At 42.3% G+C, this 144,179-nt stretch overlaps 5 protein-coding genes across 10 annotated transcripts; 4 read left to right on the top strand and 1 right to left on the bottom strand.

The window, feature by feature from the left end:
• Window positions 1–8,068: 8,068 nt before the first annotated feature.
• LOC129854784 (skin secretory protein xP2-like) lies at window positions 8,069–12,089 on the top strand. 2 transcript variants are annotated; one of them, XM_055921936.1, is made up of 7 exons: window positions 8,069–8,277; window positions 8,858–8,918; window positions 9,071–9,094; window positions 9,233–9,307; window positions 10,891–10,914; window positions 11,117–11,212; window positions 11,400–12,089. In XM_055921936.1, exons 2-7 carry the CDS (start codon window positions 8,865–8,867, stop codon window positions 11,793–11,795), a joined length of 669 nt encoding a protein of 222 aa, XP_055777911.1. In that variant the 5' UTR covers window positions 8,069–8,277; window positions 8,858–8,864; the 3' UTR covers window positions 11,796–12,089. The 2 variants fall into 2 exon arrangements, with proteins under 2 accessions (XP_055777911.1, XP_055777913.1); XM_055921938.1 differs by lacking the exon at window positions 8,069–8,277 and having other exon boundaries at window positions 8,822–8,918.
• Window positions 12,090–48,124: 36,035 nt separating this feature from the next.
• On the top strand, window positions 48,125–61,676 carry LOC129855769 (synaptopodin-2-like). The gene is given in 5 exon segments (XM_055923779.1): window positions 48,125–48,866; window positions 52,895–55,095; window positions 58,155–58,187; window positions 58,189–58,203; window positions 58,414–61,676. Coding segments are annotated over 5 exon segments (3,522 nt in total). The 3' UTR covers window positions 58,945–61,676.
• Window positions 61,677–67,223: 5,547 nt separating this feature from the next.
• Window positions 67,224–76,100, top strand: LOC129855768 (myozenin-2-like). 4 transcript variants are annotated; one of them, XM_055923775.1, is made up of 6 exons: window positions 67,224–67,372; window positions 68,669–68,791; window positions 70,133–70,299; window positions 73,386–73,488; window positions 74,800–74,983; window positions 75,385–76,100. In XM_055923775.1, exons 2-6 carry the CDS (start codon window positions 68,710–68,712, stop codon window positions 75,614–75,616), a joined length of 768 nt encoding a protein of 255 aa, XP_055779750.1. In that variant the 5' UTR covers window positions 67,224–67,372; window positions 68,669–68,709; the 3' UTR covers window positions 75,617–76,100. The 4 variants fall into 4 exon arrangements, with proteins under 4 accessions (XP_055779750.1, XP_055779751.1, XP_055779752.1 ...); XM_055923776.1 differs by having other exon boundaries at window positions 67,224–67,414; XM_055923777.1 differs by lacking the exon at window positions 68,669–68,791.
• Window positions 76,101–79,898: 3,798 nt separating this feature from the next.
• On the top strand, window positions 79,899–138,286 carry usp53b (ubiquitin specific peptidase 53b). Of its 2 annotated transcripts, none has more exons than XM_055923772.1 (19): window positions 79,899–80,462; window positions 84,312–84,502; window positions 84,764–84,939; window positions 85,197–85,289; window positions 85,713–85,847; window positions 88,226–88,339; window positions 90,431–90,513; window positions 96,097–96,202; window positions 102,523–102,669; window positions 107,428–107,577; window positions 110,239–110,407; window positions 113,094–113,204; window positions 113,600–113,722; window positions 115,106–115,916; window positions 116,277–116,341; window positions 126,138–126,216; window positions 126,336–127,219; window positions 127,480–127,568; window positions 133,672–138,286. In XM_055923772.1, exons 2-18 carry the CDS (start codon window positions 84,436–84,438, stop codon window positions 127,554–127,556), a joined length of 3,390 nt encoding a protein of 1,129 aa, XP_055779747.1. In that variant the 5' UTR covers window positions 79,899–80,462; window positions 84,312–84,435; the 3' UTR covers window positions 127,557–127,568; window positions 133,672–138,286. The 2 variants fall into 2 exon arrangements, with proteins under 2 accessions (XP_055779747.1, XP_055779746.1); XM_055923771.1 differs by having other exon boundaries at window positions 116,274–116,341.
• A 182-nt stretch (window positions 138,287–138,468) lies between these two features.
• Window positions 138,469–140,468, bottom strand: LOC129855767 (fatty acid-binding protein, intestinal-like). The gene is made up of 4 exons (XM_055923774.1): window positions 140,331–140,468; window positions 139,741–139,913; window positions 139,088–139,195; window positions 138,469–138,750 (listed from the first exon to the last, which is right to left on the bottom strand). The coding sequence occupies exons 1-4, from the start codon at window positions 140,395–140,397 to the stop codon at window positions 138,700–138,702; spliced, it is 399 nt and encodes a 132-aa protein (XP_055779749.1). The 5' UTR covers window positions 140,398–140,468; the 3' UTR covers window positions 138,469–138,699.
• Window positions 140,469–144,179: the final 3,711 nt, after the last annotated feature.

Here is a 144,179-nt window from a genome sequence, read left to right as displayed (position 1 = left end):
TTGCAGAGCGCCAAATTCAAAATACAGAAATAGTCATTATAAACATTCATAAAAGATACAAGTGTTATACATCGGCTCAAAGATTTTTGTTAATCCAGTCAGATTTCAAAAAGGCTTTACGGCGAAAGCATACCATGTGATTATCTGAGGACAGCGCCCAGCTTACAAAAGCATACAAACATTTTCAAGCCAAGTAGAGGAGTCACGAAAGTCAGAAATAGCAATAAAATGAATCACTTACCTTTAATGATCTTCATCAGAATGCACTCCCAGGAATCCCTGTTACACAATAAATGTTTGATTAGTTCGTTAATGTCCATCATTTATGTCCAAATAGCTACTTTTGTTAGCGCGTTTGGTAAACAAATACAAAGTCACGAAGCACGTTCACTAAATGCAGACGAAATGTCAAAAAGTTCCGTTACAGTCAGTAGAAAACTGTCAAATGATGTATTGAATCAATCTTTAGGATGTTTTTAACATAAATCTTCAATAATGTTCCAACCGGAGAATTCCTTTGTCTTCAGAAATGCGATAGAACAGAGCTCGCTCTCACATGAACGCGCATGGTCAGCGCATGTTCAGCTCATGGTAGACCTTACTCAATCCCCTTTCATTCGGCCCCACTTCACAGTAGAAGCATCAGACAAGGTTCTACAGACTGTTGACATCTAGTGGAAGCCTTAGGAAGTGCAACATGACCAATATCTCACGGTATCTTCAATAGGGGCTGAGGTGAAAATCGACCAACCTCAGATCCCTGGTTGGATTTTTTCTCAGGTTTTTGCCTGCCATATGAGTTCTGTTATACTCACAGACATCATTCAAACAGTTTTAGAAGCTTCAGAGTGTTTTCTATCCAAATATACTAATAGTATGCATATATTAGCAACTAGGACTGAGGAGCAGGCAGTTTACTCTGGGCACCTCTGGGCACCTTATTCATCCAAGCTACTCAGTACTGCCCCGCAGCACTAGAAGTTAAAACAAGTCAAAATATGTTTCGATTGACCCCCCAGATACCCTAAAATATAATCAAACTATAATATTTCATACGGAAAGAAGTATGTTCAATAGGAAACCGATATTAGCAGGTGCATCTTGTCTTAATCGCGCGCCCAAACACGAATTTCCAAGACTGTGTGCTTGTACTAAAACTATTCTTTCTCATTCGTTTTGGAAGAAACAAGCCTGAAACCTTGAACATAGAGTGTAGATACCCTGTGGAAGCCATAGGAATTGCATACTGGGAGCTAGATTTCATTATTTCCCTACACTTTCCATTGTAAGAGCATGGGCTCTCAAAAGAAAAAAATTCTGGTTCGTTTTTCTTTAGATTTTCTCCTACCATATCAATTGTGTTATAGTCTCCTACATTATTTATACTTTTCTACAAACTTCAAAGTGTTTTCGTTCCAATGGTACCAATTATATGCATATCCTGGCTTCAGGGCCTGAGCAACAGGCAGTATACTTTGGGCATGTCAGTCAGGCAGAAATTGAGAAAAAAGGACCATAGCCCTAAGTCAACCACCCATGCTCTTGTTGACAGTCTCTCCAAAACCAAGCTCAGTCTGCTCATTGATAACCACAGATTTCAGCAAAGCATTTGACAGCAAAACATTTAATCAAATGGCTACTTGCATTGTGAGCCCCCCCCAACCCCTCTTTGTTACACTGCTGCTATTCTCTGTTTATCAAATATGCATAGTCACTTTAACTATACATTCATGTACATACTAACTCAATTGGGCCAACCAACCAGTGCTCCCGCACATTGGCTAACCGGGCTAGCTGCGTTGTGTCCAATCCCCTTTTTTACGCTACTGCTACTCTCTGTTCATCATATATGCATAGTCACTTTAAACATATCTACATGTACATACTACCTCAATCAGCCTACCTAACCAGTGTATGTATGTAGCCTCGCTACTTTTATAGCCTCGCTACTGTATATAGCCTGTCTTTTTACTGTTGTTTTATTTCTTTACCTACCTATTGTTAACCTAATACCTTTTTTGCACTATTGGTTAGAGCCTGTAAGTAAGCATTTCACTGTAAGGTCTACACCTGTTGTATTCGGCGCACGTGACAAATACACTTTGATTTGATTTGATTTGACAGGGTTAACCACACTATTGTCATCAAAAAGATCCTGTCAATGGGGGTGAGGCCTGAAATAGCCCCATGGATTTGTGACTTTATCTGATAGGAGACAACGGGTGCGCAATCGTGCTGCCCTATCTGAATGAGAGTCCCTCACATGTGGGGTAGCACGTGGGACCATCCTTGGCCCAATCCTTTTCCTTGCCCTCATCAATAATGCTGCGCATGTGTGGAAATATCTTGATGACATGAATCTTCTTGAAACCAGGAAACTGAAGCAACCAGCATCAATGCAAAAGCACAGTACCTGGACCACTACCAATGACATTGTCATGACGTTGCCTGTTTAGGTACATAAAGCCCATCCCCCTCTCCCTGCCACTCCCTGCCTCCCCCTTTCCTCCTTCAACCCATGCTGTGGTCACAGAGAGAAAATTCCTGAGAATCTCCTCATGGCCAAACAGTATTAGAGAGAGGGTAAACTTTCAGGACAAAGGGGTTTATTCCACCTCACAGAACTTGAGGTACGAACAGATTTCATGTTCCGGAAAAAGTATAAAAGATCGGTGAAGATTCCAGCTATTGACATGTCCATTTGTCACAACTCGGGAAACTCATGGGAGACTGTGTGGCTACATTACCATACCGCTGTTTATATAATAACCTCAGATATGAGGTTTACATCTAATTGTTGTATAAAATGAATGAGTGAGTATGATACTGTTTGTATAATTGTGTAATATGATTTTGGACTGTTTAATGAAGAAAAATACAAATGCCTTTTGATTTGAACTAAATCCGAGGACCCGCCCCTGAGCCCAGTTGGGTCAGACATCCTGGGATGTCCCTTTCGGCAATTCCTAATAAAAACCCAACTTGAGAAATTATCACTAGACCATGTTTTTCTCCATAGGAGGGGAACCAAGGTTGAGTACCATTGCTGAATCTTTAACCATACCACGTGGTTAAACTCTTAGACGAATAAGAACAAGTCTTTGATATTGACTACTACTCTGCAGCTAGGAATTCGGTATCATTGAACGCGAAGAACGACAACCGCCGAAACATCCATTCTATAACGAATGTCACTCTGAACTATCCACAATAACCAAGACAGAGACAGACGAAACTCTCCAACAGAAACTAACTTTTCTCCAGCGATCAAGATGACACACTGAGCGTAAATATATATATCTTGATTGCAATTGTTCCCGAATGAGTGAGCGTTCATGTGTAAAGGATTAGCATGTCAATTGTTATAGTTATGAACTCTGTAGTGACTTCTTAGTCGACCCCCAATTTTCCCTTTGTCTAACAACCCACCATGCCGGTTCAGCCCACTAGGGCATATTTCTCCCATCATTTCATGTAACCATTTTAAGTTTGTTAGTTTGTTTATGCATTTCTGTGAATTACTTAGTTAGTAATAAATAAATGATTTAAGACAATTGATGTATGGATGGCTCATAGTATAGACTGGGTTCGTGCAGATAACCAACAATTTACGACGTTTGGAATGAGACTAACGTGAGGTAAAATAAATAAATCATTAATCAGAAGACTATTGATCAGATATGAAAATATCTGAAAGGTTATATTGGGAAATTATAACTTTGTAATCTGAATACATTCCCTGTTGCCCCAAATTCATAGTTAATTAGTTACGTTATTAATCAGTTGATCGCGTAATCCCTAATTACAGGAATCTTTGATATAAACTAAAGTCTTCAATTTAATGATAGCAAAGACACAACAACATGCTCCTCAAGGAGAAGAAATGTGTAGTGATGCATGTTATCCCCCTCTTCAAAGGGGGGGGGGGCACTCTTGACCCAAACAGCTACAGACCTATATCTATCCTACCCTGCCTTTCTAAGGTCTTCGAAAGCCAAGTCAACAAACAGATTACTGACCATTTCGAATCCCACCATACCTTCTCCGCTATGCAATCTGGTTTCAGAGCTGGTCATGGGTGCACCTCAGCCACGCTCAAGGTCATAAACGATATCTTAACCGCCATCGATGGGAAACAATACTGTGCAGCCATATTCATTGACCTGGCCAAGGCTTTTGACTCTGCCAATCACCACATCCTCATCGGCAGACTCGACAGCCTTGGTTTCTCTAATGATTGCCTCGCCTGGTTCACCAACTACTTCTCTGATCGAGTTCAGTGTGTCAAATCGGAGGGTCTGTTGTCCGGACCTCTGGCAGTCTCTATGGGGGTGCCACAGGGTTCAATTCTTGGACCGACTCTCTTCTCTGTATACATCAATGATGTCGCTCTTGCTGCTGGTGAGTCTCTGATCCACCTCTACGCAGACGACACTATTCTGTATACTTCTGGCCCTTCTTTTGACACTGTGTTAACAACCCTCCAGGCGAGCTTCAATGCCATACAACTCTTTTTCCGTGGCCTCCAATTGCTCTTAAATACAAGTAAAACTAAATGCATGCTCTTCAACCGATCGCTGCCTGCACCTGCCCACCTGTCCAACATCACTACTCTGGACGGCTCTGATTTAGAATATGTGGACAACTACAAATACCTAGGTGTCTGGTTAGACTGTAAACTCTCCTTCCAGACTCACATCAAACATCTCCAATCCAAAGTTAAATCTAGAATTGGCTTCCTATTCCGCAACAAAGCATCCTTCACTCATGCTGCCAAACATACCCTTGTAAAACTGACCATCCTACCAATCCTCGACTTCGGTGATGTCATTTACAAAATAGCCTCCAAAACCCTACTCAATAAATTGGATGCAGTCTATCACAGTGCCATCCGTTTTGTCACCAAAGCCCCATATACTACCCACCACTGCGACCTGTACACTCTCGTTGGCTGGCCCTCGCTTCATACTCGTCGCCAAACCCACTGACTCCAGGTCATCTACAAAACCCTGCTAGGTAAAGTCCCCCCTTATCTCAGCTCGCTGGTCACCATAGCAGCACCTACCTGTAGCACGCGCTCCAGCAGGTATATCTCTGGTCACCCCCAAAACCAATTCTTCCTTTGGCCGCCTCTCCTTCCAGTTCTCTGCTGCCAATGACTGGAACGAACTACAAAAATCTCTGAAACTGGAAACACTTATCTCCCTCACTAGCTTTAAGCACCAGCTGTCAGAGCAGCTCATAGATTACTGCACCTGTACATAGCCCATCTATAATTTAGCCCAAACAACTACCTCTTTACCTACTGTATTTATTTATTTTGCTCCTTTGCACCCCATTATTTCTATCTCTACTTTGCACCTTCTTCCACTGCAAACCAACCATTCCAGTGTTTTTTTTACTTGCTATATTGTATTTACTTCGCCACCATGGCCTTTTTTTATATTTTATTTATATATATATTTTATTTGCCTTCACCTCCCTTATCTCACCTCACTTGCTCACATTGTATATAGACTTATTTTTCACTGTATTATTGACTGTATGTTTGTTTTACTCCATGTGTAACTATGTGTTGTTGAATGTGTCGAACTGCTATGCTTTATCTTGGCCAGGTCGCAATTGTAAAAGAGAACGTGTTCTCAATTTGCCTACCTGGTTAAAAAAGGTGAAATAGAAAAATAAAAAAATGTCACCTCTAAAACCCCACTCTCTGCACCATCCTTCTTCATCAACGGTGTCCCCCTGTTAAGGCTAGGGCTGATTGCAAGGTTTTTCTGCTAACCTACAAAGCATTACATGGGCTTGCTCCTACCTATCTCTCCGATTTGGTCCTGCCATACATACCTACACAATTACTGTCACAAGATGCAGGCATCCTTATTGTCTCTAGAATTTCAAGCAAACAGCTGTAGGAAGGGCTTCCTCCTATAGAGCTCAATTTTTATAGAATGGTCTGCCTATCCATGTGAGAGACACAGACTCGGTCTTGACCTTTAAGTCTTTATTGAAGAATCATCTCTTCAGTAGGTCCTATGATTGAGTGTAGTCTGGCCCAGGGGTGTGAAGGTGAATGGAAAGGCACTGGAGCGACGAACCACCCTTGCTCTCTCTGCCTGGCCGGTTCCCCTCTCTCCACCGGGATTCTCTGTTTCTAACCCTATTACGGGAGCTAAGTCACTGGCTTACTGGTGCTCCTTCATCCCGTCCCTAGGAGGGGTGCGTCACTTGAGTGGGTTGAACCACGTGATCTTCCTGTCCAGGTTTGGCACCCTCTCGGGTTCGTGCCGTGGGGGAGATCTTCGTGGGCTATACTCGGCCGTGTCTCAGGGTAGTAAGTTGGTAGTTGAAGATATCCCTCTAGTAGTGTGGGGGCTGTGCTTTGGCAAAGTGGGTGGGGTTAAATCCTGCCTGGTTGCCCATGCTGCAGCAGTTTATGTGTCGGGGGCTAGTCAGTCTGTTATATCTGGAGTATTTCACCTGTGTGAACTTAAGTATGCTCCCTCTAATTCTCCTTCCCTCTCCCTCTCCCTCTCCCTCTCCCTCTCCCTCCCGGAGAACCTGAGCCCTGGGACCATGCCTCAGGCCTACCTGGCCTGATGACTCCTTGCTGTCCCCAGTCTACCTGGTCGTGCTGCTGCTCCAGTTTTAACTGTTCTGCCTGCGGCTATGGAACCTGTCTGAACTCTGAATGCTCGACTATGAAAAGCCAACTGACATTTACTCATGAGGTGCTGACCTGTTGCACCCTCTACAACTACCGTGATTATTATTATTTGACCCTGCTGGTCATCTATAAACATATCTGGCAGCATTGAGACGGCAATGATGCTGGCATCATTATCTCACGTGCCATTTAGCAAGGAACTTAACCCCCTAAACTGTTAATTGGGCACTGCACCGTAGCTGACCTCTGCTATATCCTCTCCAACCTAATCTGTTTGAATATGTATGTACATTGGAGGTGTTGGATTAAAAAAAGGCAAAGGCAAATTACTCCAAAGATGTATTTTCTAAAGCTGCCAACCCAAACCTTGTCTTTGTAGTATTTGTTATATATATTGCATATTTTAACGCTGTATTATATTATAAGTGTTTTGCTATTTTAGGATTTAAATCTTTGATAATTATTTATGATTAATGATATGATTGTAAATTGGTGTACAATTCAGTCTATGACTGCGAGAAACCAATAAAACCTACTACAAATAGAGTATTGTGACCAGGTGTGAAAATATAGTGAAGTGGAAGAGAACTGTTATGTTTAGTAAGGTACAAAGTCATAGACATGCTGTGGCAGTCCTCTTAATTTGACTGCAAGGCACCCGCTTTCACAACCTCCCTCTTCCTTCAGCACAATAGTATTTTTCAGCTCACTAGACAAAGCAGAAAGCAACAAGTTGCCAAGATTCTTATCGTATCTCCATAAAGTCTCACAGCTCAGCATATGCTTAAGTGGCATGCGTGTATGTTATGGATTGTGGAATGTTTAGAATTCTCTACCTTATTATCACACATTGATGTAACTCCTCTTATCTGATTTGGTCTACACCACCATCATGGCTAACCTAACCTTTACATCCAACATTCAAAATGCCCGTGTGCATCTGTGATATGAATCAGACATGCCCTAACCAATGAACAGGGAAAAACCTGTTAAAAATATCACTGTGTTCACAACAACGACAAAAGAGAAAGATTGATGTTTAATATCTCTCTGCGCCATCAGTGTGTTCTAGTCAGTGTGTTGACAGACTGTTAATTAAAAATGTTAAAGGAATGTACGCTTTTGAGCTCCAATATCTATCAAGGCCTTTGTTCTGAGTTTGATTGACTTGGCTCTACCCCTTATGCCTTTATGGAGATAATTGCCCTATTGCTAACAGACTGTGAGAACTTTTAAGTCCCAAAAGAGATATTTTATTAAAGTAACCATGAGAGATACACTCGATTGATGCCCTCTACTTGAGTTTGAGAATCTTTTCAAGTTTGGGGTTTACTTGGGAGGGGGGGGGGATGTGTGGTGTGGTAAGCATAATTGCACGGTGTGTAATTAAAGATAATAGGGGCATTAAGACTCCACGTCTTACTTGAGTTTTGAAGAGAAAGGAGATTTCATCAAACAACAGTGGCATGCACATTTGCCGGGGTGCAAAGACCTGATTGGTCGTCACAGGTGGTTCCAGAGTATAAATTGACGTTGAGTGAGAAATGATGTAGTTCATTCTTTCCCACATCAAGACCACTGCTTCACTTGCTCCTGATACCAAGACAAAGGTGAGATTCTAGATTTTCATTTCACAGTATACAGAAAAGTATACAGTTTACAGTTTGGGAGAAAGCTTTTGTTTTGCTGTGTTATTATATCACAGACTACTTACATTACATTATTGAATACTTTTAAGCATATATTTAAGAAACTGCTGCTGAAAGTAAATGTTGTTCAGCAAGAATATTTTTCTCAAAACAAAATGCACCCTTGTTTCAATACCTTTCAATGCCTCACCTTGTGAGGATAAGGGCGCCTTTTTCTCAAATGTTTTTGAGATTGGAGCACACATTGGTAGGGATCTTATACAATTTCTCCATACAGAATCTTTCCAGATCATTGATTTCCCCTTGACTTTGTTGCACCGGCTTCGAGGGCATTATCACTTAATTATGGGGCTACTTTTTTGCAAGAAAAAAATATTACTTGTTAACTCTGAGCAATTGTATTAGTATGAAAGAATATAATTTCCCAATTTTTTGGAGCATACGATATTTGAATTTATTTTATACAGTCTTTTTTTCTCATTTTTTCTCAAGGGTACCAATAATTTCGGACCTGACCGCATATCCTCTTTCTCTGTTTAAGGATCAAGATGATATCTATAGTGCTATTGATGTGCCTGCTGGGCTTCTCCCTGGCTGCTCCAGTAAGTCTCCAAACCCAGACCATGTTGTTTACATTCTAATTGAATCGTTTTATGCTTGAGCTTCAATTGTACGCTGGTGTTCTCTTGATGTTGACATAAGTCTGTGTGTTGACTGGATGATGATTATCAAAATGCTGTGTTGTGCCTTGCAGACTCCTGATAGTGGAAGCGATGAGGTAGGTGGATTTCAGTTTCGACATCTCTTAACAACATCATGCAATCATCATGTCACGTCATGGACATGGGAAAGGGGTTTCAATTACCTTAACTACTACCTTAATTACATGTTTGGTTCAACATCTGGTATTTCCCAGCAGGTTGCAGCACATGCCAACGAGGCCCTGAGATGGATGGAGCTCTACAGAATGTATGGTTCCCTCGGACAACTGGTTAGAGGGCAGCCATTTTGTTTCGGATTGAACTTGCACAACATGTTAGACATTAAACAACTTTCAATTGAATAAAAAGAAGGTGACAGTAGCCTCGAGTTTAGACAAATCAGCGGGTTACCAGTTCGAATCCTATTGCTGACGAGAGGGGGGGGGGGGGGGAGATCTGGCAGCAATGAGACGGCAATGATGCTGGCATCATTATCTCACGTGCCATTTAACAAGGAACTTAACCCCCTAAACTGCTAATTGGGCACTGCACCGCAGCTGCCCTCTGTTATAACCTCTCCAACCTAATCTGTTTGAATATGTATGTACATTGGAGGGTTGGATTAAAAAAAGGCAAAGGCAAATTACTGGACAAGTTTCATATGAACTAGTAAATTAGATGTGTAACTAGGCAAGTCAGTTAAGAACACATTTGTATTTACAATGAAAGCCTACTGGGGAACAGTGGGTTAACTGCATTGCTCAGGGGAGAAGGACACATTTTTACCTTGTCAGCTGTGGGATTCGATCCAGTTACTGGCCCAACGCTCTAACCGCTAGGCTACCTGCCACCCCTATACGTATATAGCAACTTAATCTCTGCACACATCATGGATGCATTTAAATCGAAAGCATATTACATGTTCAATTTAAATCATTTTGATCTCAGCTCTTTGGTTTTAGACTTATGTACAACATATTAGACATACGTCACATTGTGAAAGAAGGACATATAACGTTATTCCACTGAGGGTAGGCTATACATATTACTGAAACAGTGTTTTTTTTATCAAAAAGGTTTGACTTTGGTCTCACCACTAGGCTTCCCAAATACTAAAAAGCCATCGAGACTGATAGAACGTATACAAAACATGTTCTTTCCATGACATAGATTGACCATGTGAATCCAGGTGAAAGCTATGATCCCTTACTGATGTCACTTGTGAAATCCACTTCAATCAGTGTAAATGAAGGGGAGGAAACGGTTAAAGAAGTATTTTTAAGCCTTGAGATAATTAACACATGGATTGTGCATGTGTGCCATTCAGAGGGTGAATGGCCAGGACAAAATATTTAAGTGCCTTTGAATGGGGTATGGTAGTGGGTGCCTGGAGCACCGGTTTGAGTGTGTCAAGAACTGCAACCCTACTGGGTTTTTTCACGCTCAACAGTTTCCTGTGTATCAAGAATGGTCCACCACCCAAAGGGACATCCAGCCAACTTGGCATAACTGTGGGAAGCCTTTGAGTCAACATGGGCCAGCATCCCTGTGGAACACTTTCGACAACTTGTAGAGTCCATGTCCCGACTAATTGAGATTGTTTTGAGGGCAAAAGTGAGTGAAACTCAATATTAGGAAGGTGTTACTAATGTTTGGCACACTCAGTGTACCTATGCAATATCTACATTATCCATCTCTCCAATGCTGTGGTGTTTCGCTCTCCTTCATATTTAGGCCATTTCCATGTACCAACTCCTCAAACACCCCCACTCAGCAATCCCATAAATAAAGAATCATAATGGAATAATTAGCTCTGTATATCAACCATATCAGTGATCATCTAATCAATTGAATTATTTTCTTTCCTCCGAAGGCTGCACCAGCTCAGCCCCCAATGGTAAGTGCTACTTTAAGAAACTCTTTCAAAAACTGTAGATGCATGCTGTAGAAAGATTCTTCTCATAAACTTCCCTAGCTTTTCTAACACTTCTATCACTCCTTGCGAGACCCAAGACTCAGTGCCCTGTTTTAGAGCTGATAGTGACACCATAATGTTGTCTGAAAACACTGATGGACTGAACCATTTGTGGTGTGAACAGTTGAATGCCCCTGCTGCAGCCCCTGCTGCCCCAGCTCAGGACCCAAAATTCTTCTACCCACCACCACCAATGAACTCAGATGAAGAGGCCCCAGTGGTGAGCTCATGGTCCTTTAAATCAGCTTGAATTAATCTGCTAAATTTTTAAAAAGCATCAGTGGGTTTCTTCTACCATCTATCTAAGAGATGAGGTAAGAATTACTGTAATATAATGCTTACAAATGTGTTCATTGTGATGTGTGCGTGTGTTCAACCCCTTCTCAAGATCACTATCCCTCTTTCAGCCCCGTTATGGCGGCTATGGCAGATACTATCCCTATCCTGGCCAGGCTGCCCCTGCTGCCCCCGCCGTCCCTCTGAACTCTGACGAGGTTGGAGAGGACGAGGCTGCCGCTGAGGACGAGGCTGCCGCTGAAGCCGAGGCTGAGCCAGCAGTGGACCACGCAGCTGAGGAACCAGCAGTTGTGGATACCGCCGCCCCAGTAGACCCAGCAGCTGCAGCCCCTGTCGACCCAGCTGTGGATGTGCCTATCGATGTTGTTATACCCGCTGCCGTCGACATCCCTGCCACCATTGACACTGTTGCCACTGACATCATTGTTGTCGATCCCGCTCTCATACCGCCAATCGACACCACCGTGGTGACTGGGCCTTCAGACCCCACCGTCCCTGTTATGTAGGCGCCACATCAACGGTTACCAGCCTGCTCCTGTGTCGAGCCAGGGAGACATTCCCTGTCGTATTCATAGTAACACAAAGGCGGAAACAACAGTGATGGGAAAAGAGCAGGGTAGGAGCAGGTCTATGTTATGGATACTTGAATAGGGACTGAAATGGAATTTGGCAAATACGTGGGATCTCTGTGAACCTCCATGTGTGAATGAGCCTGTACTGTCATTGTGCAGTCACAAAAAATATGATGATTAAGTATTTTCTCTTTGTTCTTTTTTCATTCTTTAAATAAAAATGCCTGTTAAGATACTGCACTTGATGCTCTTTTTTATCAGCAGAAGAATTAATGTTTTATGATGTGATACTTCACATTACATTGGAACAAGAGACAAGATGTGTACCCCATTTCAATTGTCCCACTGTCAAGCCACATCCTCCTTAGATAATGTTGCTATCCAGGTCAAAAGTTTCCAGGGAAGCCCAATCTCTCATTCAACCAAAGGAAAAAACTAAGTAATAATTACACTAGCATCGCCGGGCCTTAGCACTTACCAGTAGCCGCCAATGTGCACCTTTGGAATGTCATATATTTTTTTGCAGACTAATAAATCCAGTTTAATATAGACCATCACAGACAAATCCATTATTTCATTCGGGCAGGTCTTTAAAAAACACTATCATACTAAAATAGTGTATTTCAAAAGAACATACAGTGCCGTGCAAAAGTATTCATCCTCCTTGGCGTTTTTCCTATTTTGTTGCATTACAACCTGGAATTTAAATTGATTTTTATTTGGATTTCATGTAATGGACATACACAAATTAGTCCAAATTGGTGAAATTATTATTTAATTTTTTTAAAGAAATGAAACGTGGTGCGTGCATATGTATTCACCCTCTTTGCTATGAAGACCCTAAATAACATCTGGTGCAACCAATTACCTTCAGAAGTCACATAATTAGTTAGATTGCGCACAGGTGGACTTTATTTAAGTGTCACATGATCTGTCACATGATCTCAATATATATTGAGGACCAAGGTGCAGCGTGGTAAGCGTACATTTTCTTTATTTAATCAAAATGACGCCGAACAAAACAATAAACACTACAAAAACAAACCGTGAAGCTCAAAGGCTATGTGCCCTAGACAAAGTCAACTTCCCACAAAGACAGGTGGGAAAAAAGGCGACCTAAGTATGGTTCCCAATCAGAGACAACGATTGTCCCTCATTGAGAACCATACCCGGCCAAAACATAGAAATAGAAAATCATAGAAACACAAAACATAGAATGCCCACCCAACTCACGTCCTGACCAAACCAAAATAGAGACATAAAAAGGATCTCTAAGGTCATGTAACGGCAGTCTAGCTCTTCCTCCTCCTCGGACGAGGAGAGGCGAGAAGGATCGGAGGACCAATGTGCAGCGTGGTAAGTTTCCATGATTTAATATACACGAAGACAAGACACTATACAAAATAACAAACGTACTAACCGTCACAGTCCCGTGTGGCAAAAACACTGACACAGGAAACAACCACCCACAAAATCCCAACACAAAACAAGCCACCTATATATGATTCTCAATCAGGGACAACGATTGACAGCTGCCTCTGATTGAGAACCATATTAGGCCGAACACAGAAACAGACAAGCTAGACACACAACATAGAATGCCCACCCAGCTCACGTCCTGACCAACACTAAAACAAGCACAACACATAAGAACTCTGGTCAGGACGTGACAGTACCCCTCTCCTGAGGTGCGGACTCCAAACGCACCCCTAAAACTCAAGGGGAGGGTCTGGGTGGGCATCTGTCCGCGGTGGCGGCTCCGGCGCAGGACAAGGACACCACTCCACCACTGTCTTTGTCCCCCTCCTTAGCGTCCTTTGAGTGGCGACCCTCGCCCCCGACCTTGGCCTAGGAATCCTCCCCAAGGCCCCCACATGATTTAGGAGACAGCTCAGGACAGAGAGGTATCTCAGGACAGAGAGGTATCTCAGGACAGAGAGGTATCTCAGGACAGAGGGGTAGCTCAGGACAGAGGGGCAACTCCGGACTGAAGGGCAGCTCCGGACAGAGAGGCAGCTCTGGACTGAAGGGCAGCTCCGGACTGAAGGGCAGCTCCGGACTGAGGGGCAGCTCCGGACTGAGGGGCAGCTCCGGACTGAGGGGCAGCTCCGGACTGAGGGGCAGCTCCTGGCTGAGGGGCAGCTCCTGGCTGAGGGGCAGCTCATGACTGGAGGGCAGCTCATGACTGGAGGGCAGCTCATGACTGAAGGGCAGCTCATGACTGGAGGGCAGCTCATGGCTGGAGGGCAGCTCATGACTGGAAGGCAGCTCATGACTGGAGGGCAGCTCATGACTGGAGGGCAGCTCATGACTGAAGGGCAGCTCATGACTGGAGGGCAGCTCATGGCTGGAGGGCAGCTCATGACTGGAAGGCAGCTCATGACTGGAGGGCAGCTCATGACTGGAAGGCAGGCAGCTCAGACGGCGCTGGGCAAGCAGGCAGCTCAGACGGCGCTGGACAAACTAGACACACAACATAGAATGCCCACCCAGCTCACGTCCTGACCAACACTAAAACAAGCACAACACATAAGAACTCTGGTCAGGATGTGACAGGTCAGGGCGTGACACAAGATGACTCAATGCTGTAATCGCCACCAAACGTGCTTCTACATGGTATTGACTAGGGTGTGAATACGTACGTAAATTAGATATTTCTATATTTCCTTGTCAATACATTTACAAAAATGTCGAAACATTTTATTATGAGGCATTGAGTGTAGAGTAATGAGAAAAAAATATATTTAATCCATTCTGAATTCAGGCTGTAACACAACAAAATGTGGAAGAAGGGGTATGAATACATTCTGAAGGCAGTCTTTATAAATACGTTTAACTGTTATACCACACTATCTTGTCTCTTCCGAAAAACATATATTTCTCTTATGAAGTGTGCTTATAATAAGTGTTATGGAATAATGTTATAATACTTTTTGTAAATTCTGCATAATATAACATAAACATTTAAGAGTATGTAAACACATTTAGGCCATTATCACTCTTTAAGTCATGCATAATATGGCTTTTTGAAAAATGTGATGCTTTTATCACAAAATGCTAAATTGTTGCGCTAAATTGCCCCACTAAAATGCTATATCACCACTCTGTAAAGTGTTACCATCAGGGTGTGACTTACGGCAGGAGCCAGGGGGGGCACAGGTCCCCTGAATGAGACATTAGCTCCCCTAAATGCAACAAAAGGTGACATGTGGGGTTCTAAATAATGCTAATTTAACCATTCTCTTATTTGTTTAAAATGAAGTGGTTGTAACGCTCGTCGTCGGTGGAAGGAAGAGTGGACCAAAGCGCAGCGTGGAAAGTGTTCATGATTTTCATTTACAAGAAACACTCAAACAAAAATAACAAATCAAAAAACGAAAGCGAACAGTTCCGTCAGGCACAGACACTAAACAGAAAATAACACCCCACAAAACCCAAACGGAAAATCACAACTTATATATGATCGCCAATCAGAGACAACGATAGACAGCTGCCTCTGATTGGGAACCACACTTGGCAAAACAACAAAGAAATAGATAACATAGATTTTCCCACCCGAGTCACACCCTGACCCAACCAAACATAGAGAATAAAAATGATCTCTAAGGTCAGGGCGTGACAGTGGTAAACATGTTCTACAGTGGTAAGTATGAAAATAAAAGCCTCCTCTTTTTAATGGTTTAAACAATGTATTTCTATGTGGCTGCACAAACCATCTCCCTGTCCACAGCTCTGTCCACTCAGTAGTGTGTTGATTTCTGTCACGTTCCTGACCGGTTTTCTGTTATTTTGTATGTGTTTGACGGTCATGGCGTGAGTTTGGGTGGGTAGTCTATGTTATGTGTTTCTATGTTTGTTTAAGGGTGACCTGATATGGCTCTCAATTAGAGGCAGGTGCTTTTCGTTTCCTCTGATTGAGAGTCATATTAAGGTAGGTGTTTTCACATTGTGTGTGGTGGGTGGTTGTCTCCTGTGTCTGTGTCAGTGTATGTTAGCCACACGGGACTGTTTTCGGTTTTGTTTGTTCGTTTGTTTTATGTAGTCAGTTTTCCTGTTATTGCGTTCTTCACGTTATATGTAAGTTCGTGTCCAGGTCTGTTAACTGCGTTTGTTATTTTGTAAATTCTCAAGTGTTTCGTGTTCGTCTATTATTTTAAATAAATTCATTATGACTGCATACCTCGATGCGTATTGGTTCGAACCATGCTTCTCCTCTTCAGACGAAGAGGAGGAGAGCAGCCGTTACAGAACCACCCACCAACAAAGGATCAAGCAACAAGGGAAAAAGCAGCAACTACAAACGCAGGATTACAGGAATAATGAGGAAATACTGGACGGAAAGGGACCCTGGGCGCAAACTGGAAAATATCGCCGCTTTCGTGAGTGGAAGGAGGCAGCCACAGCCCAGGTGGTATGAGGAGGCAGCAAGGAGACGTGGCTGGAAGCTGGAGAATAAAGCTCAAGACCAGAGATATGAAGGTACTCGGCTAGCACGGAAGCCCGTGAAGAAACCCCAAAAATTTCTTGGGGGGGGCTAAGAGGTAGTGGGCCAAGGGCAGGTAGGAGACCTGCGCCCACTTCCCAGGCCAACCGTGGAGAGCGGGAGTACGGGCAGACAACGTGTTACGCAGTAGAGCGCACGGTGTCTCCTGTACGTGTTCATAGCCCGGTGCGGGTTATTCCACCTCCCCGCACTGGTAGGGCTAGATTGAGCATTGAGCCAAGTGCCATGAAGCCGGCTCTACATATCTGGCCACCAGTACGTATCCTCGGGCCGGATTACATGGCACCAGCCTTACGCATGGTGTCTCGGGTTCGCCTACATAGCCCGGTGCGGGTTATTCCACCTCCCCGCACTGGTCGGGCAACGGGGAGCATTCAACCAGGTAAGGTTGGGCAGGCTCAATGCTCAAGGGAGCCAGTACGCCTACACGGTCCGGTATTTCCGGCGCCACCTTCCCGCCCCAGCCCAGTACCTCCAGTGCCTACTCCACGCACCAGGCTTCCAGTGCGTTTCCAGAGCCCTGTTCCTCCTCCACGCACTCTCCCTATGGTGCGTGTCTCCAGCCCAGTGCCTCCAGTTCCGGCACCACGCACTAAGCCACCTGTGCGTCTCCAGAGCCCTGTACACACTGTTCCTTCTCCCCGTACTCGTCCTGATGTGCGTGCCCTCAGCCCGGTACCACCAGTTCAGGTACCACGCACCAGGCCCAAGGTACGCTTTGAGAATTCAGTGTGCCCTGTCCCTGCTCCCCGCACTAGCCTGAAGGTGCGTGTCCTTAGCCCGGTGCCTCCAGTTCCGGCACCACGCACCAGGCCTACAGTGCGCCTCATCCGGCCAGAGCCATCCGTCTCCCCAGCGCCATCTGAGCCATCCGTCTCCCCAGCGCCTTCTGAGCCATCCGTCTCCCCAGCGCCTTCTGAGCCATCCGTCTCCCCAGCGCCGTCTGAGCCCTCCGTCTGCCCAGTGCCGTCTGAGCCATCCGTCTGTCCCGAGCCATTAGAGCCGCCCGTCTGTCCCGAGCCGTCAGAGCCGGTAGTCAGTCAGGAGCCGCTAGAGCCATTCGTCAGTCAGGATCTGCCAGAGCCGCCAACCAGACAGGATCTGCCAGAGCCACCAACCAGACAGGATCTGCCAGAGCCGCCAACCAGACAGGATCTGCCAAAGCCGCCAACCAGACAGGATCTGCCAGAGCCGCCAACCAGACAGGATCTGCCAGAGCCGCCAACCAGACAGGATCTGCCAGAGCCACCAGCGAGCCATGAGCGTCCAGAGCCGTCAGCCAGCCATGAGCGTCCAGAGCCGTCAGCCAGCCATGAGCGTCCAGAGCCGTCAGCCAGCCATGAGCGTCCAGAGCCGTCAGCCAGCCATGAGCGTCCAGAGCCGTCAGCCAGCCATGAGCGTACAGAGCCGTCAGCCAGCCATGAGCGTACAGAGCCGTCAGCCAGCCATGAGCGTCCAGAGCCGTCAGCCAGCCATGAGCGTCCAGAGCCGTCAGCCAGCCATGAGCGTACAGAGCCGTCAGCCAGCCATGAGCATCCAGAGCCGTCAGCCAGCCTAGAGCTGCCAGTAATCCAGAACTGCCCCTCAGTCCAGAGCTGCCCCTCAGTCCAGAGCTGCCCTTCAGTCCGGAGTTGCCCCTCTATCCTGAGCTACCTCTCTATCCTGACCTACCTCTCTATCCTGACCTACCTCTCTGTCCTGAGCTACCTTATCCCGGTGCTGCCCCTTATATCGAGGGTACCCTTTAAATTAAGTGGGTGGAATAGGAGGGTGGTCATTCAGAGGGGGAGACGTAAGCTGGGATTGACTAGCCCAGAGCCTGAGCCACCACCATGGTCAGACGCCCACCCAGACCCTCCCCTAGACTTTTGGTGGTGCGTTCGGAGTACGCACCTTGAGGGGGGGGTTATGTCACGTTCCTGACCGGTTTTCTGTTATTTTGTATGTGTTTGACGGTCAGGGCGTTAGTTTGGGTGGGTAGTCTATGTTATGTGTTTCTATGTTTGTTTAACCTGTCTAGGATGAGGGTGCCGCTAGCGGCACTCCCCCCCCCCCCCCCCCCCCCCCACTGAAAAGGCAGAGCCGCGAAATTCAAAAAAAAATTACAATTTTTTTTTAAATATTTAACTTTCACACATTAAAGTCCAATACAGCTAATGAAAGACACAGATCTTGTGAATCCAGCCAACATGTCCGATTTTTAAAATGTTTTACAGGGAAGACACAATATGTAAAGATGTAAATCTATTAGCTAAAAACACATTAGCATAATCCACCATCTTTTATTTGTCCACCAACACCAGTAGCTATCACCAATTCGGCTAAACTAAGATATTTATAGCCCCTAACCAAGAAAAAAACTCATCAGATGACAGTCTGATAACATATTTATGGTATGGGATAGGTTTTGTTAGAAAAATGTGCATATTTCAGGTAGATGGCATAGGTTACAATTGCACCCACCGTCACAAATGGACTAGAATAACTACATAGAGCAACGTGTTTACCTACTTACTAATCATCAAACATTTCGTAAAAATACACAGCATACACTAATCGAAAGACACAGATCCTGTGAATACAGACAATATTTCAGATTTTCTAAGTGTCTTACAGCGAAAACACAATAAATCGTTATATTAGCATAGCACATAGCACATAGCAGCCCAGCATTGATTCTAGCCAAAGAGAGCGATAACGTCAACATCGCCAAAATATATTATTTTTTTCACTAACCTTCTCAGAATTCTTCAGATGACACCCCTGTAACATCACATTACAACATACATATACAGTTTGTTCGAAAATGTGCATATTTAGCCACCAAAATCATGGTTAGACAATGTGAAATGTAGCCCAGCTGGTGAGAAAATGTCCGTGCGCCATATTAGACAGTGATCTACTCTTATACATAAATACTCATAAACGTGACTAAAAAATATAGGGTGGACAGGGATTGATAGACAATTTAATTCTTAATACAATCGCGGAATTACATTTTTTAAATTATCCTTACTTTTCAATACAGTTTGCGCCAAGCGAAGCTACGTCAAAAAACATGGCGTCCTAAGCCACTAACATTTTTCGACAGAAACACGATTTATCATAATAAAAATGTCCTACTTTGAGCTGTTCTTCCATCAGTATCTTGGGCAAAGGATCCTTTCTTGGGTCTAATCGTCTTTTGGTGGAAAGCTGTCCTCTTGCCATGTGGAAATGCCAACTGCGTTCGGGATGAACTGGAAGCGTGCCCAGCGATTCACAGCGTTTCAGAAATAAATGTCCCAAAATCGCACTAAACGGATATAAATTGCGATAAAACGCTTTAAATTAACTACCTTATGATGTTTTTAACTCCTATAACGAGTAGAAACATGACCAGAGTAATATTACTCCCTCCACTAATGCTTGGAACAGGTGCGGGTCGGTGTCCTCCAGGCGCATGACGCAGCTCCAAAAGAGTGACTAGCTACAGGGTTTTTTAATTTGTAGTGCCTGTGAACGCGCAATCGACCCCATTCAAATCGTCATCACGTAAAGGCATCCAGGGGAAGACGTAAGCAGTGTCCGTATACTCATAGCAATAACTGTGGCCTTTTAACTGACTCCAGATCAGGGGCCAACATTTCTGAAATCTGACTCCATGTCAGGGAAATTGCTGTAGAATGGGTTCTGTTCCACTTAGAGACAAAATTTCAACTCCTATAGAAACTATAGACTGTTTTCTATCCAATAATAATAATAATATGCATATTGTACGATCAAGAATTTTGTGGGAAGCCGTTTCAAAAATTACACGATTAGCATAAATAGTGACAACAGCGCCCCCAGCCTCAACAGGTTAAGATAAATTATCCACTTGTTGAGAGAGAAACATTTACATATTTTTTTCAGGAAAGTAGTAATATGTTGGATGAGTGTGTTGGGGGCTACTCATACCCCCCCCCCCCCCTCCCCTGGGGGCTAGTTACCCATGAATGTGTTTCTATCTGTCATTTAGACAGTAACTAGCCCAGTTAGTGCTAGTTTATGATAACTTGCTAGCTAGTAACTTCACAAGCAGTAAATGCTAGATAGTTAGCATAAGCTGCTAGTAGTACTAGCTAGCAACCTTACTACCAGATCATCTGAGGTAAAATAGATTTAAAAAAGATAACGTAACTTAATTGCAGTTGTAAATGTTTCCACTAGTGACTGATATATTTACAGTTAATGCTACTTTACAGCCTTTTAGCTATTTTACACAGCATTTTATGTCATATAGCTAGATAGCTAGCTACGTTTTTAAGAGAAAGCTTTTCAATTGGCATCTCTCCCCCTGTTTTCATGGGGACTGGATTTGGTGTGAGCAGTGTCAGGAGGTGGACTCATGAGTTTGAATTTTTTTTACTTATTTACAAATTAGAATTGTGCAATAGCAGAGGACAAGAGTTGCCATAGTGTTACACTGGATTAATGAGTTAAGTTATGAGTTATTATTATTAAATGTTATATTCCAATGTTATTAGTTATATTACATTCCAATTCATATATTTTTTTAAAGAATTATAAACAACTGCTGAAAAACTTTTTGCTCCTGAATGTCATTTTAACGTGCTGGGATTTAAAATATTGCATTATTCAAATAATATTTAGTGAAATTGTACATAATGGATTGTATTGAAAAGTAACAACAAAGAAAAAACAAAGATTTATGTGCAGGTGAGTTAACCCTCCCGTTGTCTCGGCGGGTCAGAGCGACCCCGGGCAGTTCCGAGTTGATTGCCCGTGTCTGTGTGTGGGTCGGAGTGACCCCGGCAGCGTTAGCAAGGTGTATGTTGTAACCCTCCTGCCCCTGTGTGGGCGGGGTCATAGTGACGTCAGAGGGGTCAGAGTGACCCCGGCGGCGTTAGCAAGGTGTATGTTGTAACCCTCCTGCCCCTGCCCCTGTGTGGGCGGGGTCATAGTGACGTCAGAGGGGTCAGAGTGACCCTCGGCAGCGTCACCTGTCGCTTCCCCCGTGTCTGTGTGGGTCAGAGAGACCCCGGCAGGCCGGGGTCACGGTGACCCAACACCACCACCTGCTGGATACTAGTAAAAGGTCCTGCCCCAAAATTGACATTCTCAACATTCCGGGCAAGGGCCTGTGTCGAATACGGCGTGTCTGCCCCCAAACGGGCCCTTGGGCACCGTGTGAGTTTGGATATCGAATCTAAAAACGCCCCCCTACAAACTACTTTCCCTTGGTTGTGGAAATTGTGCCTTTCGGGTATGGCTGTTGTTAGACAACCTTCCCCTTGCCTCGGCGGGACAGAGTGACCACCGGCCAGCGTTCCGAGTCGATTCCCAGTGTCTGTGTGGGTTAGAGAGACCCCGGCAGCGTTTAGCAAGGTGTATGTTGTAACCCTCCTACCCCTGTCTGGGCCGGGTCACATTGACCCGAGCCCTGTTGTAAGCCCTGCGTTATGAGTTGTTCCCCTCTGTTCCGGGGGCCTGGGGTCAGAGAGACCCCGGCGGCGTTAGCAAGGTGTTTGTTGTAAACCCTCCCCTCCTACCCCTGTCTGAGCCGGGTCGGAGTGACCCGGGGCCTGTGTTAGGAGTTGTTCCCCTCTGTCTGGGCCGGGTCGGAGTGACCCCGGCAGGGACCAGTTGTCCCCACCAACTCTGTGCACGACCTCGGTGCTATCACGCGGGTAGGCCAGCCGAGCGTCCCGGATGGGACCGAAGGGGCCAAGGGGCCGAAGGGGCGAAGGGCCGAAGGGCCGAAGGGCCGAAGGAGCAGGCAGGGCCGACCACGCGCCTCGTCCATTCGCGTGCCTCGTCCCATTCACGTGGCCACCGTAAGCAGGGCGTAGAGAGGCTACTAATATTGTCAGGAAGAAGAAGAAGAAGAAGAAGAAGAAGAAGAGGACGACGACGAGGACGACGACGAGGAGGAACACGACCCAGCCGAGCGTGAGCCCTCCGCCTACGACAGTAAGCAGGGCGTAGAGAGCCTACTAATATTGTCAGGAAGAAGAAGAAGAACAACAAGAACAACAACAACAACAACAACAACAACAACAACAACAAGAAGAACAAGATGAGGACGATGATGAGGACGACGACGAGGACGACGGCGACGAGGAATACGACCCCGTCGAGCGTGTTGCCTCCGCCTACGACGCCTCGCAGTCCCGGTTTCAGCGCGGCTCAGGTCCTGGAACAGATATCCTCCAGCGTCGACCAAGAAGACGAAGAAGACTACTGCGATTCCGAAGAGGAGGACGTTTCGGAAGATGAAGACGGTGAGGAATACAACCCCGAGCGCGACGCGGACGACTACGGAGACGACTCGGCCTCGCGGTCGTGCTCCTCTTCGGAGGAAGAGCCGGAGGAAGAGCCGGAGGAAGAGCCGGAGGGAGACGCGGCCGCTGCCCGAGAGCGAGACAGAGAGCCAGACAGAGCCAGAGAGCCAGAGCGAGAAAGGGAGACGTTGCTGTCGAAAAACGGCAAAATCAAATGGTCCTCCGCGGCCTATCGCGGCCCGGACCGACCCCGCGCCATCCGCCCGCCCTGCCCCGCCGTGACGCCGGGCCCCACGGCCTACGCCGCGTCGCGAGCGCTCGACATCGAGTCCGCCTTCCGGCTGTTTGTCACACCGGCGATAGAAAGGATCATCGTGGACATGACCAATCTGCAGGGGGTGAGAAAATACGGCGACGGCTGGCGACCCATGGACTCCACCGACCTGCGCGCCTACGTAGGGCTGCTGATCCTAGCCGGCGTCTACAGGTCCCGAGGCGAGGCCGCGGCCAGCCTGTGGGACGCCGAGAGCGGCAGGACCGTGTTCCGCGCCACCATGCCGCTCAAGGCGTTTCACAAGTACTCGAGGCTGCTGCGATTCGACGACCGCCAGTCGAGACCCGCGAGACTCGCCACCGACAGACTGGCGGCCGTGAGAGAGGTGTGGGACCTGTGGGAGGAGCGGCTGCAGGCCCTCTACAACCCGGGGCCCGAAGTGACGGTGGACGAACAACTGGTCCCGTTCAGAGGTACCGTCTATGCATCTGTGTACGTACGCGTAGCGTAGAGAGCACGGGCAGTCTATGTATCTGTGCATAGAGAGCGGTAGCAGTCTATGTATCTGTGTTTGTACGCGTGGCGTAGAGAGCACGGGCAGTCTATGTATCTGTGCATACAGAGCGGTAGCAGTCAATGTATCTGCGTATGTAAGCGTGGCGTAGAGAGCACGGGCAGTCTATGTATCTGTGCATAGAGAGCGGTAGCAGTCAATGTATCTGTGTATGTACGTGTAGCGTAGAGAGCACGGGCAGTAGTAGCACGGGCAGCGGTAGCAATCGGCAGTAGTAGCAATGGGCAGCAGTAGCAATGGGCAGTGGCACGGGCGGCGGCGTCGGCGGCTGCGTGTAACGTAAACGCAGTGCGCCCCGATGGTGAGCCGGTAACTCATGACGCTGCTAATCTCCTGCAAATCTCCTCTCCCTCTCCTCTCCCTCTCCTCTCCCTCTCCTCTCCCTCCCCTCTCCCTCGCCTCAAGGACGCTGTCCTTTCCGACAGTACATTCCCAGCAAGCCGGCCAAATACGGCATCAAGTCGTGGGTGGCCTGCGACGCCAAGTCCAGCTACGCTTGGAAGATGCAAGTGTACACCGGCAAGGCGGCCGGCGGATGCCCCGAGAAGAACCAGGGCGCGCGCGTCGTCCTCGATCTGACCGAGGGACTGCCGGCCGGTCACAACGTCACGTGTGACAATTTCTTCACCTCCTACGAACTCGGGCAGCGGCTCCTCGAGAGGAACCTCACCATGGTGGGCACGGTGCGAAAGAACAAGCCCGAGCTCCCTCCCGCGCTGCTCCAGTCCAAGGGCAGACAGGTCTCGTCCTCCAGGTTCGCCTTCACGCCCACCGCCACTCTAGTGTCCTACCTGGCAAAGAGAAATAAGAACGTGCTGCTTCTGAGCACGCGGCACGCGGAGCCCGACGTCAGCGATCGCCGAGACCGGAAGCCGGCCCTCATCCTAGACTACAACTGCAACAAGGGCGGCGTGGACAACCTAGACAAGGTGGTCGGGACCTACAGCTGCAGACGGATGACCGCCCGCTGGCCCCTGGTCATCTTCCACAACATCCTCGACGTGTCCTCCTACAACGCCTTTGTCATATGGCGAGAGATCAACCCCGACTGGATGCCCGGGAAGCGGAACAAGAGGAGGGTGTTCCTGGAGCAGCTCGGAAAGGCGCTCGTGAAGCCCTTGATCCAAAGAAGGCAGCGTCTCCCCCGCACCGAAGCCGCGTCCGCACTTGTCAAAGTCATACGGGGCGAGCGTGTATCCGCCGAGGCTCGTCCGCAGGCCCGCGAGCGAGCCGCCGGCCCGGCCGCCGCCGCCGCCCCGGCCGCCCCGCTGGGGGCGAGTAAGAGGAAGAGGTGTCAGGTCTGCCCACCCAAGAAGGACGCCAAGACACACACAGCGTGCTGCAGGTGTAAGAAATACATCTGCAAAGGCTGTTCACACCCATACTGTCACACTTGTGCCCACTGGGCCTTTAGCCAAGACGGGACAGAGTGACCCCGGGGGGGGACACTGTGTGCTAGGCATAATAGAAGGACAACGGGAGGGTTATGAAGAGGGACTTTACATCAAATCTCCTCATAGTGCGGATATTAATGGTCACATGTGCAACACCATTTCCTCCCCATATTTTATTTGTCACGCCCTGACCATAGAGAGCCCTTGGTTCTTTACGGTATAGTAGGTCAGGGCGTGACTAGAGGGTGATCTAGTATATATATTTCTATGTTGGTGCTAATGTGGTTCCAATTAGAGGCAGCTGTTTATCGTTGCTCTATGATTTGGGATCGTATTTAGGTAGCTATTTCCCCACCTGTGTTTTGCCCTGAAGTGCGTGTCACCAGTCGAAAAATGTTCGAAAAATGTGCATATTTCAGGTATAAATCATAGTTTTACATTGCAGCTACAATCACAAATAGCACCGAAGCAGCTAGAACAATTACAGAGACCAACGTGAAATACCTAAATACTCATCATAAAACATTTATGAAAAATACATGGTGTACAGCAAATGAAAGATAAACATCTTGTGAATCCAGCCAATATTTCAGATTTTTTAAGTGTTTTACAGCGAAAACACAATATAGCATTATATTAGCTTACCACAATAGCCAAAAACACAACCCAAAAGTTAGCGATCGCAAAAAAACAGCAAAAGATATATAATTTTTCACTAACCTTGACAAACTTCATCAGATGACAGTCCTATAACATCAGGTTATACAATACACTTATGTTTTGTTCGAAAATTTGCATATTTAGAGCTGAAATCCGATGTTATACATTGTGAAAACGTAGCAACTTTTTCCCAGAATCTCCGGATATATTTCTGACACTCACCTAATCTGACCAAATAACTCATCATAAACTTTACTAAAAAATACATGTTGGATAGCAAATGAAAGATACACTAGTTCTTAATGCAATCGCCATGTTAGAATTCTAAAAATAACTTTAGTACGACATACAGCTTACGTTATAGCGAGACAGCGCCTGCAATGAGGGCGGAAAATAGTACTAAACATTTTCCACAGAAATACGAAATAACATCATAAATTGTTCCTACTTTTGCTGAGCTTCCATCAGAATCTTGTACAAGGGGTCCTTTGTCCAGAACAATCGTTGTTTGGTTTTAGAATGTCCTTTTCTCTTGTCGAATTAGCAACCAAAGCTAGCCAAGTGGCGCGAAGCTGTCCATCATCACCAAACGCAGAGAACGGAAAAAGCCAAAACTCCCGATAAACTTTCAATAATCTGATAAAATTATATTGAAAAAACATACTTTACGATGATATTATCACATCTATCAAATAAAATCAAAGCCGGAGATATTAGCCGTCTATAAAGAAAGCTTTTCAGAAGCCAATGCTGATGTCCTTCCCACGCCTTGCTGAACAAAGGAAATTTGGGGTCATGTCATTCCAAGAGCTCTCGTTTGACCTCAGATCAAGCTATACACCCCATTTCACCTCTCACTGCCTGTTGACATCTAGTAGAAGGCGTATGACGTGCATGTATATCCATAGATTTCAAGCAAATGAATAGGAAGGCCCTGGAACAGAGCCTCGATTTCAGATTTTTCACTTCCTGACAGGAAGTTTGCTGCAAAATGAGTTCTGTTTTACTCACAGATATAATTCAAACGGTTTTAACTTGAGAGTGTTTTCTATCCAATAGTAATAATAATATGCATATTGTACGATCTAGAATAGAGTACGAGGCCGTTTAAATTGGGCACGATTTTATCCCAAAGTAAATATAGCGCCCCCTATCCCAATTAAGGTTAACGGTGCCCATGAACTTTACTCAGTACTATGACATTTTAGCCCAAAACCTGGTTACTTCTGCTAGAAGGCTGAAACTTGTGGATCTTCAAGCAAGACAATAACCCCAAGAACAAATAATTGTCCACAAAATCAACATTTTGCAAAGGCCATCTCAGTCTCCAGACTTGAAATCCATTTTAAACCTGTGGTTTGAATTCAAGAGGGCAGTTCATACGCACAGACAAAGGATATCAAGGATCTGGAAGGATCATAAGATCCCTCCTAATGTGTTCTTTAACTCATGAAATATTTTATAAAAATACTCTGTGGTGTTATCCTCAGTGAGGCGAGGAAAGATGAGGTATTGAAAAGTATTGAAAAAAGAGGTGTCAATAATTTTGACGCCTACCTTTTTCTGATTTCTTTTGTATTACTTGTTAAACAAAATCTCTTTCTCGGAGCAATTGTATTATGTAGTATAAAATAATATAATTTCCCAAAATGTTTTGCGTAAAATATAGCTCAGTATTTAAATTATTTATTTTATACAGTCATTTTTGCACATCTTTATCAAGGATGTCAATAATGTTGTGAATAGAAAAGTGTGATGAGTTATGTGAGTGAGTAAAGAAAATGGTTGCAAATGCCAGAGGCTACGTGTGCCTGTGAGCAGGAGTTGTGACAGAGCAAGAGTTTTCCCTTTTGCGCAGATATGGGATATACATTTAAAAATACAATTACAAATATATGGTTTTATCTTTTGTCCTATAATGATGGAACGATGCCTAACCTTTATCCTAGACAGCCACCTGAGCAATCCACCCACTAAGGAGAAGTCCTTGTCCATTTCCTAGGATTACTGCTAGTAGCCTATGCAGACAAGACAGAAAGATGAACGCGGTCAGAGAACCACTAATGCAGCACCGCCTCCTCAAGAGTCTGAGCCTGCCTGGCAGGGTTGGTCCAAAAGCCAAAGCCCTCGGATGGGTGAGCATAATATACAAGTATTTTCTCAAAGCTGCTAATGAGAACCTTGATAACCTCGTACCTAGCTGATGGGAATTCAATTGGAGTACCACCACCCAGGTAGTAGCAGTGCTGTCAACACTGGCTGCAGTAACACATGGGGTGGGAGTCACACTAGCCATTCAGAGAGGGGGCATATTATTGTGGCCCTGGCGACACAGAACAATCAACAGGTTTGACTGCACAGAGGTGCATCGGAAGATGGGTTACAACGGGAGACAAGCGTGTGTGTGTTGGGGGCAAGGGAGGTATCCGAGCTCCATCAACTAGGACTAGATTTGGTTAATCAAATCTTCCCATTCCTGCTCAATTTGGCACGTCTTCTTAAACAGCCAAACTTTATTGACATTCACACATCAAGTCTTCTCTTGAATTGGGCTTGGGGATGGAACAACTGTTGGACATGTGAGTTTGTGGTTGTGTGAGAGTGCATGTGCGTGGGAGTACTGGGGTGAGTGAGTTTCTGTTTCTACCTCTGTTGACAACAATGTAGATTTTCTACTGCCAGTCATTGTTATAGTTAATAATCCTTCGTAGAGGTGCTTGCATTATTATGCATATTATTCGTCAACTGTTGGAATAAATTAAGATATGCAAAAAAAAATAAAAAAAAAATAGGTGCAGTACAACCGAGGTGAATGTATTAGAAATGCTGTTGGCTGCAAAACTGGTTCTGTACTGTAGGTGTCACCATGTGCTCTTTTTAAAGGATGTGGGCCCCTATCTCTCAAAGGTCCTAGGATCCATGTGTACAGGGGTGGTCAGCCAGTCACGGGGAACCCAACATGGAATGGGGGGAGGTTTTAGCAATAGCAATGGAATATTGGAGGACAATTAAAGGTTTACTTAGTTCCAGCTACAGTGTTAACAGTGCAAATATCATGGTACAGATATATGGACACTCAATTATCATGGTACTTCATAATGGTAAATTTACAAACATATATTATGGTAACTATAATCAAAATGTGTATCTTATTATGGTAAGTGGTGAAATAAGTATAGCTAGTTATAATTGTAATGGCTTTGCAGATAATAACAAAAGACAATCAGTTTTTACCTGGATAAAAGAGAAGGAATATAACTCATTCTACACCTTTAGTCAAAATTGTAAGGAAAAGGGAATGGGGGTGAAATATATTTCTCCCATGGGCAAAGAAACTTAAAAGGGGTGATGATATTAATTAACAATAATTTTGATCCCAATGTGAAAACTATTCAAACAGATCAGCAAGGAAGGTGGATCCTTTTAAATATGATATTGGACCATAAACAGATTTGGCACATTAATCTATATCGTTAAAATAATGATGATCTTTGCTTCTTTGAAAATATATACAATAATTTATCCAGTTTACAGGCAATCCATGACTCAATTATTATGAGATTATAATACGGTTTTAAGTAACTAAATGGACCGTAAAGGAAATCACACTACAAACTATTACCCTCATGCACTTAAGAAAATCACGAATGTTATGGATATATTGGAACTAGTGGATATATGGAGGCTTAAATATCCTGACCTAGTGACATATACATAGCAGAGTCTCAGTCAAACTAGTCATCTTGAGTACTTCCTTATGTCATTTTCGCTGGCACCAAAAGTTAAAAGAGTGTTGATAGGGGACAGAATACAGACGGACCATCAAATAATTGATATACACATTACTCTTATAGATTTTCCACGAGGGCCAAGATATTGGATATTTAATAAAATCCTAGAGGATGACAACTTGTTTTTAACCAAGACAGAAGAATTTATAACATACTTTTTCCTACATAACATAGGTACAGCAGATTCCCTTATTGTATGGGACACTTTATATGTGCCTTAAGAGGTCATGCAATGCAAAACTCATCTTTAAAACAAAAACTATTTAAGTCAAAAGAGTTCATCTTAACAAAGGAAATAGAGGAACTAACAGTACAGACAGATAGCAATAAAAACTGTAACGTAGAGGCACAGAATAAGTTAGAGGAAAAATAAAAAGAAATGGGGGAACTTATTCAAGAATGATCAAGTGTAATATATTACAAAAATGTAGCGAACTGCATAGAATATAGGGAAAAATGCACTCAATATTATTTTAATCTTCAACATAGAAATTCTATCAAAAATAAATGACATAAACTTGTTACAAATGACGGAGTCATCCATGATTCACCAAACAATATTTTGAGAGGAAGCAAAGTTCTTTAAACATGTGTTTTTCATTGCAGTCTCCAGTAACTGAAGTTCATTGTAAAGAGTTGTTTATATTAAGAGTGTAAAATTGTACAGAAAGACTCATGTGAAAGCTTCATTACAGAGGAGGAATTAAAGTCCAGAAAAACTCCAGGTCTGGATGGCAGTTTTCAATGTACTCAAAGGTCCATTATAAACATGTTTTAACCATTGCTATAAAAAATTTAAATTATCAGATACTCAGCAAGAAGGTCTGCTTTCACTATTATTGAAAAAGGACCCAGATGGTAAATATAAAGATCCAGTCCACCTAAAAAACTGGAGACCACTTACACTTCAGTGTTTTGATGACAAAATACAACTTTTACATTACCGTTTAGTTTACCAATACAATGGTCTGACGGTGAAGTGGACATACTCTGTATTCATGTCCCAAAATAAATTAATAATCTCACTGCAATACATTTTAATATAAAGTTAGCCAAATTAGATAAGGTCTTGTTTTTTGTGTAAAAATCCCATTAATTCATTCTTTAGTCATATCCCAGTTTACCTATTTAATTATGGCCCTGCCTACACCTAATGAAAAAAAAATATTCCACTTAATTTGGAATGGCAAGCCAGACAAAATTAAATGGGCCAATTTATATAACTAATATGAATTCGGAGGGCAGAAATTATTAAATATGAAAGTTTCTTAAGGCTTCAGTCATGCAAAAACTATACGTAAATCCGAGCTGGTTCTCGAGCAGACTAGTCATTCATTCAGATTAGAACCTATCGCTTTTGGTTTTTGTAAAGGAAATAATCTCCAAAAAATCCCTATTTTTAAAACAAGCCATAGAATGCTGGTTGCAATATCAGTTCAATCAAATCAAATCAAATTTGATTTATAACATGCGTCGAATACAACACCTTACAGGGAAATGCTTACTTACAAGCCCTTAACCAACAATGCATAATTATTAAAATACCTAAGATGGAGGGGGGGCAATGCAAATAGTCTGGGTGGCCTTTTGATTAGCTGTTCAGGAGTCTTATGGCTTGGGGGTAGAAGCTATTTAGGAGCCTCTTGGACCTAGACTTGGCGCTCCGGTACCGCTTGCTGTGTGGTAGCAGAGAGAACAATCTATGACAATCAGCTGTTCCGGACGACGCTCTCATGCATTTTTTTCCCTGGAGTCTTTGACAATTTTTATGGCCTTCCTCTGACCGCCTGATACAGAGGTCCTGGATGGCAGGAAGCTTGGCCCCAGTGATGTACTGGGCCGTACGTACTACCCTCTGTAGTGACTTGCTGTCGGAGACCGAGCAGTTGCCATACCAGGCAGTGATGCAAACACTCAGGATACTCTCGATGGTGAAGCTGTAAAACCTTTTGAGGATCTGAGGACCCATGCCAAATCTTTTCAGTCAACTGAGGGGGAATAGGTTTTGTCGTGCCCTCTTCACGACTGTCGTGGTGTGCTTGGACCATGTTAGTTTGTTGGTGATGTGGACGCCAAGGGACTTGAAGCTCTCAACCTGCTCCACTACAGCCCCGTTGATGAGAATGGGGGCGTGCTCGGTCCTCCTTTTCCTATACTCCACAATCATCTCCTTGTCTTGATCACGTTGAGGGAGAGGTTGTTGTCCTTGCACCACATGGCCAGGTCTCTGACCTCCCTATAGACTGTCTCATCCTTCTAGGTGATCAGGCTGTTGACACTGTTGTGTCATAAGCAAACTTAATGATGGTGTTGGAGTCGTGTAGTCATGAGTGAACAGGGAGAACAGGAGGGGACTGAGCACGCACCCCTGAGGAGCCCCCGTGTTGAGGATCAGCATGGGGGATGTGTTGTTACCTAACCTTACCACCTTGGGGCGGACCGTCAGGAAGTCCAGGATCCAGTTGCAGAGGGAGGTGTTTAGCTTAGTGATGAGCTTTGAGGGCACTATGGTGTTGAACCCTGAGCTGTAGTCAATGAATATCATTCTCACATAGGTGTTCCTTTTGTCCAGGTGTGAAAGGGCAGTGTGGAGTGCATTAGAGATTGCATCATCTGTGGATTTGTTGGTGCAGTTTGCAAATTGGAGTGGGTCTGATTTCTGGGATAATGGTGTTGATGTGAGCCTAAACCAGCCTTTCAAAGCATTTCATGGCTGCTACATGAGTGCTACGGGTCGGTAGTCATTTAGGTAGGTTACCTTGGGAACAGGAACTATGGTGGTCTGCTTGAAACATGTTGGTATTACAGACTTTACAGGGAGAGGATGAAAATGTCGGTGAAGAATCTTGCCAGTTGCTCATCGCATGCTCAGAGTACACGTCTTGGTTATCTGGCCCTGCGGCCTTGTGAAAGGTCTTACTCACATTGACTGCGGAGAACGTAATCACGCAGTCGTCCGGAACAGCTGACGCTCTCATGCATATTTCAGTGTTACTTGCCTCGAAGTGAGCATAGAAGTTATTTAGCTCATCTGGTAGGCTTGTGTCACTGGGAAGCTCTTGGCTGTGCTTCCCTTTGTAGTCTCTAATAGTTTGCAGGCCCTGCCACATCCGACGAGCGACGGAGCCGGTGTAGTACGATAAGATCTTAGTCCTGTTTTGACGCTTTGCCTGTGTGATGGTTCATCGGAGGGCATAGCAGGATTTCTTATAAGCTTCCTGGTTAGAGTCCCTCTCGTTGAAAGTGGCAGCTCTACCCTTTAGCTCAGTGTTAATGTTGACTGTAATCCATGGCTTCTGTTTGGGGTATGTACGTACAGTCAATGTTGGGATGACATCCCCCATGCACTTATTGATAAAGCCAGTGACTGATGTGGTACACTCCTCAACGCCACCAGAAGAATCCCAGAACATATTCCAGTCTGTGCTAGCAAAACAGTAGTTCAGCATCTGCTTCATCTGACCACTTTTTTTATAGACCGAGTCACTGGTGCTTCCTGCTTGAATTTTTTGCTTGTAAGCAGGAATCAGGAGGATATAATTATGGTCAGATTTGCAAATGGAGTGCGAGGGAGAGTTTGTACACCTCTCTGTGTGTGGAGTAAAGGTGTTTTAGAATTTTTTTTCCTCTGGTTGCACATTTAACATGCTGATAGAAATGAGCTAAATCTGATTTAAGTTTCCCGACATTAAAGTTCCGGGCCCCTTGGAGCACCGCCTCTGTATGAGCGTTTTCCTGTTTGCTTATGGCGGTATACAGCTCATTGAGTTTTAGTGCCAGGATCAGTCTGTGGTGGTATGTAGACAGCTATGAAAAATACAGATGAAAACTCTCTAGGTATATAGTGTGGTCTACAGCTTATCGCGAGATACTCTACCTCAGGCGAGCAAAACCTCAAGACTTAGATTTCGTGCACCAGCTGTTGTTTACATAAATGCACGGGCCCCCACTCCGTGTCTTACCAGAGGCTGCCGCCACTTCTCCAGGTGTTCAATATTTTCTGTGTGGGAGAGCTTCAGAAAAGCAAACTAAATCAAACTGAGTGCATATGCTATAGTCATAGTTGATGTGAAATGTCATAAATACCAGTAGCTAATTTGAATCTGCCGTGAATAAGAGTAAATGCCCTTTCTGAGAGCAGCACACGTATACACGCGAGAACAGGGAGGGGGCGAAAAAGTAGTCTGTGTCGTTTACTATTGACATCACATTTATTGTAGCCTATCACACAATGACTGTGTAATGCAAATGAATGATTACAGAGTGAACGTTTGCCAACTTTCAGCAGGCTACATGGTATTGGTCCCACAAAAATGTAAGCTTATCTGAAATGAAGCCATATACACAACAACTGTCATTTTGCACACAAATTGTTTTTGAAGAAAAGCCCGACGAGGACTGGTGGCCAAAGATCCGCTCATTAAAACAGCACACACTTAACCATTGATTCAGAACCATGGAAAGATAATGTTAGATGCACTGCCAATTTCAGCGTTGCTTCAGAGCACAACCAATAGACTGCATTGGTCATTGTCCCTATACCCGAAAAATAAGGCAAAGCTGTATATCTATCAATAGCAATTAGACCCGCAAAATCAAACAAGCATTGACCTTTTAAGAATCATAGATAAATCTAAAAGATGCATTGAAGCAAAATACAAATGCCTAAACTATACATTAAAAATCTGCCGTACAATCAGTATGCTTACATGAGGGAAGACCAATTAATGAATAATTCTGGCATGGTGGCCAGGGCCATAAAGGTTGTTGCTTACCATTTAGAAGAGTTGCAGCCTCCCATGCTGTGTTGAACCTCATGAGAAGTTTCTGATTCCATTCTCCTTCTTGGTGAAATGTATTTATCAGGTCCCTCTCAATACATTATTCAGGGTTGAGAAGGAATTTATGCACATTGCTGTATACAGTGCATTTGGAAAGTATTCAGACCCCTTGGCTTTTCCAAATTTTGTTACGTTACAGCGTTATTCTAAAAGGGAATACATCGTTTTTATCCCACATCTGTCTACACACAATACCCCACAATGACAAAGCGAAAACAGGTTTATAGTAATCTGTGCAAATGTATGAAAAAACAAAAACAGAAATGCCTTATTTACATAAGAATTCAGACTCGAAATTGAGCTCAGGTGCATCCTGTTTCCATTGTTCATCCTTGAGATGTTTTTACAACTTCATTGGAGTCCAGCTGTGATAAATACAATTGCTTGGACCTGACTTGGAAAGGCACACACCTATCTATGAAAGGTCCCACAGTTGAAAGTGCATGTTAGAGCAAAAACCAAGCCATAAGGTTGAAGGAATTGTCTATAGAGCTCCGAGACAGGATTGTGTCGATTGTCATTTTGACAGCGCTCCAGAGTTCCTCTGTGGAGATGGGAGAACCTTCCAAAGGACAACTATCTCTGCAGCACTCCACCAATCAGGCCTTTATGGTAGAGTGGCCAGACGTAAGCCACTCCTCAGTAAAAGGCACATGACAGCTCACTTGGAGTTTTCCAAAAGGCACTTAAAGACTCTCAGAGAATGAGATACACGATTTTCTGGACTGATGAAACCAAGATTGAACCCTTTGGCCTGAATGTCAAGCGTCACGTCTGGAGGTAACGTGACTCCATCCCTATAGGTGAAGCATGGTGGTGGCAGCATCATGATGTGGGGATGTTTTTCAGTGGCAGGACTGGGAGACTAGTCAGGATCGAGGGAAAGATGAACGCAGCAAAGTACAGAGAGATCCTTGAGTAAAAACTGCTCCAGAGCGCTCAGACTGGGGTGAAGGTTCACCTTCCAACAGGACAACAGCCCTAAGCACACAGCCAAGACAAGGAGGGAGTGGCTTTGGGACAAGTCTGTGAATGTCCTTGAGTGGCCCAGCCAGAGCCCGGACTGATCGAGCGTCTCCGGGGAGACCTGAAAATAGCTGTGCAGCGACTCTCCCTATCCAACCTAACAGAGCTTGAGAGGATCTACAGAGAAGAATGAGATATACTCCCCAAATACAGGTATGCCAAGCTTGTAGCGTCAAACCCAAGAAGTGTCGAGCCTGTAATTGCTGCCAAAGGTGCTTCCACAAAGTACTTAGTAAAGGGTCTGAATACTTATGTAATTTTGATATTTCCAGTTTTTTTATACATTTGCTAAAATGTTTATTTTTTTAAAGGTTTTGCTTTGTCATTATGGGGAATTGTGTGTAGATTAATAAGGAAAAATAACAATTGAATCCATTTTAGAACAAGGCTGTAAGGTAACAAAATGTGGAAAATGTCAAGAGGTCTGAATACTTTCCAAATGCACTGTGTCTCAAATGTTAATCCGTGTTTCAGTGCCAACACCATTTTTTTTGCTCTTGGCAGTGCCCAGCCTTTTTCGGATATTCATGCTAATTCATGCCAGCTATTATTCAGCTCACCGCTTCCAAAACTTAACAAAGCTAAGTGGGTGTAGCCTATAGTGTGACGCGGCATAACTTTCTATATTCTAAGAGGACTGGATTGAATTCTTGGACAGCCTCACAACTGACCATCACCCAATTCATACTGCAGATAAGAACTATGCGGGGTCCCGGTACACATCCCTGAGTAACTTCAACTGTTTGATCACTTGGCTTAAATCAGCACAACAGTGCACTGGTTGCTGTTTTAGGGTTTTTTCCTGCAGGAATTGTTCATTGATATTTCCAGGTACCAAAGGTAGGTAATATTAAATACATAATAATGGACACTTCTAGTTGAAAAGAGTTGTTGTAGTGTGAAAATTGTTTTGTGTTGGTATTATCAGAAATAGCAGGGCTGGAGTGACAATACTTGGAGCAGTGTTACGTGGGGGAGAGGTAACAGTGCTAGTAATGATTTTTTTTTATAGTAGCAGTGTGATATTCTATTTATCTATTTATTTATTTGGGTTTTCATTCAAGGTTGCTATGGAATTCAAAACTGTTCAGCTCAGGGCAGATATTATAAAGTAATTTTACCATTGGAAATGTAAATGCTCTATGGATAAGAGCGTCTGCTCAATGACTAAAATGTAGATGAGTTATATGCATGGTCCGTGCAAGCAAAGTGTGTGCAGAGCCTATTGAGTATTTGGTATATACCTCAAGTACAATACTTATAACATTGTCAGAGACTTAAACAAGGAAATATGTCTACAATTAACTTTACACTATAAAATGAATCATACGAGTTTTCAGCATGTTACTTGTATCTATGTGTATGTTTTGCATTCACATTCATTTGGACCCCACACTGGGTTTTAAATCAAATATTATATTATGTAATGAAGATGCTGAGACATGATTTTTTAAAGATTTGCGTAATATACTATCCCTTGCTGCTATAATGAATTATATTTTAATGTAATACAAACATAACAAATCCATTCGCACCCCTTAGATTTATCTGAACGTTTGGACATCTTAGCCATGTACTGTTATAATCTCAACCCGACACAGTCAGAAGAAGACTGGCCACCCCTCTGAGCCTGGTTCCTCTCTAGGTTTCTTCCTAGGTTCCTGCCTTTCGAGGGAGCTTTTCCGAGCCACCGTGCTTTTACACCTGCATTGCTTGTGGTTTGGAGTTTTAGGCTGGGTTTCTGTATAGCACTTTGTGACATCGGTTGATGTAAAAAGGGCTTTATAAATATATTTAATTGATTTATTGATATTTAGAATCATACTGTAATTTTTAAATATCCACAAGTGTCTTAAAACAACTATGACATTTGCGATTTGTTGAGGACCTGACAAAAATATTGTATGGTTCTCATTAGTGGGTGACATGAAGTGGTCTAATTGGCTGATGAGACCATGGAAATAGCTAATCCCCTGACTCCAAGCACAACCCTCCTCTAGGGGTCATACACCAGATTATGGGGTCATCACGGGGTCTCCACTGGTCACGGATGCTTATTTCACTTTGCCCTGGCAGGACGAGTCATGATACTGTGGGCATTGCCTTACTAGGTCAAAATTTAAGTCTTCTTATTTATCTAAGAAAGGAGTGCACCAACCTTGACCGTGGATCTTGACAGTTTAGTGGTATCGCATTAATTACTGTAGAATGTGCTTGAAGGGACATTCCAGTCCAAACACTATGCTTGACAGATGTTTTGAGACCTCAAAAGTGGTGTTCTCTAGAGATGTTGCCAAAGCTAGCAGCTACTCTTCCTGGGGTCCAGCAACTTTAATGCAGTTATATAGAATAAAAAATATTACATGACAAAATATGACATGACATTGCATTTCATAACACTTTTCACAACACATTAAGTGTGTGCTCTCAGGCCACTACTCTGAAGACCTCACTCCAAAATCATGGGAAGGCTTTCCACTAGACGTTGGAACATAGTTACGGGGACTTGCTTCCGATCTGCCAACTTCTGTCTGTAGCGTCCGAAGAGTTTGGGCTACACATTAATATGACCAGGTGAGACTCTCACGGACATGTACAGTACCAGTTAAAAGTTTGGACACACCTACTAAGTCAAGGGTTTTTCTTTATTTTTACTATTTTCTACATTGAAGAATAATAGTGAAGACATCAAAACTATGAAATAACACATATGGAATCATGTAGTAAGCACAAAAGTGTTAAACAAATCAAAATATAATAAATTGAGATGGTTTGGAATGAGTCGGACCACAGAGTGAAAGAATAGCAGCCAGCAAGAGCTCAGCATATGTGGGAACTCCTTCAAGACTGTTGGAAAAGTATTCCAGGTGAAGCTGGTTGAGAGAATTCCAAGAGTGTGCAAAGCTGTCATCAGACAATGGGTGGCTATTTGAAAAATCTCAAATCTCAAATATATTTTGATTTGTTTAACACTTTTTTGGTTACTACATGATTCCATATGTGTTATTTCATAGTTTTTATGTCTTCACTATTATTCTACAATGTAAAGAAAATCCCTTGAATGAGTAGGTGTTCTAAAACGTTTTACAGGTAGTGTATGTTCCCGAATTTATCTAAGCATTGATAGACCTCGACTCCGCCCTGTGCAACTGGGTCCTGGACTTCCTGAAGGGGCGCCCCCAGGTGGTGAGGGTAGGAAACAACATCTCCACCCCGCTGATCCTCAACACTGGGGCCCCACAAGGGTGCGTTCTCAGCCCTCTCGTGTACTCCCTGTTCACCCATGACTGTGTTGTCATGCACGCCTCCAACTCAATCATCAAGTTTGCAGACGACACTACAGTGGTAGGCTTGATTACCAACAACGACGAGACGGCCTACAGGGAGGAGGTGAGGGCCCTCGGAGTGGGGTGTCAGGAAAATAACCTCGCACTCAATGTCAACAAAACAAAGGAGATGATCGTGGACTTCAGGTAACAGCAGAGGGAGCACCCCCCTACCCACATCGACGGGACAGTAGTGGAGAAGGTGGAAAGTTTTAAGTTCCTCGGCGTACACATCACGGACAAACTGAAATGGTCCACCCACACAGACAGCATGGTGAAGTAGGCGCAACAGCGCCTCTTCAACCTCAGGAGGCTGAAGAAATTTGGCTTGTCACCAAAAACACTCACAAACTTCTACAGATGCACAATCGAGAGCATCCTGTCGGGCTGTATCACCGCCTGGTACGGCAACTGCTCCGCCCACCACCATAAGGCTCTCCAGAGGGTAGTGAGGTCTGCACAACGTATCACCGGGGGCAAACTATCTGCTCTCCAGGACACCTACACCACCCGATGTCACAGGAAGGCCGAAAAGATCATCAAGGACAACAACCACCCGAGCCACTGCCTGTTCACCCTGCTATCATCCAGAAGACGAGTTCAGTACAGGTGTATCAAAGCTGGGACCGAGAGACTGAAAAACAGCTTCTATTTCAAGGTTATCAGACTGTTAAACAGCCATCACTAACATTGAGTGGCTACTGCCAACATACTGACTGATCTCTAGCCACCTTAATAATAAAAAATTGGATGTAATAAATGTATCACTAGTCACTTTAAACTTTGCCACTTTATATAATGTTTACATACCCTACACTACTCATCTCATATGTATATGCTGTACTCTACACCATCTACTGCATCTTGCCTATGCCGTTCGGCAATCGCTCATCCATAGTTATTTGTATGTACATATTCTTATTCATTCCTTTACATCTGTGTGTATAAGGTAGCTGTTGTGAAATTGTTAGATTACTTGTTAGATATTACTGCATGGTCGGAACTAGAAGCACAAGCATTTCGCTACACTCGCATTAACATCTGCTAACCATTAACATCTGCTAACCATGTGTATGTGACAAATAACATTTGGTTAGATTTGACAAAGGGAAGCATGATTTATGTCACTTGTGATCATGACCGCTAGAGGGAGCAAGGTACAATGTTATAAAAAAATGTAAAGCAGTCAGTAAATTCGTATCACACAATAGATACAAATTGTCATAAAAAACCTGTAGCTTTTCAAGGTTACAGTATAATATCAGTTTATTTGTGTATTTGGATACCCATATACTATTATGATCCCCCCCCCCCCCCCAAAAAAACATAACTAATCAAAACAACAATGAGGCAATAACAATACACAGACAACAAAACATACTTTTTTTATAAACCCATGTGAGAACGAATTACTGATTTAAAAAAAAGGAAAACAAGTATCATCAGGTCAACAGCTGAAATTAATGTCAAATCAAATCTGTGTTGACATTGTTGTAGTAATGACACTGTGTGCACTGTGTGTAGGCCTTATGGTTGAAAGTAAGTTCATGTGTTACTAGCCATGCCATATTTTTGAATTATTGGATAATTAGTGTGCCTGCAAACGTTTTGTGTCATCTTCATTGCACAAAAGCCGTATGTATGAAAAGTGCTTGTTATTCCATTGACCTGCCTTCTTTCTTTCACTGTTGTGGTCTTGGACTGTAGCCATGTGCCCCAAATTAGTTCCATGGTCCTGTTCAGTAGCCAAATGTTGTCGAATGTTGCAAATACAAATACAATGATTCTTATTCTACATATCAGAGAGGCATGTTTGTGCAACATGGCATATTTCTATCTGAATGTTCCAAAAAGTTGTGTCTTGCTGAACGCGCCCCTGTTCAATCCCTAGTTGAACATAGATCCCTTGCAAAACAACTCTCAACTCCATGGAAGAGAAAGATGGGTATCTTGACCTACTTCTGAGAAACATTGTCATAGATCATATTCGAAATATGTTACTAGCTCGTGTCACAGACATCTCAGTGGCCAAGAGGTGGCTGCACAGTCGCGGCTTGAGGACTTAAATATCAAAGTATGGCTGTGAAGAGTAAGCACTTCTTAGGAAATACGAAAATATGCTTTATCTCAAAGTACCAGCTCTGAGGGGTGACTAATCTCTCATGGACAGATTCACAATGTAGGAAGTGACAATTTGGCGCATATTTTACTTCTGGGTAACCGAGATAGCAGGTGACAGACTAGCTTTGGAGACCCTTAAAGGTAGTCTACTGTATGTTAGTCCTAGTTAATGCTAATAGTGCGGTATATCTTAAAATGTTGGCGCAATGGTTTCTCTGTAAATAAAGGTTGATGCCATCAACTTTAGGCTTAAAAGTCCCTTCCTTCCCATGGTAAAATGTGTAGCTATTGTTGCACCACTACGAAAGTTGCGGGCCATTCCACAAGGTGGGCTCAATGAGTTAAGTAAAAAAAATCAAAAAAATCCAAGATAGAAGTTTTGCAGATGTTTTCAGACCTCCAGAGAAGTATTTTGTCAAGAAGAATCCACGTCTCTGGCCATATGTCGTGTAGATCCATATTATGTCTTAACACAAAATGTATGGAAAAGATAAGCACATTTGGAAATGACATGGTACTTATATTTGCTATTTTGGCAAATAACTGGACATGGACTCATTTTGACATTAGACTACTTTTGAGTTCTGAAAACATTTGACTAAATTAGATTTTGGAGCATAATTTCCCTTTAAATTCTGAATAAGAACTGCATTTCATGCTCTAGAAAGAGAGCTCACACAATGTGTAGTTGCATCAGAATCTATAGCAACCTGGTGGAAAAAATACCCAATCGTCATACTTGAGTAAAAGTGAAGATACTTTAATAGAAAATGACTCAAGTGAAAGTGAAACTTGCCCAGTAAAATACTACTTGAGTATAGTCTAAAAGTATGGATAGCCAGGGGCACACTCCAACACTCAGACATAATTTACAAACGAAGCATGTGTGTTTAGTGAGTCTGCCACATCAGAGGCAGTAGGGATGACCAGGTATGTCCTCTTGATAAGCATGTGAATGGATCATTTCAAATCAAATTAAATGTTATTTGTCACATGCGCCGAATACAACAGGTACAACCTTACAGTGAAATGCTTACTTACAAACCCTTAACCAACAATGCTTTAAGAAGTTAAGAAAAAAAAAAAGTGTTAACTAAAATATATATAAATAAAAAATAGAAAATAAAAGTAACAAATAATTAAACAGCAGCAGCAAAATAACAAGCGATGCTATATACAGGGGTTACCAGTACAGAGTCAATGTGCGGGGGGAGTGGTTAGTCGAGGCTTGAGGTGATAAGTACATGCAGGTAGAGTTAAAGTGACAATGCATAGATTATAAACAGAGAGTAGCAGCAGTGTAAAAGAGGGGTCTGATTAGCTGTTCAGGAGTCTTATGGCTTGGGGGTAGAAGCAGTTGAGAAGCCTTTTGGACCTCAACTTGGTGCTCCGGTACCACTTGCCATGCGGCAGAAGAGAGAATAGTCTATGACTAGGGTGGCTGGAGTCTTTGACAATTTTTATGGCCTTCCTCTGACCGCCTGACACAGAGGTCCTGGATGGCAGGAAGCTTGGCCCCAGTGATAAACTGGGCCGTACGCACTACCCTCTGTAGTGCCTTGCTGTCAGAGGCCGAGCAGTTGCCATACCAGGCAGTGATGCAAACAGTCAGAATGCTCTCGATGGTGCAGCTGTGGAACCTTTTGAGAGTCTGAGGACCCATGCCAAATCAGTCTCCTGAAGGGGAATAGGCTTTGTTGTGCCCTCTTCATGACTCTCTTAGTGGGTTTGGACCATGATAGCTTGTTGGTGATGTGGACACCAAGGAACTTGATGTTCTCAACCTGTTCCACTACAGCCCCGTCGATGAGAATGGGGGCGTGCTCGGTCCTCCTTTTCCTGTAGTCCACAATGATCTCATTTGTCTTGATCACAGAGGTTGTTGTCCTTGCACCACAGGGCCAGGTCTCTGACCTCCACCCTATAGGCGGTCTCATCCTTCTCGGTGATCAGGCCTATGACTATTGTGTCATAAGCAAACTTGATGATGGTGTTGGAGTCGTGCCTGGCCATGCAGGCATGAGTGAACAGGGAATACAGGAGGGGACTGAGTACGCACCCCTGAGGGGCCCCCGTGTTGAGGATCAGCGTGGCGGATGTGTTGCTACCTACCATCACCACCTGGTGGCGGACCGTCAGGAAGTCCAGGATCGAGTTGCAGAGGGAGGTGTTTAGTTCCAGGGTCCTTAACTTAGTGATGAGCTTTGAGGGCACTATGGTGTTGAACGCTGAGCTGTAGTCAATGAATATCATTCTCACATAGGTTTTCCTTTTGTCCAGGTGGGAAATGGCAGTGTGGAGTGCAATAGAGATTGCATCATCTGTGGATCTTTTGGGGCGGTATGCAAATTGAAGTGGGTCTAGGATTTCTGGGATACTGGTGAGCCATGACCAGCCTTTCTGGGATACTGGTGAGCCATGACCAGCCTTTCATGACTACAGACGTGAGTGCTACGGGTCGGTAGTCATTTAGGCAGGTTACCTTAGTGTTCTTGGTCACAGGGACTATGGTGGTCTGCTTGAAATATGCTGGTATTACAGACTCAGTCAGGGATTGTTTGAAAGTGTCAGTGAAGACACTTGCCAGTTTGTCAGCGCATGCTCAGAGTACACGTCCTGGTTATCCGTCTGGCCCTGCAGCCTTGTTAATGTTGACCTGTTGACCTTACTCACATCGGCTACGGAGATCGTGATCACACAGTTGTCCGGAACAGCTGGTACTCTCATGCATGTTTCAGTGTTACTTGTCTCGAAGCGAGCATAGAAGTTATTTAGCTTGTCTGGTAGGTTCGTGTCACTGAACAGCTTGTGGCTGTGCTTCCCTTTGCAGTCTGTAATAGTTTACAAGCCCTGCCACATCTGACGAGCGACGGAGCCAATGTATTACGATTCGATCTTAGTCCTGTATTGACGCTTTGCCTGTTTGATGTTTCGTCAGAGGGCATAGTGGGATTTCTTATAAACTTACAGGTTAGAGTCGGGCTCATTGAAAGCGGCACCTCTACCCTTTAGCTCAGTGCGGATGTTGTCTGTAATCCATGGCTTCTGGTTGGAGTATGTACGTACGGTCACTGTGGGGACGACGTCATTGATGCACCTATGGACAAAGCCAGTGACTGATGTGGTGTACTGCTCAATGCCATCGGAAAAATCCCAGAACATATTCCAGTCTGTGCTAGCAAAACATTCCTGTAGCTTAGCATCTGCTTCATCTGACCACTTTATTATTGACTGAGTCACTCGTGCTTCCTGCTTTAGTTTTTGCTTGTAAGCAGGAATCATGAGGATATAATTATGGTCAGATTTGCCAAATGGAGGGCGAGGGAGAGCTTTGTATGCGTCTTTGTGTGTGGAGTAAAGGTGGTCTAGAGATGTTTTCCTTCTGGTTGCACATTTAACATGCTGATAGAAATTTAGGAAAAAATGATTTGAGTTTCCCTGCATTAATGTAACCGGCCACAAGGAGCGCCATCTCTTGATGAGTTTTTTCCTTTTTGCTTATGGCTGTATACAGCTCATTGAGTGCAGTCTTAGTGCCAGCATTGGTCTGCGGTAGTATATAGACAGAAAAATATAGATGTAAACTCTCTTGGTAAATAGTGCGGTCTACAGCTTATCATGAGATACTCTACCCCAGCCGAGCAAAACTTTGAGACTTCCTTAGATTTCGTGCACCAGCTGGTGTTTACAAATATGTATAGGCGTCGCCTCTCATCTTACTGGAGGCCGCTGTTCTATCCTGCCGAAAAGCTTAATACCCGCCAGCTGTATGTTAATCATGTCGTCGTTCAGCCATGACTCGGTGAAACATAAGATATTACAGTTTTTAATGTCCCGTTGGTAGGATATACGTGCTCGTAGTTCGTCTATGTACATTGGCTAATAGGACTGATAGTAAAGGTAGATTACCCTCTCGGCTATGGATCCTTACAAGGCACCCGGACCGTCGTCCACGAATTCAAGTTCAAGTCGGAAGTTTACATACACTTAGGTTGGTGTCATTAAAACTAGTTTTTCAACCACTCCACAAATTTCCTGACAACAAACTATAGTTTTGGCAAGTCGGTTAGGACATCTACTTTATGGATGACACAAGTAATTTTTCCAACAATTGTTTACAGACAGATTATTTAACTTATAATTCACTGTATCACAATTCCAGTGGGTCAGAAGTTTACATACACTAAGTTGACTGTGCCTTTAAACAGCTTGGAAAATTCCAGAAAATGATGTCATGGCTTTAGAAGCTTCTGATAGGCTAATTGACATAATTTGAGTCAATTGGCGGTGTACCTGTGGATGTATTTCAAGGCCTACCTTCAAACTCAGTGCCTTTCAAAAGAAATCAGCCAAGACCTCTTCACAAGTCTGGTTCATCCTTGGGAGCAATTTCCAAATGCCTGAAGGTACCACGTTCATCTGTACAAACAATAGTACGCAAGTATAAACACCATGGCACCCCACAGCCATGATAGCGCTCAAAATGGAGACGCGCTCTGTCTCCTAGAGATGAACGTACTTTGGTGTGAAAAGTGCAAATCAATCCCAGAAAAACAGCAAAGAACCTTGTGAAGATGCTGGAGGAAACAGGTACAAAAGTATTTACAGTATATCTACAGTAAAACGAATCCTATATTGACATAACCTGAAAGGCCGCTCACAAGGAAGAAGCCACTGCTCCAAAACCGCCATAAAAAAGCCAGACTATGGTTTGCAACTGCACATGGGGACAAAGATCGTACTTTTGGAGAAATGTCCTCTGGTCTGATGAAACAAAAATATAATTGTTTGGCCTTAATGACCATTGTTATGTTTGGAGGAAAAAGGGGGGTGGCTTCCAAGCCGAAGAACACTATCCCAACCATGAAGCACGGGGGTGGCAGCATCAAGTTGTGGGGGTGCTTTGCTGCAGGAGGGACTGGTGCACTTCACAAAATCGATGGCATCATGAGGCAGGAAAATTATGTGGATATATTGAAGCAACATCTCAATACATCAGTCAGGAAGTTAAAGCTTGGTCGCAAATGGGTCTTCCAAATGGACAATGACCCCAAGCATACTTCCAAAGTTGTGGCAAAATGGCTTAAGGACAACAAAGTCAAGGTATTGGAGTGGCCATCACAAAGCCCTGACCTCATTCCTATAGAAAATTTGTGGGCAGAACTGAAAAAGCTTGTGCGAGCAAGGAGGCCTACAAACCTGACTCAAGTACACCAGCTCTGTCAGGAGGAATGGGCCAAAATTCACCCAACTTATTGTGGGAAGCTTGTGGAAGGCTACCCGAAACGTTTAACCAATGTTAAACAATTTTAAGCCAATGCTACCAAATACTAATTGAGTGTATGTAAACTTCTGACCCACTGGGAATGTGATGAAAGACATAAAAGCTGAAATAAGTAATTCTCTCTAATATTATTCTGACATTTCATTTCATTCTTAAAATAAAGTGGTGATCCTAACTGACCTAAAACAGGGGATTTATACTAGGATTAAATGTCAGAAATTGTGAAAAACTGAGTTTAAATGTATTTGGCTAAGGTGTATGTAAACTTCTGACTTCAACTGTATCTCTGTCTTTTCCTTCTGAAAATGACGGGGATAAGGGCCTTGTTGGGTGTCTGGAGTAAATCCTTCCCGTCCAACTCGTTGAAGAAGAAGAATTCCTCCAGTACGGGGTGAGTATTCGCTGCCCTGATATCAAGAAGCTATTTTCGGTCATAAGACACGGTGGCAGAAACATTATGTACAAAATAAATTACAAATAACGTTAAAAAACATACACAATAACACAATTGGTTACGGGATCGTAAAATCGTCGGCCATCTCCTTCGGTAATATTATTTTCCTGTCCTGCTAAGCATTCAAAATGTAACGAGTATTATTGGGTGTCAGAGATTTGTATAGAGTAGAAAGTACATTATTTTCAATAGGAATGTGGTGAAGTAAAAGTAAAAGTTGTCAAAAATATAAATAGTAAAGTACAGATACCCCCAAAAATTACTTAAGTAGTACTTTAAAGTGTTTTTACTTGAGTACTTTACACCACTGATAGCAATGTGTGCTCTACCTTGCCTCCTCACAGGGTAACTCAACTCACAACTCAATTCACATGTTCTCTCAACCAATCAAATCAAATTCCCTCCCTCCTGTAAGAATCACATCATTCAAGATTTACTGAAACACAGGTCCTACTATTTACCCCATATTACCACAGATAACTACAAACAACCCCATACAAGAAACTACCCAAAACAGCTTCCACAAAACTATGCAAAAAAAAAAAAACTCAGCTTGGAGTAGCTGTTTGGGGTAATCTGGTATTTTTGGGATGTTTGAGGTAGTCTAGGGTGTCGGTTTGCTTTAGTTTCTAGTATTTTGTGGTCGTTTCTGGTATTGAAGATGTTTGCAGTAACTGTTTTGAGTAGTTTCTAATATGTAGGGGATGTTTTGGGGGAGTTTGTAGTACAGCTGTTAGGGATTTTTTTTTTTTTTCCGGTTATGGGAAAATTAGAAGTGTTATTTGCGCATGCATTTCTTACATATTACACTTTTACTGTGCCACAACATGAAAGATGATAAAACAATAATAAAACATAAAAAAGAAAGAGCTTCCTTAGCAACAGTACTATCATATAAAGTGCTACCCTTAACTGTAATTAAGTTGCAGTGGCTTTGTTGCTAGTTAACTTTGAGAGTTCTTTTTGGCAACATTTAATAAAACACATCTAGGATTTAGTTCTTAAATGGAAATGCCAGCACTCCAAATCCGCTCAGCCAAGGGATATGTTTGTATAGAGGAGTGGAAAAAAACTCTCTTTGTATAAATCATAGCTTGGAAAACAGCCTTGGATGTGAATGCTGTTTCCAGTGTGATATTGCATACCATTCCATTTAGAGTGGTGGCAGTGCTGAAGAAATTGCTGACGCAAGCCACTGCGCCTCCTATTAGGAATAAAGAATGCATTGATCACACAGTATCACACAGTGAGTTTGCAGTAGATTGCAAACTCAATTCCTTGTGAAATATGTGGCTAAACCAGCTGCACAAGTTAGAACTGTAGTTGCTGTGATTTGGTGTCATTAGCAAATTTAATTGAAACATCAAATATTAACTTGACTGCTTGAGATAGTTGAAGAAATACAGGCACTGCTCTCTCATCAGAATTGACAATGATGGTGGCGTGTGTGTGTTATGTGCGTGTTTGTATGTACGTGCATGCATGCTCATGTACGTTGATGCATGCGGATGTGTGCATGTGTCTGTGTGCGTGTTCAAATCGTATCACATTGCTTTGCTGCTGTGTGTTTACAGCTGCAAGGTGATATTGTTGTCATTGATAATGAACACTTAATACTGTATACGTGATCAATTTCTTAGTGGAAGGTCCCTGTCTTCTTATTTATCATGCTCTCTTGTCTCCTGTCTTGTTCTAAATGTTGCATTTGTCACATCCAGGACCCTGTCTGTGTCTGTAACATACTAGACATGGAGCCAGAAACAGAGGACCAGGAGAGCACTGTCATGGACGCTTGGTCAGTCTCTGAGTACGGCCACTCCTCTGACGACCTTTACATCTCAGAGTCCCGGGATGGATCCTACTATGAAGAAAGGAAGAGTGATACAGAGCTCCCCATAGATCCGCAGCACACCCACATTAGACAGGCTGAGTCCCCCCATACTGTGGAGTCCCCTGAACCATACAACAAGAAAGCCATGGTGGAACATCAGAGACCACCATCGAACTACAGCCCGGAAGAACGTAGCCTGGTCAGGGGACTGAGCCCCAGCAGAAGCCAGGAGATAGACACCTTATCACAGGGGCCAGGTAGCGTCTACCCTGGGGAATCCGTGGGCTCCGATGCCGAATCCTACCCAAGCACCCCTTCACCGACTCCCCCAAAGTCCCCACAAGCCCCCACCCCGAACCCCAACTTGTGTCAAATATCAAGGCAACGGTCCACCTCCTCTTCCTCCGTTGGCCAGAGTGAGATGACCCTAACTCTGACCCATGGGCAACCCAGGGGGGGCGGCAGGAGGCTGGGCTCTGGGACGGAGGCCAGGGGGAATGGGAATGTTGAGTCTCTGGAGGAAGGAGGGCACAGCGAAGCACCTCCTGCTTATCTATCCTTTGGAATTTCAGCGCAGGGTGCTGAGCAGGCAGAGCAGTGGGACTCTGCGTCTGAGAAAGATCTCCCCAGTCCCAGCAGACACAGGGTGAGGCGCGCACGTAAGTACCCACCCTCCTCCTCCCCCCACCCCCCCATTCATTTACTGTAGATCGTGTACCAATGTAAGTCTGTGCAACTCAAAACTATGTGGTAACTTTCTGTGTCGCATTCGGCTTATAATGAAATAAAACAATGTTCGAAATGTTATTTTAATGCAATAATTTGAAAAGAAAAGGCATCTCAAAATGTAACTGGCTTGTTGTCACTTAAATCATGTTATTTATAATGTAAATGAACTGCTGTTATTGCTGCTACAAAGTACAGTGATGTTTATAAAGCAAAATAGATAATGATGCAATTTTTGAATTTGGACTAAAGGGCATGACTGCTGGCATGTGTGTTTTATTTGAACTGGGCATATAGGCTGACTCTCCTGTGCATTTAATAGTCTGAGTGGATAAGAATAAAATACGACCATGCCTCTGATGAGGCTGGCAGATGTTAATTTGACGGACACCAACATGTGTCATCCTGGCTTGACACCCGATCCCCTTTCAAACCGTTTGACTGTGTAATGGAAAGTTAGCTCCTCACTTTTCTTGACTCATAGACCCCCCTAAGTTAGCTCTGAAATGACACTAGTGCTTTTATTGCATCTTGCAATGTGGACCTAAAAATAAAAGTACACAGTTGCAGAGTCGGCAGGTCCAGGTGATACTGAAAGCACATTAAAAGTAGCAGTCCAACGTTGCTGAATGTTTACCCTCTTTGGATTTGCTGTCTGCTTGCTCTATGCACATGGCAAAAAACTTTGTTGCAAACACCATGCAAACAATATATGTATTAAGTGGTCTGTTTAATTTTTTTAATTAAATGTGGCGTTTTAAATGGGGCCACAGATGTTTCGATAAATATTATTTTAAATTAACACGAAGTGTCATTATGTGTTTATACATTGTTATTCTTTTTTTTGTTTATATCAATTATATCAAATGCAATGAATAATTTGCGTTCATTCAGTCTACAACACTGGCAGATGGACAATAACAGAAAAACATGGATAAATCAGATTGACAATAACTTATTTGAAGTGTTTAAGGAGAAGTTAAGTATTTTAAAATGTAATTTTAGATGGTTTTCTTTCAACTTCAGCTAAATTTAGCCACCGCTAGCTAAAAACAATGGGAGTGATGGTGGCATGTGGTGCCTTTAAAAAAAGCTGGATCACCTTTAAGTAACTTTAAACCAAATATCTGAGTTGATTTAAGTTGATTTTGGCCATGAACATTTAAAAAGGCACTGCATTACTTCCATAGATTTGTTGCTTCTGTATAGTATAATACTGAACATCCCTTTTAAGGTTTAAAGTGTTAATTTGGCAACAATGTAGGAGTATAGTAGTTAACGTATTATTTTTATGTAAAGATGAAAGTTGTAATATTGACCTGTTGTCTAATGTATGCAAATTGGATGTATTTGTCAGCAAAAATACATATATTATCATCCTCTTTTGAGCACTATAAAAACTTTATAGCTCTAGGATAAAATTAAATAAATTCAAAATGTCAACTGACTAAAATCTAACTTAAAAAGTATCATATTTCTATTATTTGTATTCGTTTGCTACTTATAATATAACTATTTAAAAGTATTATTCGACTGCACAGAGTCTTTATATAAGCTACATGTAATTGGCTAGGCAACTATAATGGGTTTTGCTAAAACTGTGCAGTCAGTTTATGACATCCATCATGTCAATAGATGACAGTGTTCCGTAGACCTTAGGGTGGAAGCTTCAAGTAAGGTGAAGTGTTTGCTATAATACAATATGGCAGGAAAGACATTTGTCAGGAGTCATCGGGACAAGATAATAAATAGGTCTGGAATTCAAATTTCAAATTTCTAGCTCTCTATTTTGTCCTTTATTTTGGAGATGTCTAAATATTATGAAGAGAAAGGTTATTCTAAAATATTGGCCGTTAATGTTCGAATGATTGGTAATACATAATGAAATAATAGAGCTTGCTGTTTCCAAAATTGTCTGTCTCCAAGACTTCTATTTATAATGTAGTAAACTAAGGTACTGTACGTGATCAATTCCTTTCCTCAGGAATCAGGTCATGATATTAGCACTGTACATTCGTAAACACTAACGGTTTTGCAGGTAAGGGCAAAGGATTAGATGTGAACCATACTAATTCAATTATATTCAAGACTAAGAAAGGCTAAATTTACCATAGGTGCTGAGATCAATAAGTCACAAGCAACTAAGTTGAACAATGTCAAAAGATTAACCATTTGACATTGTATAGTATTAATCAGATATTTCTATTCAATATCTGTTATATTCTACAGCTATCCCCATGTACAATGCATTCGGAAAGTATTCAGACCCCTTCACTTTGTTAACTTAAAGCCTTATTCTAAAACTTATTAAATTCATGTTTTTCCTCATCAATCTTCACACAATACCCCATAAGTTTTGCAAATGTATAAAAAAAAACAGAAATAACTTATTTACATAAGTATTCAGGCCGTTTGCTATTTCCATTGATCATCCTTGAGATGTTTCTACAACTTGATTGGAGTCCACCTGTGGTAAATCTAATTGATTGGACATAATTTGGAAAGGCACACACCTGTCTACGTAAGGTCCCACAGTTGACAATGCATGTCAGAGCAAAAACCAAGCCATGAGTTCGAAGGAACTGTCTGTAGATCTCCGGGACAGGATTGTGTTGGAGGAATGGATCGGGGGAAGGGTATCAAAAAATGTCTGCAGCATTGAAGGTCCCCAAGAAAACAGTGAGCTCCATCATTCTTAAGTGGAAAAAGTTTGTAACCACCAAGACTCTTCCTAGAGCTGGCTGCCCAGCCAAACTGAGAAGGGCCTTGGTCAGGCAGGTGACTAAGAACCCGATGGTCACTCTGACAGAGCTCCTGTGTGGAGATGGGAGAACCTTCCTGAAGGTCCACCATCTCTGCAGCACATCACCAATCAGGCCTTTCCAAAGCCACTCCTAAACAAAAGGCACATGATAGCCTGCTTGAAGTTTGCCAAAAGGCACCTAAAGGACTCTCAGACCATGAGAAACAAGATTCAAGATTGAACTCTTGGCCAAGCGTCACATCTGGAGAAAACCAGGCACCGCTCATCACCTGGCCAATACCATCCCTACGGTGAAGCATGGTGGTGGCAGCATCATACTGTGGGGATGGTTTTCAGCGGCAGGGACTGGGAGACTAGTGAGGATCGAGGGAAAGATGAACAGAGCCAAGTACAGAGAGATCCTTGATGAAAACTCCAGGGCGCTCAAGGCCTCAGACTGGGGCGAAGGTTCCCCTTCCAACAGGACAATGACCCTAAGCACACAACCAAAACAACGCAGGAGTAGCTTCGGGGCAAGTCTCTGAATGTTCTTGTGTGGCCCAGCCAGAGCACGGACTTGAACCCAACATCTCTGGAGAGACCTGATAAAAGATGTGCCACGACGCTCCGCCTCCCGCCTGAAAGAGCTTGAGAGGATCTGCAGAGAAGAAATGGAGAAACTCTCCAAATACAGGTATGCCAAGCTTGTAGCGTCATACCCAAGAAGACTTGAGGCTGCCAAAGATGCTTCAACAAAGTGTTGCGTAAATGGTCTGAATACTTATGTAAATGTGATATTTCAGTTTGTTTTTTTATACATTTACAAAATATGCTAAAAACCTGTTTTTGCTTTGTCATTATGGGGTACTGTGTGTAAATTGATGAGGGGGGAAAAAACGATGTATTCCCTTTTAGAATAAGGCTGTTACGTAACAAAATGTGGAAAAATTGAAGGGCTCTGAATACTTTCCGAATGCACTTTAACTTAAATGGCAATTGAGAAAGCTACACCCTAATCGAATCGGTTGATGGCATTCTCAAGACACAGATCATTTGAAATGGGAAGACAGTTCTCTTGTAATGTACTGTATGTGGGCTACTTTTATGTGATACCTCCTCACATTACATATGCATCATTCTGAGGTAGCAAACAATGATAATTTATGTAATTACACTCTCTTTTTAACTCTGTCCTCTCTCCTCATCTCTCCCTCACAGGGCCCAGACAGAGCGAGAGCCAGTCAGACAGGCAGGTGAAGGAAGCCAAGTCTAAATGTAAACGCATTGCTTTGCTGTTGACCGATGCACCAAATCCCAGAAACAGAGGGGTGTTGATGTTCAAGAAGCGTCGGCAAAGGGTTAAGAAGTATACACTTGTCAGCTACGGGACAGGTCAGCACCAGTTTGACGACAAAAGCGACAAAGACGTAGAAAGTGAATACAGCAAAACGGTCAGGTTTACTTTGGCCACTAATGATTATTCAGAACTTGATGAAGACTACTCAGTGAATGTACGAGACCGAGACGTCAATTTAAACTGGGAGAACCTTGGAATAGCCAACATATTTCACCACCTGGAAGAGATGGAGCAACTGCCAGAGACAAAAGGCAAGGGCGTGGCAATGTTTGTGCAGCGCCGCCAGAGGATGGATGAGATTGCCTTAGAGCATGAGGAAATGAGGCGCAAATGCTTACCCGTCGAAGGTATTGTAGAGCTTGAAAACACAGAAATGTACAAGTCTTACAAGACGGATGAAACTTATGTGCAATCCAATCAAATTCAATACAGTGAAAGGCATGCTGATCAGATCTACATGGATGCTCATGGCAATCAACATCTGCAGTACAAAGAAAACCAACAGGAGATGCAACAATATGCTCACATGATGAACAGTATGCCCAACCTCCTAGCTAGTGCCATACCAAAGCCTCTTGTGCCCAACAGAACAGCTAAGCCCTTCTTGGGATCCCAAAACAGAGTGCCTATCCCATTTTCTCCTCTGAGTGGTGTCACTAGCCCAGTGAAGCATCATGAACTCAAATTCAAGGTATCAGTCCCTATACACACAGTTCCACAGGTCTGGTCCCCAACTGGGGACTTCATAGCTTCGCGTGACGAACGCATATCTATACCAGCAATCAAGTCTGGCAACCTACCAGACTCAAAAAGAAGAGGTGCTAATAGAGCGGCCTCTGATCAACCCTCCAACGCATATATTCAAAACAGAGGGGAAAGAAGATCATATATTGAGTCAGGCGAAGAGGAAGACTACTTTAGTCTTGGTGCTGAGGCATGCAACTTTATGCAACCCCGAACAGTCAAGCACAAGAATCCCCCACCTGTTGCCCCAAAGCCTAGCATCAACCCAGTCTGTCCACCATGGTTGAAGGAGAGTCCCTCGAATGTGCTACTTCACCTGGCAAGGAGTCCAATCCCGGCATCTTTCCCAAGTCCAGTGGGGTCTCCTCCTCAGCAATACTTCAAACAACAAGACTGGCTTTCGCGTCAGCAAACGGCGAACCCCCGGGAACCACCCCAAACTCAGTCACGACCACAGCAACCCATGAACACCGGGGCACCAGCCAACTCAACATCACCCTCTCAACTTCATCCAACCATGAATAGCTGGAGTCCACAGCCACCGCGGTCCCCAGTGAGTATTCAGGCCCCGAACCCAACTCACACGGCACCTCGCCAACCCACAGTCTCAAAGAATAAGTCCCCAAATCCTTCGGTGGCATCTTGCCCACCCCAACGAGGGAGCTCTTACAGCCACGCAGCCAAGGCACCACCTACTTCTTCAATGGGTCACATCTCTGAAGGCCATGTTAGTCCAGCCATAAATGGTCCAACTCTGAGGGGAAGAGGTGCCGAACTCTTTGCCAAGAGGCAGACCCGTATGGAGAAGTTTGTGGTGGATGCCGAAACAGTTCAGGCCAACAAAGCAAAGTGTCCTTCCCCCACCGCCTCCCTTCCAGGTGCTTGGAGATACTCATCCAACATCCGAGCCCCACCTCCTTTATCATACAATCCCCTTCATGCTCCTTTCTACCCTCCTGCAGCAGCTAAACAGCCCTCTTCAACAAGTCCAAAAATCAAGCCAAAGACCGGTGTAAAAACAAAACCACAACCCTCCAAGCACCTGGATGCCCTAGATGTCATGAAACATCAGTCCTATCAGCTGGACTCATCACTCTTTAGATATAACGTAGGCACTGAGGCTGAAGGCCTTAGCCCTAGCCTCAAAACGGCCACCATCCCAACCCCTGAGTCAAACCCACCCTTGAGCGCTAAACCTGCCCCTGTTGTCAGCCCTAGACCTGCCTTTGCCATTTCTCCTTACTCTTACCCTGCCCATGACCTTCCCCCAGCAAACCAACAAAGCAAACCCATAGCTCCTGATAAGTCTACTAGATCGGTGAGTGTCCTATACCCTTTTGACTGTCAACCTACACAGTCAAGTGAACCACTCCCAGTTAGCAAGCAACTGGATTGGAAGCATAATGCTTCACCTGCTGTGCATGATAGCGCCAACAAAGCTCCCCAAGCTCCAAGCACCCACTGCCCAATACCCACAAGCACTCCCTGTCAGCTATCTCTCAGTGTCAACTCAGCATCTTTGTCTTCTATACCCTTTGACGCTGATGTCCTCTCTAGAGGTACCATTCAAATGGCTCCTCGGCCTACATTTTCTGCCAGAAAACAAGCGGTAGCAACCAAACAGTGGAGGCATGTTGTTCTGCAACACTAATCCCAACCTACTGCCCCATTTTGATGTTGCAGAAAATGCAGAGATTATACACTATTTCTTACCATTTCTAAAGCACCATTTATTTATTTTAAACTTTAAATTAGATGTGTCCTGCCAAGTATTTCAAATAATTGACTTGTTTTTGGTAATATCTTTGCATTGTTGCGGTGTCAAAATGTCACCCTATATCTTCTTACTTTCTGCTATACATAGTAGGCAAACCTAGCACAAAACATTTTAAATTACAACTTAGAACAACAAAACTAAACAATGAATTCAATCTTTAAAGAATGTGCAATATGCATGACAGGTCAACAAGGGAAAACATTGAATGCATTTTCATTCTGGTCCTCTAGCTTTACCAAAATGTTGAAAGAAATAGCAGAACATTTAGATTTATAGGAAATTAACATAAGAAAACAAATGCCTCTGTCTCACTGAAGTCATTTTCCAGACCAACTATCTGGCTTATACCAGTGATTTTATACAGACAGAATATTTCAATAGATATCACTGCATATGGTTGTTATCATTAATTGGCCACCCCTCCTCGATCTACCTCCTTTGCTTGAGTTAACGCCCCACTTCAACTTGATAATGCTGTCTGTTTGTTTTATAGCTTGTAAACCAATGAAATTAGAGGCTACTGTAGCTGTATGTGAGTGTTTCTGGGCTGAATGAAAAACTGTTGAGAATGAGAGACTATTGTAGGTGTTGTTAATGAAGATGTGAATGAAGCTAATGTTAGCTTCTGCTAATACCAATGAAAGTAGTGTTTGCCAATGAAGCTAGTTAGCTAATTTTGCTAGCTATTGATACACATTTTAGCAAGTCAATCCGTCAAGTAGCTATTATATTGTTTTCTGCAGCGCTAGATCATTCGCGAGGATACAGATACTAGCAGGGGAAAGTGATATACACATTAGGCATAAGAGGCAGAATTCAACAAAAAAGCTTTGGTCCCACTAGGGATACATCATGTTGAGTAATTTCAGGAAAATGAGATCAGTGGTGTGTGCAGCTGAAAAGAGGAAACATTTCTAGTTTGTCTATGGTGCCTTGCCTCGCCTTTTTTTGTTGTAAATTAATTTATGTTTAGGGTAGCCTGTATTCACCAGTGGTCTCATGACCACATGCAAAATTACCATTATTGGAACAGTAATGTTCATACCCATAGGAAATGTAAAACAGTGTGGGTAGGTTGGCTGCTAGTCAAAATAATGTTTGCAATGTATGCAATATGATAGCAATGAGAGTGCATAACATAAAAAACGGGGGGTTTGTTCATACATTTATGATGACTATGATTAGAAGAGATATACAGTAATAAGAATAATAAGAATAATAGGCACTATATTTGGATGCAGACCTCTTACAATTCCTTCAGTCTCATTCCAAACTATATTTAATAGTGTGATACAGCTCAAAGCTTTTGCTAATTGTGTTTTTAAAGCCCCCACTACATCTTTGTGTTGTTGGCAATGTGGAATTTTGTATTTTATTGTAAATTATGGCCAGTCGCTTAGTTGTTTTTATCAACATATTCATTTTAACACTTAATCAAACATGATTTATTTTCAGGTTAAACGCAATTGATATATATGTTACAAATAATCCTTCTTTAACTTCCAATCAGATTGCTGACTTTACCTTTTCTGTCCTTTGTTACATTTATTTTTCCTCTTTTATGTGTTCCATTGTATATTGCACTTCTTGTACTCGGCACAATCTTGCTATTAAATATCTCCCTTTAACTTTCCCTGTGTATGTTTTCATATTTCATTACTACTGCATGGACTCTTGCAACATTTTCTTTTATGAATGCATCACGCTTTAATTATTGTACCACACTCTTTATTTATTTGTAATACCTCTTCTATTTTAATGTTGCTTATGTATTCATTAATGTTGCCAATTCTTAGTACCTTAAGCAATATCTGGTTAAAAAGAGTAATGATACAACAATGATTGCCTCACCGTGCATCATGCAGGTTAGATCACATCTTCTACTTTACAGCAAATTAAACTATATTTGAGTCCTTTCCACCTGTATAAGACGCTTTGGTAGGTTTAAGTTTTCAATGAACCACAAGGCAATGTGTTACGTCCTCTAAACAGGTCTTTGTTGAAACCCAAAGTTTGCATGGAGACCTGCTATGAGCAAGGGGCTCATCCGTTTCCAAATATAGCTCAGACTCACCATCTTTAAAACCTGCTATCCCTTTCGAAAAGTTAGGTCTGCTAAGCAGAGACCCGATAGGATCAACCCCTGCCAAAGGTAAGTGCTGAAAACTAACTCTCTTCCCAGCCATTGGTCTTAATTGGCCATGAGGACTCATTTATTTTAGGGAGAAACTACCCCATTACGTCACCCAGATATGTTTGGAACATGAACACTGAACAAAATGTGCAGTAATGTTGCATCATTAGGTTTGAGGGCCGTTCACTACTGTGATTATTTATAGGTGTTAATCTCCAGGCAACAATGACACTGTATGAGAGAGTGATATGACTTCTATGTTGTGAAAAAATAGCAATAATCATGGGGAAATGTAATGGACGGTGATAAACACACAGTTGAGTAGAATTGGCCTGTGTCCATTTTGAAGAGTTTGAAAGGGGATAGCCTGCCCTTTCACGGGAGGCAATGCTCTCTGACACTGTGTGTGTGTGTCTGTGTGTGTTTTATTGGACCGCAAAATGAATCACCTTACTCCAGTGCACAGGATGAGAATCTTCTCCCCTTCTCGGCTCAAGTAATCCAGGCCAAACCAGGTTGTGGAGAACTACTGTTTTTCTGTGTATTCTACCCCAAATTATTTGTTGGGAACAGAGGGTTACAATGTCACGTATTTAATGCCTCATAAATACATGTGCATTACAGTACATTTGGTATTTTATATTTCGACCCTGAGCCCCAGTGTGTACAGTATGCTTAATATTACCAGAATCACATCAATCCAGTACAATGTCCTTTTCTTCCAGGGACTTGGCAGAAGCTACTCTCTGTCCCTACCCAGACGGATGTGCTCCATGTCCTACATGCCCTCGCAGTCATCTATGTCCCCTGTGACCACCCCTGTGTTCCATCCATCTCTCGGGAGGCAGACCTCCTGGCAGGAGAAAGCTGCCCTCAAGCCCCCCAGCCCTTGGGAGGCTGCCTCCCGGAGCACTCTGGGCCTGGTGGACGACGCCTTCCGATTCCAGAACGTCCCTCAGTCCATCGCCACTAACGTCAACTTCGCCGCCAACCGACGATCTCTTCCGGAACCTCCGGACGAATGGAAGCGCAAAGTGTCATTGGACGCCGCCCCCAGTGTCAGTGGTGGTTACTATCATGCTCCACCCCCAGCCATGCATACTAGGTCTATGAGCATGACCTCTGCCCCTGTCTATGGGCCTCCCTTCAGACAGGCCCAGCCTCTGTGGTCAGCGGTGAGTGCTATGGGTCGAGGCCCGGGCCACCCGAGTCAGTCCCTCTACGCTACCTTGCCACGCACAGCTATGAGAAGGTAATCTCGCACAGCCATCTGTACATCCTCAGCTAGAATTCAAAAATATAAACAGTGCACTTGTAAGAACAAACGTAGAAAATATAATTGCATGTACAGATGTAAACAATAGGACTAGCATATTATAATTATTAACAATTTGATCATGGTAGTGTTTCTTTTTAAAGACATATGTTTGGAATCAATGAGGAAATACTGATGTACCAAGATAGCTGATAATGGTCTACAGCAGCATGCTAAGGTGAATTACAAGTTTGAAGATGGATTCTGCAGGGAAACGGCGCCACTGTTTGCCCCACCGCCATTGTTATTGTTTTTGTTTTGAGGTGAGGAGCGTTTCCCAGTGTGAAAAAAAAACATTTGCAGTATATATTCTGCTGTTCTATCATGCGTGCAATGATGTCAGAGGGGGGAAAAAGAGTGTTAGTTGTTTTTAGTAACTTTGTTTCACCATTATGGAGTCTAGCTTTAAAGGTTTTCATTTCTGAAAAAAAAGTACTGATGTTAATGGTCTTTGGTTTAAATCAGAGTTTGTTTTTCTATGTGTGTGCATGTACAGTATTTTGGTTTGAGCATGGATTGTTTGTGCATTTTGTCCTGTGGCCACAGGGGGCAAAGAAGTGGTTTCTCGTTCTCTACTATAATTCTGATCAGTGAAGTGCATCCACACACATCTATAGTATGTACTGCATGTTCCATTGAATGTTCTGTACCTGAAAAGTTTTAATTCTAAACATGTTTTATGAATTTTGATAAATGGATACATGATAGGCCTATTATTTATTTGCATGTGCATAAAAGTAAGAGGTTTGCAAGGTGATGAGTGAGAAAATGGCAGATGGAAGGGAAAAGAAAGTTAGATGTGTTGAACCTATAACTTGTTTTATTTTCCACATAATATGAAAACTAAATAGAAAAATGGATTGAGTATTGCTATGTGATGTAAGCGGTAACATCTAAAATAGAAATACAGTAAAGAGGATTTCAAATGTACTGCTAGGGTTCCTTGATGGTTTGTGTAATATGTGCGATAGCATGTGGAGCAGGATAGATAGTAAGTACCAAGTGCACATACTGATGAAAACAATCAACATTCATGTTCACTTTCAGACAATCCCTCTGTTACTATGAAAATTAAGGAAATGTGCAAATGTCTTACATTTCTTAAAATAATAAATCAAATGTCAGATTTTATTGCTGAAATATAGAACATTAACAATGTTTTTGTTCATGTCATTCAGTCAGTTTGCAAAACATAGGCACACACTATATTCTAGACCACGTCATTGAATACAGGTTGAAGTTTCTGTGATTGGTTTGGCACTTCCGTGAAAGGGAAATGAAATGTGCCACACTTTCATATGGACTGTGAATGTGTTGAAGATAATGTAACCTTTATCACTTGATCGTGTTGTTCATTTGTTGCAGCACTGAAGATAAATATTGTACTCTTCCAATAAAATGTTGAGTACACCGTGCCTCTGATGTTTTATTTCATTAACATGTATGTAAGATATGTAGGATTTGTCAAATGTTTTTTACACTTTGGAAATTGTTTGTTTACCAAATCAAAATGTGTGGTATGCTGAATTCGTTGAGAAACAAACAATTGCTGAATACCAATAAAACACATAGTAATATATTAGATACATGTATATAAATGGAGTGGAATGTGGAGTTAGTAAAGTAGAGAGAGTACTTCTCTAAAGTTACACTCCACTGCAGCCAGTGTTTGTTTTTGTTAACATGTCAGGTTATTGCTCCGACATCCGTCACAAAGCATCTCCACAGGTCCATCCAGGGACTAGTAACAAAAGAGACGGTTACATAATCACAGACTGAGCTATTGGGAGACGACTGGTGGGAGACTTTACACAGTGGAAAGGAAGTTGAAAAGAGAAAGTTAAAATGTTAAGTATGAGAAAAAAAAGAATCTCACTCATCTCATTGCCAAACATTTTTTTGTTGTGAAGAGAGCCACATGACACCCCAACCATTTAAATCTATCGTGAACAAAAATATAAACACAACATGCAACAATTTCAAAGATTTTTCAGAGTCACAGTTCATAAAAGTAAATGTGTCAATTTAAATAAATGCATTATGCCCTAATCTATGGATTTCACATGACTGGGCAGGGGCGCAGCCATGGGAGGGCCTGGGAGGGCATATGCCCACCAACTTGGGGGCCAGGTCGACCCACTGGGGAGCCAGGCCCAGCCAATCAGAATGAGTTTTACCCCACAAAGGCTTTTATTACAACCGGAAATACTCCTCAGCACCCCCCGTCCCCCACTGACAATCCTGCAAGTGAAGAAGCAAGATGTGGACGTCCTCGGTTGGCGTGGTTACACGGTCTGTGGTTGTAAGACTGGTTGGACGTGCTGCCAAATTCCCTAAAACGACGTTGTAGGCTGCTTATGGTAGAGAAATTAACATTAAATTCTCTGGCAAAAGCTCTGGTGGACATTCCTGCAGTCAGCATGCCAATTGCACGATCCCTCAACTTGAGACATCTGTGGCATTGTGACATCTATGACATGTGCACAAGGTGCACGTGTAATGATCATGCTGTTTAATCAGCTTTTTGATATGCCACACCTGTGAAGTGGTTGAATTATCTTGACGAAGGATAAAATGCTCACTAACGGGGATGTAAACAAATTAGTGCACAACATTTTAGATTTTTGTACGTATTGAACGTTTCTGGGATCTTTTATTTCAGCTTATGAAACATGGGACCAGCACTTTACATGTTGCGTTTATATTTTTGTTCAGTGTACTTGTGTAGTTTAATTTTTACTCTGAATGTTTTAATATTAAAATGTATTGACACAAATCATCCCGAAGAACCAGTCACTTCAGAAGTAGTTAGACAATTTAAGGCAGTAAGCTTGTTTCTTGGCAGCACTGTGAAGATAAATGATTTAGTATCTTGACAGCACTTATCTTAGAAGCCCCATGAACTTACAGCTATTTCTATAACATTATTCCTGCAAAGTTGTTTGCTTGATTGCTACAACACAGTGTAATAAATAACTTCATCTATGCAGTGGCAATTTTATTATGTAAATCTTGGTGGGGAAAACTTCCCACTTTTTTTAGATGCATGCCAGCAAAGCCACTACAAAACACAACACTAAACAATACATTAATTGCACTATAACAATGTCAAACTGTGCCCACAAACTGTTAGTGCCTACATAAAGATGTCCCAACAGCAGAGCTTTCTTTTCAGCACATTAGAGTGAATCGTTACCACTGCTACACCTGGCTATCACCGGAGCCTTGTCTGGCAGCGAAACAGTTCAGCCTCATTTACTGACTTTTTAAAAAACATAGCTGATATGGCTGACGTGCTTAAACAAATGTGGTTTCTACTTACAATTGAGATGTTAAAACTATGGCATAAGGAGATGATGAGTGAATAAGAGGCAATCCGACATTTCGATTAAGACAATGAGCGAGCTAGGATGGACTTAGTCAATAAAGTATTTGTTCAGCACTTTTGAAATGTACAGCGAAAGAATTCAGAATTCTTACAGCATTCTCCCTGTACAACAAGTCAGAACCGTAGGATACGTAAAGGGGGCATACAAGCAGACAATGAACACTCTTACAATATTCAATGATTACATTTCTCTAAAACAGTATAGGCTACATGTGCACCATCAAGTCAGAACAGTAAGCTAAATTATGAGGGGGAAAGGGACTAAATAGTTATGATGAGGCACATGGGCTACTAACAGCTTACTACACAACATACACCTAGTATTACTTTCTTAGCTACAGTATACATATCTCCCTGGCATATTACACCATTTATGCAGCAGCATACAATATATTTTTGGGCTCACCTTGTTGTGCTGTGATCTCTTGAACAGGGAGGTGGCGAGGCAGTCCTGGTGGGCAAATTTTGGCATTCTCTGGATTTCTGTTGCTTTCAAGACAACCGGAAACTCTAAAAAAAACAAGGTTGAATCATGATGTCAGTGATCTTCAGGTCGGAGCTTTAGAAAGAGGCCCAAATTCCCAACTTGGAATTCCGAGTTGGATGACTGTTCAAAACGTATTTTCCCAGTCGGAGCTCTTTTTTTTCTTCCAGTTTCCAGTTGTCTTGAACTCACTGAAGTCTAAGATTTCCCAGTTCTGACTTTCCAGTTGTTTTGAATGCGGCAGAAGTTATGCTGGATTGACAGCATGGCCAATGTATTCAACCTTTTCTGGCCCATGGTGTTGAATATTTATCCTTTTAAGATTGGAAAAGAGACCCTTAAACACAGACTTGGACCACACACACATTTCAATGAATAGCAGAATAGTGATTGCTTTGCCACGCTTGCAGTTAGCCACTGATTCCTTCCAAACCAATCATTGTTGAATGTGCGATTTCCAAATTGTTGTGTAATGTTTATGTCCAATGGCTGATGAGCACCGATACATTTGATCTATAATTTGTCTTCATATGACAAGGATTGAAATGGACTTGCCAGTAGATTGTCGATGTGATACCATGATGATCATGATTGATTCATGATGATCATGATGATGACTGCTTCTCTAGCTTGATAGCTAAGATTTTTTAAGTATGATGTTGACATGATCAGCCCAATCAAAGCTACGGTAGATATAATGTGGCCAACGCCATTTTATATGTGGCCAATGACCTTGAGCCTTCTTGGATGGGCATTTCTAATGTAACTATATGGCAGCACCCAAGGGTCTTGTTTCCGAGCTCTCTCCGTAGATTTTGCAGCGACATAGTGTCCCCAAGTGACAAAACACTGAGCAAATCATGGCACAACTAGAGAACATTACCAACCACTACGCTCCGTATTTCCCGCTGGTTGCCCCACCACCACAGAAAGCCCTTAGCTAAGCTGAAACTGTCACACCCTGACCTTAGAGAGACGTTTTATTTCTCTATTTAGTTAGGTCAGGGTGTGATGTGTGGTGGGCATTCTATGTGTTGTATTTCTTTGTGTTTGGCCAAGTGTGGTTCCCAATCAGAGGCAGCTGTCTATCGTTGTCTCTGATTGGGAATCATACGTAGGTAGCCTTTTTTCCCACCTATGTTGTGGGATCTTGTTCTTGTATTGTTGCTGTTGAGCCCTACAAGGCTGGATGTTTTGTTGGTTTTCTCTTTCTTGGTTTTGCTGGTTATCATTAAATTGGAGCTGCCTTACTCAAGAAAGCAAAAAAGAGACCATGTTTGTATACGGCTTTATTAACGGAATCGTTTTTGTTTTTTACATTGTTTGCAAACTGATATGTGACATATATTAATGCCAAAACAACATGCAACACAGGCAAAAAATAATAATAATATAAGAGTACCAGTCAAACGTTAGGACACACCTACTCATTCAAGGGCTTTTATTTATATTTTACTATTTTCTACATTGTAGAATAATAGTGAAGACATCAAAACTATGAAATAAATCATATGGAATCATGTAGTAACCAAAAAAGTGTTAAACTAATCAAAATATATTTTATATTCTTCAAAGTAGCCACCCTTTGCCTTGATGACAGCTTTATCAACTCTCTTGGCATTCTCTCAAGCAGCTTCATGAGGTAGTCTGTAACGCCCGGGGTGTAGTGGGTGAGAAGTCAGGCGCAGGAAGCAGAGAGTTCAGGGTAGTGCTAACTTTTAATGCACCACAACGGTGAACATACGCCAACCTAAACAAATGCCCCAAACACGGGGTACTTAAACAGTCCAGCAACAAAAAAAAACACATGGGAAAACCGTGACACACAGACGTGTACACATGTACATCGAACAATCCCGAACAACCAGCAGGCGGGCCAGGCGGGCTGGTAAATAAAGCCCAACCAATCAGCATAAAACAAACACAGGTGAAACCAATAAACAGAAAAGGGGAAAAAAGGAAGGACCCCACACACTGCGGCCCCAGCTTCCGGCAGGGCAAGCGGAGGGGTAGGTTTCGGGAGTCGAGAGCCAGACCCTGTTCCTCAGTACAAACACGGGGGCCTCACTGCGGTGGCGATCAGCACTCCTCTTCTGCCATCCACTGGCTTGTTTGAAGGATTCCTGGACGGCCCTCCAAGTTTCCTTGGCGCACTGCACCCACTCCTCCACCGCAGGAGCCTCGGTCTGACTCGGATCCCAAGGTGCCAGGACCGGCTGGTAGCCCAACACACACTGAAACGGTGATAGGTTCGTCGAGGAGTGACGGAGTGAGTTCTGGGCCAACTCCGCCCATGGGACGTACTTAGACCACTCCCTTGGCTGGTCCTGGCAATACGACCGAAGAAACCTACCCACCTCCTGGTTCACTCTCTCCACCTGCCCATTACTCTCGGGATGATATCCGGAGGTAAGGCTGACCCGAGACCCCCAGACGCTCCATGAACACCCTCCATACCCGGGACGTGAACTGGGGACCCCGATCAGAGATGATGACCTCCGGCACCTCGTAGTGTCGGAAGACGTGGGTAAATAGCAAGTGTTCCGCCTGCCCTCTCGACTCCCAGACGGGCTCCCCCAGCACCGATCGGCCGTGTGTCCTCTCCGACCACAGCTGGTGCAGGGGGAGCCTCCTCCTTCGGTACCCCTCGGCCTGCTGGTAAATAAAGCCCAACCAATCAGCCTAAAACAAACACAGGTGAAACCAATAAACAGAAAAGGGGAAAAAAGGTGGCAGCACCTTTTTTTGTGGCAGCTAGTAGGCCTGTGACGACGACCGCCGAGCACCACCCGAACAGGAAGGGGAGCCACCTTCCGTTGAAGTCGTGACATAGTCACCTGGAATGCATTTCAATTCATAGGTGTGCCTCGTTGAAAGTTAATTTCTTTCCTTCTTAATGCGTTTGAGCCAATAAGTTGTGTTGTGACAAGGTAGGGGTGGGTATACAGAAGATAGCCCTATTTGGTAAAAGAACAAGTCCATTTTATGGCAAGAACAGCTCAAATAAGCAAAGAGAAATGACAGAAATGACAGTCCAGTCAGGTCAGTCAATCCAGAAAATGCCAAGAACTTTTAAAGTTTCTTCAAGTGCAGTCGCGAAAACCATCATGCGCTATTATGAAACTGGCTCTCATGGGGACCGCCACAGGGAAGGAAGAACAAGAGTTACCTCTGCTGTAGATGATAAGTTAATTTGAGTTAACTGCACCTCAGATTGCTGCCCAAAGAAATGCATCACAGAGTTCAAGTAAGAGATACATCTCAACATCAACTGTTCAGAGGAGACTGTGTGAATCAGGTCTTTGTGGTCGAATTGCTGCAAAGAAACCACTACTAAAGGACACCAATAAGAAGAAGAGACTTGCCTGGGCCAAGAAACACGAGCAATGGACTTCAGACCGGTGGAAATGTGTCCTTTGTTCTGGTGTCCAAGTTTCAGATTTTTGGGTTCTAACCACTGTGTCTTTGTGAGACGCAGAGTAGGTGAACGGATGATCTCCGCATGTATGGTTCGCACCGTGAAGCATGGAGGTGGAGGTGTGATGGTGCTTTGCTGGCGACACTGTCTGTGATTTATTTAGAATTCCAGGCACACTTAACCAGCATGGCTACCATAGCATTCTGCATCAATAGTCCATCCCATCTGGTTTGCGCTTAGTGGGACTATCATTTGGTTTGCAACAGGACAATGACCCAACAAACCTCTAGGCTGACCAAGAAGGAGAGTGATGGAGTGCTGCATCAGATGACTAGTACTCCACAATCACCCAAACTCAACCCAATTGAGATGGTTTGGGATGAGTTGGACCTCAGAGTGAAGGAAAATCAACCAACGAGTGCTCCGTATATGTGGGAACTCCTTCAAGACTGTTGGAACAGCATTCCTCATGAAGCTGGTTGAGAGTGCAAAGCTTTGCAAGGCAAAGGATGGCAACTTCGAATAACACTTTTATGGTTACTACATGATTCCATATGTGTTATTTCATAGTTTTGATGTCTTCACTATTATTCTACAATGTAGAAAATAGAAAAAATTAAGAAAAATCCAAACTTTTGACTGGTATTTTATATATTTTTTTAGACCAGAGGAAAGAGTGCCTCCTACCTCCCCTCCAACACTACTTCCAGAGTCATGTCTTCCCTATACATTCCTAGGGTCCAGGAAACACGAGTGCTCTTAAGGGGAGAGCCCTCCTTCGGTGTGGGCCCGGTGGCATAGGTCGGGTGCCCCATCCTCTCCCTCTCTCTGATAGCCTCCCCACGTCCCCATTGCTTTTGTGAGTGGTTTTGAGTGTTTGGCCTGCTAAATTTAGCCTATTGATGTAAGCTGCATTCCGTTGACAACAGACACAGAGACACCCCCAGCAGTTTGGCTTCAGTGGCCGGGAGTGTGAAGATCAGGGTGGATCGAAACTACCTAGGTCGACCCCTAAGCCTCCTTGCCTTCCAGTCAAGGATACAGGTCGTTTAAAAGACAGACAGGACACACACACACAGGTATGGACTAGTCCCATCAAGGTGTGCAGTTGTGATTCCGAGGTATGGCAAAATACTAGTGTCAATGTCTTGTGCTTTGACCATTCACAACAACTAACTCTGATTATGCTATTTTCTGACGTATTCAGTCATATAACCTTTGTATTAATCCATATCTCACATCCCTTACTAACAAACGTCTTTATTATTTTGTGAAGACAAAGCAAGAAGCTACAAAACAAAATACAATTCTTAGGTTCTACTGTAATCACTCTGAAATAATGTTTCTATGTTTATGTATGAAGAGTTGATTATGAACATTGTGTTCAATAACATCTCTATGTTCTAATTAAATTTCTCATGTTTGATATGTAATTTATTATTGTAAATATTTAAAGCACTATAAATGATCTACATTTTAGTCATAACATTGAGAGTAAACATTTTGTACAACATGTCTGAAACATAATGCAAAAAGGAGAGGATATGAACATGATGGGGTAACATTGAGACTTTAGTGAAAGTTGTGATGTAAATACAAAGGGCATTGTTGTTTCGTTTCATTTGTTTGCAAAGCAAAAACATCTACATTTTAGCACCGTAACTTCAGTTTTTTAGGACTACTGCAATTAGATTTAGGGTAACTAGGCTAATATATTTGTCACGGAAATATATATATCTTTCTCCAAATGCCATTGTGCCGAAGTAAAAATATTTATTTTGTCAAGATCACGTTAAGGGTTTCCAGTGTCACATACTACCCTGGGACACAATTTTCAGCCCTCACCCAACACTGATTATTCACAATGCTGAATGCCATGTGACACCTTAATGCGCATCAACTAGCATTCTTTCCAAGGTTATTTTAAAGTAAGTGTTGACTTTGCTCTTCAAGCGCAAACAATGAATGACACCTGCCATTCTGATTTATATGAGTTGGATGTAATGTTTTGGTTTGGGGTTGACAGAAACCTTGTCCTTGAAGTAAATGTCATAATGATTACCTAATGCTATCATAAACCAGACATGAGGACCATCATAATATTTAATGACCGCTAACTCACAGGACATGAATGGCATATCATAATGTGGTCTAAACAACACGCAGTAGTTATCCGATAGGTCAACCATTATTGCACGTGCCATGTGAGCAATAACACTTTACAACAAACCCTCACTAACAGTAACCTTATTTTATTTATAGCAGTACAGTATGTTGGCTCTCTAATATTCAGTTCATATCAACACTATAATTGGAAAACATTTTCCGCTGGGGTAGAACAGAAAGTACATCCTGTGTCCTTTATGTGTTTCCAGTACCCAGGGGCAAATCGTGTGCCACCCTTCCCAAAGCCACAATGTCGCAATTCTGTACAATGCCAGCTGGAGAGAGGAAGATGCATGCAGCGGCTATTTCTCGAGAGGTCCACGGTGCCAATGGTACGATCTGGGCCCGGGCTCAAAGACAGCCTCGACAGCAAAGAGAATCAAACTTATTCTGGTGGAGGGCAGATATTCAGATCCGGGTTTAACATGTCAGGGCCATTTCTCTAGCAGTTGCCATAAATAAGCTAATGAAGATGTTTTACTACCTATGGCGACAAATCCTTCTGTCGTTGTCCTTTTGAAAGTGCTATTTTGGGGCGGGTGAGGTGGGGAGTTGTGGAGGGCAGGGTAGGACAACTGTGTGTAGCCATTTAGGGGACCGTGAGGGTTTGCGACAGCTGAAGTGCATTCTGTCTGGGTATAGCTCATTGAAGCAGCATCATGTTCAGCATTCAATAAGTAAAAAGAACAATAACATAATAAAAATTTAATTCAATAAGAAATAATACATACAAAATTGCAAGACTGCATTTGTCTCAATCAGATTTGAAGAGTACAATCATAACTCACCTAGACTTTCTAGAACTTGCAAATAGCAAGTAGCATTAGCACTGTTGAGTGCAAATCAATGGAAATTCACTAGGCTGTGGTTGCGTTGTCCAAAGAGCATGCCTAAATCAACTCAACGCACAATTTTGTTTAATAACCATACAATGTTGAATTATTGAGAAACCAAATGATTACTAAACTATTGCAGTATACAGTATATTGAGGCAACCAATTATTATTATATACGCGCAACCTTTTATCATATTGTGATGCTTACTATACAGCTTGGTTTGAAGCTACAATCATTTGATTTAGGCATGCTAATTGTCAGCAGAAAAGCATTTTGAAGGAACAATATGTCATTGATATTATCCCTTCAGATGATATCAGAATAATATTGTTAATTAACTTCTCCTTTGATAAAGGTCTCGCTGTAATCATAAATGGTTAAAAATGCATGCTATGTACAGTATGTCTTAGTGAGAGTGTCAGAAAAAAATATATACTGTATATCTTTAGGGAAACTATATATTTTGTGCAACTAAGACATACTAATACAGTCTTGAGGGAATCTTGAAGGTTACACTTTTGTTACAGTTGCTTTACATTTAGAGCAGTAGACGCATGACATCACCATATATGAAATCATTATACAGCTGGAAGAACTCCTGTTTACAATGCTCAAAAATGCCAATACTGCACTATTAGCTCATCCTAATATGGGCATATCTCAAAGGAGGGTACAAATTGCGAAGAACCAAAAGTGGCGGATTTTAACAGATTTAATTTATGTCTGTAAACAGGAAGTTGTCCAACCGTGTTAGATGATATCACATTGCTGAGTCTACCTTTAATGGAAAGTCAGTCAAAGGCATCTACTGAAACTTGTTTTGATTCTTTTCCCAGGGGACACCATGGACCTGGGGATAAAGGTTAGCACTCCCAAAGACATCATGCTGGAGGAGCTGTCACTGCAATCCAACAGAGGTTCTCGTCTTTTCAAAATGCGCCAGCGAAGATCGGAGAAATACACGTTTGAAAGTATCCAAAATGAGGCAAACGTGCAGCTGAGTGTAAGGACTTTTACATTTGTGTAATTTAGTAATCTAGACGCTCCTATCCCAAAGACCAACAATAAGTGGATGCAAATATGGAGACTTATACAACCACAAAATACAACACACCTCACATTCACTACCAATATCATACATCTGGGTGACGCCACAGCAGCCATCTTTGATAGATGGGTCAGATGGATAGTGCTCCAGGACGCATGAGGCCGGGGCAGAAAGAGCTGTGACAAGCAGGGTCTTGATTGTAGAGTTTCAGAAGACAACTTCATTTTGGACTTACACAACTCCAGCACCGGAACTAGGACGAAATCCATGGGGGTGCACCTGAAATGAATGAAGGTCACAACTCGTATTACATTATAGCCCTTATAACACAAGGTCCCACTACGACATACAAGTGTATTCGAAATGTAGCAACAGGCTACACCTAAACCATAGCCTATCAAAAATAATTTCACATATATAATAGTAGATGTAAAGACAATATGAAATTGTACTATGAGGCACGGAATGGAGCGCAATGGCGCATGTTTTTCATAACAAAAAGGTAACTTTTTAAAATTCTCACATACAGTCACACGCAGTCCATATTTTTTGTTGTTGTGTCTATATAGAATCGAAAAAAAGACATCTTATTAAAGGGTGACTGCACTTCCTGATTTTGCCTCGTTTTAGATTTGGTTTATTAAGAATTGCTAACGACCATGACAGAATTAAAATGTGAGTTGTTTTCGGGGTGTGGTTTGATATAGGTGTCTCGTGTGTGTTCGCAGGTGGGAAGAGTAAGCCAAGTTATTTTGCCAATTAGCTTCAGCCGGCTGGTGTGCAACCGTGGCAAAATTAGTTTGACTTTGGATAGCCTATTATTAAGGGGGGTAGTTAGAGACCGGCAATGCATGTAAATGAGAAAATATTTTCATGTTCCACACCTTTTTTCTCATTTAATGCTTTCAATATTTGTATATTCATTCATACAATTTATTATTGGTCTGAGATTTTTAAGTCATTTAATAAATTTGGAGAAAATGTAATTTTAAGATGTTGTCCCATGTAAATTGTGTCATTTACCAATAGTCCCTAATATCCAAAGGGATATCCAGAGTCAACCCACATTTACCACAGCCATTACAATCTGGTCACGTGCAGCTGCACTCGCAATTGATGATTAATTGTGCCGTCAGCTGTGGGCATGTGCGCAGGATTGAAACAAACCCAAACTTAATTTACGTTGTAATGCAGTCACGACCAGTCTCATAAAACTCAGACTGACTTAATAACCAAAATCCTATTTACACATGCCTGGTTCTGCCACCCCCTAATGCCGGGCCTAATTATATCAGACACACAGTTATTATTGTATCTTGGACATTATGGGTTGAGGGTCCAAAGGTTGAATCCTGGAATCACATTATTGGATCTCTGGACTTAGGGATTTAAAAAGTATTTGTGATTCTTTTCATTTAAGGTACAGTAACATTGTTTCATTGTTTACTTGGATCCAAAAGTGCTTTATTGCAAACAGATTACTGGATTTTAAATAAGTTTCTGAGTGTCAAATGGTTGCATTAATGATGTGTGCACCCCGATAAAATTGTTAGAACACATGGGAGATATGGAGAAACATGTGCCTGGTGCCCTTTCCCTGCACCTACTCTGGCCAGAGGCTCCTGGAGCACTTTGCTCAAGAGTATCTATGTTGCTTATCAGTTGCTTGCAGATTGTGTGTGTGTGTGTGTGTGTGTGTGTGTGTGTGTGTGTGTGTGTGTGTGTGTGTGTGTGTGTGTGTGTGTGTGTGTGTGTGTGTGTGTGTGTGTGTGTGTGTGTGTTCAGAAAATATTCACACCCTTTTACTTTTTCCACATTTTGTTGTGTTATAGCCTGCATTTGAAATTGATTAAATGTAGATTTTGTCACTGGCCTACACACAATATCACATAATGTAAAAGTGGAATTTTGTTTTTCGAAATTTTTACAAATTTCACAATACGGCACTTAAAGTTAATTTCTCAGTCAATTATTTTGCAGTTTAACCTATGTCCTGAATATAAAGCATTATTGTATGTTTGGTGGCAAATCTAACACATCACTGAGTACCACTCTTCATATTTTCAAGCATGGTGGTGGCTGCATCATGTTATGTGTATGTTTGTCATAGGCATGGACTACGGATTTTTTTAGGATAAAAAAACGAAATAGAGCTAAGCACAGGAAAGATCTTAGAGGAAGACCTGATTCAGTCTGATTTCCAACAGACACTGGGAGACAATAACAGAAAACACAAGGCCAAATATACACTGGAGTTGCTTACCAAGACGACACTGAATATTCCTGATTGCCCTAGTTACCGTTTTGACTTTAATTAGCTTGAACATCTATGGCAAGACTTGAAAATGGCTGTCTAGCAATGATCAAAAACCAACTTGACAGAGCTTGAAGAATTTTTTAAAGAATAATGTGCAAGACTCACAGTTGTAATTGCTGCCAAAGGTGATACCATCATGTATTGACAGAGGTGTTTACAATAAATATGCAAAAATGTCTACAAACATATTTTCACTTTGCCGTTATAGGGTATTGTGTGTAGATGTATGAGAAAAATATATATTTAATCAATTTTGAATTCAGGCTGTGAAAAATGTGAAATACGTCAAGGGGTATGAATACTTTCTGAAGGCATTATATGTTCATGTGTGCATTGGTTAGATACCAGTCCACAGGGGGTATCTGGGGGGGCGGGTCTGGTTGCAAATTACTGTTTTTACTTTTGGCAACTGTTCAAATGGAGCAACATTGCACATAAACTCTCAACATTGCAAACAAACATGAACTAGTTGCTATTTCAAGTCTTTTGATGGGCATTTTGGCGGTAACTGATCTTGCTTTGACGTTATGCCCAAGCTTTAGCTCAGTGTGCTAAGCTAACAGGCTCGTAAAACCTGTGAGCGACCTACCCATTAACCTAGTGGGCCTCATTTACGCAAAGTTAACAATTTGGTGCAGCTAATCCCCAAATGAATAAATTAGATAGGTTCAGAACTGCGCAAAAGGGGAAAGCTAATAATAAAAGACTTTCACATTTTTTTCAGAGCGATTTTCTAGCTGAAAATGCAGACAGTGCCGAAAACAAAGAGGGATCGAAAACACTTCCTTACACACCCACCCCAGGAAACCCAGAAAGCATTGCACCAGGTATGTAGCTACCACATCAATACATACCTTCTGTTATTTTCAAAATGTATGAAAGCTTATAAGACTGAATAATATAGTTTAAGGGGATAATAAGGCCTTATTGAAATATCTTTGTCATTATTACGTAGTGTTATACATAAGTAATGCTTCACTTGAAGGGATAGTACATAAGGACTTCATAACACAGTCATAACTCATACATACTGCATTCATAAGTAAATGTTATATTTCAACAACTACAAATTGATATGTACGCTATGTCTTGCAATTGTTGACTTTAGCATTTATGAACTGCTTATGTACTGCTTATGAATGGGTTAATGTATTTTTAAGGCCCTATGTAGATGCTCATGTTACCTCTAAGGACAAGTCTAATTCCCCATAGCGACTCAGCAGACCTCTGGCCTTTAAGCAGGATACATGAGAAGCATTTCCTTTCCCTGCGGTGCCTTGCTATCTGTTAAATTGTCAGCAGGGGATCCCAACAGAACACTCTTGTAGAATCTGATATGACCAAGCATGGTGTCAACCCATGTCAACTGGACCAACCCGCTTTTCACACCAAGGATGAAAGCACACTTACAGTGTGCACTATTTTAAGACTTGAGATGATAATGATGGACAAAATGATGTTGAGTCTACATGACTTGTTGAGTATACATCACTTTTTCCACTGCTCTAGTTAATACTGTTATTTAATGATGGTGGCTATTGATAAAACAGCACTGTCATGTTGACACCTATTTTGTTTTCCAAAGAATAAAAACAGATAATACAAAACTAAAATGTACAAATAATGTTTGTTATGTCTTGATTCAGCCGTGAACCAGTTTTTCTGGAGCGGATGGTCGGGGGGCGGAACATAATTACAAATAATTTGTAGACTGCAAATTGACTGTATGAAGCTCAAGCGGATATAATGTTGGACTAAAACATAATCATTCAAACCTTGCTTACGTTGGCATACAATCCCGTGTTTCTCTATAATGCTTGGGAATACTTGGGAACAGATTTCTTAAATTAAAATCAGTTGGAGCTGGTTACCTGTTGTTTTTACAGTCATTTATGTCCAACAATGAAAATTCAAAACAAAAAAAAACATTAATTCAAACTCACCTCTCACAACAAAAGATATTCTCAATGCCCTAGTACTTCTTTATATTTCTTGTGAAAGGAGCAAGAAATTGCCAGTAATCATGTATCCCACTTAAGTCCAACCCCACAGATCCGCTAATGTGTTGATAGGATAAGTGAGTGTCTGTACGCTGCACTGTTGGTCTTATGATCCTGTCTTCTTGGTATGTGTCTCAGGATATGGAGGCCCCTTGAAGGATGTCCCTGCAGAGACGTTCAACTCTACAGCTATACCCAAGTCCTACCATTCCCCTTGGGAGCAGGCTATCATTAACGACCCCAACCTGGCCGTGACCCTCAATATCAGGATGCCTGTCCCTGAGCCCAGACCAGAGGCTCCTGACTACAAGAGCTTTAACAGGTGAGGCTAATGTGAAAACAGGTGTTCTGAGGAGAGTTTTCAGACAACTGCTATTCAACAACTCAAAATATAAGCCAAAGATGTACGTGCTACTTGAACATACTGCATCAGTCATGCACTTCTCTCAATGGCAGATCTTGAGTTAAGTATGCAATCTCAAGTCTGGGATAGTACTCTCAGTAGATAGGATCATCAGTACATATAATGACATTGATATTGCAAACATTTCCATGGAATGAAATGGTATTCTTATAACACAGTTCAGATTCACTGTTACATGGATGCACTACTATAACGCCCCATAAAAAGCCAGCTTTCCATATTCTACGCAACCGTCACATCTTTAGAGATCTTCATTTTGATTTTGCATTCACCCTTGTATCTCTACATCTGATTTACAGGGTGGCCACACCATTTGGTGGTTTCGACAAAGCCCCCCGGAGCAGCGGGATCACGTTCAAGCTGCCCGAGATCGACCTAAACCTCCACAACTACTCTGAGCTCCAAGACCCAGGGGTGAAACGGCCCACCTTCAACAGGGTCGCCCAGGGATGGATATCCGACGGCATCCCACTGATCCTGCCCACCGTGCCTCTGGAACCTATGCCCATCCCTGAGTCCGATGACCTCTAGATGACCTTTAGATGACCCATATTACCCTGGAAAGACAAGAGAGCACTAGTCTGACAAAATCCACTGCTGGCACCTCTAACCATACTGCCTGATCTGCGATATAGGGGTTGGAGCTGAAGCCTAAATCATGATTTCTGATTATGTGCAACTGACGACAAACTGATGGTTTAAAATGGGGCTTCCGTGCTGCCCTGTTTCAATTCTGTGCCATTTGCCTGAGTAATGATACTGATGGTTAGTTTTGCATTGTGTATTCAGAGAATAACATGTAAATAAATAGCACACATGGCTAAAATGTTATTGAGATGTCTAAGACAAAAGAAATATGAGCAATACATTGAAACTTCAATGCATCTTTTGGCTAATATTGGATATCAGATCCAAAAGTATCTTTGTCTTTTAATTATGTAGACATGTTGCCTATTAATCTTTTAGAATGGGCTTATCGATGTGCAAATAAAAAAGATCTATCTCTTTGTCATGACATTGTATAATGAATTGGCTTATGTAAATCAATGTGTGGTTTGGATATGTGGAACAAATTAACCTGTTACTGTATGTACAGACTTGAAACACACAGTTCTGCAAATGAAAAGAAAAGTAAGTTGGCTACTACCCAGGTACTGTATGACCAACCTCAGACCAACAACCATACACCAACAACGGTTAATGATGGCTGATCCATTTACACACACACACACACACACACACACACACACACACACACACACACACACACACACACATACACACACACACACACACACACACACTGTAAATTATCTGCTAGGGTCCATTGACAGACCACATTTAAAGAAGGCAAAAATAGCTTTGCAGCAGATGTACACCACCTCAAAAGAACTTCCAGAAATCATTACACTTTTCACTTTTACCAAAATCACAAATTCAAAGGAGAAGAAAATACTTAGAACCAATGTCATTATTGTAAGTCATTATGTTAAACAATTGGGTTAAATTTGCCTATAGCTTTATCCATAGCAATGTTGTTAGCGTTAACTGCAGAAGGTCATTATGTGACCTGCTCATTAGCCACAATGGCTGGCAAACGAATTATAGCAGAAAATATGGATCGAACCATCAGGCTGCTAAAGGACCAGCCCGGCAGGTAGGAGTGTGAAACAATTCTCTGTAGTCTGAGCAGTCTGAATATAGCACTGTAGGCCTATGTGTAAAAAAAAAAAAAAAAGTACATTAATTTTAAACAAGTATGCTGTTTTAACATTATAACAATAATAGTGTCCTGACAGTAGCAAAGTTTCTATCCAATTGGGAATATTCTAGTATACGCAGAATATAGGTTCATTTTCCCACCAGTGGTACAGTATGCTTCCATCAAAGGACTTGTTGCAGATAAAAATCAGTGTGTGATGAGGTAGTGCACATAGAATTCGCTTTTTTGCTTAAGTTTTCATGTACTGAATAAAAATCGAAAGTTCAATGTGTTTCCATTGCATTTTCAACTCTACCAATAGTTTTATCACAAAAACTGATAAAAAACTGTGCCTACTCTGGTCTTGGCGCCTGCGCTCTACCCAATAGCTCGCATATACAGTGTGGGTAGGCTGTGCGGGTTGGCTAGTCTACATGATCAGTTTATTATGGATAAGAGCGAGAATATTTTGATTTGTCAAATGGCAGTCAAGCATCGATCATCATGTCACCGGAATAAGACCCTCAAGATGTATTGGAAAGCAGCATCAAGCTCATCACTGTTCACTTTCACCACCCTGTGAAGTTCATCATAACTTATTTCATCTTTAGCCTAATAAACTGTGTGGTTTCCCTATTCATAGTGTGAGGACCACACACCATGCGATTGTGTGACTCAAAATATATATTTCTATATGATTGTTATTATATAAATATTTGCGCATAAAGATGTTTCCACCACCATTTTCCACATAATAAAATTTACCGACACAAAAAGAGCCCACCATGTCGAACAAACAGATTATCTGTCAGCATTTATAAAGTTACACCAAGACTTCCTGTTTCCACCACAGCTGTTTTTATGTGATATGACTTTACTTGCATACAAACTGTGGATGGAAACATGGTTATTGTAGCAATTCCTTCACGTTTTTTTTCTCAAAAGGAGTCCATTGAATGACCTGTTTCCGTTGTTAGCATATTGCTAATATTACCATCCCATTGGTTTCCATTCATTTGTTTAGCTCTACCCAGAAAAAGACTGAACATCCATTGTATTTCATGATGATATGATATCATTACGCTGCTGTAGATCTCATTTAATAACAAATACTTTCGAAACACAAATCATCATTTGAAATGATCAAAAGTTGGACAAGAGCTCTTCTCTCTTGTCTCCCAAGGCTGAACAAGAATCTTAAAAGTGAGGTAAAAATGCACAGAAAGAGAGTTACATTTGGGCTGTAAATCATTTGAAACATTTAAAACATTAATTTCAAATTGAGAGACTGTTAAATGTAATTGTGTCAGAGGCAGACAATGCTTCTGCCTTTACATCTGCAAGTTTCATGGGTCTCATGGGATTGAAGACACACCGATCGGTGGTCCCCTACCACCCTGCATGCATTTTTGTGGGAAAATAGCATAGGCCTACTAGTCACAACAAATTCAACGGTGCTTTCTGAGTTGTGGATAGCGGACTGAAATAGAGGCCATGGGGCTGCATATGTCATTTTATTTAAATAAAAAAATAAAAAAATTCTAATTGTATTGTTTAGGAGTGCTGGAGGTTGGTCTACTATATTGACTGGTCAACACAGCCACATCCGGATTAGACATGCCCCTCAATGGCGGGGATTGAATCTCGAATATGCCCGTTTCTAACCTGTAGTTCCTCTCTTTCTGTCTCCCAATTTCTAAACTAAAGCAACAACAAAAAATAAGAGTATATTTATTTCTTTATAAATGGGAAATCCATTTTATTTTCATTAACCACGTTTCCATCTACAGTTTTTATGTGAGTAAATTCATACTATATAAAAATTCAAGACAGCTGTGATGGAAACAGGAAGTTTTGGTAAAATATATAGTCACAGAGTAGGCACCTAAAGCAACAGTTTTTGTGACAATCGGTAGTTGAAAATGAAAGCTAAATAGTACATGTTGCGTGCATTATGTCATCACGCACTGATTTTTATTCTCAACAAGTCAGTTTGGTGGAAACACACCACTGCTGGGAAAATGTGCATATTTTCTTTAAGCGGATTTTAGAATATTAGCATGAAAATCTTTGCCAATTGGATGAAAACCTAGCTACTAACCACGTTTTCATCCACAGTCATCCAAGTAAAGTAATATATATATTTTTTTTATCATGACAGCTTTGACAGAAACAGGAAGTGTCGTTGTAATTTTATAAATGCCAACATTAGACATGGGATCTTTTTGTGTAGGTAAAATTAATTATGCGGGAAATGGTGGTGGAAACGCCTTTATGGATAAATATTGATATAATTACCATCATATATGAAAGTAAATATGGAGTCATGATGATATGGTGTGTGGTCCTCCCACTACCACTTGGGAAACAATGCAGTTTATTAGGCTAAAGATAAAATAAGTTATGATGAACTTCACAGGGTGGTGAAAGTGCACAGTGATGGGCTTGATGCTGCTTTTCAATAAATACAGAGGGTCTTATTCTGGTGACATTGTGATCGATGCTTGACTGCCATTGACAAATCAAAATATTCTCGCTCTTATCCATAATAATCTGATCATGTAGACTAGCCAACCCGCACAGCCTACCTGCACTGTATTTGTAAACTGTTGGTTAGAGCGCAGGTGCCAAGCCCAGAGGAGGCACATTTGCTATTTAATCCAACAGTTTTTGTGACAAAACTAGTGGTAGAGTTGAAAATGTGATGGAAACTCATTGAACTTTTTATTTTTATTCGGTACATGAAAACTTAAGAGAAAAAGTAAATTGTGTGTGCATTATGTCATCACGCACTGATTTTTTAAGTCCATTTGGTGGAAAATATGCATATTTTCTTTATGTGGATTTTAGAATATTTGCATGAAAATCTGTCTCCAATTGGATGGATACCTAGCTATTGACATGGACTTTTCTTTCCTTGCAGAATGACCCATCTATATTTCTCCCCTGAATATGTTTTATCTCAAGGAACATGGTCTTTAGATAATTGCATTTTATAATTGCAAACGTCAAAGCATAGCTTAATATAGTAAACCCAGACTATTGCCACGTTACATGCTGCAGTCAGCCTTATTGTGAAACAGTTTTTTGAGTCATGTGATTTCTAGTCTCACCTCAAATGGGACAAACCAAACGCCGAATGCTTGTCTGCTCTGCGAGACAAGCGATTTGCCATCAAGTGCGCCCATGCGGCCGAAATATCTCTTTGGGAATTGCATTAGGCTACTGTACACTAGGGGCGGATTTTGACCTCGCAACTCTCAAAACATCACTAATCTGCGGATGACATTCAGGCATAGACCGCTGCTGGATTTATTTCCCGAAATGAATTCCGCTGTTGAACCGAAAACGTCAAGACACCAAGAAAATTGTCAGGTTAGAATAAGACAAGAGCTAAAAAGTATTCGGGTATGACGGTTAAAATGCGGGTTGGCATTGTATCACTGCACTAGCGTAGCAATTTATTGTAGCTATGCGGGCCTTAATACTGCATTTGCCCACAGATTCCATCCACCAGTACTACCTGACATTATCCAGGAGCGTGTCTGTGTAGTCTATTGCAGTCATTTTTGCTTATAGGATTTTTACAGGACAAAACTTGTGGGAATCTAATGTTGACAACTAAACTGCTTTGGGAGATCTATTATATCGGCCTAATATTATCGACGCGATACGGTGAGTATTGCATGTGTGTTATGACATTTTGTATCGAACGGGTATTTTTTCTGTGATGCAGTGATGCGAGTTGCGGTAAATAAAGCGGTTCCCCCATAACACGCATGCGTCCTAACAGGTGTAAATTGCACGATATGCAATGGCATCTGAAGTAGCCCTATGCATGTTAGAAAAGTCTCTGAGGTTCGTGTAAACCCCTCGCTATTTCGATTAATACAGTGCATGCAAGGATGGAGAATTATAGCCCAAATTAAATCATATGAAGATTTAGGTTATAATTATAGGGCTTTGATAAGCATCCTTTTTCTATTTGAAGAATACACCACTTGTGCAGATAAACAAATTGAATCATATTTGTTCATGTCTATTCTATTTCCTTGTGATTATTCAGGTTCATATGTATACTGTACCACTTTTTGGTCACAACATAGGCTGGATAACTAGCCTGGACACCAGGGTTTGGGCTCAATTCGAATTGAAGGCAGTGTATCTAGTGTATCCAGTAAACATCTTGCACATTTTGTAAACATTTGATTCTTACAAGCAAAAACATATTATTTGCAAATAGCAAAAATAAGGACAAACATGGGTCAACTACAGATACAGTTAGATATTATGCTTAAGTCAGTGATGGCAAACAGAATGTGAAAGGATAGTTCACATCTAATTTCATGCATACCTAAAGTAATGTATTGATAGGTGGGATGTTCTGTCATGTTGCTTATTCTTATCCAAACCTTTCAGATCTGCATTAGTGCCTAACAGGTTGTTTCTGGACAGGGCTATAGCTTTTTAAAACCAAGCTGCAGCCCTGTCCAGAATCAAACATCTTCTAGCCACTACATCTAGGTAGTTATGAAACAATATCAGATGGAATGCTGGCGCTATAATTGCCTCTAGCTCTTGTATGATCCCTGAAGTAGGTTTGTAGAGCACTTTGGGTTGGGATTTACTTGTCTTAATACAGGGCTTCTTGTTTAATACATGGTTATTAGTAGGAGCTATTGGATGCGTCCCAAATGGCACCCTATTCCCCATATAGTTCCGTATGGGTCCTGGTCAAAAGTAGAGAACTTCAAAGGGAATAGGGTGCCATTTGGGACACAGATACAGTATTAATGGGAGGTATAATTCTTCCTGCTCACTGTTTCCATGGCACATCTGAGATCTGACTACATTGTCAGACAGGAGGAGGATAACCATTTTTCAAGAAAAATGTGGCTGGTTGGACCCAGAAAATATTATAGAATATAAAATATTATGTGTTATTTAGCAGTATCTTTATGGATTAGAAACACTAGTCCATAGCCAACTCTTAGAGAAGAGGATGAGAATAGCTTTACCGTTAACACTTCCATTATTTTTGCTCTTATACCTGTGTTAACACTGTAATTACTACAATAACAACATTGTAATAACATATTATTTTAGTAATGCTTTACAATCACGTAGTGATAGAGATGGAGTTCAATGTAGAATGAAGTGCAATTACAGTGTTATTATACTCCTATAAGAGCAACCTAAGGTTTTGTAATGTGCTTCTGGGTTACCTACCTGTAGGCTATTAGGCCTATTACTTGGCTCGAGGCCTAATCCTACTTCATATGGAATTAATTCTGTGGATTCCTGGAAAACATCATGACTCGGCAGCATCACAGCTTAGCAACAAGATCAACAACCTGTCCTGTCTATAATGTTTGGGTGAATTTGAATTGAAGGCAGTCAATTCAGGAAGTGATTTAAATAAAAACTAAAAACACAGATTAAAAAAAATATATATACACTATATATACAAAGGTATCTGGACCCCCCTTCAAATTAGTGGATTTGGCTATTTCATCCACACCCGTTGCTGACAGATGTATAAAATCGAGCAGACATGGATGCAATCTCCATAGACAAACATTGGCAGTAGAATATCTTGTTGTGATGTCTGTTTTGTCCTATATTTTTATTTAATTAATTCTATTTTTAACCCCATCCCCGCAGGAGGTCTTTTGCCTTTTGGTAGGCTGTCAGTGTAAATAAGAATTAGTTCTTAACTGGCTTGCCTAGTTAAATGAAGGTTAAATGAAAAAATATATAAAAAATTGCCTTACTGAAGAGCTCAGTGACTTTCAACGTGGCACCGTCATAGGATGCCACCTTTCCAACAAGTCAGTTCGTCAAATTTCCTTCCTGCTAGAGCTGCCCCGTGCTGTTATTGTGAAGTGGAAACATCTAGGAGCAACAACGTCTCAGCAGCGTAGTGGTAGCCACACAAGCTCAAAGAATGGGACCTCCGAGTGCTGAAGCGTGTAAAAATTGTCTATCCTCCGTTGCAATTCTCACTACCGAGTCCCAAACTGCCTCTGGAAGCAACGTCAGCACAAGAACTGTTTGTCAGGAGCTTCATGAAATGGGTTTCCATGGCCGAGCAGCTGCACACAAGCCTAAGATCACTATTGCACATGAGTGGTGTAAAGCCATTGGACTGTGGAGCAGTGGAAACGCGTTCTCTGGAGTGATGAATAACACGTCACCATCTGGCAGTCTGACGGATGAATCTGGGCCTAATCGCCCAACATCAGTGCCCAACCTCACTAATGCTCTTGTGGCTGAATGGAATCAAGTCCCCACAGCAATGTTCCAACATCTAGTTGAAAGCCTTTCCAGAAGAGTGGAGGCTGTTATAGCAGGAAGGAGGGGACCAACTCCATATTGATGACCATGATTTTGGAATGAGTAGTTTGATGAGCAGGTGTCCACATACTTTTGGCCATGTCTTCTACTTTTCAGTTTATTGAGAAGTCATTGTAAATAGATGCCCTTTTTTCAATTATTCGATTGGAATGTCAGTTTACTTCCAGAATCGACTGACTTCCATTCATATTGACCCCAACCCTGCAGGGAGCCTCATTGGCCTAGTTAGCAAACTATATGTGCTGTTTTGGTATGGGGAGTATCCAGACCTTCACACAGTCCTAAAGTGATTAAATAATTTGATGAAATACCAGGGTGTACTGTATTTTTCAGTGCTGTGACAATCCGTGACTTGAAAAGCAGTTAATGCCTGTGAACTGACTGTTGATTCAGTGCCCAAGTAACCTATACAGTTCTAACATTGTCCACCCAGCTCACGTCAATCACTACACAGAGAAGCGATTGCAACTGTAGGCCTAGTCTCTATGGTCTCTAGTCTCTAGTATCTAGTATCTATAGTCACTTTTATAACTATCATCATCTAGATTCTATTTAGGTGTATGTAAAATAAAATCATAACACTTTGAGAAGGTCATAAACAATGTATTAAGGCATAGGATAAAACAATGGCAGTAACGCAACATAATAGCAGGGGCGATTCTAAGATGTATTTTCATGGGGGGCCAGAGTGGGGACCAAGCACCAGTAAGGGGTGGCCATGGGGAATCGGGAAATTGTATCACAAATAGCATTGACAATTGGCTTAAACTATGATGCAGTTTACTGAAAAACTGTTTCAACTGTTAATTTGTATCCGTCCCTAATCTGTTCAAAAAATCTATTTGAAAATGAACACAGGGAAAATATTCAAGTGAACTTAAGTGGTAATTCACTGATATTAAATATTAGGGCAATGCAACGGTAACAGAGTGACATTGAGAACCAGATTTTTCACCTTTAAAATGTATGTCAAACAAAAACCAATGATTACTACTTTTAACAACTCCTGCATTTTTTTTTTTTTTTTTACAAAAGCACATTTACTTGAAGAACAGAGCAGATGCAAAGTTTGGTAGCAGAATGACGCTCTGTGCTGCTTGTGCCGTCATTGCCCAACGTTTTTTTTTTAAAGCCAATGATTTGTCCCATCTCTCTTCCTCTCTTTAGACTTGGTCCCATTGTCATTCAATGTACAATAGTGCTATTCCAAAGCTTCCCTATGGATGAGCCTGGGAATGACTTCAATGGATCTCTTTGGAAGTGCAAGGCAGGGATGTAATGGATTGGTCCCATGGCCTGCCAGCTCCCTCTTCCCAGTATGTCCAGCTGTGGCAAACCTCCCCCACTCTCCGGAGAAGGTAAACAACAGCTCCCATCACACAAGTCACTAAATCCTACCTAACCCAATGTATGATCACAACCAGTGGCCAAGTGCTATTTCCTCTCTAAGATTTGCATGGACACATAAGGACTTACCACTCAGGATGTATTGTATGATTAAAGTGTTCTCTATGGATATATCTCATAACAGTGGGCTTAAACTCCTGGTCCAGGAGCCACATTTGTATATCCAATTGCTATTAGAACAGAAAAACAACTGGTGACTACTCTCCCTCCAGGGGCAGGCTCTAACTCTCTGGCATGGGTCAAACTCTTCAAAAAGCCTGGAGGTGTTGGTGGTGGTGGGGGTCTGGGGAAGTCCTATCAGCCTGGGAGCATGTTGTCTCTGGCTCTCACCAAAGGCCTGCTGAACGAACCAGGCCAGAATAGCTGCTTCCTCAACAGTGCCGTACAGGTGGGTGCTAAACCTTGTCAATATGCAGGTTTATGCAATAGTTTAAACATAGCTTATTTCCCATGGAAGGCTAAGGGGCAAGATTACTACTAAATTAAGATGTATACATGTTTTTATGTAGGACCTAGGTCTACTTTTCATGTATAACTTCATGTAGGACTAAAACAGTAATAACATTTTATGTTACAGATATTGTTGGATTAAAACACATGTAAATGTGATTTGAATATGACCTGTCTGTCATTTCACCTGAACAGGTGCTATGGCAGTTGGACATTTTCAGGAGGAGTTTGAGACAGCTTCCTGGTCATTTTTGTCTAGGGGATGCCTGCATTTTCTGCGCTTTAAAGGTTTGTATCATTGTATCATCATCACAATACATCTTCCACCTAGTTTAATGACTTATTCAAGAGATCACAAGATGTCCAAGTTCACCATACCACTCATTAAAATGTAGAATAGTTATTTAGTTTCTATTTAAACAAAAATAGCCATTGATATTTGTAGATATTTTAAACCCACCCACTGGGAACACACTGGTTGAATCAATATTGTTTCCACGTCATTTCAATAAAATAACGTTGATCCAACATGAAATAGATGTTAAATTGACGTCTGTGCCTAGTGGGCAGTGTTCCAGACCTAGAATTAAGACTAATCCTGGACTGCATTGAACATTCTTTCTGGGTCCAGGAAACCGGCCCTTAGTGACTTGATAAATAAGGCAACTTACAGTACTAAGTAATTCTCTACGATGCATTTTCCCCCTGCAGAGTATTTTCAGCCAGTTCCAGGAGAGCCGAGAGCGAGCGTTGCCTTCAGATAGCCTGCGCCACGCCCTTGCTGAAACCTTTAAGGACGAGCAACGCTTCCAACTAGGCCACATGGACGACGCTGCAGAGTGCTTTGTAAGTCAGAACTGTAGCGCTTTCTTTTTTAGCGGTCGCAATGTCATATCAGCCTTTTTTATTGAACTAAAGTAGTTTCCCTAATTTCTCCTTTAGTACCCCTTAAATTTGCTAAATTCCAGTAACTTTCCCAAAAGTAATTTTGCAACCCTAACCCAGCCTACTCTATGTATTCCAGCACAAATACACCTGATTCAACTAGTCACTTAGCCAGTTAAGTCAGCTGTGATAGTTCTGGAATAAATCAAATAAGTGCAAACGGCTAGGGGTACTTTAAGGAGAGGTTTGGGAAACACTGAGCTAAAGGAACAGAAGCTAGGAGGTCAGAGGGTATTTTCTGCTTAGCACAGACAAGGTTATACCTCCAACTGAGATATTTGGGGATTCTCCCAGAGCCGTCCAATGGTACCATCTTAGCTGAAGACCATAACAACCCTATTCAACCAAAAGGGAAGTCAGGAAGACGCCAGGGTAAGACAAGATAACATTTCTCTTATGCTGCAAAAAATACATTTCGAATTTTGAGCAGTTGAGTTTCTTTTTGGTAAACTCAGTTAACATTGTTTAATTGATTACATAGTTGAAATGTGAATTCTTGCACAGGGGAGGAGACAGGTTAAAGAAGCCTTGAGACAATTGGGACATGGATTGTGTATGTATTTGTATTTGTATTTATTAGGGATTGTAACGGCGATCCTCCTCCTCTTCATCTTCGGAAGAGGAGGAGTATTGAGGGAACCAAGGCGCAGCGTAGTGAAATGACATTTTATTTAACGAAAAAAACACGAACTTGAATAAACTAACAAAACAACAAAACGGTGTAGACAGACCTATATGACGAACTTACATCAAAACAAGAAGAACGCACGAATAGGAACATAGGCTACATAAACCGAACAAACCGTAACAGTCCCGTATGGTGCAAACAATTACACAGACACGGAAGACAATCACCCACAACGAACACTGTGACAACGCCTACCTAAATATGACTCTTAATTAGAGGAACGCCAAACACCTGCCTCTAATTAAGAGCCATACCAGGCAACCCAAAACCAACACAGAAACAGAAAACATAGAATGCCCACCCAACCTCACGTCCTGACCAACTAACACACATAACAAATTAACATAAATAGGTCAGGAACGTGACAGGGATCCCCATTAGCTACTGCAAAGGGGACTTCCTGGGGTTCAAGCACATTACAGACTTTACAATACACATAAATAAAACAGTACATCATATAACATTATACCACCACTACATATCTACAATACAAAATGTATAATACCACCATACAACAATATTACAATGTACGTGTGTGTGGAGTGCGTGTGCTAGTGCCTGTGTGCGTATGCTTGTGTCTGTACCTGTGTGTGTGTGTGTCTCTTCACAGTACCCTCTGTTCCATAAGATGTTTTTTAATTTAAAAAAAAAATCTGATTCTACTGCTTGCATCAGTTACCTGATGTGGAATATAGTTCCATGTAGTCATGGCTCTATGTAGTACTGTGCACCTCTCATAGTCTGTTCTGGACTTGGGGATTGTGAAGACATCTCTTGTGAGGTATGCATGGGTGTCCGAGCTTTGTTCTACTGTAATAGTTTAAACAGCTCGGTGCATTCAGCTTGTCAACACCTCTTACAAAAACAAGTAGTGATGAAATCAATCTCTCCTCCACTTTGAGCCATGAGAGATTGACATGCATATCATTAATGTTAGCTCCCCGTGTACATTTAAGGGCCAGCCGTGCTGCCCTGTTCTGAGCCAATTGTAATTTTCCTAATTCCCTCTGTGTGGCACCTGACCACACGACTGAACAGTAGCCCAGGTGTGACAAAACTATGGCCTGTAGGACCTGCCTTGTGGTTAGTATTGTTAAGAAGGCAGAGAAGCACTTCATTATGGACAGATGTGTCCCATTCAGAGGGTAAATGGCCAAGACAAAAGATTGAAGTGCCTTTGAACGGTGTATGGTAGTAGGTGCCAGGCGCACGGGTTTGAGTGTGTCAATAACTGCAACACTGCTAGGTTTTTCACGCTCAACAGTTTGCCGTGTGTAACGAGAATGGTCCACCACCCAAAGGACATCCAGCCAACTTGACACAACTGTGGGAAGAATTGGAGTCAACATGGACCATCATCCCTTTGGAATGCTTTCGACACCTCATGCTCTGACGAATTGAGGCATGGACTACAAGTGCAACTCAATATTAGGAAGGTGTTCTTAACACTCAGTGTACACTGTTATGTTTTTACTCAGATTTGTGTATCAGGATAGTTTGGACTACATATGCTAAGGATGTAATGGAAAACTCTTAACAGTAACTGACTTCAGATGTCTGACCTCATTTTGTTTCATTCTTGGTGCACAAGGAGAACATTCTGGAGAGAATTCACCTGCACATAGTTTCTGACACAGCGACTGAGGCCTGCACATCCAAGTCCTGCATTACCCACCAGAAGTTTGCCATGACACTTTATGAACAGGTAATGTGATGTATTTATTCCACTGTCGATTGGGAAGAGGGAAAAGGAGAGACATATAGACTATTGGATAACACTCTACTTAAGGGATATAGGTATAATGCATTATGATACGTTCATAATGCATTATAAGCCTTGCCATGAGTATTTATGAAGTGTTTATAATGTGTATAATCTTATAATGAAACCGCTATTTTCAGACATTTTCAGTTGATACATTTCCACATAAAAAGACGTAGCATTTTATAAGTTTCTTTATAAAACTTATAAAGGACTTATAAGGACTTATACATGCTTGTAACAAGTAATAATACACTATAACTGTATGCCTTCACCTCTACCGAGCACCTACCCCGGGTCCGGGAGCACCCCCCTACCCCCCCCCCCCCTGATTAGCATCGCTAGCACAGCGTCACAATTGAATAGTAGCATCTAAATATCATTAAATCACAAGTCCAAGACACCTAATGAAAGATACAGATCCTGTGAATAAAGCCACCATTTCAGATTTTTATAATGTTTTACAGGGAAGACACAATATGTAAATCTATTAGCTAAACACGTTAGCAAAAGACACAATTTTTTTACTCCAACAGTTTTTTCCTGCGTCTGTAGCTATCACTAATTCGACTAAATAAAAATATATATAGCCACTAACCAAGAAACAAGTTCATAAGATGACAGTCTGATAACATATTTATGGTATAGCATAGTTTTTTTTGAAAAATGTGAATTTTTCAGGTATAAATCACAGTTCTACATTGCAGCTGCAATCTGAAATAGTGCCGACGCAGCCAGAACAATTACAGAGACCAACGTCATATAACTAATTACTTGTCTTAAAACATTTCAGAAAAAATACACCGCGTACAGATATTGAAAGCCCAACATCTGGTGAATCCAAACAATATTTCTGATTTATTAAATTAACAAAATGTAGCGCTAAATTAGCATAGCCACGCCAGCCAGAACCAGCTGGGCGCCCCCGACCAGTTCACATGCACGACAGATATATGAAATAACATCGTAAATTGGGTCTTACTATTGCTGATCTTTCATCAGAATGTTGATCAAGGTGTCCTTAGTCCTGATGAGTCGTTCAATCCATTCATAATGGCAACTTTCCCTCTTCATTTAGCATATGTACTGGTCGACTGGCCAAAGAAAAAAAGTCACAGAACAGAACACGGCAAAACTCCCGAAAAAATTCAAATAATCTGATTAAACTATATTGAAAAAACATACATTAAGATGATATGGTCACATGTATCAAACAAACTTCGAGACGGAGATAGTTTTCATCCGTAACGGCAGCAAAACAGAAGACAATCACACCTACAAATCGCGCGATTCAGAGAACCGGAAGTTGTCGGTCACGCCAAAGAAATAGGTCTTATTTCACGTCAGTACAAGATAAACAAAAAAATTCTCCTCTGACGTCCTCTTGACACCCAGAGGAAGACGAATGAAGTGTGTTTCGGGTCATAGGTGGCGTGACCATATATAGGCAGAGTGTTGAAGCGAGCATACACATCTTGCATTCTTCTTCTTGGTCAGGGAAAGTGCTGTCAAATGACTTCTGTTTCACTTAGAGACAAAATTGAAACGGTTTTAGAAACTATAGATTGTTTTCTATCCAATGGTATTAATTATATGCATATAGTAAGAGCAATAATTGAATAAGAGGCAGTTTAATCTGTAGAGGAAATTATGCTAATGCGAAAACAGCACCCCCTGTATTCTCAAGAAGTTAAGTAAAGTGTTACCCAATAGTGACACACTCAGTAACAACAAAAAGATTATAAAACCAAGTCAATTCTATAGATCTTTATTGTCCCCGAAGGGCAATTCTTACACCGCTTAAGAAAGACATATACATGCATTAATAAAAGCATACACACAGCAAGCATACACAGCTAAGGGAAGATTTAAAAAAAGCATAAATTACATTTTGTCAAATATACTGTATATAGATGACCCGAAGGCCAATCTGATAAGGCCTATACACATATCATCGGATTTCCAATTTCAACTTTCTCTATAGTTATTCTGTTATTTTAATTTGACATGAAACTTGTTTTTCTCCCCCTGCAGTTTGTATGTCGTAGTTGTGGCGCCTCCTCGGACCCCCTTCCTTTCACAGAGCTAGTGCATTATGTCTCCACCACAGCCCTATGGTAAGTACTTCCTCTAAGAAACTTGTCAAACTGAACTGAATCTTTGCTCTAAGCCAAAATTGGATTCTCTGGTGAGATGGCGCTGCAGTGGATAGCTGCCGTCTTACGGGCTCCTAATATTCTGTGTTTCTTTACGCTGATCTTAACTTATTTCCACCGTCATTTCCTGTGACCGAAAACAGCTTCTGGACTTCAGAACAATGATTACTAACCTCGATTTGGATGAAGATTTCTCCTACAATGAGTCAGCAACTCTGGAATTTATGCTTACCCCAGACCAGGCTCTGGTCGCCGGGACTCGAAAGAGGAAGAGGCGGCGAAAGAGAGGCAAGCGAGGCAGAGTCATGATTAGGCTATGTCAGAACGTCATTGCCCTCTGTTTTGTAGGCGAACGTACAATCACTAGAGAACAAACTGGACAAGCTCCGTTCGAGACTATCCTATCAATGGAACCTGAAGAACCGTAATATCCTATGTTTCTCGAAGTCGTGACTGAACAAGAACTTGGATAATATACACCTCGCTGGCTTTTCCATGCACCATCAAGATCGGACGGCAGCTTCGGGTAAGATGAGAGGGGGAGGGTTGTGTCTCTTTATTAACCACAGCTGGTGCTCAATCTCTAATGTTAAGAAAGTGTCCGATTTTTGCTCACCTGAGTTAGAGTACCTCATGATAAACTGCACACCATACTATTTACCAAGAGTGTTATCACCTAGATTTTTCATAGCTGTCTATTTACCACCACAAACTGATGCTGGCAGTATGACCACACTCAACGAGGTGTATAGGGCCATAAGCAAACAAGAAAATGCTCATCCAGAGGGGGAATTTTTCCAGAGGGGGTACTTTTTGTTTTAACTAATTTTACCATCATGTCACCTGTGCAACTAGAGGCAACACAACTCTAGATCACCTTTACTCTACACACAGAAATCTTTCAAGGCGTTTCCCTCACCCTCCCTTTGGCAAACCTGACCATAACTCTATCCTCCTGATTCCTGCTTACAAGAAAAAACTCAAACAGGAAGTACCAGTGATGCACTCAATACGGAAGTGGTCTGATGAAGTGAATGCTAAGCTACAGAACTGTTTTGCTAGCACAGACTGGAATATGTTCCGGGATTCATCTGATAACATTGAGGAGTTTACCACACCAGTCACTGGCTTCATTAATTATTGCCTCGAAGACATCGTCCCCACAATGACCAATGACCGGATTAAGGGCAACATCCTCACTGAGCTAAAGGCAAGAGCTGCTGCTTTCAGGGAGCAAGATACTGATCCGGACGCTTATAAGAAATCCCACTAAGACCTTCTAGGAGCCATCAAACAGGCAAAACGTCAATGCAGGACTAATATCGAATCCTACTACGCCGGCTCTGACACTCGTCGGATGTAGCAAGGCTTGCAAATTATCACAGATTACAAAGGGAAACCCAGCCTCGAGCTGCCCAGTGACACAAGCCTAGCAGACAAGCTAAATGCCTTCTATGCACGCTTCGAGGCAAGCAACACTGAACCATGCATGAGAGCAGAAGTAGTTCTGGACAACTGTGTGATCTCGCTCTCCGCAGCCGATGTGAGTAGAACCTTTAAACAGGTTAACATTTACAAGGCCGCGGGGCCAGATGGATTACCAGGATGCTTAGTCAGAGCATGTTCTGACCAGCTGGCTGGTGTTTTCACTGACATCAACCTCTCCCTGACCCAGTCTGTAGTAAATGCATGTTTCAAGCAGACCCCCATATTCCCTGTGCCCAAGAACGGCAAGGTAACCTGTCTAAATGGCTATCCCGCCGTAGCACTCACATCTGTAGCCATGAAATGCTGTGAAAGGCTGGTCATGGCTCACATCTACACTATTATCCCAGGCACCCTAGACCCAGCCCAATTCATATACCACCCCAACAAATCCATAGATGACGCAATCTCTATTGCATTCCACACTGCCCTCTCCCACCTGGAAAAGAGGAACATCTATTTGAGAATGCTATTTATTGACTGCAGCTCAGTGTTCAACACTTTAGTGCCCTCCAAGCTCATCACTAAGCTTAGGACCCTTGGACTGAACACCTTCCTCTGCAACTGGATCCTAGACTTCCTGACAGGCCTCTCCCAGGTGGTGAGGGTAGGCAACAACACATCCTCCACGCCAACTCCTTAACAAAGGGCCCCTCAAGGGTGAGTGCTTAGTCCCCTGCTGCACTCCCTGTTCACCCACGATTGCGTTCAGACCCCTCCTGTACTCGCTGTTCACCCACAACACCATCATCAAGTTTGCTGATGACACGACGGTGGTAGGTCTGATCACAGATGACGATGAGACCATCTATAGAGAGGAGGTCTGTGACCTGGCAGTGTGGTGCCTGGAAAACAACCTCTCCCTCAACATCAGCAAGACAAATGAGCTGATTGTGGACTACATGATCAGCTTGTTTGAGAGCTTCAAGAGCTTCAAGTTCCTCAGATCCTCAAAAAGTTCTACAGTTGCACCATTGAGAGCATCTTGACTGGCTGGATCACCGCTTTGTATGGCAACTGCTTGGAATCCGACCGCAAGGTGCTACGCATGGTATTGCCATCCAGGACGTCTATACCAGGCGATGTTAGAAGAAGCCCCTACAAATTAACAAAAATTCCAACTACCCAAGTCATAGACTTTTCTCTCTGCTACCGCACGGCAAGCGGTACCAACAGGACCGTAAACAACTTTTACCCACAAGCCATAAGACTACTAAATAGTTAAACAAATAGCTACCCGGACTATCTGCATTGACCCTCTTTGCACAAACTCTTCGAACTATTTTGACTCATCACATACGCTGCTGCTACTGTTGATAATATATCCTGATGCCTAGTCACTTTACCCCTACCTATATGTACATACACTACATGACCAAAAGTATGTGGACACCTGCTCGTCGAACATCTCATTCCATAATCATGGGCATTAATATGGAGTTGGTCCCTTTGCTGCTATAACAGCCTCCACTCTTCTGGGAAGGCTTTCCACTAGATGTTGGAACATTGCTGCGGGGACTTGTGTCATGCCCTGGCCTTAGTTATCTTTGTTTTCTTTATTATTTTAGTTAGGTCAGGGTGTGACATGGGGGATGTAGGTGTTTTGTCATGTCTAGGGGTTTTGTATGTTTATGGGGTTTTGTCTAGTCTAGGTGTTTGTATGTCTATGGCTGCCTAGATTGGTTCTCAATTAGAGGCAGCTGTTTATCATTGTCTCTGATTGGGAACCATATTTAAGCAGCCATATTCATTGGGTATGTCGTGGGTGATTGTCTATGTGTAGTGTTTAGTGTCAGCACTATTTGTTTATAGCGTCACGTTCGTTCGTTTGTTGTTTTGTAGTTTTGTTTAAGTGTTCTTCATTACGTCGCTTAAATAAATAGAAAATGTATTCACTTCACGCTGCGCCTTGGTCCTCCTCTCCTCCAACATACAACGATCGTGACAACTTGCTTCCATTCAGCCACAAGAGCATTCGTGAGGTTGGGCACTGACCTTGGGCGATTAGGCCTTACTCGCAGTCTGCATTCCAATTCATCCCAAAGGTGTTGGATGGAGTTGAGGTCAGGGTCAGTGCAGGCCAGTCAAGTTCTTCCTCACCGATCTCGACAAACCATTTCTGTATGGACCTCACATTTTGCACGGGGGTATTGTCATGCTGAAACAGGAAAGAGCCTTCCCCAAACTCTTGCCACAAAGTTGGAAGCACCGAATAATCTAGATTAATGTCATTGTATGCTGTAGCATTACGATTTCCCTTCACTGAAACTAAGGGGCCTGGCCCAACTCATGAAAAACAGCCCCATTATTCCTCCTCCACCAAAGTTTACAATTGGCACCATGCCTTGGGGCAGGTCGCATTCTCCTGGCGTCTGCCAAACCCAAATTTGTCCTTCAGACTTCCAGATGGTGAAGCATGATTCATCACTCCAAAGAACACATTTCCAATGCTCCAGAGTCCAATGACGGCGCGCTTACACCATTCCAGCTGACGCTTGACATTGTGCATGGTGATTTTAGGCTTGTGTGCGGCTGCTCGGCCATGGAAACACATTTCATGAAGCTCCCGACGAACAGTTATTGTATGTAGTGAGTGTTGCAACCGAGGACATACGAGTTTTACACGCTGGGCACTTCAGCACTCGGCGTTCCCGTTCTGTGAGCTTGTGTGACCTAACACTTTGCTGCTGAGCTGTTGTTGCTCCTAGACGTTTTTACTCCCCAATAATAGCACCTACAGTTGACCGGGGCATCTCTAGCAGGGCAGAAATTTGACGAATTGACTTGTTGGAAAGGTGACATCGTATGACGGTACCATATTGAAAGTCACTGAGCTCATCAGTAAGGCCATTCTACTGCCAATGTTTGTCTATGGAGATTGCATGGCTGTGTGCACGACTTTATACACCTGTCAGCAATAGGTGTGGCTGAAATAGCAGAATAGAGTAATTTGAAGGGGTGTTCACATACTTTTGTATATATAATGTATCTACTTCAATTACCTCGTACCCCTTCACATCGACAGACTCAATTTGTCAGGGCATGGACTACAAGGTGCCGAATGCGTTCCACATGGATGCTGGCCTGGATATCTTTTGGGTGGTGAATCATTCTTGATACAGAAGGGAAACTATTGAGTGAAAAACGCAGCAACGTTGCAGTTCTTGACCCACTCAAACGGATACGCCTGGCAACTACTACCATACCACTTTCAAAGGCACTTAAATATTTTGTCTTGCCCATTCACCCTCTGAATGGCACACATATACAATCCATGTCTCAATTGTCTTATGGCTTAAAATCATTCTTTAACCTGTCTCCCCCCTTCATCTACACTGATTGAAGTGGATTTAACTGGTGATAGCAATAAGGGATCATAGCTTTCACCTGGTCAGTCTATGTCATGAAAAGAGCAGGTGTTCCTAATGTTGTGTACACTCAGTGTCTAGCAAGTTATCGTTACTCATTGTGTATGTATTCCTTGTGTTATTATTTTTTCTATATTTTTCTCTCTGCATTGTTGGGAAAAACCTGTACGTAAGCATTTCACCTGTTGTTTTATGAAGCATGCGACAAATTACATTGGATTTGACAACATTTGATATTACAGTGCATAGGCATCATTCTATGATAACTATAAGACAATAACGTATGTGAATGCCTTGTACCAGGTGTGTAAGCACAGCTAGTTATAGAATAGACCTACTGCTCTGGTAGGTCGTCCAACTAAACGTTTAGTTCCAAAGTACTCCAACTGCATAATGTGCTAGTGGTAGGTAAGACTTTACACTACAATGCTATTATAACTGTTTAACTTGAGTGTAAGTACAGTGTGGCAGTACAGTGTAGTAACTATACAGTAACTGTACTGTACTTACAGAAATAATTACACAGTAATAAGGGCAGTAAGGCGCTAATGTGAAGTGTGACCGTACTAGCCTGCTAAGGGTCACTACATACATTGTTCCTCTTCCACTTGCTGTTAGTTTTGGATAAGGCGCTAATGTGATTTACAGTGCAGAAAGACACCCCTATTATCCCGCCTCCTCTGTGTCCCAGCCAACAGGTGGGCCACGTCCTGGGGAAGAACGACAGGCTTCGGTCGGACATGTTCGGGGAATTGCTGCAGGCGGCAAACACCATCGGTGACCTACGGAACTGTCCGGTATGTTGCTTGCTCATTTTCATTGTGAACCATAGTTTGAAGTCTAATATCCAATGTGACATATTTGTTTTTGATAGACATGTGGCCATGTTGGTATCTATGCAGCCATAAAGTTGGTGCTGAACAATGTGACTGCAATGTGTCATTTAGAGGAACTCATCCCAGCTTCTAGAGGTACATGACTCCAATGGATTTTTTATGTAATCTATGCCCAAAATAATCCAAACCCATGAAATCCAGAACTCCTTGTCCAATCAAATCACTTTGTTAGTCAATTACTGTTAGTCAGGTCATGTTGTGGAGGGTCATTGTGCTTTCTGAACTGTGTGAAAGTCCCTTACTGAAGCAATGTTCAGTATGCGTGTTTGTTTATAAATCACTGTCATCTTCTCAATACGTAAAGGATCTAGCGATGAATGGATTCTACCAGCTATTCTATCAGTATCAAAAACATTCTGTGATATAAAATACAATGGGAAACATCTTCACGGTAAATGCTACTCTGTAAATACTACAATACGGTTTTATTGAACTGAACCCTTAAAGTATGACCATCAGAACGATATATTATATCTACTGTACCTGCAGTATCCCAAAGCAAGTGAATGCAGATCCAGACGTTATTTCATTCAAACCCGCATCGAGCTGATTTCTTCTGTCTGTATTCTGCTGTGTGACATGATGATGGAACAGGCCTGAAGGAGAGGCTGCCAGACTAGTGTTAGGGATATAAATAGCAGTTAAGGCTTATCCACTGTTGCTCTCTCATCTCGATTGGCTAGCACTGGTCTACCACTTCAATGTGCGTCAGCCCTGGTGCAAGTGCTTTGTTCCATTAACCCTTTCTACTGTGCCTGGATTTTTTTTAAATCATATCACACAGGATTCTTAAAGTTAGATATTAAAGCTTTTTTTGTATTTTCTGTAATGAAAGTTGTTTTACATTTTTCAAATTAACAACATTAAGAATAATTAACAACATGTAAATAATAATTATAAAGGATTGGTAGATAGTTTATTCATCATTTATTCATCATTACTCCATTTAAAATATGTTTAATGTAGGTCCTTAAAAAACATTTTCTATTCATTAGTTAGTCTTTTTGCATGGCCTCATCTAGTGTGGGCTATTTATACTTTAAAAATACTATTATATACTACTACTATACTACTACATATATTTTGAGATACCAGTGTAATTTCTCACAAAAAGATGGCCATTGGTAGACATTCCAGCAGTACCTGATGCTCCTGAAGGTCTCAAAATGGCCCCTAGAACATATCAATGGTTAAACAATAAGCACAAAATACAGAGGATCTTTAAGAAAATATATAGACACTTTTATTCACAAAAACTGTCAAACATCTGATGTCAGGACTTGAGGAAGCGTTGTAATGGCAATGTTTTGCTTTTGTTGTCAACCTCGCCAACGCAAAATAATCATAAAACAGGGAGATGTAGCCTACATACAACAGCAATTTTTCACTAGTGGATGTTTATTTATTCAATACTACTGATATATGATTGAGGTATAAACGTTACATGTATGATTTGCAGTTAGAAATGCCTCCGTCTTTTAACCGCAGACTATTTTCACACATGGCTTTGTTTGGCAGCACCTTTACATGTCTTTTAAAGGCAGTAAGGTTTTAAACGTAATGGGATAGTTCAGCGAAATAATGTATTCAGGTATGTGCTTCCTTACCTCGTAAGCAGTATATGGACTGCTCTGGGTGGTAGATAGCTGGGCGGGTTGGAGCGTTCGGCCAGTTACCGAAGGTTGCTGGATCGAATCCCCGAGCTGACAAGGTAAAAATCTGTCGTTCTGCCCCTGAGCAACACCGTTAACCCATTGTTCCCTGGGCGCCGAGGATGTTGATGAATTAAGGCAACCCTCCTCATCGTTCTGATTCAGAGGGGTTTGATTAAATGCGGCAGACACATAGCCCTTTTCATGAGGATAAATTCTGTGCGTAAACCAAAGAATCTGTTCGCAAAAGTATGCAATGCGTAGGACAAGGAGCAGGAGTAGTTTCAGTGTTTGGGTTTTCTTCACTGATTATTTGGATGTACCAGGATTGGGTGTATGCAGTGCTTAAAACTTCTCACGAGTCACAAACCCGGATTTGGGATCCCCCCATCAAAAAAGCTGACTAGCATAGCCTAGCCTAACGCGACAGGGATATCATATAATATAATTTTCATGAAATCACAAGTCCAAGACACCAAATGAAAGATAAACATCTTGTGAATCCAGCCATCATTTCCGATTTTTAAAATGTTTTACAGCGAAAACACAATATGTATTTCTAGTAGCTAACCACGATAGCAAAAGACTCAACCGTATATTTTCACAATTTTTTTACCGCATAGGTAGCTATCACAAATTTGACCAAATAAAGATATAAATAGTCACTATCACAAATTTGTGATAGTCACACTATCACAAATTTGACCAAATAAAGATATAAATAGTCACTAACCAAGAAACAACTTCATCAGATGACAGTCTTATAACAGATTTATTGTATAGCATATGTTTTGTTCGGAAAATTTGCATATTTCAGGTATAAATCATAGTTTTACATTGCAGCCACCATCACAAATCTCACCAAAGCAGCTAGAATAACTACAGAGACCAACGTGAAATACCTAAATACTCATCATAAAACATTTATGAAAAATACATGGTGTACAGCAAATTAAAGACAAACATTTTGTGAATCCAGCCAATATTTCAGATTTTTTAAGTGTTTTACAGCGAAAACACAATATAGCTTACTACAATAGCCAACCACACAACCGCATTCATTCAACGCAACGGTAGCGATAGCGAAAAAAACAGCAAAAGATATACATTTATTCACTAACCTTCACAGTCTTCATCAGATGACAGTCCTATAACATCATATTACACAATACATATATGGTTTGTTCGAAAATGTGCATATTTAGCGGTACAAATCGTGGTTTTACAATGTGAATACGTAGTCAAAATGCAAAAAAAAATGTCCGGAGAAATCTTGGAGGCACCTAATCTAATCAAATAACTAATTATAAACTTTACTAAAAAATACATGTTGGACAGCAAATGAAAGATACACTAGTTCTTAATGCAACCGCTGTGTTAGATTTTTAAAAATAACTTTAGTACGACATACAGCTTACGTTATAGCGAGACAGCGCCCAAAATCAGGGCGAAAAATACGACTATACATTTTCGACAGAAATACGAAATAACATCATAAATGGTTCCTACTTTTGATGAGTTTCAATCAGAATCTTGTACAAGGGGTCCTTTGTCCAGAGTAATCGTTGTTTGGTGTAGAATGTCCTCTTCACCTGTCGAATTAACAACCAAAGCTAGCCATGTGGGGCAGGAGTGTCCAACTACACCATAACGCAAAGAAAAGAAAATGCCGAAAATCGGAATAAACTGATATAACTTGGTTTAAAATAACTACTTTATGATGTTTTTAACACATATATCAAATAACATCAGAGCCGGAGATATCTAACGTCTATACAGAAAGCTTTTCAGAACGCAACCTTGGGTCCCTTCTCGCGCCTTCCTGAACAATGAAAAGTCTGGTCACATCATTCCAAAAGCTCTTGTTCGGCCTCAGATAAAGCTAGACACCCCATTACACCTCTCACTGCATATTGACATCTAGTGGAAGGCGTATGCAGTGCATGTAGAACCATAGATTCCAGGCAAATAATAGGATGGCCCTGGGACAGAGCCCCGATTTCAGATTTTTCACTTCCTGACAGGAAGTTTGCTGCAAAATTAGTTCTGTTTTACTCACAGATATAATTCAAACGGTTTTAGAAACTAGAGAGTGTTTTCTATCCAATAGTAATAATAATATGCATATTGTACGAGCAAGAATTGAGTACGAGGCAGTTTAATTCGGGCACGATTTTTTACAAAGTGAAAACAGCGCCCCCATATTGACAAAAGGTTAAACGTTGACTGCTTCGTGCGTGTAGTGAAATTAGCGGAAGGAGGGCAGAGGCTTTGGCGGAGAGTTTCCTTTTGCGAGGATAGACTTCGCAAACACGTACACGCAAGGTTTTACTTCTGGGTTAACTGAGTTTCGACTGTCTAAAGGAGTGACTGCAATCCACACTTTGGTTTTGATAGAAAAGTCACTGCCAAAAAAACACATACAGTGCCTTCGGAAAGTATTCAGACCTCTTGACATTTTTCACATTTTCTTACGTTACAGCTTTATTATAAAATTGATTCAATTGTATTTTTCTTATCATCAATCTACACACAGTACCGCATAATGACAAAGCAAAACAGTTTTTTTTTACATTTTTGCTAATTTATTAAAAAGTAAAAACAGAAATATCACATTTACATAAGTATTCAGACCCTTTACTCAGTACTTTGTTGAAGCACCTTTGCACCGACTACAGCATCAAGTCTTCTTGTGTATGACGTTACAAACTTGGCACACCTGTATTTGGGGAGTTTCTCCCATTCTCCTCTGCAGATTGGAAGGGGAGTGTTGCTGCACAGCTATTTTCAAGGTCTCTCCCGAGATGTTCAATCGGGTTCAAGCCGGGCTCTGGCTGGGCCACTCAAGGACATTCAGAGACTTGTCTCAAGGCCACCCCTGCATTGTCTTGGCTGTGTACTTAGGGTTGTTGTCCTGTTGGAAGGTGAACCTTCGCCCCAGTCTGAAGTCCTGAGCCATCTGGAGCAGGTTTTCATCAAGGATCTCCCCCAGTCCCTGCTGCTGAAAAACATTCCCACAGCATGATGCTGCCACCACAATGCTTCACTGTAGGGATGGTGCCAGGTTTTCTCCAGACGTGACACTTGGCATTCAGCCCAAAGAGTTCAGTCTTGGTTTCATCAGACCAGAGAATCTTGTTTCTCATGGTCTGAGAGTCCTTTAGTGCCTTTTGGCAAACTCCAAGGGGGCTGTCATGTGCCTTTTACTAAGGAGGTGTTTTCGTCTGCCCAGTCTTCCATAAAGGCCTGATTGGAGGAGTGCTGCAGAGATGGTTGTCCTTCTGGAAGGTTCTTCAATCTCCACAGAGGAACTCTATAGAGTTTTGTCAGAGTGACCATCGGGTTCTTAGTCACCTCCCTGACCAAGGCTCTTCTCCCCAGATTGCTCAGTTTGGCCTGGAAGAGGAAGAGTCTTGGTGGTTCCAAACTTATTCCATTGAACAATGATGGAGGCCACAGTGTTCTTGGGGACCTTCAATCCTGCAGACATTTTTTGGTACCCTTCCCCAGACCTGTGCCTTGACACAATCCTGTCTCGGACCTTTCCTTCGACTTCATGGCTTGGTTTTCGCTCAGACATGCATCATCAACTGTGGGACCTTATATAGACAGATGTGTGCCTTTCAAAATTATTTCCAATCAATTGAATTTACCACAGGTGGACAATTAAGTTGTGGAAACATGTCAAGGATGATCAATGGAAACAGGATGCACCTGAGCTCAATTTCGAATATGATGAATATATGCTTGTGTAAATAAGGTATTTAAGTTTTTTTTAAATACATTTGCAAACATTTCTAAAAAGCTGTTTTTGCTTTGTCATTGTGAGGTATTGTGTATAGATTGCTGAGGATTTTTTTGTTATTTAATCCATTTTAGAATAAGGCTGTAACATAACAAAATGTGGAAAAAGTCAAGGTGTCTGAATACTTTCCGAAAACACTGTGTGCATATTTTAGCATTTTTGTTATTTTTCTCAGCATTTGTATAAAGGTACACATCACACTATTACAGCAGTGTGACTGTTTTGGAATATCATTTTCAATATATTTTCTTAAAGATCCTCTGTGTTGTGTGCTTATTGTTTAACCATTGATACATTCCGGGGGCCATTTTGAGACTGCTGGAATATCTACCAATAGCATATCTTGTGACACTGGTCGCTCAAAACATTTATAAAGTATATATAGCCCACACTTTAGATGAGGCCACACAAAAAGACTTAAACTAACGATTAGGAAATGGTTTATTAAACATCTTATACATCATTATTAAATAATTTAGAAGTTGTTTATAAATGGTTACTAGGTTACTAACATTTACAAATGTGGGAGTAGTGATTAATAAATTATTAAACTATTTACTAATCCATTATGAATGCTTTATTACGTGGAGTTATTATAAAGTGCTACCATAGTTCTGTATATATTATAGTTTATGATTCCAATATGATGCAACATGTTTCATGGCAAAATTGACAAGGTTTCTGGAATAAAATACATAGATTTATATATAGATATCTGCTTTTAATTATCTCTCATGGAGGATAGTTTCTCATCTTCTTTGCAGAGCAACTGTGGCCAGAGCATCAAGATTCGTCGGGTTCTCCTGAACTGCCCAGAGATCGTCACCATTGGCTTTGTGTGGGACGCAGAGCAGTCTGACCTTACAGAGGATGTGGTTAGGTCACTGGGTCCACATCTCAACCTCTCGGGGGTAAGAGTTAAAAATACACAATGGAAGTTTAGTCGCTACTTGTTTACCTCAAATTTGGCTTGACGGCTGACTGTATGGTTCATATACAAGATTATTGAATATTAATAAATGTATTTTAATAATAACAATAATACTGTCATGGTTGTTGTAAGAACTGGACCAAGGCGCAGCGTACGAAGAGTTCCACATCTTTATAATCAAGTGGAACTTAAGCAAAACAAAACAATAAACGAACAACGAAACGTGACTACGTGGTGCACATGCACAAACACAAAATAATATCCCACAAACACAGGTGGGAAAAATAGCTACTTAAATATGATCCCCAATTAGAGGCAACGATTACCAGCTGCCTCTAATTGGGAACCAAACCAAAACACCAACATAGAAATGTTAAACTAGAACACCCCCTCGTCACGCCCTGACCTACTACACCATAGAGAAACAAGGGCTCTCTATGGTCAGGGCGTGACAAATACAGAATAAGATAACAATAATAATTCATAATAAAAACAATATACACTACCGTTCAAAAGTTTGGGGTCACTTTTTTGAAAGAAAAGCATAGTTTTTGTCCTTTAAAATAACATCAAATTGATAAGAAATACAGTGTAGATATTGTTAATGTTGTAAATGACTATTGCAGCTGGAAACGGCAGATTTTGTTTTCATTAAATAGTACCCGCAAAACACCAGTCTCAATGTCAACAGTGAAGAGGCGACTCCGGGATGCTGGGCTTCTAGGCAGAGTTGCAAAGAAAAACCCTATCTCAGACTGGCCAATAAAAATAAAAGATTAAGATGGTTAAAATAACACAGACACTGGACAGAGGAACTCTGCCTAGAAGGCCAGCATCATGGAGTCGCCTCTTCACTGTTGACGTTGAGACTGGTGTTTTGCGGGTACTATTTAATGAAAACAAAATCTGCCGTTTAATGAAGCTGCCAGTTGAGGACTTGTGAGGCGTCTGTTTCTCAAACTAGACACTTATCCTCTTGCTCAGTTGTGCACTGGGGCCTCCCACTGCTCTTTCTTTTCTGGTTAGAGCCAGTTTGCGCTGTTCTGTGAAGGGAGTACTACACAGCGTTGTACAAAATCTTCAGTTTCTTGATCATTTCTCGCATGGAATAGCCTTAATTTCTCAGAACAAGAATAGACTGATGAGTTTCAGAAGAAATGTCTTTGTTTCTGGCCATTTTGAGCCTGTAATCGAACCCACAAATGCTCCAGATACTCAACTAGTCTAAAGTAGGACAGTTTTATTGCTTCTTTAATCAGGACAGCAGTTTTCATCTGTGCTAACATAATTGCAGAAGGGTTTTCTAATGATCAATTAGCCTTTTAAAATGATAAACTTGGATTAGCTAACACAACGTGCCATTGGAACACAGTAGTGATGGTTGCTGGTAATGGGCCTCTGTACTCCTATGTAGATATTCCATAAAAAATCTGCCGTTTCTAGCTACAATAGTCATGTACAATATTAACAATGTCTACACTGTATTTCTGATCAATTAGATGTTTTTTTAGTGGACAAAAAAATTTGCTTTTCTTTCAAAACCAAGGAAATAATGTCTAAGTATTTGGTATTTTGGTATGTTATTAGGTTCCAAGGAAATTTCTAAGTTTACATTTAAGTCATTTAGCAGACGCTCTTATCCAGAGCGACTTACAAGTTGGTGCATTCACCTTATGAAATCCAGTGGAACAGCCACTTTACAATAGTGCATCTAAATCTTTTAAAGGGGAGGGGGGGGGGTTAGAAGGATTACTTTATCCTATCCTAGGTATTCCTTAAAGAGGTGGGGTTTCAGGTGCCTCCGGAAGGTGGTGATTGACTCCGCTGACCTGGCGTCGTGAGGGAGTTTGTTCCACCATTGGGGTGCCAGAGCAGCGAACAGTTTTGACTGGGCTGAGCGGGAACTGTACTTCCTCAGAGGTAGGGAGGCGAGCAGGCCAGAGGTGGATGAACGCAGTGCCCTTGTTTGGGTGTAGGGCCTGATCAGAGCCTGAAGGTACGGAGGTGCCGTTCCCCTCACAGCTCCGTAGGCAAGCACCATGGTCTTGTAGCGGATGTGAGCTTCAACTGGAAGCCAGTGGAGAGAGCGGAGGAGCGGGGTGACGTGAGAGAACTTGGGAAGGTTGAACACCAGACGGGCTGCGGCGTTCTGGATGAGTTGTAGGGGTTTAATGGCACAGGCAGGGAGCCCAGCCAACAGCGAGTTGCAGTAATCCAGACAGGAGATGACAAGTGCCTGGATTAGGACCTGCGCCGCTTCCTGTGTGAGGCAGGGTCGTACTCTGCGAATGTTGTAGAGCATGACCCTACAGGAGCGGGCCACCGCCTTGATGTTAGTTGAGAACGACAGGGTGTTGTCCAGGATCACGCCAAGGTTCTTAGCGCTCTGGGAGGAGGACACAATGGAGTTGTCAACCGTGATGGCGAGATCATGGAACGGGCAGTCCTTCCCCAGGATGAAGAGCAGCTCCGTCTTGCCGAGGTTCAGCTTGAGGTGGTGATCCGTCATCCACACTGATATGTCTGCCAGACATGCAGAGATGCGATTCGCCACCTGGTTATCAGAAGGGGGAAAGGAGAAGATTAATTGTGTGTCGTCTGCATAGCAATGATAGGAGAGACCATGTGAGGTTATGACAGAGCCAAGTGACTTGGTGTATAGCGAGAATAGGAGAGGGCCTAGAACAGAGCCCTGGGGGACACCAGTGGTGAGAGCACGTGGTGAGGAGGCAGATTCTCGCCACGCCACCTGGTAGAAGCGACCTGTCAGGTAGGACGCAATCCAAGCGTGGGCCGCGCCGGAGATGCCCAACTCGGAGAGGGTGGAGAGGAGGATCTGATGGTTCACAGTATCAAAGGCAGCCGATAGGTCTAGAAGGATGAGAGCAGAGGAGAGAGAGTTAGCTTTAGCAGTGCGGAGCGCCTCCGTGACACAGAGAAGAGCAGTCTCAGTTGAATGACTAGTCTTGAAACCTGACTGATTTGGATCAAGAAGGTCATTCTGAGAGAGATAGCAGGAGAGCTGGCCAAGGACAGCACGTTCAAGAGTTTTGGAGAGAAAAGAAAGAGGGGAAACTGGTCTGTAGTTGTTGACATCGGCGGGATCGAGTGTAGGTTTTTTCAGAAGGGGTGCAACTCTCGCTCTCTTGAAGACGGAAGGGACGTAGCCAGCGGTCAGGGATGAGTTGATGAGCGAGGTGAGGTAAGGGAGAAGGTCTCCGGAAATGGTCTGGAGAAGAGAGGAGGGGATAGGGTCAAGCGGGCAGGTTGTTGGGCGGCCGGCCGTCACAAGACGCGAGATTTCATCTGGGGAGAGAGGGGAGAAAGAAGTCAAAGCACAGGGTAGGGCAGTGTGAGCAGCCCTACGAGGATCGGATGTCGTCAACCTTCTTTTCAAAATGGTTGACGAAGTCCTCCGCAGAGAGGGAGGAGGGGGGGGGGGGATTCAGGAGGGAGGAGAAGGTGGCAAAGAGCTTCCTAGGGTTAGAGGCAGATGCTTGGAATTTAGAGTGGTAGAAAGTGGCTTTAGCAGCAGAGACAGAAGAGGAAAATGTAGAGAGGAGGGAGTGAAAGGATTCCAGGGAGGCGAGTTCTCCTCCATTTCCGCTCGGCTGAGTGACCCCAAACATTTGAACTCTAGTGTATACAGACTTTTATCCAAAGCAACTTAGTCATTTTTGTATGGGTGTCCCCAGTGCCATTCAAACCCACAATCCTGGGCATTGCAAGCACCCCAATCCCATTCAACAACACAGTCCTTAATTTTAGAATATTTTTAACTCTTACATGGGTGTCCAATTATATAATTTCTGCACAATATTTTATTCTATTTAGTGGGCCCTTTTGGTTTCAAAAGCACCCCCAGAGGCAAATCTTCAGTATACAGTATTATCCTTAAAAGTTCAATCTGTAATATTTCCAGTGGTCTCATTTTATCTGCTAAAATAAAGTAACTACGCCTCCATTTTGAAGAATGCAACTTAAAAATTAAGATCTTATCTTATCATGAAAGAAAACAAAAAACACCAAATCAAATATTTGCAAATATGTGAGATATTACTCAATTGCTTGTTTTCAAAATATAACAACAGATTAACAAATCAGGAAAAGCTGACAGCATTACAATGGTGTTACTGCAGTTATTACTGTGTAACTACATGTATAGGGGAACTTTAGGTGTAGTGTTATATCAGGTATAATAGATGTAAGTTATATGTTACAATGTGTGCCTACACTATAATTACAATGACTGCACCTGCCTACAGTATGTAGGTATTAGGGACACATTGTGAAACATGACCTTGATATTATTCGTAAATCCTTGAATTTATTCATGCCACAATCAGGTATAACAATTGTTAGTAGTATGTAGCTATATGTAATTGTAATTACACTGTACCTGCCTTTGTAACTACCATTTAAATGCAAAGTTATTAGGGGCACATATTGTAAAGTATGATCAAAGAACAAAAGTATGAACACACTCCAAATGTGAAATAGCTCACACACAAAGAGACAACATGACTGTCCACTGTTTATGTTCACATTCCAGTCTGACTAAATCCTTTCCACGTGTTGTGAGATCTGGCAGGCGTCTGTAAAGTAGCCAGACTGGATAGCTGTATTAAGGTTGCTTCAGTATTAACTAAGTGTCAAAGTTGGTTGAAGATTCCTATCCTAATTGATAATATGTATGCATTGTTCGTGTATGCCATCTTTCATGTATGTCATATTTCAGCTGTTCAACCGGGTCACTGATGAGAACGCCAAAAGGAGTGAGTTACGTCTCGTGGGAATGATTTGTTTCTCCAGCAAACATTACTCTGCGTTCGCTTATCACACCAAGTCCTCAAAATGGGTCTTCTTTGATGACGCCACCGTGAAAGAGGTGAGGTGTTTAAATTCATGCGTTGGGGTCTGTTTCAAATTAATTGAGAAAAATGGTTATAATATCTCATAGATGATCTATTTGTGCAGATGTTGCAGAAGTCATGTCAGAACTTTGAACACAACCTCAAAAGTGCTCTTATGTTGAGATAAGTCCCAGGCCATCAATTCAGTAGATCCAGCCACATCAAATGAATCAGAGCATTAAGGACTTAATCATTTCCAGATCTTATTAGGTGCTTATCTTTTCCATTCATTTGGTGTTGGCATACAGATACATTGACACAATCCAATGTGGATTCATCTTGATGTTAGACTACATTGAGGTCTAAAAAGAGCTTGCAAATGTTGATTTTGGAGTGTAATGTCCCTTTAACATAGCCAACGGCAAACATAATCGGTGTTTAATGAATAAAATAAAGTAGGTTATTGATATAATTTATTTATAAAATGTATTTATAAAATATAATTTATTGACAAGAGCCATAAAAGCAATGCATTCCTTTCAACAGCTGGGCTATAATTTGAGCTATCCTTGGGATCCTTAGTCGCACCGCATTGCAGTGCTAGAGGCGTCACTACAGACCCGGGTTCCATCCCGGCTGTATCGCAGTCCCATAGGGTGGTGCACAATTGTCCCAGCGTCGTCTGGGTTAGGGAGGGTAGGCCGTCATTGTAAATAATAATTTGTTCTTAACTGACTTGCCTAGTAAAAAAAATAAATAATAATAATAATAAATAAGCTTAGCAATGAACTTCAGATTCTCAGAAGAGCTCTGACAAATTGTAATGATGAAACATGAAGACAAAATGGACAGGTTCACAAAAGATGGAAGACATTTTAACATCTTACTTGAACTATCCATCGTTAAGCTGATAGTTATACAAGGTCTGTGCCTCACCAACAAAAACACAACACTAGACCATGTTTCATTTGCAATCACCACACACGTACAGTACCAGTCAAAGGTTTGGACACACCTACTCATTCAAGGTTTTTTCTTTATTTTTACTGTTTTCCACTTTGTAGAATAATAGTGAAGACATCAAAACTATGAAATAACACACATGGAATCATGTTGTAACCAAACAAGTGTTAAACAAATCAAAATATATTTTATATTTGAGATTCTTCAAAGTAGCCACCCTTTGCCTTGATGACAGCTTTGCACACTCTTGGCATTCTCTCAAGCAGCTTCATGAGGTAGTCACCTGGAATGCATTTCAATTAACAGGTGTGCCTTGTTAATTTGTGGAATTTCTTTCCTTCATAATGCGTTTGAGCCAATCAGTTGTGTTGTGACAAGGTAGGGGTGGTATACAGAAGATAGCCCTATTTGGTAAAAGACCAAGTCCATATTATTGCAAGAACAGCTCAAATAAGCAAAGAGAAATGACAGTCCATCATTACTTTAAGACATGAAGGTCAGTCAGTCTGGAACATTTCAAGAAGTTTAAACGTTTCTTCAAGTGCAGTCACAAAACTATCTCTCATGAGGAACCCCACAGGAAAGGAAGACCCAGAGTTACTCTCCTGCAGAGGATAAGTTCATTAGAATAAACTGCACCTCAGATTGCAGCCCAAATAAATGCATCACAGAGTTCAAGTAACAGACGCATCTCAACATCAACTGTTCAGAGGAGACTGCGTGAATCAGGCCTTCATGGTCAAATTGCTGCAAAGAAGCCACTACTGAAGGACACCAATAAGAAGAAGAGAATTGCTTGGGCCAAGAAACACGAGCAATGGACATTAGACCGGTGGAAATCTGTCCTTTGGTCTGATGAGTCCGAATTTTAGATTTTTCGTTCCAGCTGCCGTGTCTTTGTGAGACGCAGTGTAGGTGAACGGATGATCTCCGCATGTGTGGTTTCCATGGAGGAGGAGGTGTGATGGTGTGGGGGTGCTTTGCTGGTGACACAGTCAGCGATTTATTTAGAATTCGAGGCGCACTTAATCAGCATAGCTACCACAGCATTCTACAGCGATACGCCATCCCATCTGGTTTGCGCTTAGTGGGACTATCATTTGTTTTTTAACAGGACAATGACCCAACACACCTCCAAGCTGTGTAAAAGCTATTTGACCAAGAAGGAGAGTGATGGAGTTCTGCATCAGATGATCTGGCCTCCACAATCATCTGACCACAACAAAATTCAGATGGTTTGGGATGAGTTGGACCGCAGAGTGAAGGAAAAGCAGCCAATAAGTGCTCAGCATATGTGGGAACTCCTTCAAGACTGTTGGAAAAGCATTCCTCATTAAGCTGGTTGAGGGAATGCCAAGAGGGTGCAAAGTTGTCATCAAGGCAAAGGGTGGCTGCTTTGAAGAATCTAAAATATATTTTGATGTGTTTAACACTTTTTTGGTTACTACATGTTTCCATATGTGTTATTTCATAGTTTTGATGTCTTCACTATTATTCTACAATGTAGAAAATAGTAAAAATAAAGAAAAACCTTTGAGTATGTGTGTCCAAACTTTTGACTGGTACTGTAGAAATACACAGAAAATTGTCTGTACTTCACATTATATGAAGAAAATAAAAACGTCATGTATGTCAACGTAGTAGTTGCTATTCTTTAGCGTTTAGTCTCAAACATGTCAGTTTCACATTAAAACATTATTTTTACTTTTACATTATTTTTATGTTCTTCTTAGATCGGATCCAAGTGGAAAGACGTGGCCTCTAAATGCATCCGGGGACATTTCCAGCCACTGCTCCTGTTCTACACTAACCTGGAGGGGACCCCAGTTTCCAGCGAGGACGCGCCCAGGCAAACAACCATGTGTCCCCGCTTTAAATCCAACGTCAACGGGGAAGTGCCAGGTAAGAAGAAACCTCAACGGTTGGTTTACATGTGTGTCACAATGAGTCGTTACAAAAACAGTTGGTTTTTAACTGCTACACTGGACTCGTTATTTTTGCCATCGTGAGCAGAGCGTGAGCCACTTTAGGAAGAGTTTTTGGCCGTGTGCCGCACTTCAAATTCTTGAAAATAGAACCAGAACATAATTTTATGCAAAGTTTTGTAGGTTCTTGGTTATATTGAAATGAATGAGAGCGTCTCACGCTCAGTAAAAATTAAGTGTCCAGTGTAGCAGACCTTTCATGGGAGGTGTGGGGCAGGGTCGTTAAACATTCACTTAACTTTTTCGGTCACTACCACCTGGTGCAAAAAGGTTGGTAACACATTACTTAAGGCATTTAAGTAGAATGCATTTTACAGTCGTCCTCATTGTCTTTCCACAATTGTATTGCCATACACAAGGTTCTATCTTAATCACATACAGGTATCCACCACCCACAACCCAGCATCAATACATTTTCCCTCAAATAATGTAGCTGTGGAAAGAGAATATGTACTATCCTGCTTCCACTACATGCGTAATACAGAGGCCTACAGTACACAACTAACACTGCCGTCGCTTTGAGAAAAAAACATCCTTTCAATGTGATGGCGCCTTTCATTGTTTTTAAAACCGCTCCCCAGACGGAGCGTTGGGGATTGGGATTGTCCGCCCTTGTCGTGTGCAGAGTGGAACTTCATATGAGGACGTCTGTGGCATGCAGATTACAGCCCACGCCTGCCTAATCCCTGCTCTCCCTTCAATCCCTGCTCCCCGGGTCAAGTGCGCTTGGTAGCTTTCACTCCCTCCAGTGATCTGCCATGCCGCGTTTGTTCCCATTCTAATATGCACTTGCTTTCGGAAATGGTATCCTGCTCTTTGAAATGGACCATTTAGCCTGGGCGTCGTATCCGGTCACCTCTTTTGGAGTGGGATTTGATTTGCATTATTATGTGGATAAGAGTAAGTAATTGAAGTGTTGTGTTTCGTTATTGTTTGAGGTAGATTATTGGTTTATATAAGGACGTATATTTGTTATACTGCTTTTGGGCAGTATTGGCTGGATTATCGGTGCTGTTGATAGTTTTTCTTAGGCATTGTTAACCTGCCTTAGCAGTGCTCTTGTCTGAGAATAACCTTTTCCCGATTTGGAGATTGTGTAACTTGTGGGCTCGCCACAGACTACTCAGAGCATAAATACTTCTTTCATGTTGAAATCCAATCAAATATAAATACACGGTTACCAAACCATATTTGGCTAATTATATAAAGTAAACAAAGAGTGCATTTTTTCTTTGATATCACTACACCTGTAAAGCGAAAACAAATTGGGGGGGACAACCAAACGGTGGACTACTAATCACCGTGCCGATGGATAAAAGTACTTTATTTTGGCCTTTCCATGATCTAATTGAAGCCTGGTTAACTGGCAAATACTCCTCACTGGTTGTTCTATATACTGTATAGTCACACATGACTACTGATTTGGATGAAGAGTAGCTGGTATGCTGTAACACTAGTTAGGTGTCCAAATTCTCTACCTTTCTTCCAAAGTGTGCACTCCCAAATTGGACGCTCTTCCCTAATGCATTTAAAAGCATGACCTAAAAAGCATATTAAATCATTTACCTAATTGCGCATGTGGGTTGATTCCAAAAGCAAGAAAATCCTTTGAGGGCCTAATTTCAATCGGAATCAGATATCAGTCTGGACCCCACAAGAAAGCATTTTGCGGGCCTGATATACATTAGCTCCCATGGGTTTGAGACCCCTGGGTTAAAGGGAGTTTCCACCGTATTCTTTGCACCTGTCTTTTCCTTTTAAATCCGTGAAGGCAAGTGAACACAAGGCAGCAGGGTAGAGAATTGGGACGCAACATGGGCTGGCTAGATGCTACCAAAAATGGAGTGAACTAATGCCAGACTGGGCCAGTTGCTGTTTTAGTGAGGCGGAACACCTTGGCAAGGATAGACACACAGGTTTGTGACAGGCCAACTACTGAGCTGGGTCATGTCATGTGTCGTAAAAAACACCAATGGAGCAGACAACATTTGTGGAAAATGTGCAACATTAGTATAACATTTTTTTTTAAATGCATTGTCCAATGTTGCATTTTAGCTTACAGCAGCGGTGGCCAACTCTCCTCCTGTGCAGTTGGCCACCACTGCAGGATTTTATTCTAGCCCTTCTTTAACATACTTTATTCTGCTAACCGTTGGGAAACTCAATCAGCTGGGTTAGTGTCAGGCTAGAATAAAGGCCTTCATACACATTTTATTTTTTTTATTTTTATTTTTTTTATCGTTATTTTACCAGGTAAGTTGACTGAGAACACGTTCTCATTTGCAGCAACGACCTGGGGAATAGTTACAGGGGAGAGGAGGGGGATGAATGAGCCAATTGTAAACTAGGTTGAGCCAAATTGCAACATAGGTTGCTTTCCAGACCAACTGCATTGCAGATGTTGCATTGGTTGTGTGCCACGTCATTGACTGTGCAGTTAAGCATCAGATTGCTATATCATATGATGTGGATAGCTGACATGTTAAACACCCATCCAAGCGTTCTGAGATCTGGCATGCGTCTGAAATGTAGTCAGCCTGGAACATGGCCAATAGCTCTCACGTCATCTCACTGAATGCCTGTCTGATGTTCTGCCTCTGTAGCAGGGATGAAGAAGCTGGATGCCGTCCGGGAGAAAGCAGGCCCACTCCGCTCCAAACAGGGGCCCTATAAGCAGATGCTACCTCCACCCTCCACCTCAGGCTACAAAAGAGGTAAGATCCGGGTCAAGGCCAGTAGGCACAGAACAGTAAATGCTTTGAAGCGCATTGAACCTAATTTTCGATTCCATTTCAAAACTTTTTAAATCGTTGTACTTCGGGGTGCCCTGAAGAACATGACCCAGGCCCCTTTGGCCTTAAATTAAATATGTCAGGGTGCCAAGACCAATGCAAATTGGCAGAGGAAGACAACTAAGATTTTTTTTTCAAAATATCTTAAAACTAACACCAGTGTTGTTAAACCTTTTTTGTGTTATACTTAATGATTTTAAATGTTTTGTATCCACATTGTGTGGTTGAATTGTGTTTTTAAATTGTAAAATAAATCAAATCAAATCTAAAGAGCATGTGTTGTAACTCATGTGTTATCCCAATCCCAATGTCCCTAGTGAAAGGCCCACCTGCTAGTCCCAACACATTCCGGGATCCTTCCAAGGAGACTTCCCAGAGGGTTGTAGAAGGGATAAAGAAAGAGGCTGAAAGAGGGCATCGAAAACTAGACCCACACAAAGGTAATGTGCAGTACAGTGATTGTTACACTCACAAGGTAACGTTTTACTGTACTTTGAGGGGTACCTTGAAAAACAATGACGAACGCTGATGACATGCATAAGAACCAGTATATTGTGTCCATAGTCTCTTTGTCGAAACAGCTTTAGCTTACAGTGGCAGATAGAAATGACTATTCACTGAATCAGAGGCAGTTACTTGTCACTGACTACCACAAACGTATTGTTCTGTGTGATGAGTGAACTATACAACCAAACAGTGCTACAACCAAAGTCAATGTATACTTGACTGTGTTAACCTGAATGTAGATTATTAAGATGCAAGGGTTTTCTCCTCCTGTTTGGTCGTATGATTTTTCAACACTGTTTATAGCCACAAATTGTATTTACTATAATGTGATATGATGTTGCGGTGCACTTCCAACAGATTGCCTGATGGGTCACTTGGATAATGTTTTGGTGCATTTTATTTTAGATGTGGCCCTGAAGAAAAGGGCAAACTAAGGGCAGCAATGGCCAATCTCCAAGAAAAGAGCATACCATCTTTCCTACACAGATAAAGTTGGCTCAGGGCAAACAGAACCATGCAAGATGGAAATAATTGGTTCCAGAGTGCTTCACCACTTTCATTTTTTTTGTTTAGTTCTAATCCTAGGTTTTATTCTTACATTTTCAGTTCAGAGGTATGTTTTCTGATAAAGCTAACTGTGTGCGTTGCATTTTGCCAGTGTTTCCCAGAAGACCATGTGACATGTGTCCCAAAAGTGCCCTCTCCAATCAGATTTCTCGACCCAAAATTCCACCTAAAACAGAATATTCAGAGAAATATTATGTAATATTGTCTTTTGGCATATCTGGACGATGTTGGAAGGCGTTGTATCCTAATATCAAATATCTTCGGCTTTTACGATATAAACCTTGGACCAAGTGCAGGAGATTTTCTTCTCTCAATCGAGCCATTAATTTTTCATGCAAAATCTATCCAATCCTGAGAAATATATTTAAAAACCACCTATATCAAGCTTATATGTAGATTGTAGGCCTAAATACATTTTACAATGCTACACATGTACAATATGCACAGTTGGCACACTAAAACAAAAATGCTGTTTCTTACATAGGCCAGTAGGCATCTTAACTTACATCTTAGTTTGATCACCCTGTTGCAGGAGAACCTTCCTGCAATCTAGGGAAGTAAAAATCTGTAGTGTATTTGAGGTTTAGATACATTAAGGCAGACTTGATCTGCATTAATGTATCAACCCCTACAAAAATGTCCATTAATTATAATAATTCACATTTACTGTTGCTGCAGGATTATTGTCCTGCTGTATAGCAAACTGGCACAAATGAAGATCCTACATCTGTATGTCACTTCCTGTTTAGATATGGCCTATGCCAGATCCCCTTCTGAGGGCGGACTGAGGCAGCACGCCGACCAGAGGTTGCGAGGCGGGAGTGGTGCCCGGGCTGACAAGTTGTCATCCTCCCACCAGAACAGAGCTTCCCAGGACCCACGCTCTCAATCCGGTGCCCCTGGCGGACACAGTTGGAGACAGGAAACCTCCCCTGGTCGCCTAGAACAGGACTGCAGCCAGGATGCGTGGGAGAAGGGTAGCGGTTCGGGAGCGGGCCGCAACAAAGCCAAGCCCTCCTGGAGGCCCATCCGGGAAGTTCTGAACGTAGACAGCGTCTTGAATGACCTTGAACGACGGCAACAACAGCAGCAGCACGGCGGCGGTGGTAGCCCCCGGCTCTCTAAACCCTCCTGTCAGGAGAGGCCTCACGGCAGCGAACGGGACAACCGGGACTGGGAAAAAGAGCGGGAAAGGGATAAAGAGCGGGAACGGGAGCGTCTCAGGATAAGGGAAGAGCGCAAGCAGCAGAAGTGCTTGATGACGATTTACGAGGACGAGCAGCGGCAGGAGACAGAGAGCCACAGCTCCCTCGAATCGGAGGGCAGGCCAAGTGGGCACGGAGACCGGGGCGGTGGAGGGGGTGGGAGCAGCGGCGGGGGGAGGGCCAAGGGCGGGCCCAAAGCCCTGTTGCGCAGCGACACCTGGACCATCCAGAGGACTGAGTCTGGATACGAGAGCAGCGACCGGCTGAGCAGCGGCTCCACCAACCCTGACTCGCCCGGGGTAGACAGCTTTGCCGGGAAGGAGCAGCGGTTGACACCAGAGGTGCAGTCTCAGAGGTATGTGTGACAGACTAGGTTTGAACCCAGATCTAGAGACCGGGCTTTAGCCTGATGAGCAAAAGCCTAGGAGCATTGCCTAGGAGCTTTGTTTACATTCAAGTCTTGTATTAAGTGACTGTAATGCACTATTCATTATGTTTAATGGAGTTCGTAGTTTGACACCTAATAACTTGCCTTATATTTGTTTATATAGATTTTTTGTCTTTCCATGTGTTTCCAGATGCTAATACAATTCATTTGACACTTTAAATATCACACAATGATAGTTGCACCACAATGTCCATCATAAGCTTAATCTCTTGGGGCATCACAACGATCTTACTCTCAGAGTTGAAATCTTCTTATTTTTTTCAGCAGGGGTCAACTTCACCCAAACAGATGTGATTCAAAACCTGATGCGGTACACTCCTCTTTGCATCAAGGTAAGTGGATGTTCTGAGCTTTTGAGAGTGTGTTTTTAATATAGAAGTTGTTGTACAGATGTATGATCTTATTTTTATCACTCTTTTGTTCCTGAGAATTTTTCTGCACCGCAGGAAAGGCAGATGGGCTTCATGATTTACATAAATTCACTGAAAACATGCAATAACACATGGTTATTTTAACCGTATTGCACTTTTCATGTAGCCTAATTTTGGCTGGCTAATAGCCTAACCACTAATATTGCCTAACCACCGATCAAGCAACATGCTGCAGGATTATTTTTGCTGCGACAGTACTGGTCCAATTAAGATCCTACAGCTGTATGTAGTGAAGGTTCACCGTTTGTAGTTTAAACTGAAAGACTGAAAACAGTCATGTTCTCTAAGGGACAGTTTGAAAATGTACTGCGGTGGGAGGGCTGCTCCAAAACAGGGGAGTACGTTTTTTCCCTGATTTACAGTCACCATTTTGCAGGTTTTCATGATTTATTTCAGCTTTCATCACATTCCCAGTGGGTCAGAAGTTTACATACTGTAAAGGTTGTCAATGTAGTTCTCCTCCTCAGACGAGGAGGAGCATGGATCGGACCAAGATGTGGAGTAGGAGGTATTCATGATTTAATGGCAAACCAACAAAACACTACAAATTAACAAAACAACAAACGTGACTAACCTGCAACAGTCCTGTGTGGCCCAAACGCTGACACAAGAACAAACACCCACCAAAACACCAGTGAAACCCTGGCTGCCTTAGTATGACTCCCAATCAGAGACAAACGATACACACCTGTCTCTGATTGAGAATCATACCAGGCCGAACACAAAAACCCAACATAGAAATAGAAACCTAGACCAACCCACCCAACTCACGCCCTGACCAACTAAAACAAATACATAACAAAGGAAAACAGGTCAGGAACGTGACACATACATTCAATTAGTATTTGGTAGCATTGCCTTTAAATTGTTTAACTTGGGTCAAACGTTTCAGGTAGCCTTCCACAAGCTTCCCACAATAAGTTGGGTGAATTTTGGCCCATTCCTCCTGACAGAGCTGGTGTAACTGAGTCAGGTTTGTAGGCCTCCTTGCTCGCACACACTTTTTCAGTTCTGCCACAAATTTTCTATAGGTTTGAGGTCAGGGCTTTGTGATGGCCACTCCAATACCTTGACTTTGTTGTCCTTAAGCCATTTTGCCACGACTTTGGAAGTATGCTTGGGGTCATTGTCCATTTGGAAGACCCATTTGCTACCAAGCTCTAACTTCCTGACTGATGTCGTGAGATGTTGCTTCAATATATCCACCTAATTTTCCTTCTCATGATGCTATCTATTTTGTGAAGTGCACCAGTCCCTCCTGCAGCAAAGCACCTCCACAACATGATGCTGCCACCCCCGTGCTTCACGATTGGGATGGTGTTCTTCAGCTTGCAAGCGTCCCCCTTTATCCCCCAAACATATCGATGGTCATTATGGCCAAACAGTTCTATTTTTGTTTCATCAGACCAGAGGACATTTCTCCAAAAAGTATGATCTTTGTCCCCATGTGCAGTTGCAAACCGTAGTCTGGCTTTTATATGGCGGTTTTGGAGCAGTGACTTGTTCCTTGCTGAGCGGCCTTTCAGGTTATGTCGATGTAGGACTCGTTTTACTGTGGATATAGATACTTTTGTACCCGTTTCCTCCAGCATCTTCACAAGGTAATTTGCTGTTGTTCTGGGATTGATTTGCACTTTTCGCACCAAAGTACATTCATCTCTAGGAGACAGAACGCGTCTCCTTCCTGAGCGGTATGATGGCTGCGGGGTCCCATGGTGTTTATTATTGCGTACTATTATTTGTACAGATGAATGTGGTACCTTCAGGCATTTGGAAATTGCTCACAAGGATGAACCAGACTTGTGGAGGTCTACAATTTTTTTCTGAGGTCTTGGCTGATTCTTTTTTGATTTTCCCATGATGTCAAGCAAAGAGGCACTGAGTTTTAAGGTCGGCCTACATCCACAGGTACACCTCCACCTCCAGGTACACTCAAATGTTGTCAATTAGCCTATCAGAAGCTTCTAAAGCCATGACATAATTTTCTGGAATTTTCCAAGCTGTTTAAAGGCACATTCAACTTAGTGTATGTAAACTTCTGACCCAGTGGAATTGTCATATAAGTGAAATAATCTGTCTGTAAACAATTGTTCAATTGTTAGAACATTTTCTTGTGTCATGCACAAAGTAGATGTCCTAACCGACTTGCCAAACTATAGTTTGTTGACAAGAAATTTGTGGAGTTGTTGAAAAACGAGTTTAAATGACTCCAACCTAAGTGTATGTAAACTTCCGACTTCAACTGTAAGTATTCAACCCCCTAAATCAATACATGTTAGAATCACCTTTGGCAATGATTACAACTGTGAGTCTTTCTGAGTAAGTCTCTACGAGCTTTGCACACTTGGATTGTACAATATTTGCACATTATTATTTAAAAATATTTTCAAGCTCTGTCAAGTTGTTTGTTGATCATTGCTAGACAGCCATTTTCAGGTCTTGTCATACATTTTCAAGACAATTTAAGTCAAAACTGTAACTAGGCCACTCAGGAACATTCAATGTCATCTTGGTAAGCAACTCCAGTGTATATTTGGCCTTTTGTTTTAAGTTTTTGTCCTACAGAAAGGTGAATTTGTCTCCCACTTTTGCCTATGCTTAGCTCTATTCTGTTACTTTTTATCCTACAAACCTCCCTCGTCCTTTCCCATGACAAGCATACCCATAACATGATGCAGCCACCACCATGCTTGAAAATATGTAGAGTCAGTGATGTGTTCTGTTGGAGTTTCCCCAAACATAACGCTTTGAATTCAGGACAGGAAGTTCATTTCTTTGCCACATTTTTTGCAGTTTCACTTTAGTGCATTGTTTTAAACAGGATGCCTGTTTTTGTATATCAGCAACTGAGTTAGGAACCTCTACGGGATCGGTGTCCCTATACCGGGATGGTTGATGCTAACATGCGCTAACGTGCGCTAATGTCACTAGAATGACATTGTAAATAACAGCAAACTTTCCAGGAGATACAGTAGACATGTCTTAAATGGGCCGAAAGCTTAAATGCTTGTTAATGTAACTGCACTGTCCAATTTACAATAGCTATTACAGTGAAAATATACCATGCTATTGTCTGAGGATAGTGCACAACAACAAAACACTTTGATCACTGCAACTGGTTTGATACATTCACCTCTGAAGGTAAATAGTGTACTTACATTCAGTAATCTTGCTCTGATTTGTCATCCTCAGGGTCCCAGAGAAAAATGTAGCATAGTTTTGTTTGATAAAAGAATTTTTTATATTCAATTGTAGGAACTGGGTTCTACAGTTTCAACCCCTGCTGTCTCCACACCCACCCTTCCCGGCCATCTAGATTTGTGAAAGTTGGCGTATAAGCTAATGATCCATCATGTATGACATTCCTGGGAGTGTGTAAACTTAAATGTTGTATTACCATAACATTTATGTATGTTCTCTATAGTTATGTACTTGAAAATGTATCAATTGACCAATTCGGCACATTTGGGCATACTTGATACAATATACTGTGCAGTATTGCAATGCTTCACTGGATGAATCTTAAACTTTGCACACACACGCTGCTGCCATCTAGTAGCTAAAATCTAAATAGCATCTAAACTGCAATATTATATTATGGCCTTTCTCTTGCATTTCATAGATGATGAAAAAAAATTGAAAACACATGTTTTTTGGTTTGTATTATCTTTTACCAGATCTAATGTGTTATATTCTCCTACATTAAATTCACATTTCCACAAACTTCAAAGTGTTTCCTTTCAAATGGTGTCAATAATATGCATATATTTGCTTCAGGTCCTGAGCTACAGGCAGTTAGATTTGGGTATGTCATTTTAGGTGTAAATTGTGGTGACTGGGTATATTTATACACCATCCAAAGTGTAATTAATAACTTCACCATCTTCAAAGGGATATTCGATATGTGCTTTTTTTTGTTTTACCCATCTACCAATAGGTGCCCTTCTTTGCAAGGCATTGGAAAACCTCCCTGGTCTTTGTGGTTGAATCAGAGTTTGAAATTCACTGCTCAACTGAAGGACCTATACAGATATTTGTATGTGTGGGGTACAGAAATTAGGTAGTCATTCAAAAATCATGTTAAACACTATGACTTGTTAAGAAAATGTTTACTCCTGAACATATTTCGGCTTGCCATAATAAAGGGTATATTTATTGAGTCAAGACATTTCAGCTTTTCATTTTTTATTAATTTGTAAACATTTCTACAAACATAATTCCACTTTGACATTTTGGGGTATTGTGTGTAGGCCAGTGACACAAGTCTCAATTTGATCATTTTTAAATTCAGGCTGTAATACTACAACATTTTGAAAAAGTCAAGGGGTGTGAATACTTTCTCTAGGAACTGTATCTATTTTTAAATGACATTCTTAGCATGTTCTTTGAACGTCAGTAATGGTTTTTTGTGTTTTTTTAATGGAAAGTTTTCTTAATGTTCTGAAAACATTACTTAATATATATCACCATCAGGAAACCTGCAGAAAATAAAATCCTGGAGTACTGAAATTCCCACGGAAGAATGTTTTTTCTTAATGTTCTCCGAACATTCTGAGAACATGACTTTAAATAGGACCATGAGGAAACCTGTAGAAAATGTTCTGCTGAAGTACTGAAATTCTAACAGAATAACATTGTTTCTTAACGGTCTCGGAACAATTTGAGAACATTACTTTAAATAGAACCATGGGGAAACCTGTAGGAAACGTTATGCTGAAGTACTGTAATTCCCACCTAAGAAACATATGGTTCTCAGAATGTTACACTACATGACCAAAGGTATGTGGACACTTGCTCATCGAACATCTCATTCCAAAATCATGGGCATTAATATGGAATTGGTTCCCCTTTTGCTGCTATAACATCCTCCACTCTTCTGGTAAGGCTTTCCGCTAGATGTTGAAAAATTGCTACGGGACTTGCTTCCATTCAGCCATAACAGAATTAGTGAGGTCGAGCACTGATGTTGGGTGATTAGGCCTGGCTTGCAGTCGGCGTCCCAATTCATCCCAAAGGTGTTTGATGGGGTTTGAGGTCAGGGCTCTGTGCAGGCCAGTGAAGTCCTTCAACATGATCTCAACCAACCATTTCTGTATGGACCTCACTTTGTGCACGGCGGCATTGTCATGGTAAAATGGGAAAGAGCCTTCCTCAAAGTGTTGGCACGTCTAGAATGTCATCGTATGCTGTATGCTGTAGTGTTAAGATTTCCCTTCACTGGAACCAAGGGGCCTAGCCTGAACCAGACCATTATTCCTCCTCCACCAAACTTTACAATTGGCACTATGCATTGGGGCAGATTCCAATAGTCCAATAGCGGCAAGCTTTACACCACTCCAGCCTACGCTTGGCATTGCGCATGGTGATCTTAGGCTTGTGTGCGGCTGCTCGGCCAAGGAAACCCTTTTCATGAAGCTTTTGGCAGCTTTTGTAGAGTTTAGAACTCGGTAGTGAGTGTTACAACCGAGGACATTTACATGCTTCAGTGCTCAGTGGTCCCGTTCTGTGAGCTTGTGTGGCCTACCACTTCGTTACTCCTAGACGTTTCCATTTCACAATAATAGCACTTACAGTTGACTGGGGAAGCTATTGCCGGACATAAATGTCATGAAATGACTTGGTGGAAAGGTGGTATCCTATGACAGTGCCACATTGAAAGTCACTGAGTTCTTCAGTAAGGCCATTCTACTTCCAATGTTTGTCAATGGAGTTTGCATGGCTGTGTGCTCAAATTTCTACACCTGTCAGTAACGGGTGTTGCTGAAATAGCTAAATCCACTAATTTGAAGGGGTGTCCAAATACTTCTCTATATATAGTGTATGTGCTACAGTAGCTGGGTATCCTGCACCATTCCCAGAATGTTTTGGGAAGGTTGTATGCAAAATAACCATAGGACAACCACGCACTCACCAAGCTCTAAGAAACATATGGTTCTCAGAACGTTATGTGCTAGCTGGGTAGTCTACCAGTCAACTGTCTATACTGCCTTCTATCCATAGTGACAATCGTGTTAGGTGAATCTTTTGTCAAGATCTGTAATAGGTTAACTATCAATCACACCACACAAAGAAATATTCAAATCTTCACAAATGTTCAATATGAATCCACAAGAGAGTACAATTGAGTAAAATTCTACTCTGGGCTGTAAGTTGTAATGGCGCAAAAGCCCTGTTATTCGAATGTTTCATTCCATTCATTCCATTATGATCAGTTGTGGGTCTACTCAGGAAAGATTATAGAAAGGCACAGTAAGCAGGACAGTCTGGCGGTATTTTTACTTCTGATACTAATGCGCTGTCTGTTGCCGATCATCATTCTCCGAAGTCGTCCTATATAGTGTCCACATAGGCCTATGCTCCCAGCAGGCCCATTATTCAGGAAAGTTGTCACGCCCGCTCCCGCTCCCCCTTTCTGGCGCTCGGCCCACCATTACGCACACCTGTCACCATCGTTACGCGCATCAGCGCTTCATGTGACTCACCTGGACTCTATTGCTTTATTGATTGCCTCCCCTATATCTGTCACTTCCTCAGTTTCTTCCCATTGTCTGCATTAATGTTGTTTCCCCCCCTGTCCAGACGCTGTTCTTGTCTTGTTATATGTCCGTGTATCTATTAAATCACTCCCTGTACTTGCTTTTCGTCTCCCAGTGTCTGTCCTCACAAAAGTATAACAAGTGTTCTGCCTCCTTTCCGATCCGAGCGGCTATTCTTTGACCTAAAACCTAACGCTTCAATATAGCCTAATTTTTTGTAATTTCACTTTTTAAATGTCTTACCTTTTATGTGTGGCATAAACACAACTAGTCACGGCGTTTTAATCTGATTAGGCTACTTCAAAAGTCTCCCGTCGGCTATCTTCTCACATTCATCCACTCCACTTGAATATCATTCCATAATCCAAACTGCTTCACGGCTATTCGATTAATGTAAAGAGACAACTGTTACAAAACACAAAAAATGTTCATGGCATTTGGAGATCAAACCAAGCCTTCGATATTGAGTAGGGAGGGATGTATTTTCAGTTTTTTCGAGACTGACATACTCTACTTGGTTGTGGTGTTGAAGACACAAACCATGATGATAAGTGCTTGAAGTTGGTAATCGGTATGCAGTTATGTCTTGCTTATTGGTTGTGTGTGGTGCATTGGCATAGAAACCTGTTGGTGGAAAATTCATTGCATATATTTTATATCATTATAAATATAGCATCAACATTTTGAAAATATGATTTCCCCCTACAGTAGCTGATCATTGTCTGCAGCTGGCTCTTGTCGTAGTGTAAAGATACAGGCAGGGAGAGTGAGCTTGTCCGTGGTGGTCGGCGAACCCTCAACCTTCTAAAGACGATATCCACGTTTATAAACACAAGGTTGCTACAGTTATTGTTATTTATGGTGGTAATAATTATTTTTTATTTAATTTTATGAGGGGGGGGGGTGCAGAACATTTTACAGTGCAAGGGGAGGGTCATGTGAAAATATTTTTTCATATTTCAAACTGTACCCAAAGAGTTGCATTCATAACAAATCTCTCAGAACACTTCAAAAAATGTTTATTCTTACATAGATCTAGCATTATAACTGCAAAATCATAGTAATAGTTCTAAGTCAATACAATACATAATGTATCTTCTATCTATTGTGATGGAAATGTTATACTTCATTTCCATCACACTATCATAGTTCAACCTTTGCTAAAATGTTCAAACGGTATTATAAGATGACGTTGTATTTACGTCCGAGCAAAGACAAAATCCTCAGTGTTTTGAAAAGAGATATATCAGTATTATCTTCCCCTCCCCCATACCAATTTTTCAGGGAAACATAGGCTTTAAAAAAAGAAGGAAAAGCAGATTAAGGGACTTTTCATTTTGATCCCCTGATTTAATGGTGCTAGATTATTGCCAACTGAATATGGGGGCAATAGGCCCTAAACGCAAAGGATTTTTGTCATGATTGCACAGCCCTGGTGAGTCATGCAAAACCAAGCCCTTCAAATCTCTTACGTTCTAATCTGCACTAGCTATTTAAAAAACATGATGATTTCCGAGAAGAAAACGCTAAATAAACCTAGCGTGGAAATAGATTTTGAGCCGAGCTAACAAATGGCCAACTGTTGCTACTGTAAATAGCGGTACTGTAAGTGACACATCAAAATCTATCAGACATGTGTAGTGTACAGTAGGATATGTGTTGTGTAGTACTGTAGGTTTCTGACTATTTTCCACAAGGAGAATGAGGCTAGGCAAAATATAAAAATGCAGTAACATCCTAACTATAATTTGTTGTTGTCATGTTGAGAGCTTGATCTTATTATTGAGGGGGCAGAGTATGGCATTTTAGTTAAGTTTTATCCTATATGTGGTTCAGGGGCTAAAGAGGCCATTTTAGTCACAGAAAAAAAAATGAAAACACAGTATGGGGTGAATAAATGTAAAACAGAATGTAATTTTGGATTGTGCGCTGGTTGTCTGTATGTCTCTAGAATGTCCACCTGTTGATTTAACCTGTTCACCCACTAAGCCCCTCCACATTCATTAATCTGACAGTAATCCCCAAATGCTTGTTCAGATGCCGCAGCTGGACTTGACTGTTTCCACCTTAGTCATTGTTGTTAATATGTCACTGTGTGCTATAGTAAGTTATGCTCCCCGTAAATATATATAAAAGCTAAGCTATTGAAAAGCTTTTACTGTAACTGAATCAAGTGAGTGCTGGCCCCTATTTCAAATGTTCATGTGATCGAGTGTTGACTGCAAGCACTCTCATTGTTTTATGCAAGAGCATGGAGTTGAACATGTTTTATGCCTTTACCTGAATACGTTAGCTTATAGCAATGCTTCCTTCTACAGTCAAGCCTGTGTGAATCTAGAGCCAAATCGACTCCCACAGCTTTTATCCTTGCATGGACCTCTAGGTCAGTGGGGGGGGAAAAGACGCTTCTATTTTTAAAGTGGATGAATTTAGCATGCATACTGCCTCCTGCTGTACTGGCCCATCTGCTGATTGGTCGATCCGGCGGCAGGGACAATGGCGGTGGAGATCAACACTGTGCTGCCACCGTGTGTCAGAAAAACAGAAATGCTTTTACTCTCCCAACTCACTGGCACTGTGAGAGAAATAGGCTATCTCCCTGAAAATAGGCCATTCGCTATTTCTCTCTCTCTCTCTCTCTCTCTCTCTCTCTCTCTCTCTCTCTCTCTCTCTCTCTCTCTCTCTCTCTCTCTCTCTCTCTCTCTCTCTCTTTCTCTCTGTCTCTGTTTCTGTCTGTCTACCTGCCTGTCCATCCTTCTCTTTCTTTCATTCTTTCTCTCTCTTTCTCCCTCGCTATAATGTCTCTCCTGCGTGTTTTTCTGTTTGTTATTTCTCTTCTCTGCGATTAGGTGTCAGTTTCTATCTGTCTCTAGAAAATGGAGGTTTAAATTAAAATGTCAAATACTTATTCCTAATTTAGAAATCATGAATAAATAGACCTGATTAACTGTTGATTTAATTTATTCAATGGAACCACCCCCAAGTTGTATTACTTTTCCCTTTTGGACAAATATCAAGATTTATTGTGGGGGGAAAACTACCCATACTTTATAAATAATGTAAATAAATAACTCCATGAAATGTTGGTGATTGCATGATTTTGGGGTTTCATTTTAATTTTGTCCTAAGCAGTGAGTCAGCTTTGTCTATTTGTTTTCTAGGCAAACATCATCTGACAACTCAGGGAAAGAACTGCGACCATCAAGTTTCACATCTCCTGAAAAGTAGTCCAAGTTCAAGGTAATGTACCAACTTGGATATTGTTATTGTTATTGATATGTTTAATTGTCAATGTGTACATCCATATTTTGTGCACTTAAAAAGTATATTGTTCTATTCTATTGTATTCTATTCTACAGACGAAAATGTAGATACAGCTCCGGCAGTTCTAAGAAAGGAGCTGGTCCAGAGAGGGACGCTAGCTCCTCAGACAACAGGAGCAGTCACATGATGGGATCGCCAGAGATGAGTAACAACAACAGAGGTGGTCACCATAGCGATAGCCCCGCCATGCGGCGCCTGGGTAAAACCAGCAGCTCGGAGTGGAACAGCTCTGACGACCTGGCTGGAAATCTCTCGGAACCAGAGGACAGTGCCTACCGCTCCAGCAACATCAAGCCCCTTCTGTCCGAGTCTCCCTGCCCCTGTCCCCCCCACCACCTGGCCTTCCACCAACCCCCCCATATCGAACTAGAAGAGCCCTCATCTCAACATCAGCCCTCCATGCCGCCACTGCCTCACCCTAAAGCCGCCCAGCGAGCCTCCCCTCACCAGGGGGATGTTGGCCGCCATTGCTTCCGTCCCAGGCTACTCCAAGAGCCCTCCCAGACCAGCCCCCGGCCCAGCGTCCGGCCCGCACCGGCCTCACATACCCCCAGCCCCAACCAGAGGTCGGAATCCAATGGCCCTCTGCAGAGGCCCTCGTCGGGTGCCAGCTCCAAGTCGGGCTCGGACCCAGAAAGGAGCAACCCGTCGTCGGGCGAAAGCGAAGAGAGGCTCCCCATCTGCAGGCCACCTGGACCCGAGTCAGCGGTAGCCCAAGGGGTTTCCCTCACCACGTACTTCAGCGTGGACAATTGCATGACAGACACGTACAGACTTAAGTACCATCACCAGCGACCCCTCTTACTCTCAGCTATCGTGCCCAAAGCACCAACGGAGCCCCGAGAACACCCCAGCCACCACCTGCACCCCGCAAACACACACTCCATGCTAGACCCACCCAAAACCCGGCCTGATGCAGGTAAGCTTGGACAGTCACAGCGGCTTGTAAAAACACCTACGGGCAGTCATGTACAGTACACTGTTCCAAAACAAGTGGTCTCAACAGTAAACTTACAACTCTAAGTAGAAATATAAAGCATCCAAATATTTTAAATGCTGGCATCTGCCCAAAATTAGCTTTGACGTCATCTGTAAAAAAATATAAATATATATTTTCATGTGTGTTTTTGCATTGAGTTCATCTATATCTATATTGTTTTATTTTTTCCACAAAAACAGGCCATAACAGCAATAAGCCCACTGCAAAATGGAACCCAGTGACAGCCAAAGGACTAGATGAGCGTGGCTATTTGTGACGATATTACCTGGTAAGTGATACGCTGTGACCTTTCAGGAATTGCCATGTATCACAGTTCCTCTTATCAGCACCTTTTTGATGGCTCCGCTACCAGATCCTTTTATGCATACAGATGCAGTTTATTTTGTGCATTACAGCATGACATGCTGCACTCGCCTGTGTCAAAATCAGTGAGAGAAGGGCAGGCACAAAGTAATTTCATTTCACTGGTGATGATGAGGACACATTAATTTAATGCAGTAAAAAAATCAATATATATATATTTACATATATATATGTATATATGTAAATGTATATATGGTTATGGATGTGTCACTGCAACCTTAAAGGTCCTCAATGATGTCACCATTGCCCTTGATTCTAAGCAATATTGTGCTGCTATTTTTATTGACTTGGCCCAAGCTTTTGATACGGTAGACCATTCCATTCTTGTGGGCCGGCTAAGGAGTATTGGTGTCTCTGAGGGGTCTTTGGCCTGGTTTGCTAACTACCTCTCTCAAAGAGTGCAGTGTATAAAGTCAGAAGATCTGCTGTCTCAGCTACTGCCTGTCACCAAGGGAGTACTCCAAGGCTCAATCCTAGGCCCCACGCTTTTCTCAATTTACATCAATAACATAGCACAGGCAGAAGGAATGCAGATGATTCTCATCCATTTATATGCAGATCATACAGTCTTATACTCAGCTGGCCCCTCCCTGGATTTTGTGCTAAATGCTCTACAACAAAGCTTTCTTAGTGTCCAACAAGCTTTCTCTACCCTCAACCTTGTTCTAAACACCTCCAAAACAAAGGTCATGTGCTTTGGTAAGAAGAATTCCCCTCTTCCCACAGGTGTTATTACTACCTCTGAGGGTTTAGAGCTTGAGGTAGTCACCTCATACTAGTACTTGGGAGTATGGCTAGACGGTGCACTGTCCTTCTCAGCACATATCAAAGGCTAAAGTTAAATCCAGACTTGGTTTCCTCTATCGTAATCGCTCCTCTTTCACCCTAGCTGCCAAACTAACCCTGATTCAGATAACCATCCTTCCCATTCTAGATTACGGAGACATAATTTATAGATCGGCAGGTAAGGGTGCTCTCGAGCGGCTAGACGTTCTTTACCATTCGGCCATTAGATTTGCCACCAAAGCTCCTTATAGGACACATCACTGCACTCTATACTCCTCTGTAAACTGGTCATCTCTGTATACCCATCGCAAGACCCACTGGTTGATGCTTATTTATAAAAACAACCTTAGGTCTCACTCCGTCCTATCTGAGATGTCTTCTGCAGCCCTCGTCCTCCACATACAACACTCGTTCTGCCAGTCACTTTCTGTTAAAGGTCCCCAAAGCACACACATCCCTGTGTTCGCTGCAGCTAGCGACTGGAACGAACTGCAACAAACACTCAAACTGGACAGTTTTATCTCAATCGCTTCATTCAAAGACTCAATCATGGACACTCTTACTGACAGTTGTGGCTGCTTTGTGTGATGTATTGTTGTCTCTACCTTCTTGATCGTTGTGCTGTTGACTGTGTTTGTTTGTACCATCTTTTGTGCTGCTACCATGTTGTGTTGCTACCATGTTGTTGTTATGTTGTGCTGCTACCATGCTGTGTTGTCATGTGTTGCTGCCTTGCTATGTTGTTGTCTTAGGTCTCTTTATGTGGTGTTGTGTTGTCTCTATTGTTGTGATGTGTGTTTTGTCCTATATTTATATAGTATTTATTTTATTCCCAGGCTCCGTTCCCACGGGAGGCCTTTTGCCTTTTGGTAGGACGTCATTGTAAATAAGAATTTGTTCTTAACTGACTTGCCTAGTTAAATAGAGGTTAAATAAATACATATATTCATCTGTATACTAGAATTTAAGCTGTTCAATACCACTACTCAGGACAAGCACTGACTTTGCTACTTATTGAGGAAATGTTTGCTTACAGTAACCATGTTTCCATCCACAGCTGTGATGGGAGCAGTTTCGATACAATTGTATAAATGCCGACAGATAATGTGTTTGTTCGAAGTGTGAATTTTGTGCATTTTCGAAGTGTGAATGTATCATGCGAGAAATGTCGGCGGAAAAGCCTTTATACACATATATTGATATAATAACCATCGTATCGAAGTAAACTTGGAGTCACGCGATGATATGGTGTGTGGTCCTCCCACTACGACTAATGTAGTTTTGCCCATTGGCAAAACCGAAAAAGTTTAGGCTATATATAATAAGTTATGATGAACTTCTTGTTGCTCCTTTACAATAAATATCGAAGGTCTTATTCTGGTGACATGATGATTGCCGTTTGACAAATAAAATATTCTATCAAAATTTTTGTTTGAGAAAAGTCCATTTTGCTAAAAAGCAATTTTTGCCCATTTTAATGGAAATCTATTACTGTAAGGTATTTAATTGTTACCCAGAGTCGAGTTGATATTGATATATAAATGGCTGCATTGGGCCTTTATAAGATAAATGCACTAACTAAGCTGCTCTGCTAAATCACTCAAATGTAAACTTAAACAAGTGTAACAGTCCTGACCTGTTTTATGTTGTTTTTATGTGTTTATGGTCAGGGCATGTGTTTTGGGTGGGCAGTCTATGTTATTCGTTTCTATGTTGGTTTTGGTTTGCCTGGTATGGCTCTTGATTAGAGGCAGGTGGTTTGCATTTTCCTCTAATCAAGAGTCATATTTAGGTAGGGCGTTATCACTGTGTGTTTGTGGGTGATTGTCTCCTGTGATGTCTATCGTGTTGTCGATGTTTTTCACATTTGGAGCTGTTTTGCTGTTCGTTCGTTTTTGATGTTCGTTCCTGTTCGTAAGTTTACGTTTGTCCATGGAAGTTTATGTTCAGGTTCCGTTGTACGTCGTTTTCTTATTTTGTAGTTTGTTATAGTGTTTTCGTGTCATCAGTTTTTCGTTGTAATAAAAATGGCTTATTTCCCTAACTCCGCATTTTGGTCCGAAGATCCTTCTCTCCTCACCTCTTCTGAGGATGAGGAGAGCGACAGCTCTAACAGAATCACCCACCAACAAACAGTGACCAAGCGGTATGGGAATGCTCGACGGAGCAATAAGAACTTCTGGACTTGGGAGGAGATATTGGACGGTAGAGGACCTTGGGCTCAACCAGGGGAATATCGCCGTCCTAAGGAGGAGAAGAGGGCAGCCACAGCCCAGGAGCGCTGGTATGAGGAGGCAGCGCGACGACGCGGTTGGGAGCCCGTGAGTCAGACCAAAAAATTTCTTGGGGGGGGGCACACGAGGAGTGTGGCAAAGCCGGGTAAGATACCCGAGCAAACTCCCCGTGCTTACCGTGGAGGTAGAAGGCGTCGTATTGGTAAGACACCGTGTTATGCGGTAGAGCGCACGGTGTCCCCAGTACGCGTGCTTAGCCCAGTGCGGGCTATTCCACCTTGCCGCACTGGGAGGGCTAGGTTGGGCATCGAGCCGGGTGCCATGAAGCCGGCCCAACGTAGCTGGTTTCCAGTACGTCTCCTCGGGCCGGTGTACATGGCACCAGCCTTACAGGTGGTGTCCCCGGTTCGCCTGCATAGCCCAGTGCGGGCTATTCCACCTCGCCGCACTGGCAGGGCTACGGGGTTCATTCAACCTGGTGGGGTTGGGGAGGCTCGGTGCTCAAGAGCACGTGTCCTCCTTCACGGTCCGGTATATCCGGTGCCACCTCCATGTACCAGTCCTCCGGTGGCAGCCCCCCGTACCAGGCTGTCTCTCCGGGTTCTCTCTCCTGCTGTTTCCTCCTCTCCAGCGCAGCCGGTGCCTAGACCACGCACCAGGCTGTCTCTCCTTCTCCTCCCTACAGAGCTATCTGTCTCCCCAGCGCCATCTGAGCCATCCGTCTCCCCAGCGCCATCTGAGCCATCCGTCTCCCCAGCGCCATCTGAGCCATCCGTCTCCCCAGCGCCATCTGAGCCATCCGTCTCTCCAGCGCCATCTGAGCCATCCGTCTCCCCAGCGCCGTCTGAGCCATCCGTCTGCCATGAGCCTGCAAAGCCGCCCGTCTGCCATGAGCCTGCAAAGCCGCCCGTCTGCCATGAGCCTACAGAGCCATCCGCCAGACAGGAGCCGCTAGAGCCGTCAGCCAGACAGGAGCCGCTAGAGCCGTCAGCCAGACAGGATCTGCCAGAGCCGCCAACCAGACAGGATCTGCCAGAGCCGCCAACCAGACAGGATCTGCCAGAGCCGCCAACCAGACAGGATCTGCCAGAGCCGCCAACCAGACAGGATCTGCCAGAGCCGCCAACCAGACAGGATCTGCCAGAGCCGCCAACCAGACAGGATCTGCCAGAGCCGCCAGCGAGCCATGAGCAGCCAGAGCCGTCAGTGAGCCATGAGCAGCCAGAGCCGTCAAAGAGCCATGAGCAGCCAGAGCCGTCAGTGAGCCATGAGCAGCCAGAGCCGTCAGAGAGCCATGAGCAGCCAGAGCCGTCAGAGCGCCATGAGCGTCGAGAGCCGTCAGCCTGCCATGAGCGTCAAGAGCCGTCAGCCTGCCATGAGCGTCGAGAGCCGTCAGCCTGCCATGAGCGTCAAGAGCCGTCAGCCTGCCATGAGCGTAGAGAGCCGTCAGCCAGCATGGACCTGCCAGAGCCGTCCAAACAGGACCTGCCAGAGTCCTTCAGCCGGGATCTGCCCCTTGTCCCGGTGTTGCCCCTTGTCCCGGTGCTGCCCCTTGTCCCGGTGCTGCCCCTTGTCCCGGTGCTGCCCCTTGTCCCGGTGCTGCCCCTTGTCCCGGTGCTGCCCCTTGTCCCGGTGCTGCCCCTTGTCCCGGTGCTGCCCCTTGTCCCGGTGCTGCCCCTTATTCCGGTGCTGGTCCTTATCCTGGTGCTGCCCCTTGTCCCGGTGCTGCCCCTTGTCCCGGTGCTGCCCCTTGTCCCGGTGCTGCCCCTTGTTCCGGTGTTGGCCGTTTATTTAGGGGAAAGTGGTTTTAGGGTGGTCATTAGAAGGGGTAGACAGAAGAGGGGAGTGACTAAGGTGGTAAGGGGACAGCGTCCTGAGCCGGAACCACCACCGTGGTCAACTGCCCACCCGGACCCTCCCCTGGACTTTGTGCTTGTGCGCCCGGCGTGCGCATCTTGAGGGGGGGGTACTGTAACAGTCCTGACCTGTTTTATGTTGTTTTTATGTGTTTATGGTCAGGGCATGTGTTTTGGGTGGGCAGTCTATGTTATTCGTTTCTATGTTGGTTTTGGTTTGCCTGGTATGGCTCTTGATTAGAGGCAGGTGGTTTGCATTTTCCTCTAATCAAGAGTCATATTTAGGTAGGGCGTTATCACTGTGTGTTTGTGGGTGATTGTCTCCTGTGATGTCTATCGTGTTGTCGATGTTTTTCACATTTGGAGCTGTTTTGCTGTTCGTTCGTTTTTGATGTTCGTTCCTGTTCGTAAGTTTACGTTTGTCCATGGAAGTTTATGTTCAGGTTCCGTTGTACGTCGTTTTCTTATTTTGTAGTTTGTTATAGTGTTTTCGTGTCATCAGTTTTTCGTTGTAATAAAAATGGCTTATTTCCCTAACTCCGCATTTTGGTCCGAAGATCCTTCTCTCCTCACCTCTTCTGAGGATGAGGAGAGCGACAGCTCTAACAACAAGCAAAAACAATTGCTGAAAAATGCACAACCAATAAACCAGACTTAGATCAAATACACAGGTTGAATACTTTAAATACTTTAAAATATCTGTTAATCAAAAATATATAGTTTGTGTGGTGCACTTCTAGTATTATTGCATTGGTTTCATTGTACTCAACCAAATGAAATGAAACAAATGAAATGAAATGTATTTTAAAATATTTGACATTGACAGATATTTTACCCAGGTCTGCAATACAAGAAGTGTGTAAGGACAAGAAAGGTTTTTAGCAACAAGCTCTATAACACACATTGGTAATGCGGTCCTCTGTTGCTCAGTTGTTAAGAACATGGCGCTTGCAACACCAGGACAGTGGTTTCAATTCCCAGGTCCACCCATACATAAACAATGTATGTATGCTTTGGATAAAAGCGTCTGCTAAATGGCATATCTTTCTTAATGTAAACAGTGAAAATGTATTCATGGCGTACACATATAATCTATTGTCATAATAATCTACTGTCCTCTTCTTACTCATAGGTCTGATGTCCATCTAAAATAAACTATTGAACTGGATGCCAAAGAGTCTGCTGGCTGGAAAAGTGTTGCTCCCAGAACTTCAACTGTAATCAGTGTCAAATGTCAAATCACTGATGCACTGTGGTTTACTGAAGTACTTATATGTATTTTAAGGTAAGATACAGTTTGATAGTCCACTGTCAGAGACAAAATGTATCTATGTTGATAGATGAGTTGGAAGTTGGAAAGGGCAGTCCAAGGCATAATACAGTCAAATATAATGATTACCTGTTGAGTATACACTCTATACCTTTTGGTTTAAGGTCATGTGCATCTCTGATTGTGTAGCCAACACAAATTCTGTTTCCGAATATAAGCGGCAAATTCAGCAATCTCATAATACAAACACCAACATTGTGTTTGTATTCTTGTTATCCTGCTAAATAGACAACTGTAATAATGTTAGCCAACCTGCATTAGCCAACCTGCATGAGGACTTATAAAGAGGTAACAATAGTGATGTGTACAGTATGAGCATGCGCATGGCATACTTTACATTTGTATCCAACCGACATCCAAATTCCAATTGGTTTATGTTATTGAGTCTACTTAAATGATATTTTCACTTTTTTGACCTGCATCAATTTTTCCACATACAGTACCATGCAAGTACTTTATAGGCCAGGAGAGACATCAGATTTATTTCAACCACTGCTAACTTGACCAACTTTAGCCACTGCTAACCAAAAAGTAAAAGGAATGATAGGGGAAAGCTCACTATGTTCAGAATTTGTGGCAAAATCACCTCTAAGTAACTTCAATCAATCAAATATCTTTATAATGACCTTTTTACATTAGCAGATGTCACAAAGTGTGTATACAGAAACCCAGCCTAAAACCCCAAAGCAAGCAATGCAGGTGTAGAAGCAATGTGGCTAGGAAAAACTCCCTAGAAAAGCAGGAACCTAGGAAGAAACATAGAGAGGAACCAGTCCTCTTCTGACTGTGCCGGGTAGAGATTATAAGATTACATGGCCATTAAGGCCAGATTGTTCTTCAAGATGTTCAAATGTTCCAAAGATGACCAGCAAGGTCAAATATTAATCACAGTGGTTATAGAGGATGCTATATGTCAGCACCTCATGAGTAAATGTCAGTTGGCTTTTCATGGCCGAGCATTCAGTGGTCAAGACAGGTCGAGAGAGAGAGAGAGCGTTAAAGAGTGGGTCGAAAGAGCAGTTTCGGAATAAGGTAGCCGGTCCGGTGAAAAGGTCAGGGTTCCAGGCAGAACAGCAGAAACTGGATCAGCAGCACAACCAGGTGGACTGGGGACAGGGACAGCCAGGAGTTGTCAGACCAGGTAGTTCTGAGGCATGGTCCTAGGGCTCAGGTCCTCTGGGAGAGGAGAGAGCAAGAGAGAGATGGAAGAATTAGAGGGAGCATACCTTAGATCACACAGGACACCAGATAGGACAGGAGAATTACACCAGATAGGACAGACTGACCATAGCCCCCCGGAACATAGACTATTGCAGCATAGATACTGGAGACTGAGACGGGGGGTCGGGGGACACTGTGGCCCTGTCCGACGATACCCCCAGGCGGGGCCAACCAGGCACGATATAACCTCACCCACTTTGCCAAAGGACAGCCCCCACACCACTCGGAGGATATCAACAGACCACCGACTTACTACCCTGAGACAAGGCGGCGTATAGCCCACAAAGATCTCCTCCACCACACGAGCCCAAGGGGGCGCAAAACCGGACAGGAAGGTAACGTTGAGTATAGCGAAAAAAGCCTAGCACGACGTGATGCACCTCTCCTAGGGACGGAATGGGAGAGCACTAGCAAGCCAGTGTAGAGAGGGGAGCCGGCCAGACAGAGACAGCAAGGGTGGTTTATTACTCCAGTGCCTTGCCGTTCACCTTCACACCAGTGATTTGAAGGTGTTTGAGTTGATTTGGTCGCGCAATTTTGAACATGGTGAGTTGCCCCTATCACTCCAATTGTTAATAGTGGCAATTTAAACAAATCAAACCTGTGGATGACAGTTTCTTTAGCCCCATAGACTACTTTCAGAGTAAGTGGAAAAAATAGAGGTAAGTTTGAAAACAGCAAAAATATCCTTTAAGTTGTTATTATTTATTGTAGGGATTCAATATGATCGCGAGTTATAGCTATTGCAGCTTTTAAAGCCAATGTTCCCACATTCACGGAGATCCTATTCACGGTAAATGCTGCTAATGTTGTCTCAATTGGAAAATAGCGTAAGTCTGAAAAAAGCATAGTGTTCTAAGGTGTGGGATACTATGCTAGCATGATTGTGTCAATATGTTTTCATCAATGTCTATAACCTACGATCGGATTGAATCTGGGCCAAAGTGTTGGACACTATGTAAGCATGATTGTGTCAATACATTTTTGTCAATGACACCCATAGTATCGCAATTTAAGGTGCAATTGATTTCAATGTTGGTAAATCTGATAGCAAGTTGCCCTCTAGATGTTTCTGAATGAAGCCAAACAAATATAATTCACATTAGAATTCATTTTATACTGTTTTCATTGGATAGGTCAGGGGTCATTTCCCAGTCAAAAACCAGGAATCATAACTTCTACCATAACTTTTTTACATACATTTCACATTGTTAAAGGAAGAAAAGTACTAGGTAATAACCAAATGGGAGATGGCTTCAGTTTTGGTGATCCATAAAACCATTCAGATCATTCAGATCATTCTAATGTATAAAACTTTAAAGGCCCAGTGCAGTCAAAATTTTTCTGTGTTCTATATATATTGCCACACTATGAGGTTGGAATTATACTGTGACATTGTGATAATGATGAATACCATTTTAGTGTAAGCTGTTTGAAAAGAGCGTCTGCAATTTCTGCCTGTTTTGGTGGGAGGGAGTATTGGCCTTCCCATGGTGACATCAACATGCAGTAAATTAGTTAATAGACCAATAAGAGTGTTCCAAACCTCTCCGAAATTAACAGCAACAAAAAAAATCAAATCACTCCCAGACAGTCCTAGCAAGATTCTTGCTCGAGAATTTGCTATTTCCTAATAAGATATTTTTGTTTCTTTTTTTAAATTTTAATTGAAAACAATCACAGTAAGGTACTTCGTTGTTACCTAGAAATGATTTGATATTGAGATAAAAACAGCTCCATTTAACCTTTAACACTTCACAGTATAACACTTTGTTGGTGACAGTTTGCTTGAGGAAACTATCCGTAATATTTTATATAGGTGGGATGGTACTTTATCCATGGGGATTTCTGAACACTGCAGCTCATGATTTATGTTGCAATTTTGCAGCATTTGGAAATTGCCTTGGATCATGTGTCATTACATATTTAAAATGTTATGGTTAGTTTGCTCATGCAAAGTGCTTCTTTGTTATAGGAAAATGTAGCTTGAAAACTTTCCAGATATCTCAACTCCATTGCCTGTTACAAAAAATTGCAACAGAGCTACATTGTAGTTTTATGGTATTTAAGTCATCAATATCCCTCATAACTGGGGATATGTATGTAGATTCATTAACAAAATGATTCATTTTAATTGCAATGTTCCTCTATCCATTTGCGATGTGTGCAAAGAACAGGTAAAGCAATTACATGGTTGGGCAGAACCAAAAACAAAACTTCTGAATCTTGCCCCATGTCCCAGAAGACCCTGCTACTTTCAGAAAAAAATCATTTAAAGGGATAGTTCACCCAAATTACAAAATGACATGTTGGTCTATGCAGTCTATGGACAAGGTGAGACAGCAATCCATGCTTTGGTTTTGTTTACCTGGCCACTGTCTCCAAATGCAAACTTTTTACCATATATGGCACAAATTCAATGCAAGTCAATATCCCTGATATTAGAATTTTTCACATTCATCAGCATAAAATGTAGTGCTGCATCTATGTGCACAAATCTTTAAGAGAAAAAAGCTATTGAAAACTTAGGATCTTGGCTGTCCTTTTTCAGTTATCAAAACAAAATGTAATCCAATTGTGATCTGTCATTAGATTTTTGTAATTTATTTAAATGCATGCTGTTCAAAATTCACAGTTTTGCCATTATGTCTGGTAAATTTCATTTTTGTTATGGTAAAATAAGTATTGACATTTTGGCATTCAAATAATTTGGGGTAAGACTCAACAAACCGGGACACTGACAACAATGGATGTCATAGTATTTGTTCACTAATGTTCCTAGGCTGTTGATATATTAATCCCCTTTAATCTTTTTGAGCTCAACATGAAACTGTTCCCAGTTCTCACTGGTAGTGTTTTTATTTGCTTGTTGTGAAGTTGGTTATTTCAATGCTTTACATAAAATTATTCATGTAATATACAGTTTATTATTCCTTTATGTAAGTCTTGCTTCAGCGGAAAGGTTTTAATTGTTTTTCTCACTGGGTATTTTTGGGAGTATATGGACTTTGTATATATTGCTCTGCTGTTATATCTGGAGTGCCTTTGCATTTTTTCCATGAGAAAGTTTAACTTGTTCCATTTGAAAAGAAACATGTACAGTATAGCTGACTGTGTACACTTTATATTTTTGAAGATGCCTATGCATTTATTTTTATTCATTGTTTAATAAACTTAAAATTATGCAATCACTAAATGTTTTTTGTATGCCTCTGGTTTTTGCAGTCACTTGATTTCTATTGATGATTGACAACCGTGAGTCATAGTCATTGGCAATAGCGTATTGCGCTAGTGTGCTTGTACTCATCTAATCTTGAATATTCAGAAATATCTGTATACATTTTGTGGACATTGAGAAATTCAGAAAATCAGTCCATAAATAATTCAAAAACGTGTTTACTTCTTAAAATATCAAAACTTGAAGTGCAAATCAAACCTGCTTTACACATTTCTATTACAAACAGTGCATCTTGTACAGCTAAAAATTATGTTGGCGTTACAAAGACCTAAAGTGGTCCAGTGGCTTAGAAAGGTTGTAAAATGGTATCTTTCTGGATTTGAACGTAGCTCTTCCTGGTCTTAGTGGTTGGATTGTTTGATCGGTTTCCTCTAACCCCTCTTGAAAATTCTCTTGGCTTCGACTCCATCATAGCTGTAGCTCTGTTGGAGGAAGAGTATATACATTTTATTATGACAACAAAAATATCCTACAACCAGACCTGGTTCAAATCCATGTCCATGATAAATACTTCTGTCAAATGCTCCACTTGATTTGGTTTGCCCTGTATAATTAAACCAATGGAATAGTCCCAACATTACAAACTCCAAGGTAAATCAAGCTAGGTACTTTCAAGCGTTTGATTTGTACTCTGGCCAAGGTCTGCTGCCTGTTTTCTTCTTCAGAAGTGTAAATATGTTTTCATTTAGAGTGTGTAAAACAGGGTGCATATAGACTTTTTTCACATGCAAATATAATTTTCCAGAGAGGGTAACTAACCTGTACAAGTTCCTCTCCAACAATGGCTCTGGTAGTTGTCAGCACCTTTCCATTGTCCTTTCTGTTGAATGTACCTTTCATCATGTCTCCTTCCATGCCCCATGAACCCTGATGGGTGAAAGGTCAAATATTCCATCATGATACTGGTCCAAGAATCAAGTGGCAACATTCCAGGTAATCTTTTTGCAGTCATGCTGCACATCGAAAAATATTTCTATATAATATTCATCTAGTTGCTGAAAGGTTTTATACTTCATCAGGCCTGTGTTCCTATATGCACAGTAGCAAACTACATAATGAAGAAATGTATTGTGAATGTGTTCTAACTGGTATCCTAGTGTGGACATGTTGGAACAGTGCCAATGGGACTGTGCCCTGTACTTTGCAACTCATTATCAAGTATTGAATAGCTTCTCAATAGCTTCGAGCGCAGAAAAATAATGCAATAAACTTTTGTTATTGGAAATAACAGATAGGAATAGAAATCTTTGGATTTGTGGTATGCATCCATTCAAATATGTTGTTACTAATTTCTTCTCCTGGGAATACACCATGCATCAACATAAAAACTATGCCTGGGCTCTTCCAAAGCGATTGTATGTATGGCTGCAGGAATATAATACTATATAATACTGTATAAATGCAGTGCTTACTGATAGCATTGTCCCATCTGCAAGAGCATATTCAAAGGTGACTCCCAGGGTAAATTCCATATCCAGCGTGCGGAAAGAACTGGCCTCCTTCACGACAAATTTGTCTCCAGTTTGTTCAAGGGTAATCTTGAGGTTATCGTGAGCGGCCAGCTTCCTCTTGACCATGTTGACACCTGTGAACAGAGACACAATCCATGTGTCCAACTCCAAATCGAATTGAACCATGCGTAAACGACTATACAAGATATTTAATTTGGATGTACTACAGTGCAGCACCTGGATAGATATTATGCATTCATTTTACAGTGCCTTAGGTGCGAGGTACATATAACATGTCAGAAAACATACATAGTCCTCTAATCTAAAGGCATTTAATGCATAAAAAATCGCTTTTATACAAACACACCACTGAATTGCCTGTGGTACAAAAAGATAATTTACTTTATTTGCATTAAATGCACTTTGTATGCCTGTTTATGTAAACATTTTGTAGGCCTACTTGTCTTAGCTTTCAACATCCACCAAAAGTCAGTTTGTGCCGAAGTGTCTTTCCCCCAAAACTCATTTCCCAAAAACTACTGATCTCTTACCCATCTGCTCCATGAATTTCTCATAGTTCTCGCTGCGGTCTACTTTCCAAGTGCCGTTGTAGGTCATGGTTGCTGGAAGGGTTGGACTGGCTCTACTCTAAGGAGTGACCCGCCTTAGCCTACCACCTGGCCTTTTAAACCACTGCTTGTGTTAGCTCACTCTCTTATCGCTCTCCCCTATCTCATATGCTGATGTGGCTGTGTAAAGCTCATATTTCCTCAAGGCTACACAAGTCATGATCTTCCACTGTGTAGTGCCAATAGCTGTGTTTTGGTACAATGGGAATTGTCCCTTTAATGATCATACAATATGCAAGGTTATTGTTTCGACATCCTTTGCCCTTTACTATCACATAGTTATTTGTGGCCGCAGATAATCTGTGCTGTGCTTCGGATGTGCAGGATCGTTCCTTTGTTATAAACAATGAGTCACTGTTTTCCATCTATTTAGTAGAGCAGTATTGCTGCTGCTCCTACTCCTACTACAAGTAGTAGTAGACAAGTAATAGTAGTAGTAAATAGTAGTTGTAGTAGAAGTTGCTGTAGTAGTAGTAATAGTAGTAGTAAACAAGTAGTAGTAGAAGTAGTAGTAGTAGTAGTAGTAGTAGCAGTAGTATTAGTAGTCGTAGTAGTAGTAATAGCAGTAGTAGTAGCAGTATTAGTAGTAGTAGTAGTAGTAGTAGTAGTAGTAGTAGTAGTAGTAGTAGTACATTAGCAGTAGTAGTATTAGTATTAGTAGTAGTAATTAGTAATAGTAGTAGTAGTAGTAGTAGTAGTAGTAGTAGTAGTAGTAGTAGTAGTAGTAGTAGTGGTAGTAGTAGTAGTTAGTAGTAGTAGTAGTAGTAGTAGTATTAGTAGTAGTACAGTAGTAGTAGAGTAGTAGTATTTTACTTTTTATTTCACCTTTATTTAACCAGGTATGCTCGTTGAGAACAAGTTCTCATTTACAACTGCGACCTGGCCAAGATAAAGCAAAGCAGTTCGACACATACAACAACACAGAGTTACACATGGAATAAACCAACATACAGTCAATAATACAGTCGACAAAGTCTATATACAGTGTGTGCAAATGAGGTAGGATGAGGGAGTTAAGGCAATAAATAGGCCATGGTGGCAAAGTAATTACAATATAGCAATTAAACACTGGAGTGGTAGATGTGCAGAAGATGAATGTGCAAGTAGAGATACTGGGGTGCAAAGGAGCAAGATAAATAAATAAATACAGCATGGGGATGAGGTAGTTGGATGGGCTATTTACAGATGGGCTATGTACAGGTGCAGTGATCTGTGAGCTGCTCTGACAGCTGGTGCTTAAAGCTAGTGAGGGAGATATGAGTCTCCAGCTTCAGTGATTTTTGCAGTTCGTTCCAGTCATTGGCAGCAGAGAACTGGAAGAAAAGGCAGTCAAAGGAAGAATTGGCTTTGGGGGTGACCGGCGAGATATACGTGCTGGAGCGCGTGCTATGGGTGGGTGCTGCTATGTTGACCAGTGAGCTGAGATAAGGCGGGGCTTTACCTAGCATAGACTTGTAGATGACCTGGAGCCAGTGGGTTTGGCGGCGAGTATGAAGCGAGGTCCAGCCAACGAGAGCGTACAGGTCACAGTGGTGGGTAGTATATGGGGCTTTGGTAACAAAACGGATGGCACTGTGATAGACTGCATCCAATTTGTTGAGTAGAGTGTTGGAGGCTATTTTGTAAATGACATTGCAAAAGTCGAGGATCGGTAGGATGGTCCGTTTTATGAGGGTATGTTTGGCAGCATGAGTGAAGGATGCTTTGTTGCGAAAGAGGAAGCCGATTCTAGAGTTTAACCAGTCTAACCAGACACCTAGGTATTTGTAGTTGTCCACATATTCTAAGTCAGAACCGTCCAGAGTAGTGATACTGGACGGGCGGGCAGGTGTGGGCAGCGATCGGTTGAATAGCATGCATTTAGTTTTACTAGCATATAAAAGCAGTTGGAGGCCACGGAAGGAGAGTTGTATGGCATTGAATGGGTCGTCTGGAGGTTAGTTAACACAGTGTCCAAAGAAGGGCCAGAGGTATACAGAATGGTGTCGTCTGCGTAGAGGTGGAACAGAGAAACACCAGCAGCAAGAGCGACATCATTGATGTATTAGTAGCAGTCTGGTAGTCCCCATAGAGACTGCCAGATGTCCGGACAACACTGAACTCTATCAGAGAAGTAGTTTGTGAACCAGGAGGAGAGGCAATCATTTGACAAACCAAGGCTGTTAAGTCTGCCGATAAGAATGTGGTGATTGACAGAGTCGAAAGCCTTGGCCAGGTCAATGAAGACGGCTGCACAGTAATGTCGCTTATCGATTATGATATCGTTTAGGACCTTGAGCGTGGCTGAGGTGCACCCATGACCAGCTCTGAAACCAGATTGCATAGCGGAGAAGGTACGGTGGGATTCGAAATGGTTGGTAATCTGTTTGTTAACTTGGCTTTCGAAGACCTTAGAAAGGCAGGGTAGGATAGATATAGGTCTATAGCAGTTTCGGTCTAAAGTGTCTCCCCCTTTCGAAGAGGGGGATGACCGCGGCAGCTTTCCAATCTTTGGGAGTCTCAGACGATACGAAAGAGGGGTTGAACAGGCTAGTAATAGGGGTTGCAACAATTTCGGCAGATCATTTTAGAAAGAGAGGGTCCAGATTGTCTAGCCCGGCTGATTTGTAGGGGTCCAGATTTTGCAGGCTCTTTCAGAACATCAGCTATCTGGATTTGGGTGAAGGAGAAATGGGGGAGGCTTGGGCGAGTTGCTGTGGGGGGTGCAGGGCTGTTTATCAGGGTAGGGGTAGCCAGGTGGAAAGCATGGCCAGCCGTAGAAAAATGCTTATTGAAATTCTCAATTATAATGGATTTATCGGTGGTGACAGTGTTTCCTAGCCTCAGTGCAGTGGGCAGGTGAGAGGAGGTGCTCTTATTCTCCATGGACTTTACAGTGTCTCAGAACTTTTTGGAGTGTGTACTACAGGATGCACATTTCTGCTTGATAAAGCTAGCCTTAGCTTTCCTAACTACCTGTGTATATTGGTTCCTAACTTCCCTGAAAAGTTGCATATCACGGGGGCTATTCGATGCTAATGCAGAATGCCAAAGGATGTTTTTGTGCTGGTCAAGGGCAGTCAGGTCTGGAGAGAACCAAGGACTATATCTGTTCCCGGTTCAAACATTTTGAAAGGAGCATGCTTATTTAAGATGGTGAGCAAGGCACTTTTAAAGAATAACCAGGCATCCTCTACTGACGGGATGAGGTCAATATCCTTCCAGGATACCCGGGCCAGGTCGATTAGAAAGTCCTGCTCGCTGAAGTGTTTTAGGGAGCGTTTGACAGAGATGAGGGGTGGTCGTTTGACCGCAGACCCATTACGGATGCATGCAATGAGGCAGGGATCGCTGAGATCTTGGTTGAAAACAGCAAAGGTGTATTTGGAGTGCAAGTTGGTTTGGATGATATCTATGAGGGTGCCCGTGTTTATGGATTTGGGGTTGTACCTGGTGGGTTCATTGATAATTTTTGTGAGATTGAGGGCATCAAGCTTAGATTGTAGGATGGCCGGGGTGTTAAGCATGTCCCAGTTTATGTCACCTAGCAGCACGAGCTCTGAAGATAGATGTGGGGCAATCAATTCACATATGGTGTCCATGGCCCAGCTGGGGGCAGAGGGTGGTCTATAGCAAGTGGCAACGGTGAGAGACTTGTTTCTGGAAAGGTGGATTTTTAAAAGTAGAAGCTCGAATTATTTGGGTACTGACCTGGATAGTAGGACAGAACTATGCAGGCTATCTCTGCAGTAGATTGAATCACCTCCCCAAGCAGAATATGTGGACAACTGT

Source organism: Salvelinus fontinalis, chromosome 5 (assembly GCF_029448725.1).
Source record: "Salvelinus fontinalis isolate EN_2023a chromosome 5, ASM2944872v1, whole genome shotgun sequence".
In the NCBI taxonomy this organism is placed as follows: Eukaryota; Metazoa; Chordata; class Actinopteri; order Salmoniformes; family Salmonidae; genus Salvelinus; species Salvelinus fontinalis.
Note: the sequence above shows the minus strand (reverse complement) of the source record. Positions and strands in the feature narration are given on the sequence as shown.

Bases quoted from the DNA above. Each gene is read 5' to 3' on its own strand.
- LOC129854784 (XM_055921936.1), top strand. From the start codon at position 8,865: ATGATATCTATAGTGCTATTGATGTGCCTGCTGGGCTTCTCCCTGGCT. The intron at 9,095-9,232 runs GTAGGTGGATTT...GGTATTTCCCAG, and splicing joins CTGATAGTGGAAGCGATGAG to CAGGTTGCAGCACATGCCAA. The intron at 10,915-11,116 runs GTAAGTGCTACT...TGGTGTGAACAG, and splicing joins CACCAGCTCAGCCCCCAATG to TTGAATGCCCCTGCTGCAGC.
- LOC129855768 (XM_055923775.1), top strand. From the start codon at position 68,710: ATGTCGCAATTCTGTACAATGCCAGCTGGAGAGAGGAAGATGCATGCA. The intron at 68,792-70,132 runs GTACGATCTGGG...TTCTTTTCCCAG, and splicing joins AGAGGTCCACGGTGCCAATG to GGGACACCATGGACCTGGGG. The intron at 70,300-73,385 runs GTAAGGACTTTT...CATTTTTTTCAG, and splicing joins AGGCAAACGTGCAGCTGAGT to AGCGATTTTCTAGCTGAAAA.
- usp53b (XM_055923771.1), top strand. From the start codon at position 84,436: ATGGCCTGCCAGCTCCCTCTTCCCAGTATGTCCAGCTGTGGCAAACCT. The intron at 84,503-84,763 runs GTAAACAACAGC...CTCTCCCTCCAG, and splicing joins TCCCCCACTCTCCGGAGAAG to GGGCAGGCTCTAACTCTCTG. The intron at 113,205-113,599 runs GTAAGATCCGGG...CAATGTCCCTAG, and splicing joins CACCTCAGGCTACAAAAGAG to TGAAAGGCCCACCTGCTAGT.
- LOC129855767 (XM_055923774.1), bottom strand. From the start codon at position 140,397: ATGACCTACAACGGCACTTGGAAAGTAGACCGCAGCGAGAACTATGAG. The intron at 139,196-139,740 runs GTAAGCACTGCA...TTCACCCATCAG, and splicing joins CAGATGGGACAATGCTATCA to GGTTCATGGGGCATGGAAGG. The intron at 138,751-139,087 runs GTTAGTTACCCT...TTCCTCCAACAG, and splicing joins TTGGAGAGGAACTTGTACAG to AGCTACAGCTATGATGGAGT.